The sequence below is a fragment of the Myxocyprinus asiaticus genome, chromosome 5 (assembly GCF_019703515.2).
Source record: "Myxocyprinus asiaticus isolate MX2 ecotype Aquarium Trade chromosome 5, UBuf_Myxa_2, whole genome shotgun sequence".
Taxonomy (NCBI): Eukaryota; Metazoa; Chordata; class Actinopteri; order Cypriniformes; family Catostomidae; genus Myxocyprinus; species Myxocyprinus asiaticus.
Window position 1 is genome coordinate 30,317,097 of NC_059348.1, and position 144,179 is coordinate 30,461,275.

The 144,179-nt window shown below is 36.5% G+C and overlaps 4 protein-coding genes and 2 pseudogenes across 6 annotated transcripts; 3 read left to right on the forward strand and 3 right to left on the reverse strand.

The window, feature by feature from the left end:
* Positions 1-16,067: 16,067 nt before the first annotated feature.
* LOC127441164 (dermatan-sulfate epimerase-like protein) lies at positions 16,068-17,615 on the reverse strand (annotated as a pseudogene).
* Positions 17,616-20,776: 3,161 nt separating this feature from the next.
* Positions 20,777-24,679, reverse strand: LOC127441165 (protein disulfide-isomerase TMX3-like; annotated as a pseudogene).
* Positions 24,680-29,193: 4,514 nt separating this feature from the next.
* Positions 29,194-76,905, forward strand: LOC127440461 (dual specificity testis-specific protein kinase 2-like). 3 transcript variants are annotated; one of them, XM_051697040.1, is made up of 11 exons: positions 29,194-29,758; positions 33,064-33,363; positions 46,117-46,238; positions 58,292-58,340; positions 63,172-63,318; positions 64,128-64,210; positions 64,897-64,981; positions 66,585-66,668; positions 70,598-70,684; positions 72,764-72,905; positions 75,263-76,905. In XM_051697040.1, exons 2-11 carry the CDS (start codon positions 33,139-33,141, stop codon positions 76,174-76,176), a joined length of 1,938 nt encoding a protein of 645 aa, XP_051553000.1. In that variant the 5' UTR covers positions 29,194-29,758; positions 33,064-33,138; the 3' UTR covers positions 76,177-76,905. The 3 variants fall into 3 exon arrangements, with proteins under 3 accessions (XP_051553000.1, XP_051553002.1, XP_051553003.1); XM_051697042.1 differs by lacking the exon at positions 70,598-70,684; XM_051697043.1 differs by lacking the exons at positions 29,194-29,758; positions 33,064-33,363 and adding an exon at positions 34,689-36,691.
* Positions 76,906-77,643: 738 nt separating this feature from the next.
* Positions 77,644-99,870, reverse strand: LOC127440466 (target of EGR1 protein 1-like). Its single transcript, XM_051697049.1, has 7 exons — positions 98,580-99,870; positions 98,422-98,462; positions 98,223-98,319; positions 97,977-98,135; positions 95,915-96,174; positions 95,630-95,792; positions 77,644-79,845 (listed from the first exon to the last, which is right to left on the reverse strand). Exons 1-7 carry the CDS (start codon positions 98,691-98,693, stop codon positions 79,207-79,209), a joined length of 1,473 nt encoding a protein of 490 aa, XP_051553009.1. The 5' UTR covers positions 98,694-99,870; the 3' UTR covers positions 77,644-79,206.
* A 12,239-nt stretch (positions 99,871-112,109) lies between these two features.
* Positions 112,110-115,576, forward strand: selenop2 (selenoprotein P2). The gene is made up of 5 exons (XM_051697098.1): positions 112,110-112,240; positions 112,347-112,595; positions 113,037-113,249; positions 113,437-113,545; positions 114,764-115,576. The coding sequence occupies exons 2-5, from the start codon at positions 112,375-112,377 to the stop codon at positions 115,034-115,036; spliced, it is 816 nt and encodes a 271-aa protein (XP_051553058.1). The 5' UTR covers positions 112,110-112,240; positions 112,347-112,374; the 3' UTR covers positions 115,037-115,576.
* An 8,440-nt stretch (positions 115,577-124,016) lies between these two features.
* elovl8a (ELOVL fatty acid elongase 8a) lies at positions 124,017-128,423 on the forward strand. The gene is made up of 8 exons (XM_051697097.1): positions 124,017-124,205; positions 124,372-124,438; positions 124,552-124,739; positions 124,903-124,983; positions 125,160-125,216; positions 125,317-125,431; positions 126,333-126,460; positions 126,624-128,423. Exons 1-8 carry the CDS (start codon positions 124,185-124,187, stop codon positions 126,789-126,791), a joined length of 825 nt encoding a protein of 274 aa, XP_051553057.1. The 5' UTR covers positions 124,017-124,184; the 3' UTR covers positions 126,792-128,423.
* Positions 128,424-144,179: the final 15,756 nt, after the last annotated feature.

The following is a 144,179-nucleotide window of genomic DNA, read 5'->3' on the forward strand; positions in this document are numbered from 1 at the left end:
GAGTGTCTCACTGGTATTCAGTATCATAAACGCTACATTTTTAGGACACTGTGTCAAGTTAAAAGTTGTGGATACTTTAAAAAAAATGCGTATCAAGATTCCTGTATTCTGTTGTGTTTCTCCCACATGTTGTACTTCCTTCTAGGAAAGCGATTCTCATTCTGTAGCTGCGCTGCTTCTGGCGTTTGTTGAGGCGGGCTTCCACCTATTGACACGGCTCATAAAAACAGATGTACTTCAAGCTTAAATTGCTTGGATGCTAAGAAAATCCATACTTTTTAATTGTTTTAATTTTAGCGTTTTAATTTATTGCGATCATATAAAAATCTCTGGCACGTATGTCAATTCCAATAAATTGACAGCCCAAGTTGTAACTGAGCGTGTGTACAACGTTTGTCAGAGACCCATTATGGCGGATGAAAGAGCCAATCACCTTTGAGATACAGACATCCCCTGTTAGTTAACAAGAGAATGTGCATGCGCATTCACTGAAGCAGCCTAAAATGTTTTTTTTTTTTTTGTTTTTTTTTTTCGTTATCTAAGATGAAGAGGCACAATTTATGATACCATTGTTGTCAGATTTTACTAGATTTGAAACATGTTATTTGATCATAATCTTGAAAAACCATTTTGAAAATTTGTCTTTCTCCATTCAAGTAGAAAGAAGCTGTACTTTTATGCAAAGATGACTGTCGAGTCAACAGACTTGCCTGGAACAGGACTTTGATGTTTGTCCTTTTTTAGGAGCTTGCTTTTGTTTTTCACAGAAGAGAAAAAATATCAGCTTACATGTTTGGAACAACAATTTTCATTTTTGTGTGAACTATTAATTTAATGAAAGGATGATAGGCCACATAATGACGTGTCATGATTCAAAAAAGATAATAGTGACTTCATGTTTATTGTTTGGTGTTTGGTAGCAAGTTAATCCCTTCTCCCTGAACAGCATGTTACACTGAATCGTTGTGCACCACACTCTTAGCAGCCTGTGCTGAAGGAGAGAGAAACCATGGAATATGAAAGTGGAGGAAAGGGGGATGAAGAATGAGAGGGAGTCGGCTCTGGAAAGAAGCAAAAAAGGAGGGGAATATAAAGGAAATGGGAAGGAGAAAGGGAGGGAAGCACACAACAGAGTGCGATCGCCTCTGGCCTCCTCCTAGCTCTTGCTGGCATCTCACGCTTCATTAGTTTTCAACCATTATGAACAGTGTTTGTCATCTTCTTTGCCCCCTGGAGCTGTTAGTTTACAAGCCACCTGATAGAAATAAGTACAAGACTTCACATGGAATTACATGTGCCTCGCTTTTCTCCTTTCTTCCAAAGGCCATTTCTCTGTTTCCCCATTTTTCATGTTTCGTCTCCTGCATGAATATTTTGTTGAGGGGATTTAGAGCATTTGCCCTGTGGTCTCCAGGGCCAACATTGCCTGAGCTGCGCTGCACGCTCTGCAGTGAGGGGACGTGACAGCCCTGTAGCAGCTCAATTACAGTATAATCTCTCTAATTAAAAGTGTAACCGGCATGAAAATCATCTCAGTTAAGGGTCAGGCAGACAAACACCAACAACTTCTCTGCTGGTGTCACATCCGTATAATAAGTGTTCTATTTAAAAAATCCCACAGAGCATATAATACCTTAAAACATAATTGATTTAATAAATACCCTTTCACTCTTAAAGGAACTCAATCTAAACCTTTAGTTTCTCTGGAGCTGCCTGTAATATGCTTTACTTTAAGACTGAGTGAACCAGTTGTAGCAGATGGAAACCAACTGTTGTCTGTATTTACACCCTAAGCCTAAACATTTCAGGGAACACAACAGATGATCAATAAGACAGAAAACCCATAAGATTATGCTCTTCAGGATAATATCTTCTGACTCTGCAAATTGATTGAGGAAATCTATTAGACTTGTCGCTTGTAGTTGCTGAGAATTTATGAAAATGTGTCTATCGGAATAGCAGCTTATTCTCTGGGGGTTTATGCACCACCTTCCAATGTGATGACACTGACTTGATTTACTCTGCACACACTGAGTTGATTCCGTTGTGTGACATGGGGGAAGATTTTAAAAGATGTCTTTACTAACTTCATCTGCAAAATTACACTCTAAGCAATTCTTCAGGATGGATGTTATATTTTCTTATTGGACAAAATTTGATAAAAAGTGAATATGATCTATAATATCATAATAAAGGACTGTAATCTTATAGACGAGACATATAGAGACGTTTTTCCTTAGAAGAATTCTGAAAAAAGTGGGGAACAACACAAAATGGAGGACAAATTGGACATAAAATTGAAGAAGACGAAACCCATTTGAAGAGAGGCCAGTGCGCTGGGAAAACTATTGGTCTAGAATTGAAATTTTCCTATTACAAAGCTAAATAGTCCTTATATTGCCGATCAAAATCCCATGTTACTGATGGAAGAAACCCATAAGAGTATGCAACATTCACAGTTCCAGAGAGAGGAGAATAATAAGAAATTCATAACATACATATCAGGAGACACATTAGGTGTCTGCTGTTTTAATCTTCAGTGTACCACTGCATGGCTATTGCTTTGATTCATGTTGTTGAGGATTTTGAAGCTGCTAACTTTAAACACCAATTTCTGAAAAATCTAATAACAAGATCTCATCATACTTTCATCATCATTTTATGATTATGAATTACAATTTTGAGTTAAAGAGGCTTGCCGGTTTGCCCATATTGAAAGGGGATCAGTTCTTCCTATGTTCTCTTGATATACTCTTCCAGGGATTTACCGTGCATAAGGCCTGAAATAGTGGACAGACTGTCTGTTATTCACCTTATCATCACTTACAGTCACCCTACCTTAACTTACAGTAGCTTTTGTGATTGCATGTTTGCTATGAAGATGCAAAACAATATCAACCCACAAGCACTTTAAACAGTGCTGTGTTGAAAACAGTACTTATTTTAAGATTGATTTGTTTACATTTGATAGAGCAATGTCTATTTATTTTATTTTTTTATGAAATTCACACTGAAATATGTTGCCTTGGCAACACACCTGATGCAGCAACTTTTTCAAGACACAAAGTAAAGCACCTATGCCAGCTCTCTGTGACAATAGGGCAGCTTGTGAAAAGATTTCAGTTTCACAAGTTGAGTGAGTCATCCACCGGAGGGCCATGAGTGCCGTAGAGCAGGATAGAGTCCCTACCATTACAGATGGGCTTTAAAGGAGTGTATGAATCCCCTCACCCGGTGAACTGCTGTGTTCCACAATAGACTCAGTTTTATCCACAATATTCTTATGTTCCATGGCACAACTTCCGGCAAACTGTAAACAATCAGCGATTATGAATAAACTTGTTTTACGCAAGCAATAATAACAATTTGTGAAACTGATTCTAGTGTAAAATTTCTCACCACTCATCAAACGAAGGATAGAATGAAACATTAAAAAAAGTAACCACAAATTACTACCTGTAGTTGGAACATTATTGAAAGCATTGCTATTGACTGGCATGCCATAGATAAAATGTGAGTGAGTTTGGGGTGGGACTATCTGTCTGTCAAGTTGATCTCAGTATGAACAAGGTAGGTTGAAAGTTCTGCTACTGAAATTGGTCTGTTTACCGGAATTCAAATCACTAATCCCATTGTTGAAACTGGAAGTGTTGTTGAACGTATGGGCATGTTGTTGAACATGATCATACAGGAAGCTTGCATGTTTTTTCCAAGAGTTCCAGTACCCTAAGATCAGCCACATTATGCTGACACACTGGCAAGTGCCATCTCCTATCAGACATTTTTGCATTGGCTCAGGTATGTTTTTTTTCCCTTTGGGCACGACCAGTAGCACGTTGCTTGAGCAGCATGGGAAAGCCAGGTATGGATACTACATTGAAACCAGGAAGTAATCACGTTCACATAATCACTGACGACTGCGATCAGGAGGTTGAATTTTTCCCTCAGAAAATTATATTTTTACTCCACTGATGGTTAGGTTTAGGTTGGGGGTTACAGTTTATAATATATGCATTCCTCTCCACTGTATTACAGCCTGGACAGCAGAAAATAATTTTACAACTCACTTTTGGCGCCCCTCCGTAAACATTACACCTGGAAAGTGAAGCTTACACATGCCCATACACTCAATAACACTTGCCGCTTTCGCCACTGAGGGCAGTGTATTGCATTTTGGTAAACACAGAGTACAGACTGATTTTAGCAAACGAAAAGTCAACCTTCTGTTTCCAATTTCAGAGATCAGTGAGATCAGTCTAAGTACGGGTGAAATGTCCACAAAAAGGCACCTAAAAATGGCTTTCAGATAAAGGTGATTACAAATTGTTTTCACAGAGAAGCTATTATTTAGGCAGGTAAACTTTACCTTTCCGAAATATATATATACACAGTATATACACACACACACACACACACACACACACACACACACAGTGCATTCATAAAGTATTTAGACCCCTTCCTTTTTTCTACATTTTGTTATGTTGCAGCCTGATGCTAAAATACTTTAAATTCTTTTTTTCACATCAATCTTCACTCCATACCACATAATGACAAAGCAAAAACCAGATTTTTGATAACTTTGCAAATTTATTAAAAATAAAAAACTGAAATAACACATTGACATAAGTATTCTGACCCTTAGCTCAATACTTAGTTGAAGCACCTTTGGTAGCGATTACAGTCTCAAGTCTTTTTGGGTATGATGCAACAAGCTTTGAACACCTGGATTTGGGGATTTTCTGCCATTATTCTCTGCAGATCCTCTCAAGCTCAGGTTGGATGGGGACTGTCGGTGGACAGCCATTTTCAGGTTTCTCCAGAGATGTTCGATTAGGTTCAAGTCTGGGCTCTGGCTGGGCCACTCAAGGACATTCACAGAGTTGTCCCTAAGCCACTCTTGTGCTGTCTTGGCTGTGTGCTTAGGGTCATTGTCCTGTTGGAAGGTGAACCTTCAGCTCAGTCTGAGGTCCTGAGTGCTCTGATGAATCTTCGTTTCATCAGACCAGAGAATCTTTGGAGAGTCCTTTATGTGCTTTTTTGCAAATTCCAACCGGGCTTTCGTGTGTCTTGCACTGAGGAGAGGCTTCCATCTGGCCACTCTGCCATTAAGCCCAGATCGGTGGAGTGTTGCAGTGATGATTGTCCTTCTGCAAGTTACTCCCATCTCCACACATGATCTCTGGAGCTCAACCAGAGTGACCATCGGGTTCTTGGTCACCTCTCTTACCAAGGCCCTTCTCCCCCGATTGCTCAGTTTGGCCGGGCGGCCAGCTCTAGGAAGTGTCCTCGCTGTTCCAAACTTCTTCCATTTAAGAATTATGGAGGCCACTGTCCCCACTCTCAGCTGCGCAGCAGGCCAAGGTCATGTTACCCACAGAGACGGTATAGGACATGCTGTCTCCACTTTGCAAAGGAACAGAAACACACTGAGATGGTTTAAGACAGGGACGTAGATTACCCCCCTCCCCCCCAAGCAAGTACAACACCCTCATTTATACAATGATCGATGGATAAATATGTAGAATTTTTGTTTGCTGTGTCTTGGTTCTCCTTTATGTCTCTTTACTTATTTAAGTGATGAATTATAGCTCTGTGGACACAATATATAAAATCATTTTAAAAAAAAATGAGCTTGCAAACTGTCACTTTGTTAAAAATAAAAGTGATTTGCCGGTTTCTTTGAATTCCTTTTGTTTGTTTATGACTTGTCACAATTCACCAGCATGGCTGCAAAGTGCTTGAAGTGTAATAGGAAACAGATCACCCCATCTACTATATAACCTGTCTCATTTGGGAACGCACTTCCAACATATGTGGTAAAAGCAGCATTATGGTTCAAAAGTGCAACATCCACCAGGTAGAGTGCGCCATACAAGTGACCCATAACTTTGATGTGCAGAGGTACCACTGAGTGAGTGGATGTGTTGAGCACTCATCACAAGTTGTGATTGATAGGTGCGCAGGGGTAGTTCTGGCCAGAGGAGTGCAGCTCACACTCAAACAACTACCATGCCACAGCATCTCTGTTTACTCTGATGAATTACTAACGCTGCTGCCACCAGTCACTAGCTCTCAGTGTACTGCTGAGACCCGATGCTCTTTTCAAAGTGAAAGCTTTTAGAGAGCTCAGTTTAAAGATCAAACGGTTGTGATCCTGAAATTGCGGTGTGATTGCTGTATAAATATTACAAACTAGTATCTCTTTGTCATGACATTTTACATTTCACCAGATGCAGAGTAGTTATGACAGTGGTATTGAAATGTGCGATGCTTAATATTTTTGTCTATAGAAAAGGAGGCGGGTACACTTCTTGGAGATTTATTTAAAGGAATAGTTTACACAAAAATGAAAATCCTGTCATTATTTACTCACCCTCATATCGTTCCAAATCCGTATGACTTTCTTTCTTCTGCACAGAACAAATGGATACATTTTAAAGAATGTTACAATCACTGATTTCTATACAATAGCAGTGGATAGTGCCTCATTTTAAAGCTTACAAAAGCACCTAAAAGTGTCATAAAAGTAGTCCATGCAAGTTGTGCATCATATTCCAAGTCTTCTGAAGGCATGTGTCATTACCAAATGCCATGGCATCATGATACAAAAACCTATGAGGTATGATGTTATTAAAGTGTCTCCATATTTGATTTGGACTGTGTATACATGGGTTGATCAATGATTTGATTTGATATTGAATGATGTCTTAAATTTCGATCCGACAAAGTGTTTGTATCCCTTCAGAACACTTGTTAAAAGATATACATGTAAGTCACATGGACTACTTTTAATTACACTTTTCTGTGCTTTTTTAAGCTTTAAAGGGATAGTTCACCCAAAAATGGAAATTCTCTCATCATTTACTCACCCTTATGCCATCCTAGTTATGTATGAGTTTCTTTCATCTGCTGAACTCTAATGAAGATTTTTAGAAGAATTTATCAGCTCTTTTGGTCCATACAATGCAAGTGCATGATTGCCAAAAATGTTAAGCTCCAAAAATCACATAGGTCAGCATAAAAGTAATCCATAAGGCTCCAGTGGTTAAATCAATATCTTCAGAAGCGATATGATAGGTGTGGGTGAGAAACAGATCACTTTGACACTCTTTTTGTTGTTTTGGATGATTCCCATTCTTCTTGCATCCCACCCCCTACTGGGCATGAAGAAGAATTTCAAGCAAAAAAGACTTAAATATTGATCTGTTTCTCACCCACACCTTTCATATCACTTCAGAAAATATGGATTAAAACACTGGAGTCATTTGGATTACTTTTATGATGCCTTTATTTGATTTTTGAAGCATCAAAACTTTGGCACCCATTCACTCTTATTGTATGGACCTACAGAGCTGAGTTATTCTTCTAAAAATCGTCATTAGAGTTCAGCAGATGAAAGAAACTCAAACATATCTAGGATGGCATAAGGGTGAGTAAATGATGAGAGAATTTCCATTTTTGGGTGAACTATCCCTTTAAAGTGAGTCACTATCAAATAATATTGTACAGAAATCAGCGATCATGGCATTTTAAAAAAATATATCCTTTTGTTTTCAACAGAACAAAGCAAGTCAAATGAGTTTGGAATGACACAAGGGTGAGTAAATAATAAAAAAAAAAATCAGTTTTGGGTAAATTATCCTTTAATTTAGAAGCATAAGTTTATAGATGTCATAGCTTTGATTATTTGAGAGTAGCACATAACGCATGTTATTCATCCAGACTGTAATACCAAAGTCCCTTTAGGGTAAGTCTGTTCACTTGGTGGGCATCTAGCTATTTTCTATATAACAATAGGCAGACTTGTACAACTCCTACCTAAAAACAAACAAACAAACAAAAAACATTCTGGCTGGTCCAGCAAATGCTAATACACGCTCTGGAGTAAACAAAAAGGCAACTGGCTCTTTTCACATAAAGACTCCCCTTCTATTCATAAAGCCTCCATATTGAGCGTTACAATAACTCCTATTCATTTTTCTGAGTGGTCCATCTCCTCCCCCTTGTACTGCTTCTGATAATACTGTCTGTAAGAATTATTTTTATTTTTTCATGACCCCATTGAAACTCTCTCTTTGTGTTAGTTTATCATTGTGTTTAATAGAATAAAGTGTTATTTGCTGGAAAGATGTGTGTAGATGTGTGAAGCAGGTAATTGCTGTTAGATTGGTGGGAGGCAGTTTGAGTCTCTGGGGTCATCCAATGGTTTTGTGAGAGTGACAGAGGAAAGCTTTGTTCTAACGTCTGCTAGAGTCTCTGTGAGCAGAGGTGAGGGTTGGTGAGATCTTGATGAAATATTAAAGGCCCGTGAGCTGACGCAGGGCCAGGACGAGGGCACACTTAGGGGCCACTGTCTCCTTAATTACTGTGTGCGGTGGTTTCACTATTCCATTTGGGAAAAATCCTAGATTGAGGTTATGTTCAATTTGCCCTTCTTCTGGCACAGTGCGAACTGGACTACTGTGCCTAGGGGACAAGGCTGCTGATTTAATTAATGCTGGCCGTGTTGTACCTCATGTTAGTGGGGGATTAGACAATTCTGAATCATTAGGTAATAATAATGGTCCAATCTTCTTTAAATTGCATATTTAGGAAACAATGAACTCTAATCAACAGAGTAAAGATGGAATCAGTAATGTGGTGAATTTGCAAGGTAAACATAGCTTTCTCACAATAACGTTAATTACAAAGTTGAAATAAAGCAGTGTGCTGAGTTTCGGAGATTGGCATAGATAAAGGCCCAGCCTTGGTTATTAGTGTTATTAGTGTAATCTCTCTCTCCTCATGGTCTCCTGGAGCATTGATCCTCCAAAATGGAGTATGGATCCCACTTTATCCACTACACAGCTCTACCTCACCTTGTGTGCTCTGCTTGTCTCTTCTTCACGGACACTAGATATTTAAAGCTACAATAACTTATGTAGTAAAATATGTGCTCTACAGCAGTGGTTCTAAACTGGTGGGTCACAGTTCTCTGATAGATTCATGGGCAACAGATAATAAAATGCAATTAATAAAATGCTAACCATAACATAAAAAAATAAGTAAGCTTATTACTAAGAGAGGAGTGAATGGAGGAGTGAATGGTTCCCATTTCTTTAGTTGTTGATGTCCACTAACTCTGCATCCAATCAATCTTACAGTATTTTGGTGCAAATTCTTGGTAACTTGGTTACACACTAAATACAGTAGGCTACTTGCAGTAAGGATAAACATTGTTTGTGCCAACCACAATTTGCTTTAAAATAAAAATTATTTTAAGATTTACGCATTTCAATTTCATAACAAGATTCCATAAAATTGAATTGAGTGTTATTTAACAAAAATACAATTAAAAAAAAAGATAATATTTTAAGTTTTGTTCATTTATTTTTGTTAAACATTACACAATTAAATTTGATGGAATTTTGTGATGAAATTGAAAAGTGTAACTCTTATCCACCTTTTCCTGAACGCGGAAGTGTTCCAGATTCGACTGTTTTCAATTTCCGGTCTCCAGTGTTTTCACTCGCATCGGCGTATATTCTTAGCGGGTTATGTAATGTTTAAGGTCAAAATTGTAAAAAAAAAAATTTTAAAACATGCCGATACTTCACAGATGAGTACAGGTGACTGTTAGACACTGCCTCACCTGAGTGTGTAGATGATACAAAGTGATTGTGGAGTGGTGGTGGTGTAGTGGACTAAAGCACTGAACTAGTAAGCAGAAGGTTGTTGGTTCAATCCCCACAGCCATCACCACTGTGTCCTTGAGCAAGGCACTTAACTCCAGGTTGCTCCAGGGGGATTGTCCCTGTAATCAGGGCACTGTAAGTTGCTTTGGATAAAAGTGTCTGCCAAATGCATAAAAATGTAAACAATTGTCCAAGGTTAGTTACATTGATATCATTAATTATTCTGAGTTGTTATGACAGCCAACAATGGCAAGTTGAGCCTGAAATTAATTTTTACACCAGGTAACACTTAAATGGTTGTTGTTCTCCTCTGGATCACTCATTTTTGCAGTTTTTACTTTGCGTCTTGTAACCAGAAATACAATACAGGCAATTAGAATCATCGTGGCAGCTTCCAGTGGTTGGTCAGGAAAACTGTGGATATGCTGAAAAAGTAATGTAACACTTACATTACTATAAATGTACTTTTAAAATCATTACAAAGTCTTATGAAAATGTTTCCATACCCTTATAATGATACATGGTAGGAGATGGAAGCACATATAGTGAAACTTTTTATTCCCTAAAGATATGTGTTAAGGTTTGCTGATCTCTAGTACTGCAACAAAGTCTCATCATTTTGGTCCCCCTGGACAATCCGTCAGCCCTAAAAGGGCTTGTTGCTGAAATTGATTAGCATTTAGATTGTTTCTAGTTTCATTCAAAGGAGGGGAGGCTACAGATGGTTTGAAAGATTTAGAAGTAGATTTTAAAAACTGTCAGTAAATGGATGCATTTACACGGAACTCATTTTATGTTTTCCTTAAGGTCTGCGTATTCTCCAGCCCCAGTGTTGTTGTTGTTTTTTTGTTTTTTATAAAAACTGGTCTGTTACCCCAAGCTCTCTGAGGCCTGCCTTTACTCACTAATCATATTTTTAGTTCATAGTGTTTAACAGTGCTTTGATAAACCACTTCATGAGATTCCACTTTTGGGAACAGCCTAGACCACTAGGTTTGATCTCAGATGCTAATTTTATCATATGTTACATTTATTAAAATATATATAACATCCAGTAAACCACATGAACATAAACCAAATAAAGTTCATTCATCTTCTCTTTTGAAGCCCATGTGGATTCTTCATTGCAATAGATAATGCTAAAACATGCTTCTATCGGTATGCTCTTTCCAAGGGCTTGACATTAAGAAGAATAAATAGCACTGGTTTCCCAACACCACCTAATTCATCAAAGTCGCTGCCACGGGTACATGCCCAGTGTGAATGATCAAACACTTGCAGGGCTCTTGGCTCGCTCTGAAGGCACCGGTGCATTTAAGGCAGGAGAACTGTCTGCTAATCAGGAAAACTATTAATCCCTTTCTTTAGATGCATTAGATGTGCACAGTTTTAGGGTTTCAATACAATAATCGGAAAACAAATACATTTTTATGGCAAAATTAAGCAAGATATATTTAGCTTAGAGGTGAGATTTGATATTAAGTTGTTTTAATAAAAAAAATTAAATAATACATTGCATGGCATTGGATCTGTATTTATCTGCTGCCCTCTACTGGATTCATATTTATGACTCACAATTCTAGGTCTTGTGCAAAATGTAAAAATTGAAGACAAAATCTTTCATTTCCTCCTTTTGTGCACACCAGAGATCTGCTACTGACTTTAAACTATTTTTATCCCCAGAAACCAACAGCTAATACTATTTTTACCTGCATTGTGCTAATTGAATCATTTATATACGAATTATAACAAAGGTATTATTCATCACTTTCATTTTTATGGCTAAAAGCAAAATGACACTAAAGACACTAAAAAACATCTATAGATATCACTTGGAATAAATAAAAATGTTTAAGCTTAAAATTTAATAGAAAGTAATAAAGTTTGCCTCAACTGTTGCCTCTACAATATAATATTTGATATTATCATCTTTTTTTAATACTTTTAGAATTTTAAAGCAATAATGCTATATACTATTCAGGGTCAATAACATTGTGTGTATTAATAACTCATAGACAATATTGTGTCTCAGTCTGCACTCTTATAATGAGGAAGATGCTGGTGCTGTTGCACAAACACTTAGCTCAGAGTATCCATCATTTTGAAAGAATAATTAAAAATAAATCAGGTAGCTTACATATAGAGCCAGGACATGGGTTTGCAGAGCCTTGGGTCCACCAGTGTAAAAACTATAATTACATAGAAACATTCATAAAACCACTGCAAACGTGAAGAGTGCTTTCTGTGTAAAACATGCATAGTATTAGTTCAATCAAATTTAGTGCAAACAAATGAATGTGCACATTCAGTTAAATATACAGCAAAGTGGGAAAATTTAATTAATAAAACATTGTAGACTAGTCTTATTTGTTTTCTCTGTCACCCTAGGTAACTTATTTGCAGAAAAGTCATTTCAAAAAGTCACTCATTGAAATGTGAGTCTTTGAACTGTTAATGTTGTAATTTAACAAGAACCGGAATTGCAAGGTTTCATGCTTATTAGCCAGGGTATTAACACATTTCAGATACTGAGAACGCAGTACAAACAGACTACATTAGTGTCCAGAATCCATGGTAAACAACGAAACAATGTGATTTTAAAGTTATTGGGAAAGTGGACATTCAGTAGGATTGCTATGAGAATAACTTTGGAAATGGGAGTTTATTCCAAACCAATTTTGATGATATGCTATATAATTATTAGGGTCATTTTTTCCCCACAAAAAACAAAAACAAAACAAAAAACAATAATCATAATGTTATTGTAATAAAGTTATATTTGAGTTGCTGAGCTATAGTTACTCACTTCAAAATTCATATCACACTGTTCACACTTGCCTTGCAACACTGTTGAACTGGTTGCTCAGTAATGCCTTTTTGATGGAACTACAATGGCTACATGGCTCTGCTTGCATGTAACTCAATATTCTCCATACAGATTCTGTTCTTTGAAGAATTGCTTGCTGAGTTAAGTTCAAAACTCTAAAAAATAACCTCACCACACACACACACACACACACACACACACACACACACACACATAAAGCAGACTCTGCAGATGTATTGAAAATATCACATAAATTGTCTTTATTTTTCTTCATTTCAGTTATCCCACAGTGATGATTACACTCCATATACATGTGGTGCCATTTGCATTGTGGCTTTGAAAACATTTCGCATAGTCGCCTATTCAGACTGCATTAATATGCTTCTGCATTAAGATGAGAAATGTGATGTCTTGTGATTTTACTTATTTGAGTTGTGAAATGTTCCATGTATGATTACATGAGAAAAGGATACAATTTAAGACAAGTAAAACAAGTCAATGTTTGTTATATAGTTTATATGAGGATACGTTTATCCGAAGAAAAAAAGATACAAAAGCAAAAAGACGTTGATGTGTCAAGACAAGTATTTTTCTTTTTTCCATTCAGTTAATTTGCTTTGATATAATCACAGAATAACCATCTTTTAGCACATTTTTAAAATAATTTTTACACTTTGTTTTACACACTTTTGCACCTCACATCATTTGTCATAGTAGTTTACTTAGAAGTGCTGGTGAGACAGACTTTCACTAAAACTGGACACAAATGAGCCTTTACCTGATCATCTAACTATGAATTATTTTTAATTTGTATGTTCTTTTCACATAATTCTTAAAATTGCAAACAATTCGGCCTCTTGGTGAAAAAATAACTTTGCAGCACAATCACAATACTGTAATACCATAAAAATCAAAGTCTCATAACAGAACAGAAAAATACTGATGGAAGCCCATCTGGTGGGAAGTAAAAAAATTAAAAATAAAAATACTCGTCTTGGCACATCAATGATGTATTTTTTGTTTTGTATCTTTTTTTTTTTTTTTTTTTTTTTGGATAAACTTATCCTCATATAAACTATATAACAAACACTGACTCGTTTTACTTGTCTTAAATTGTATCCTGCTTCCAAAATCTTGTCCTCCAGTCAGACTGGATGCTTTTAAGGTCCAAGCTTTGCAGCTGTTTCTTAATGTCAACAGGGAATGACCACTACTTGTTCTTTAGCACATTTGCTAGACATTCATGACGCATAGTTTCGTCTCTAACATTTTTGTGATGTATACATTATTTAAATGTACTGTAATCAAAGCATAACTGAACTGAACAGAACTGTCTAATCTTTGGAAATATTTCATATGGTGAATCTCTTCACATGAACTGTTAGCAAAGACTAACTGACTAAGAAAAAAATGTAATCTATAGTCACATTATTAAAAAAATTTATAAAACACTGGCATTGATTTACAAAAAAGAGTTACTGTCTGTATGTCGTTTATAACCCAGCATCTTTATAACAGGCCAGCATGTATCCTCAATGTCTTTAATTTCTAACACATATTGATTTTGGCAGGTGATATATCTCCTTCGTCTATTAGATTATACAGCTTTGTGGATGTAGCAAACGCCAGTTGATTTAAGGCAGCTGGTGCAACAGGTATTCCAAGAAAGTTGTGTATCCTTTCTGCTGTCTCTTCAGGAAAATAAACAATATCCTCAAATTTGACTATAAGGTAATTGTGTATAGGGAGACTTTTGCTCACTCTGAGTCTTGCTGAATTGTGTGCAAGCCATAACTGAGAAAGCAGCTGTATAGGATTTGGATCTGGCAAGAGAGGATATTTTTTAAAGGAAGAAACTCTGGGTCCATTGCAATACACCCTTGGTCCACACCATCACTGTTCTATTTAAAAATGTTGCTGTGGCAGGGTGGAGGGTGGAGGGTGAAGGGCGGAGGGCGGGACCGGGTCGTGATTCCACACACCTGGCCCCTAATAAGGCTGATTAAGCCAGAGAGGGATAAAGCCGACCAGAGATGGCAGTGCGACAGAGAGAGAGAGAGTTACAGACAGCTGTCCGACACCTGTGTGTGTTTGTTCTTTTGGTTAAGTTCATTATTAAAATATTATTTATATTGTCAAGCCGGTTCTCGCCTCCTCCTTTCCATTGAGAGTGTTACAGTTGCCTATGTGCTTTTTAATCTTCTTAAGCAAGTACAGGCTTGGCTTACTGCTGTACAGCATTAGATAAATCCATGCACGTGGGTCTCTGACCACATGAACTGAGTGAAGAGAGTGACCAATGACCTCTTGATGAAACGGCAGCTTTAAAAACCAGCCGCCACTGCCCATTCTCAACACCAGCCGGGCATTTGGGTACATGACCAGGTGCTGCCTCAGCTCCTGTATGTATCCTCTGTATAAGTGGACAACCCGGCTGCCACCAGTCCTTGTTTGCTCTGAAAGCAGCATCCTTCTTTTTCTTCGATAATTTTTTTCTCTGATTTTATTCCCTAACTCAACACTACTCTTGTACAACTCAATGTTCTGCAGGTGCAGCTTCACATTGTGGACTACAGAGTGGAACATCCTTGAATTACTCTAAATTGTCCATTCTGTGCATCTGCTCTGGACCACTTGCAAGAGTCCACCAGTGAGACTAATGGGGACGTGGGGAATCACAGGTAAGTGGAAGGGATTCTGAGGTAGACAAAGTCAGAGCTGTTATCAAAAAGGTGATGAAGGATCTCAGCGCCTGAACCTGGCATGGATGTGATGGAGATGACAGGGAGGATGTTCGGGATCTCTCCAGAGACAATAGTGTTGTAATATGCGCTGTTGTCTCTCCATTTAACATCGCAAAGGAGCTGTTTGCAGTTATAAAAAATTGACAAAAGTTCAGTCACTCATAAGAACAGCACACAGATCAGAGTGCAATGGAAGAGCATATTGAATGACACATTAAGCCTTCTTTTTCTTATCACGAAAGCCAAGTTAAACACAGAGTAAGAACTGCAGAGATATTAACCAGCAATCCAAAGTCAAATACTAAATCTTTTGTAATTTGACCTGGCAAGGTTTGAATTCCCTGGCCAAACTGGACTAGTCTATGTTTTAGCAAAGCCTAAGTAGCTGTGTCTAGCCTCAATATACTTATAGTTTGTTGCAAATGACACAATAGTTTCTGTGTCATTTAAGATCACTGATAGCCTTACTCCATTTTTACTGTTGTCTGTGAATCTACACTCTGACACCTTGACATATGGGCCATGCATCAGGTAAGCCACTCTGGTGACATGGCTCTTCATGGGAAAGGTCATGTTTATGAACCGTGTCCATCTCTTCTTGAATTCTGCTGCCTGCTCTGCCTCTTGTATCCTGGCAACTGGGCTTGATCCTTGCGTGTCAAGCCAAAACATTTTGTAATGGGCATCCCACACATCCATCAGCGCTCCATTGTACTTTTCTAAAGACCTGTGTGGAACGTACCTGAAATCGATGTCAAGATTGTGGAAAAACACACTGAGAGAACTGAGAGGGGAGTGCTCTTGTTTCTCAACATGGTCTTACACTAGTAACGTTTGAGAGTTAAGAAGCACCAGGGCCTGATACACGCTCTTTAGCTTCATGGCAGATGAATAAGCTGACACAGACTCTCCACTCACAAACAACATGTCCTGATGAAATGGCCTCCCCGGCAGTAACTCCAACTTCTTTTTCTCCCCATCGCAGCCACTTTGAACATTCCCCCAACTGCCCCTCCCATGATTGATTACACTGGCAAGTGGGAGAGGGGGCAAACACTAGTACATTGTTAAGATAGCTGTATTTAGTCCCATACAAGGCCTCTGCAACAAAAACCTGTCCATTTGGAGCAAATGTGAAGGAGTTCTGATCAGGGTGCTCGTGCCCTGGATTGAAGTTTGCCCAGCCTTCCACCCAGGAATAAGGTCGAGCATGCACAATATCATACACAGCTCGCCCTCCTAATTTTCCAGATTTAAAGGAGACAAATGCACCCTGGGCTTGAGGTAATCCTGCCCTATATGTCACCACACCCCAGTCAGAGAAAATGTGCATGTTTGCTTTGTTGAAGTCAGGCAGAGGCTGTGGAAGTAACTCAGAATCATACCATATGTACTCTGTATGTAAAGTAGCCCAGCACTTGGCTGCCGATGCATCATGGGTCCATCTTTAGGATGATGTCTCCTAATCTGCTGTACCATCCAGTTCCCCGAGTCATTTCGAAGCACATATGCATCTAAAAAAACAAGTTGACTCTCTGGCCCATAGAACCAGTTGTAGTTGGAGTCTGCAATGTCGACAGTTCTTTGAAAACCAGGAAGCAACGTAGCATAGTAAAACATGAAATGAGCTCTCAGCCAGTTGTTTTGCATGTTGTCTATCTGAAAATTATGCAATGCTGTGTACGTATTGAGTAATGGATTTTGCTGTGTAGCTACCATACACAACACCCTCGTCAAAGGAGCCATCAACAATGTGGCTGATGAGAAACATGGTCTTTTCCATGTAGTTTACAGCTACTTGCTTCCATATCATGGTTATGGGGTCATTATGCTTCCCTGTCACAATGAGGATGGCTAATAAATTAGTTGTCTGGTGGTTCTGTAAAAACTTCTTTCCCCACCCTTTGTGCTTGGACAGCTCGAAAAGCTCCTCTGTAACTGATCATACTTTCTCATGATATCAGAATCATCTCTTTGTGTCAAGAAAGGTGTAAATGAAATTGTACGCTGTGGCAAACCCAGTGAGGAAGTGAGCCATCGATACCTCATCATTTGGGGCACTGGACACCATCCAGTCCAGGTACTCCACCATTCGGTCCATGTACTCAATCAAAACCTGAGAGGCAGCAGCATCCTCAAGATGAAGCAAACAGTAAAGATCAAGAGGGGGCAAATTGTTGTCATAAATCTCATTCCATTTCTTGCCAAAGTCCTGATGGTTTACTGGTGGCTGGTAAATGTCAACATGGTAGAAACAGCATCTCGGATAACTTTAAAAATGTGTCTGTGTGTAGAGGTGACCCTCTTTTTCATCAAATGCACCTGTGTTTGATCAAAGTATAGTTTGGGGTGAAGGTGTGCTGACATGGTGATATGTTCAATTTGTTCTGTGCCCTCATTTAAAGACACATATCTTACTGAGGCAGATGAAAGTCCAAAGAAAGCTAGTTGCACAGCCAAGAGACAGAGCAAGCCACAGACCTCTTGGTGCACTTCATAGCCAAGATCCAAGAAAAAGATGTGTACTGTTTTTCTCTTGGAAAGCTCCTCCTTCGCAACCCCCCCAAAATGTGTTATTACTCAAACATTAGTACACACCTAGGGCAGCAGATATTTTCCAATTTCAATACTTTTTCCTCGAGTGTCTATGGCTGTGTTTATGTAGCCAGTAAGCAGTGTTCATATTTCGTTAGGATATCATGCCTCAAAGTTGAATAAAATGGCTCACAAGTTTGCATATTCACGTAGGCCTAATCCTTGTATATGATAAAGGTAAACATATTTGGGTTGCTGTACAGATAGAGCTCGAGCCTCGACTACTTAATAAATGAAGTTAGTAATTATGGATAAAATAAGGCAGGAGATGGTGGAGGGTGTTTATACACTCTTGCACAATGATTGTCACGATTAGATGAATTAGCTCCTCTCAAACTTTCGTTTAGAGTTACATTTATTGCCGTCTTGAGTGTTTGGAGAAAACAAAAGTAGATACCACCACGTGTCTTTGAACAATCGTGCAGAGCGCATTCTCTCGCATTAATTTGTACATTCTTGTATTATTTAAAAATAATAATAACAATAATACAATTATTTTCAGGCTCACTAATAATTACAACGATCCAAAATATTTATAATCCACGTACCGTCACGGAAAAATCAATGGATAAAATGTAATCAATGCAGCGATAAGTCATAAAATCAGTCATTTTAGAATAAATGTTCTGTTACCCGTTGATTTTATGGAAGACCGTTTCCAGAGAAAAAAAAAACTTGCAGTGTTCGGCGGTAGTTCTTTCCCATCGCTGTTCATAACACTGTTAACGCCATTTACTCATCTTGTAACATGAAAGGCGAGGTTATCCACTTATCCACTTTTTAAAGTAAAGGCATCTCGCCGCCTGATGAGATGTTTGTCCAAAGAGTGCATAGGAATCTCTTCGTTTTTAATAGTAGTCAATACGTTTTTCTTTCTTTCTTTCATTCTTTCTTTAACGTTTAATGTACGTAAAATTATTCCTTTTTAGTTTTTGTAATAATTTGCAATCAATAATTTTGCCCCTCCTCACAGAACTGTCTAAATTTGTTATGGCTAATGCAGGTCAATTTTCCATCTTTCAAATTGTCTAGTAGGCTAGTAAAACTATCACTTTCAGCATTAGTGGTCTTTATTGTTGTCGACAGATGGCGCGTTAATACCACATTGAATTGTTTCGTTGTCAGATTTCAGGTATTTAGGTCGTTTGATGAGGAGTTATCACTGATAAATCAAATGAAAATGAATTTAAAGTAGAGTTTATATTACTAATTAAATTTATTTTAGGCACAAGTCAGAATTATGCAGTTTGAATAAGTATGAAACATGCACAGAATACACAAACTGTGCTTTGTGCACTCTTTGACACGTGGCCTAAATGGAATAGTTCACCCAAAAATGGAAATTCCCTCATCATTTACTCAACACCCCATGGCATCCCAGATGTGTATGACTTTCTTTCATCTGCTGAAACACAAATTAAGATTTTTAATAGAATTTCTCAGCTCTGTAGGTCTTTACAATGCAAGTGAGTGGGTGCCAAACATTTTGAAGCTCCAAAATTTAAGGTCCAAAAGGGAAACATAAATATAATCCAGATGACTCCAGTGGTTAAATCAGTGTCTTCTGAAGCGACATGATAGGTGTGGGTGAGAAACAGATCAATATTTAAGCCCTTTTTTTCCCTTTTTTTTTTAATATAAATTCTCTTCTTTCTAAAATTCCTCAAAACTTCTCACTTTCCAATTCTTCTTCTTCTGTTTTTGGTGATTCACAGTCTTAATGCATATCACCCCCTACTTGGCAGAGAGGAGAATATATAATAAAAAAGACTTAAATATTGATCTGTTTTTCACCCACACCTATCACATCGTGTCTGAACCAGAGGTTGCGCTAGAAAAAAATCTTTATCCATCACTCTGACAGACTGAGTTGAAAAATTTCCATCATGATCTTTTTTTAATCGTCATAGCCTACTTCTTTTCATTTCATAAATAATGAAGCTTCAGGGGTGTAGCATCCATTATAATAGCATATACAGTACATATCATTACATATCATATCTAACATATTTATGACTCAAGCGTATTTTGAATCAGGAGTTCTAGGGTGAAAATTCTACCTGTCAATCAACCACTGCGATAAAACATGATTTTTATGACTTTACCAGTTATGTGTGGCTTGAAAAGGAAATAACCGCCTGGTCGGAAAATTTGAAAAGCACAAACACTCATGTGCAGACATCCCTGAACTTCAGTGTGTCTGATATCAAGCACATCAGCTCAGTTAAAACAGGTTCTCCATTAAAATAACATAGATTCCCACTCTAAATTTAATGTTTGCAATGCACCAAGATTAAATGCAATTATAATTGGCAGGAACGGTAAGCATCCCCCCCCCCCCCCCAATACTATAATGACTGATGTATGGAGTGACACTCCAAAAAGATACGAAAAGATTTGGTCAAAAGAGATGCATATAAGACCAGGTGTAAATGGTGATGTGTCTGTCAAAGGCAATGCCTCCTGTCCACTTGTGATAGGATCATCCTAAATGCAAGTTGATACCAGGCAATAAACAGGGGCAGGACATACACACCCAAAGCGGGAGTGAGAGAATGAAATCAAAACAGATGCGCTAGGTTTAAGTGGTTTTCTTGTTTATTTTTTTTATCTGTCAAAATGACGGAAAGCATTTGAAATTATCGTCAATGTTTCAAAAAATCGGTAAATGATGGAGAATTTTCGGTTAATGCAACCCCTGGTCTGAACACATGGATTTAAGCACTGGAGTCATATGGATTACTTTTATGCTCCCTTTATGTGGATTTTGGAGCTTCACAATTTTGGCACCCATTCACTTCCATTGTGAGGACCTACAGAGCTTAAATATTCTTTTAAAAATCATAATTTGTGTTCTGCAGAAGAAAGAAAGTCATACACATCTGGGATGCCAGGAGGGTGAGTAAATTATGAGAGAATTTTCATTTGGGTGAACAATCCCTTTAATGGGTGAAAAAACTGCAATACACAGAGAGCGCCAACAAAAAGTACAATGAAATGATAAACATGTACAGTGTATAAACAACTAGAGAACTTGTTTCATATTCATTTGATTTCAAAGATTTAGTCTTGTTTTAAATGATGGATGCCAAACAAAGCAAATTTGGTTCTCCCAGGTTATCTGACCATAAGTTAACAGTTCATGTTAATCCTGTTTCTTTTCTTCTGAGGTCTTCTCTCTGCTGTCAGGCTACAATTCTATTGCCTTCTTTCCATCTGAATCTACAGCAGTACTGCCTGTGGCCAAGCGAGCGCCTTCCTCCGGTCTCTCATCATCTGCTGGTACAGCAGTGCACGTACCCAAGATTACAAGTACAACAATACCCGATGGCAGTCCAAACAGAAAAGAGGAGAAGACTGGGGCTGTCTGGAACACTGATTAAGATCGGAGAGATTTATATTAGTTACTAGGACAACATACAACAGTGACCTAAATATTAGCCTCAAGTAATTATTTGATGAGGATGTGATCAGCAGTGTGTTTTGGTTTTAGTGATCCGTGCTTGTTGTGTCAGTAAATATTTGGGGGAAAAATTAATAAGAGTGAATCTATCCTTCTGCTATAATAATAAAGAGTGTGAGTCAGTCTTACCACCACAGAAGCCTTTGCTATATGAAAAAGTCTCAGAGCGTGCTGCAATAATCCATTTCCTCTGAGTAACTGTTTGGGTTAAAAGAAATGTTATCAGAAGTGACCCATTGTATTAAACAAGTAGGAAGTTATATGACAAAAAGTACAAAGAGTAAAGTCTTACTTCTAATACCTTTTCTCTGCCATCCAGAACACTGTTGAGGAAATTAAGTAAATCCTCAATAGCCTCAATATTACTTTGTGGCAGAAAGTATCCATCAGTGGACAAATTCATCACAATAATGGAGGGCATCACAACTTCTCTAAGGAAAGGAAACAAAATAAAATTATATATTTTGGATATATACATGATATTTATAGTTATAGTCATATATACAGTATATATGTTTATAGTTAAACTGAGAAATCAGACCACTGTAGTATATCTATTATTTTATATGCATCTGTAAATGGCTTTAAATATGGTTCTTGCACTTTGTATCCACTGAAGTAGCCCATTTAACACACCCCATGATTAAACCGTTGATGTAGTCATTACCATCCATATAACCGAACTGGTATTCACTAGCGGAAAACAAAGGACATTTTCAATATTGATTGTCTTAGTTTATATTAAAGAAATAGCTAACATAACATGATAGAATCACATTCTCTTCACCGGTCTCTATTATATATGCATTTGGTACTTACTTTTTGTAATGATCTCTGTATTCTTTAGCCAACCTTTCCATCAGAGTTAATTTAACTAGAAGGAAAGCATTTTTTAGTTTTGGTGTGAAAATAGGGAACAACTGGCTATTGTCATGGTTTTGAGGTTTTCTATGTACATTTTATATAAGACCTGTTGTCTTTTTGCATCAATAGTCTCTTGCCGAATGCTTTCTTCAGAAGGATTCTTTTCTACTACTGCCAATCCCACAAGTTTATCTTTGAGGGAAGTGTGAGGAATGTTAAATATTGTAGCTATACAACAGATTATCCACGTATGCAAATGCTCACACAAGCACAATCTGTCAAAGCATCATTTTCACACGTTTTGGATGAATGTCATATCTTAATTGGCAACATTATGCCTTATTACCTAGTGGCAGAAAGATAGCAATCATGGAAATGGTGATGACAATGCAGTGTGTGTTAATTATGATGGGTTATAGTACAAATAAATGTATGAACACACACACACACACACACACACACACAGACTGATTTATATAAACCAATCAGTAATCTTCATGTTTTAGCTCATGCTGAGATGATAAAAAAAGCTTACTTAGTTCTCCCATCTGGTAGAGACTGTAGCTATCAATTTGAAAGTATGAGGGGAAACACAGACAGATCGCCATCAAGAAATTCTATATAAATGTTCAGAAAAGGGACATTAGACTTTTTTAACTTTGTCATCATCAGGCCACATTATATGCAAAGTACTTAAAAATGTTTTACACCCACATGAAACAATTAATCTCACATTTTATTACCAGACAAGTTGTTTCTGTTCACTGATTATGCATTCAATTATGCAAAATATCTTATACGCACACACTGAAGCTGTTGACTTAAAGGGAGGGTTTTGGATGATAGCCTAGACAAAATAAGCTACATGACAGAACAAAGCTGGAGCACTGTCTCTGTATTTTCATCATTTGAAGAAGAATGGTAACAACCCCATTTTTATAGTGATAGTGATAATGAAACCTATTTAAAACTTTGGGTACTCACTTTCCAATTCTTCTTCTTCTGTTTTTGGTGATTCACAGTCTTAATGCATATCGCCCCCTATTGGGCAGAGAGGAGAATATATGATAAAAAAGACTTAAATATTGATCTGTTTTTCACCCACACCTATCATATCGTGTCTGAACCAGAAGTTGCGCTAGAAAAAAATCTTTATCACTCTGACAGTGAGACCTTCTTCAACAATGGGGAAGTGCAGCAGATCAACACCCTCAGGATACACAGCTGCCTTGGGCTAGTGTTTGTTCTGAGGGTGCTGCATCGTTCTTCACGCCTCTCAAATTCCCATTATTGGTGCCCTTTCCTAGACACACTCTGCCTTGATGCCCTGGCATTCCACTACCACCTGCCCTCTGTGCCACAGTGGAATGGCACCCTTCGAGAAGCAATGAGAGGAAACAGCCTGGAGCTGAGACGCTATGAGACAAAGACATTTTGCTGCTTACAGCCCTTATCAGTTTCTGATGTTCACCTGTTGAAGTTATGTCCTGCAAATGCACTGTTGGAAATCTAACCATTGTACAGGTAGTACGTCCCTGAACACAGCAACGACAGGAATTTCCTGCAGAGTCACTGCCTATGATGACAAGAAATAATAAGATTGATGTGTTTGTTTGTTTGTTTTTTTTGTTTTGTTTTGTTTTGTTTTTTTATGTTTTTTTAAGTAATTAATCTGATTACGTTTAAGTATAATCAGTTTTTATGTTTTTTTATTATTTTATTATTATTATTATTATTATTATTATTATTATTATTATAATTTTAAGACAAATCTTACTTTTGGAAGAATTTCCTCTGAGGCAGTGAAGAAATATGTGTGGACAATATACTCATTCACAGCTTTATAGTATTCCTCCTGAAATGAGTATGACTATAATGAGTATACACTAAAACTAATTTAGTTGCAATTTAGTTTAGCTGCAAGCTCATGGTCTATTTGGTCATCAAAATGCATTTGGCAGTTAATTTCAAATACATTTAATTCATAATTACTTTATAATTGTACAACCACAATTCCGAAAAAGTTGGGACAGTATAAAAAATGCTAATAAATACAAAATGGAATGATTTGTAAACTATATTCACCCTTTACTATATTGAAAGCATTACAACTACACATTATATGATGTATTTCCTTGTGAATTTCATTGTTTTTTGAAAATGTACATTCATTTCAAATCATTTGATTGCAACACTGAAAAGCGCTATACAAATGACTTGACTAAGGAAAAGATGCTTCAGTCTGCTGAATAAACTGCTTTTGTGAGGAAACAGCTCATCACTTAATTAACTGACGGACTTTACACTAATCTTCAACATGTTTTACACTAAAAATATTTGTGGAATGAACGATATGTGGAGTTTACAACGATAAAATTGCTGTTTTATAAGAGAAGACGCCGACCATTTTGCGACAGGTAATTGTCAGTTTACGGCTCTCCTCATTTGTTTGTAAGGTCTCCGCAAATGGCGACTTACTGTCGTAACACGCTGGTTGACCATTTGCCATTACGCTCTGGCAATACTCCCATGAAATGCTGCTTTGTCTCCCAATAGATGGCGCCATTACAATCCATTTGCAATTCGGAATCGTTTTCAATTCAAAGGCACAACTGTGCTAAAAGAAGCATACGCCATTAGATTAATCCTGTGTGCATTACGATTTACACATAGTTAATTAGTCTTATGTTTTGCTTTGTTTATTACTTAATTAAATGTTTGAAATATTGTCAGTGGATTTCATTTTTTACCCCTGAATGTGTATCCTTCTTATCAGGACTATCATAATGCTTTATATATATATATTTTCCCCCAAAGAAACCAAAAATCGCAGGACTTAATGACTACAGACCTGTCGCCCTGACGTCTGTGGTTATGAAATCATTTGAGAGACTGGTGTTGGCCCACCTGAAGGACATCACTGGACCCTTTCTGGATCCCCTTCAATTTGCTCATGGAGCAAACAGGTCTGTTGATGATGCAGTCAACATAGGATTGCATCATATTCTGCAACATCTGGACAGACCAGGGACATATTCAAGGATCCTTTTTGTGGACTTCAGCTCGGCTTTCAACACCATCATCCCAGCTATACTCCAGAATGAATTAACCCAACTCTCTGTTCCCACCTCTATCTGTCAGTGGATTACCAGCTTTCTGATGGACAGGCAGCAGCTTGTGAGACAGGGGAAATTCACTTCCAGCACCTGTACAATCAGCACTGGTGCCCCCCAGGGATGTGTGCTCTCCTCACTACTCTTCTCCCTCTACACCAATGACTGCATTGCCAAAGACCCCTCTGTCAAGCTCCTGAAGTTTGCAGATGACACCACTGTCATCGGCCTCATCCGAGATGATGATGAGTCTGCATACAGAAGGGAGGTTAAACAGCTGGCTGTCTGGTGCAGTCAAAACAACCTGGAGCTGAACACGCTCAAAACGGTGGAAATGACTGTAGACTTTAGGAAGAACACCCCAACACTGACCCTCCTCACCATTCTAAACAGCACTGAGGCAGCAGTGGAGTCATTCAGGTTCTTGGGCTCTACCATCTCACAGGACCTGAAGTGGGAGACCCACATTGACCCCATTGTGAAAAAGGCCCAGCAGAGGTCGTACTTCCTTCACCAGTTGAGGAAGTTCAAACTGCCACAGGCGCTGCTGATACAGTTCTACTCATTAGTCATTGAGTCTGTCCTCTGCACTTCAGTAACTGTCTGGTTTGGTTCAGCACCGAAATCGGATATCAGAAGACTACAAAGGACAGTTCGGACTGCTTAGAGTATTATTGGTTGCCCCCTGCCCCCTGCCCTCTGGACCCCACTCACCCTGCCCACTACCTTTTTGAACAGTTGCCTTCTGGCCGACGCTTCAGAGCTCTGAGCACCTGAACCGTCAGGCACAGGAACAGTTTTTTCCCTCAGGCTATCCATCTCATGAACAGTTAAAACTGCCCCATTGAGCAATAACTATGTGCAATTCACAGTCTATTCAGATTTGTATTTAGATTTGCACTATGTATGTGTGTATGTATGTATGTATGTGTATGTCTGTGTGTATATGTGTATATATGTATGTATGTATGTATATATGTGTATGTATGTATGTATGTATATATATATATATATATATATATATATATATATAGGGTTGGGGAGTAACAGAATACATGTAACGGGATTACGTATTTAAAATACAAAATATAAGTAACTGTATTCCACTACAGTTGCAATTTAAATCATTGGTAATTAGAATACAGTTACATTCAAAAATAATTTTGATTACTGAAGAGATTACTTTGCATTTAATTGTCACTTGTTTAATTTAATATTTAGTCCTTTCAGATGGAAAACATTTATACATATAAATGATGCGATCCAAAGAGCGTTTGAACAGTGGTGAAACACTTTCTCATGATGTGTTACATTCATACGAGCAGACAGAGAAGTAAGTTTGAAGTAAGTTTGGAGCAGAAGAAATAGAAATAAACCTTGTGTAAATTGTCAGCTTTACGCTAAGCTAAAATGCTATTTCTAGCCATTTTACATTCATGTAACCAGACACAATCATATTTTTTTATCAAGAAAATTCACGTTGGATCATAATTTCTTTTTTTCTAGTAAGACCTTTGATATTAGGGCAAAAATCATATTCTTGATAATAATTTTTGTATCGTTATCCTGAAAAAATATACAAAAAATCCTTGTTTTAGAAACAACACTGCATAAGATATTTAGGTTTTTCAGAGAATGAAAACGTGTTTAACATGTGTATTTTGTCTTACTGTTCTGGCAGTTTTTATAGTCAAAACAAGAGAAAAAAATCTATCAGCACTGGTAGAAGTAATCCAAAGTATTTAGAATATGTTACTGACCTTGAGTAATCTAACAGAATACGTTACAAATTACATTTTACAGCATGTATTCTGTAATCTGTAGTGAAATACATTTCAAAAGTAACCCTCCCAACCCTGTGTGTGTCTCTGTGTGTGTATATATATATATATACATACAGGTGCATCTCAATAAATTAGAATGTCGTGGAAAAGTTCATTTATTTCAGTAATTCAACTCAAATTGTGAAACTGGTCTATTAAATAAATTCAATGCACACAGACTGAAGTAGTTTAAGTCTTTGGTTCTTTTAATTGTGATGATTTTGGCTCACATTTAACAAAAACCCACCAATTCACTATCTCAAATTAGAATACATCATAAGACCAATTTAAAAAAAAAAAAAAAAAAAAAGAAACATTTTTAGTGAATTGTTGGCCTTCAGGAAAGTATGTTCATTTACTGTATATGTACTCAATACTTGGTAGGGGCTCCTTTTGCTTTAATTACTGCCTCAATTCGGCATGGCATGGAGGTGATCAGTTTGTGGCACTGCTGAGGTGGTATGGAAGCCCAGGTTTCTTTGACAGTGGCCTTCAGCTCATCTGCATTTTTTGGTCTCTTGTTTCTCATTTTCCTCTTGACAATACCCCATAGATTCTCTATGGGGTTCAGGTCTGGTGAGTTTGCTGGCCAGTCAAGCACACCAACACCATGGTCATTTAACCAACTTTTGGTGCTTTTGGCAGTGTGGGCAGGTGCCAAATCCTGCTGGGAAATGAAATCAGCATCTTTTAAAAGCTAGTCAGCAGAAGGAAGCATGAAGTGCTCCAACATTTCTTGGTAAACGGGTGCAGTGACTTTGGTCCATTGTGTTTTTTGAAAACCAACACCAGCAGATGACATTGCACCCCAAATCGTCACAGACTGTGGAAACTTAACACTGGACTTCAAGCAACTTGGGCTAAGAGCTTCTCCACCCTTCCTCCAGACTCTAGGACCTTGGTTTCCAAATGAAATACAAAACTTGCTCTCATCTGAAAAGAGGACTTTGGACCACTGGGCAACAGTCCAGTTCTTCTGCTTAGCCCAGGTAAGACGCCTCTGACGTTGTCTGTGGTTCAGGAGTGGCTTAACAAGAGGAATACGACAACTGTAGCCAAATTCCTTGACATGTCTGTGTGTGGTGGCTCTTGATGCCTTGACCCCAGCCTCAGTCCATTCCTTGTGAAGTTCACCCAAATTCATGAATCGATTGTGCTTGACAATCCTCATAAGGCTGCGGTTCTCTCGGTTGGTTGTGCATCTTTTTCTTCAACACTTTTTCCTTCCACTCAACTTTCTGTTAACATGCTTGGATACAGCACTCTGTGAACAGCCAGCTTCTTTGGCAATGAATGTTTGTGGCTTACCCTCCTTGTGAAGGGTGTCAATGATTGTCTTCTGGACAACTGTCAGATCAGCAGTCTTCCCCATGATTGTGTAGCCTAGTGAACCAAACTGAGAGACCATTTTGAAGGCTCAGGAAACCTTTGCAGGTGTTTTGAGTTGATTAGCTGATTGGCATGTCACCATATTCTAATTTGTTGAGATAGTGAATTGGTGGGTTTTTGTTAAATGTGAGCCAAAATCATCACAATTAAAAGAACCAAAGACTTAAACTACTTCAGTCTGTGTGCATTGAATTTATTTAATACACGAGTTTCACAATTTGAGTTGTATTACTGAAATAAATGAACTTTTTCACGACATTCTAATTTGAGATGCACCTGTGTATATATATAGTCTTATTGTGTATTCTATGTATACTTTATTTCTATTCAATAAAAAAAAAAAAAACATTTTGAATTACATTTTTTATTATCTATGTCTTGTTGCTGTTTTGTATTGTTGTGCACTGGAAGCTCCTGTCACCAAGACACATTCCTTGTATGTGTAAGCATATTGAGACTAAAGCTGATTCTTCTTCTTCTGATATAAAAGCCTACAGAGATGCTGAAGACGGCCTCAACATTTATTTGTTTATTTCGTGATAGTAGAATGCCAAACCATCAAACCTATCATTTGTCAACTGCCCCTGTAGGGAACATTTTGATTCGCGGAAAGACAAATCAATCAATTGAAGTACACGCCCATGGTTAGGTCTTCCTCCCCGCTGATTGGTTCAAAACAATACAGTGAAAGTCTCGAAGCTGACGTCTGTCTTCAAGTTTGGTCTATGGGGAGAGGCAACTGTTATGGAAGTGGCTGTCTCTTGAATTTACTTCACTGTTTTTTGTTTTTTTTTCATTTACTCTAAGTGGAATAACGTCTTTGGGGATGCACTTCTTACCAAATTAGTTATAGAGATGCTGGCGAGAGCTGAGCCTGACAGGATACAGAAAGAACTCTCTGGAAAGGGTTCGCGCGTTATTTATTTCCTATTGACCACTTCATTTTTGTGGACAGCGCGACAAAACACACAGTTTTCCGCTTGTGCACGTTTAACATTCAGACTTGCGTTTCAGTCGGTTTGACTACGGAAAGTTAGTGATACTCGCCATAAATTAAGTTTTAAGGAGCTCACGCGGTGTCTGTGTTTAATTCGTGTGGGGGGAGTTCAGCCTAACTGACGCTCTGTCAAAACAAGCAATTACATCTGCCTGCATGTAAATAAATGGATACCAGAGTGTGGGCCTCGACGACTTGAAATGAAACAGAGTGAGGCCTTTCGACCGTCAGTATATCTTTGCTTCGGTTTCAAGACTGATGACCAGGTAAGACTTTGAACTTTGAGAGGGAATAAAAGGGTGTCTTGCTCTTGGTTTTAAAGTGCGTTAAACTGGCACCCGATCGCTTGTGTCAGTAAACAATTAAAACACGATTTGGGATCCGCCTGTGTATGCAGCAGTTTAATGACAGCATGCAGTTGCACCTGATCGCTATTCTCAGCGGTATTCTGGCGCTTATTTTTTTGCAGCTCAGGCGACAGAGATGCTGCAACTGAGTTTACTTTCGGTCGGCATCAATTATGCGATCTCGGGTTGCAGCAACTCGCACTTTCGAGTTGTTTTCGCCTCTGCTGTTGGCTTCCCTAGTAACTACTGTATAACTGTGAAACCTGTGTAAAAACATTACCATGTTTGACTGGTTTATCCTTCACCCATTGTGAAGTATGCCAAATGCATGCAGAAGTTTCTGGTATGAGCAGAAAAATATCCTGGCTCTACAAGGCAGCTAAGTCCTTCTCATTTCTTATTTAAAATCTCTGGAATGTCGGGCATGCTGTTGTTCACATCCTCCTCAGTTAAAATAAGTTGATCGAGTGATTTAAAATACCTGTGACCTTTTGTCATTACAGCCTCTATTGGAATTTATGTTCGTCCTTTTGATCCTAGTTAACTGTCTTGCCTGCTTGGCTGTTAGATACCATGAGTCAGATATTGGAGTAATGTTAGATCAAAATAACTGTGCAATGTTTTTTTTGTTTCAGAGGAACCCGTTTGTAGTTCCGTATCATTGTTGCCTCCCTGTGTGACATCTTCATTTCAAGGTTTAGAATGTGTTATTTTGAGAAAATTAAACATCAGTAAAAAAGCTGGACATTACATTTTTGACTGTATTTTTCTGCCTTTAAGTCCGACCTTAAATTTGGTTAATTGATAGTCAAGTTTGAAATTAGCTTTGTGGAAATTTGCCACTGGAACTGTGATCAAAACAACTGTTTTGTGCCTCTCTTTAATGGCCCAACCTATGACACTCATACCCTAAATGTGCAGCAGTTTTGGTTGCTTTCTGCTGCAAATCACATATCTTAGTGAATGTTTTCTGAAGCAGAAAGTGAGAGAGACAGCCCACCTGGATTTTTATCATTGGTTTGCCAATATGATTTGCTCCTTTATTACAACATTGAAAACCACATGAGACATCTACAGAAATGTACTAGGTTGATTTATCACACTGTAGAGAGTAGAGCCAGCTGTTGAGCGGCCTAGTGCCTGCATGGATGTTTGTTTTTAAGTGGCTTTTTACTGGGGTGCGGCACTCCACTGCAAAAGTAGAAAGGCAGATATTAGCAGAGTTCTGTGTTATTTTTTTAATTTTTTTTCATTGTTTCATTCCCAGGCTTAGAAATGGAACGTTGAAGGGACAATTTATCAATTTATACCATATCCATCCTCTGTTTTCCCTTTTTTTTTTAGATAAAATAGGGGAAAAGAGTGTGAAAAGCTTGATTATGTGATCTGTTTAAAGAAACAAAGCATAGAAGCTGGCTAGGATGGTAATTTCTTTTCATGCCAATGGAAGTTATGATTATTTGGACATTGTAAATAATTTAAAATGTAATGTTTGTGTTGCACTAGACTAGGGATGGGCACGGTACTCGGACCTGGCAGCAATGATCGATCATGAAAACGATGATCATGCATGATGTGACTTTTCACTTAATTTGAAATTCAGTGACAATTACCTGACAACTAAACACAAACGTGTCAAAGAGGAAGCTTATTTTTAATTTTGAGATTGATTACGTTGTGATTTTGAGGGGTACATTGATTATCAGAGTTGTCTCATAGCAACCAAACTGATATACGACGCTGCAATGCTATCGTTGCCATAATCAAAAGAGAGTGTAATTAACCGTGTTTTGAACACCTGTCTCTGCAAAATGTTTGCTAAACACGTTTTATTATCATTTAATGTAAGAACTTTGACTCGTTAATGGACATTATTTAATAAAAGTGAACATTTGTCACTGACTGTAAACCTCCCTGCCCTGGGTGGCGTCATGTTTGCATGATGTAACACACACCTGCATCTTGATGAATTTCAACACGAGTTTCTAAGTTAGATATCCGATATAAAGTGTCATTCTGTTGCACTTTTCCCAGTTGAAAGGTGGAAATTCCGACTCTCTGAGTTGAAAGGAATGCTTCATGAATCACAGCAAACACAATACGGAGCATCGAGGCTTTCCCCACAAGAGCGAACACTTGGACGCACGCACACACACTTACACATGCACACACACACACCAGGCAGTATGGCAGTGGACTCAACACGCTGAAGCAATGCATATACAGCAGGCAAGTGTTTCAAACACTGACAGAGCGCAGCTAAATGGAACAGAACGCAGCGTCTTCAAAACTGAACTTCAAATTAACGTGCATATTAAAAACGCGATGTTATAGTCTCTCCTGTTAAGCCAAATGCGATTTGAAAATAGACGGTTCAGACAGTCACTAAAAAAAACTGGTGCACGCTTACAAAGATTACTATGATAACCTGAAGGAAGAACAGACAGACACACATTGTGCACATTCTTCCCGAGCTGGGCAGTGAATCTTCACATAATGACAAAATATGATGCATTATATTTTGATTATGCAATCTTTTGTACATTTTGTAACATTTTATTTTATAACAGCCTATAACAATGAACGGACAATACAATGGAACAACAAGACACAATGCAGCAGCTATAGATGTTTGTCAAACATGTTATTATATATAAAGTTATGAACATGTCATTTCCCCTCAAGTACTCGTCGTGTACTCGAGTAATTAGTCCGAGTACTCGAGTAGACAAAATGACCAAAATGCCCATCCGTACACTACACAGCACTGTGTATCTGCTCTGTAGATCTGATTGCAGACGTTCCTTGATGTTTCCACTTAGAAAGACGATGCTCAATTCCTACTTATTGTTTACCAGGTTTTTTTTTAGTCCTGCTTTCACCTATTCATCTCAGATCTTTAATAATTTATTGCTTTAATTTGGCACATAGTCTTTAGTAGTGTGAATGGTTATCCAATCAAACGGGTATTTAGAACAAAATTTTCTCAAAAGGTTTAAAGAGATTGACCCTTAGTTTCTTTCTCTATGAAAACAGAGGCCATATTCTTTTCAAGATAAAGCTTGTTTCATAATCTGCTGTTTCTGTTTGGCCTTCTTTGACTAGATTGCCTCACTATTTGAATCAAAATAATGCAAGTAGTCAAATATCCAGTGATTGTAAGAATGGCTTATTTGGGAAATCACACATTTAACATAAATATTTAACTTTTCGATCCTTTCTAGGTCTGCCAAGGACAGTCAAAAATGTGAATGGGTGATTGAGGGGTACTCTTCCAGATTAGTTGTCTACCAGTAGCAATGGAGCGGAGCAAACGCAACTCCATTGCTGGGTTCCCCACACGGCCAGATCGTCTGGAGGACCTGGATGGCGGAGGAGGAGGGGCAGAAGTGGGCTCAGCACAGCTGGACAGAGTGTGTCCCTCTTCCTACAGGGCCCTCATCAGTGCCTTTTCTTGCCTGACCCGACTTGATGACTTTGTCTGCGAATGGATTGGCTCTGGGTTTTTTTCAGAGGTCTACAAGGTAAGATGGTTGTCTGATGACAACGATTCAGTGACATTAAAGTTCTAAGCCACGTCGACACTGTGTTACTGAAATGACTTGCAGAAAGGTGCACATATCCCCAGGAAGAACACCAAGTGCTCAGTAGGCTCCCGGAGAACCACCTCCATAGTTTATTTCCAACCCTGCTGTGGCACACTTGCCTGTAATTTTCAAGTGAACATGAAGATGTTGATAAGCTTTTTCATCTGTTTGAGAGTTGGAACAAATTTTTGTTATCTAGAATAACTCTTACAGTTATTAAGCACCTTCAGTTGACAGTTGTTTTGCATTTCTCAAAGATGGAGAGAGATTAAAGGCCTGAGTATACTAGTAGTAAGCATGCATCAAACGCGTCCATCTGCACTCAGGTTCCATGGAGTATACTCAGGAAAGCAACACGGTCGACTGGGCATGATGAGTTATTGGCGCGTGGTTCAAAGGTTCAAATCCGGCCTGCATCATATCCCGATCCCATTTCCTACTCCCTAACCCCAATTGTTTCCTGTCTCTGACTACTCGTCCTTGCATATAAAGCCCATTAAAAGTCTTTTTAAATAATTTATGTTAGAGGATTGTTTTAGTTCGTCCCTTTTCTTTTTAAAGTAGGTTTGCTTAAAGAATATTTTGCAGTTTTTGAGAACCAGTACTGTTTCACACCCCTTCATGATAGTGGCTGCTCTGAGTTTTTCGAGCTAAAGTAGCAAGCTGGTGATTTGGTGGCTTTTACTCGAAATGACCAGTATCTTCACAGTTCTCAGTGTGTGTTATTCATGGTACAGGGTTATTTTTTTTATTTTTTTGTGCCTGGAAACAAAGGACTGTCTTTATTACCAGGGGAAGTGTATAACAGTGACAAGTCAAAGAATTGTCATTCCTGTGTTATAACACAGATGTTGTATACAAAGAGCTCTGTAGAGTTTATTCGAGTGGCTAAACCTCATCTCTTGTAATGTGGCATTGTGTAGCTGTTTTCTGCATATAAAATCCAGATGACCTCCAATGTTGAATTAAACTGTACTACCCTTTAGTACTACCCTGATTGTAAGCATCAGTAGTAAAGTAAGCTCTATGGCATGGGTCGGGAAAATGTTTTCACTAAGGAGCCATTTTTAAAATTTTTGGTTGATGCATCGAAAGAGCCATAGCACAAACTAATAATTTACTATTTTCAAAAACAAAGTTTTTCAATAAAATAAAATGTTTTTATTGCCCATAGACTATACTCAAAAACAAACAAATATGCAAAAATTAATAGGTAACATGTTGTAATATGTAATTTATTTCATTTTACAATTGTTCATGAAAAAGTTCACTTCCCTTTTGGGCTGGGTGATATGTAAAAAAAATATTTTAACGATAATCGCCTTTAAAATATCGCGATATCCGATTATATGGTCAACACCCCTGCCAAGGGTCAGTGAATATTTTTGCTTTATTGATTTAGCTTTAAAAATTAAATTAATTGAAACATGAAAAACTTAAAAGACATTTCCAAATTCAAATTGCACTTTAAACGAAATGAAAAAAGCAATTAAAATAATGAAGTGATTAAAAAAATCTTATATATAACCACCTCCCCAAATCCAAACATTTACCGTCTACAACGGCCCCATTTGCTATCACGCAAGCATCTGTCAATGACACCAGATGAAAAATTACTAATAGCCTACAAATTAAGATCTAAAGACAATTATAAATGTAAAGATAATAATAATCATAATAAATAAGCCTCATAAATTCGCTTGTGTTCCCAAAAAATGCTGCCAAATGTGTGTTCTTATCGAATGTGTTTGTATTGCGTTTTGGTAATACAGTTAATTCTGCCTAAAGAAAATAAAATAGAACTCAATTTTAGGTTCAAGGTGAACGTGTCTTGTATTACTTTATGATTTAATCACTTCCGTCTTTTTTTTCTTTAAAACAAAGATACCTGTATATATTACTGAACCTGCAGTTGTGTTCACAATGTGTAAGAGCGAACTGCTCCGTGGAAATAAAGCGAAACTTGCAGCACCTCTCGAGGTGATTGGAGATCATTTGCAGCATTTTCATAGTCTACATTATTCTTGCAAACAGTTTACATTCGAATGAAACAGAGAAAAAGGAGTGAAAACTCTTTACATGCGCGTGTTCCACTAGACAGTGTCCTGCTGCACGCCTCTGAACAAACAGCGAATCAGACACAAGCATTGATGGCTTTTCTTTTGTCTGTTCATAAAAATATAATTAAGTGTGTTTCTTCAAGCTTGATAATGGGCTTTGTGACCAACAGCATTTCTTTCATGTGTCACTCCGAGACATCTTACAGGTCACCCGCCTGTTGCGGGTAGATGAGCAAAATTACTCGCGCATGAAACGAGGAGCCCGCGAGCTGGATTGAGCCTCGTCGCATTTGGAATGTGGCGGGTGCTATTTCACACCCTGGGCGCACACAAAAAAATAACGAATGTTCATAAAATCGCTTATAGAAAATGCTCTTAACAGCTAAGATCAATAGTTATTGGGAAACGAGGCCCAGAACTCTATGCATGTTAATGTCTTGGAAAAGTGCATTCTTGCACTCGTGAATAGCAGAGCTCACATCAAATCAGACGCGCATCTTGCATCTGTTCTTCAAAATATAATCATACGTTTCGTCAAACGTGCGTCTTTGTGTCTAATTTCTTGTAATATATCACTCCTAGAAGTCTTACAGGTCGCTTTCCACACTGGCCGGTACATCAGCAAAATACTCCGCATGAAAAATCCGCATTTGGCGGGTGTTCATTTCAAACCTTGTTCACCAGGAGTAGGCTGTATGACAAATTCAGGAGAAAGGAAATCAAAACAGTTTGCAATTGCACCCACACTTTCTGCAGGAAAATTATCTCTAGAAAGTTTTAAACGATCATGTGTTTGTGAATGGTGAGACACCCGGAAAGTCACTTGATTTTTAACAAAGAGCCACTTGTAGCTTGTGAGCCATAGGTTCCCGACCTCTGCTCTAAGGGTTTATATTTACTGAATAACACAATGAAGTAGAGGTCGGTCGATATATTGGTTTTGCCGATTAATCGGCACCGATAACAGATTTCTGGAACTATCGGTTATTGTCAAAAATCCATACCGATCGTTTATCCCCATTGTGGCCGGTGCTGGAGCGGCTGGGAAGAGTCTGCCGTCGTTATACGGTATGAGAGCGGCCTCTAGAGGTGAAATTATCAAACTCACTTCACTGATGCCTTGTGGTGTTTGTTTTGACACGTGAGACTACACTGCATGGAGGGGAACACTTCAGATGCAGATTTAAAACATCAACAATGAAAAGGTATGTATACAGTGCACTACAGTACACGTTGTCATATCATTATAAAGTAATTAATTTGTTGACTAGATTCTGCATTAGTAAAGAACAGCAGTATGTTTGCCGACAAGGCTGAGAGGACATTAACATTAAAGCTAACCTCAAGCGGTTAGAACAATGTAACAAAAATGCACGCAAGTCCTACCCAAATGTTTAAATGTCACGATTGTTGCCATCTATTTGCATTAGTTTATATCCAGCTGGTCACGTTTATGCATTCATTAGCCAGCTAAGTTGCATATTTAAAGCTAGTGATGTGAGAAAGCAAATTAATTTCCTCTTGCAGCCGAGAGAAATGTATAACCAAATCAGAAACTCATCTGATTTCAATTTAATATTTTTTATCCTCACTGTAATACGATGACTTCAGATCGATCACATTCTTGTGCTAAAAAAGGCTAGACACAGTGCAACAAATACAGTTTAACAGAAAGCAGGTGTCACAATATGCTTTTAAAGGTCTTTTTAATTAGATACATCATCTAAAAAACAAAATAAACAAAAACAAATGAAAAATAAACATTCGTCTAGTGCACGTTTACATAGAAAAACTAATGGATGGTTGCAAAAGCGTTCAGTGTGAACAGCCCCTTACAGGTGGTGGAGGTCTTTGGACGTTACGTGTACCCCTGGGGGTATGTGAGGTGACAATGGGGGTACGTGAATAAAATTCTGAGATTTACCGTTCTTTTAATTTCATCACAGTCTAAAAAACATTCAAACCCAGTTCATGTATTTCTCACTGGCAAAAATTATTTTGTCTGCCCTCTAGTGTAGAAACACCATAATTGTTGTCATAAATGTCAGATAAATATGCAATGAAATAATCCTATCTTTTGCGGTTAAAAAAAATGCATCTACTCCTGTGTCGTGGGTCACACAAGTATCTTTTTTCACACTGCTAGGTGGTGTAGTTTAGTGATAGCAAGTAAAATTTGATATTGTTTTACCAGACTCGCACATGTCAGTCATCCATGATTTTAGTTTGTCTGTTTTTTTTTTTTTGTTTTTTTTTGCAGTTTAAAACATTAGTATTTTAGGTTAGATGCATAGGGAGTTTTGATTCTGATGTTAAAAGTTCATAAGCTTTGATGACAGGTGTCAGACATCCGGTGCGGCCAAATAATTTTCACTTACATTTGCTTGCACGCTAGAGACCTGTTTTTACATTGTTGCATGATGTGTTTTCTGCAAAAGAGTTCAACCTTGCTAACAGTGTCTATTGTGCCTTGAGCTGACCACGCAATTGCACAGATACTTACCCGCAATGGTTGTCTGCCGGCAATGCTGTACCTGCAAAGAAGCGCAATTCCAGGCACAGAACTGCTATTCTTGCGTACTGCGATGCGATGAGGGGAGAGTTCTCAGTCAGTAAGCCATTTATTCAGTTTGTACAAAACATGTTGTGTTAAATATACATATTTTCAAAATACCTTGTGTGAATGTTATCTATGCGTTAGAAAGGGGGTACGCGAAAGGATGTTGAATGATTGGAGGGGTACGCCACTGTAAAAAGTTTGAGAACCACTGTTCTGTGCAATAATATAATGACTTTAAAATTTGAATATTAGTTCATATATATTCATATTTATATATTTATTTCATTTAGAAATGTACAATACATTTTCATGGTTCAGTCAGTACTGTTTTATTTTTGTAATAAAGTTCAGCACTATTTTGTGTGTTATTTTTTCATTCAGTATAAATTTTAAAAACTATCGGTTGATTAATCGGTTATTAGGTACTGCCCAACTTAGTGATCGGTATCGGTAAAATCCACTATCGGCCAACCACTACAATGAAGTGTGGAGGTCAGAAGAGTCCTGGGAGAACATTGTCTCATCATGCTGCCCAAACCAAGATCAATTTCTCTGTCATAGCAGTCAGTCCTTTCACACATCCCTGCATCAGTTTATCTTATGGCAAGTTGTTTGTATCTGTAGAGCTTTTATGTAAATGCACATGCTGCATCAGTCTTTATTTTAGCTTCTGTGTTTATTTGCAAGAAGTGTAGGTCCACATTAGGGCTGTAAAAACGAATCGATAAAATAGATAATTGTCAATAATGGAAATCATCAACAACTAATTCCATTATCAATTAATTAGATATGTATGTGGCGAGCATGGAGGAGCTCCATCAGTGACGTAACTTAAAAGCCCGGTGAAAAATGTGTTGCATGATAACTCATTTGAAAAAACGGAGACAAGTTCGAAAAAAACACGACGAGTTGTCCAGTGCACAAAAGCACTTTATAAACCCTCCAGAGATCATAGTAAGCATACAGTTTTTTGTGTAGTGGTTGCTGCATCGGTACGTTAACAGAATGTTAGGTCTGTTTGATGTGCTTAAGGGTTGTTTCCAGTGATTAACTTACATTTTACTGCTATTTTCTATGTTTTATAATGTAGACATTCTAAACCATACACGTATTTCGCAAATCTGTTTTGTTTTTACCACATGCGAGACTCCGTTTAACTTGACTGAGCAAGCGAGCGCTTATCCACGTCAATCAAACTGATCGCAATGGAGAAGGGAGTACAATAATTTTTATTAAACTGTCCTTTGTGGTTTAGCAATCATGCAACATCATACCATGATTACAGTTTCAATGTAATCAATTGTGCAGCTTTCATGGAAATCACACTGATGTCTCGGAGGTCCAATTGTGCAAAAGTGTTTCAGATGGTTTCTCCTCATCCTGTCAGTGCATGTAATACAATGACTATATTTACATGGATACCAGAAAGCAGCTTATTGCGAGAAAGCGGATTATTGCTAGAAAACAGGGTTCCTGTTTACATGCACTGTGTAAGCGGCATATACATGCAGCTCGGTCAGTAAGCAGCTTTCTCCACAGCAATGTAATTTTCCTGTGACACTTGTGTAAATAATAAACGTGGGATCCAAGGAAGACTTCACTATTTTATTTTCTGTTGCTTCGCTTTATTTCCAGGTATTCCAGAGTTGTTGCTGTGCTTGTTTCCTTTCGATTGCGACCTGCAGCGGAATTGTGATAGTAGTACTGGGGTTTCCCTCTTATGCAAAACTCTGGGATTTCCCCAATGTACTTGAACACATACTCAAACGTGAGGTGCAGTAGATATTTTACATTTGTGTGTATAAATGGGTATAGTATTTTGTAGTGTTTGGGATTTTCCCACTGTACTCCCAGAAATGTTGAATTCTTTCTGCTGTGCTGACTTGATCCATCCTATGACGTTTGTTGTCCCAGTCTGTTCCATGCAAGTGCACTCTTCAAACCCCCACCAGAATGCAGTTTATGCAAACACATGACCACATTAAGCCGTTTTCTCCAAGAGAAACCTTGGTGTGTTAAAGGGGTCATGAAATGCTCTTTTTTTTTATTATTATTATTATTTATAGTTTTATTAGCTTCCCTGAGGTCCACTGATAATTTTAGTGAAGTTTTTTTTCTCTCACCATAACAGTCATAATTTAGTAATATATGATCATATTCCACCATGTTTCTGGCCCTATGTCTAAACGCTTGGTTTTGGCCTCAACTCCTTTAAACTTCAGTGTAAACACCCACTGTTCTGATTTGCTGACATTGTGCAGCCCCTCAAATAGATTGAAACTCAATCGGCAAAGAATGACCATCTCATAATTTTATAAAACTACATTTCAGGTATTGCACAAAATGCACATCTAACACATTGCATCTGAATATATTAAACTGTTCATCTTGAGCACAGCTGTTAACACTCCCACCCTGTCTACACCAGACATGAGAGACGCATCGCGTCAAAAGCAATAGAACCCATTATAATCGATGCTGTCTACCATGGAAGCATCAGTTGCAGTGCATCACACCAACAGTAAACAGGTGTCCCGTTCCATTTTGCGCTGGTGTTACTATTGCAAACAAAACAAATAAACGATTTAGAAAGTTTGTGTCGATGCCACCAGTGTAAACAGCCTCAAGCCGTCACGTCAATGAACACGCCCGGTGTAGACAATGTGTCAGCACCATAAACTAAAGAACAGTCATGACATTTTATATATTAATGAATGGAACTGTTTACTTACGTTTTTGATTGGGTCCAGGTGTTTTTAACTGCCCCATATCCTTCAATAACAATTCCTTGGCAAAGCTTAAGTCGTTTTATGACTGGTTCACAAGCAATCCAAGTTGATATCAGTCAACAAAACATGCAATCCATGCTGAAATACGCAGATGACACATCCACATTATGCACATGCATAGTCCAAAGCACTCTGAAGATGCACACATCCAGTTTTCAGTATCATCTTGCACTGAGGTGCACATCTCCGGAAATGCATCAAAACGGTCAAAGACGTCACCAACCTACACCAACAATTAAAAATAGCACAGATTGACGAAATAACAGTTTGTTGAACAGTTTATGCACAGAACAACAAGAGGCAGAGCAGTAGGCCTATATCCTGCTCTCTCACACTCTCTTTATGAACTGAGCCACCAGTGGGAGGGGCCAAGTGTGCGATGATGTGAAGTAGGCATTAATGATTTTACAATAGAGGTGGTCAAGAATTAATGAGTACCCTTTGTGACATCACTAATATACGGATGTAGAGGCAGCGGCGTTTGGCAGCTTGTTCTCAAAAAATGCTTTTATTGCATTGGGGATTAAGTTTTGAGTTCTGAAATTTACAGTATGTTTTTATAGTAGAAAGATCTCTTGTATGTCAAAATATCAAGGAACATTTGATTCCTCATGAGATGACCCCTTTAAACCCATTTCTCTTAATCCTTTAAATGGCGTATGGAAATCGGCGTTCTTGTTTACATGACAGTTCAGAATACTGCAAAAACCCTGAAATAAACTTAAAGTAGCGTTTCATTGCACTTTTCCTTGTAGGAAGTTGGAAGCTAATTTTCAAGTTGAATGGAATGCAGCATTTGATGTTGAGGCTTGCAGATGTTTGTTTTTTATATGGTACTGCATTGTACTTGTGCTACTAATAAACTTTGAAGTCCTATTTTACAATTTGCACCTGAACATGTCTTTGCGGACAAAATTATCCCACAGCGCACACATCATATTTTCAGACTCTTCATATCAGACTTGGGCAAGCTAGTGGTTTACGTGTTAACAACGCTCTTGTGTGTACATAACATGCCCTGTATGTAAAACCCATCAAATCACGTCTCTGTCATTTATTTTTTTTAACCGATATTATTAGTCGAACAAATTGTTAATGCTTGTTAACCAGTTAATCGTCTACATCCCTAGTCCTGAATGCCAGATGTAATGTCTGATTTCACCAGTAAATTTTACTGGATAAGCATACACATATTTTTGAAAATAATAATTTAAAAAATGTAATCAGTGACGATACTATTTTAAAACGTATCATTTATTGAAATTACTTCAAATCTCTAACGAACGGTACTTTTTGTTACGTTTTAAAAGTAATGAAAGGAACTCTTTCATATGTCCTGAAAGTACTATTACTAATAATAAGTTCAAACTTAAATTAAATGTTCGTTCCAAATTTTGTGAGTATAGAATCGTGACTCTAAATCAAACCAAATCCTTACACCCTTTATAATTTTTGTTTTTAAAAATCATATTTTAATAAAATACAGGAAATAAAATTTAGGTTTTTATCTGATTAATTGAAAAAATTATCAAAGATTAATAATTTATTAAAAGAATTGTTAGTTGCAGCCCTAATCTGCATTAATTAAATGGTCATGAACTTTGAAGCCTGTATTGGCTTATGGTGCTTAAGCGATAGGCCGGAGTTGATTCACAAAACTGCTTGACAAGTGTTTTTATTCCCTCCTTGATTGTGATAACAGTATATCCACAAACAACATATTGCAAGCATAGTTCCATCCATAGGCATTTCATCAGAATTTCTTTCTTCATGGTTGCGATTACATCTCTTGTGCTTTGCATGCCCGAATCTATGCTTCGCCATCGAATCTTCACCTCTACAGCGATTGGATTATTTTTCTACAGCCTGTTATGCTCCGGTGGACATTGTGTATCTTTCTCAAGCTTGCATGTTTGATATGCTCTTATGTTGAGCTGAGTATGCCTGTGATGACCTGAGCCCCACCATCAGCGCTCAAGGTACGATCACGTTCAGCGATTACGATGAGGAGGGTGACATGGTATTGCATGCCATGTCTGAAGGCACGATAAGTCTATGGTCTGGTCACGCTCAGCAGATGAGTCTGTGTATTTCCTCCTGCACAGTTGAAAGTGCATTAAGATTAAGAGTAAAACCAGGTTCTCTCCCGGGCTGTTGAGAAATTCTGTCTTCATTGGCCTTCGCCTGATGAATCGGAGCGTTCTCGGCTTGATGAGCTGTTTTTATCAAAACGGCATGACTCTGCGTCCCGCCGTCTAGTACCATTCATCCCGGAGCTGCACGGTCAGCAGGTCATAAAACGTGCCGTGCCGTGCCCCTTACTCGGTGCGCTCGAAGAAGGGTTATGTGGAGATCCTCCTGGATGTGGAAAGCCCATCCGGACCTTCCATCAAAATAATCACGTCCGTGCTTGTGGGCAAGGCCTACACGGCGGCAGGCCAGGCCAGAAATTGCTTTTATTTGTAAGCAAAATTTACATTATAACTGAAAAATACCCAAATTATTCAGAATCTAATCAAATCAAGAGCTTGTGAATCAAATTGTATCGATATCCAGCCTTAAGAATCTGATAGACATTACTGCTCAGGGATTTATCCTTTTAAGTATATCTATTTTACTTGTATTCTCCCTTCCCCACACAGGTGGCTGAGATTTAAATTAGAGTGGTTGTCTTTAGGGTGGTAGGCAGGGGGTGTCTGCATGTGGCACAGGAAGGATAATGCGGTGAGCCAAATGCCAGCTGCAGGAACCTGTCTGCGAAGCTAATACAATTATATTCTTTCTTAGTCAATTTAAACAAATTAGTCTGATTCTTACAGACATTATCATGAGCTTGTACAAACATCTTCAGCACCCCCACAGGAAGTTGGAGAAGCCCTGAATAATCATATTGCTCAGTGCTGTAGTCGATCTTCATTTGAGGAACTGAAAAGTTTTCCTATGACACTGGATTTGTTGCATGGAAACAAGATGTGGCATGATAATAGCAGAACAGATTGTGAGTCTGGGTTGTGTTGTGGAGGCAGCATGTGGGCCTGTGTGTCTCGCAGGCGGCTCTCACGGCAGGTGGGCAGCTAGGTGGTTGCACAGGACAGACTCCTCCTTGGCTTCTCGGGCTAGAAGTGGGGTTGGTTTCAATTCAGGAAACAAAGTATCATTCGCATTTCATGTTATATCAGTTTCATGCATTTAAAGTAAGAGGTAACACTCTTGAAAACATGGCTATACATTTACTGCTTCAGTAGTGGCAAACATTTAGCACATTTTTCAGTGTTTTGGCTTCTTGGCACTGAATTTGTGTACTTCAAATGCTTTGTAGTAATCCTTCAGCTGTGTTGTGTCTTTCCAGCGCTGCATACAGCTTGAGGAAGTCAGCATTTTACAGATATAGGAGATGAATAATTTTTCACTCATGAGGACATCCTGTGGTTGACTTTTTTTTTTTTTTTTTTCTTAAATGACTTTTAATTGGTCAGCTCAATGAAAGCACAAAGAGGAAAGTAGAGGAGAGTTCTGCAGAAGCACATTTCAGAGATGTTGCAAAACCCCTAACTGGCGTATTTGTCATTGAGCTTATCTTCACAAAGTCAGTGTTTGTGTTGATTTCCTTTCTTCAGCTCATGCTAGAATATTGCTTGTGCAATACATTTTTAAAAACAATCTCTTTTTTTTTTTTTTGTCAGAGCTCATTTGAAATGTTATTGCAATGTATGACATTTCAGTGGTATTTTTGGTCTAATGCAGGTGACGGGAACCTTTTTTTCACTAAGGAGCCAATTTTCAAATTTTTGGTTGATGCATTTTTTCAAAAGAGCCATAGCAATAATTTACTATTTTCCAAAACAAATTTTTTTTAATAAAATAACATTTTTATGTTGCCCATAGTCTACTCAAAAGCAAACAAATATGCAAAAATTAATAGGTAACATGTTGCAATATGGAATTAAGTACACGCGTTTGTGTGGGTTTCCATAAAATTACTTCATTTTACAATTGTTCATGAAAACTTTAACTTCCCTTTTGGGCTGGGTGATATGTAAAACATATTTTAATGATAATCACCTTTAAAATATCGCAATATCCGATTATATGGTCAACCCCCCCTGCCAAGGGTCAGTGAATATTTTTGCTTTATTGATTTTGCTTTAAAAAAAATAAATACATTTATTGAAAAATGAAAAACTTAAAAGAAATTTCTAAATTCAAATTGCACTTTAAAGGAAACGAAAAAAGCTATTAAAATAGCGAAGTAATTAAAAAATCTTATATATAACCACCTCCCCAAATCCAAACATTTACCGTCTACAACGGCCACCATTTGCTATCACGCAAGCATCTGTCAATGACACCAGATGAAAAATTACTAATAGCCTACAAATTAAGAACTAAAGACAATTATAAATATAAAGATAATTATAATAATCATCATAATAAATAAGCCTAATAAATTCGCTTGTGTTCCCAAAAAATGCTGCCAAATGTGTGTGCTTATCGAATGTGTTTGTATTGCGTTTTGGTAATACAGTTAATTCTGCCTAAAGAAAATAAAATAGAACTCAATTTTAGGTTCAAGGTGAACGTGTCTTGTATTACTTTATGATTTAATCACTTCCGTCTTTTTTTTCTTTAAAACAAAGATACCTGTATATATTACTGAACCTGCAGTTGTGTTCACAATGTGTAAGAGCGAACTGCTCCGTGGAAATAAAGCGAAACTCACAGCACCTCACGAGGGGATTGGAGATCATTTGCAGCATTTTCATAGTATACATTATTCTTGCAAACAGTTTACATTCGAATGAAACAGAGAAAAAGGAGTGAAAACTCTTTAAATGTGGGGAGCAAATTTGGGAGAAAGGAAATCAAAACAGTGTCATTGACTTCAAGCTTTGCAGTCGCACCCACACTTTCTGTTTGAAAATTATCTCTAGAAAGTTTTAAACGATCATATGTTGATGAATGGTGAGACACACGGCGAGCCACTTGATTTTTAACAAAGAGCCACTTGTGGTTCGCGAGCCATAGGTTCCCGACCCCTGCTCTAATGTGATGAGTTTCATATGGGTTTTACTTTTTTCTCATGCAATTTAGGGACAATCCTTGAAATCATAGTACCACATGAAAAGCAATCTGCCAAGATTCACTGAACACAATGCATTATACGACCTTTCAGATTATATGACAACATTTAATCAGTTTTAATCATATGCTTTAGTACTATTATATTATGGAGTGTGGCTTACTATATAATTGCCCATTGGTCTGTGTTTGTGTGTTTTAGGTGCGTCACAGAGCCTCAGACCAGGTAATGGCTCTGAAGATGAACAAGCTGAGCAGTAACCGTGCCAACATGTTACGAGAGGTTCAGCTCATGAACAGACTCTCCCACCCCAACATCCTCAGGTTTGCTCACTCTCAAATCCATTGCACTCACTGTAACCAGGGGTTGCGTTAACCAAAAACTCTCTGTCATTTACCGCTGCTCCTTTGGGTGGATGGCAGTGGCGAGGACTCCACGACAGTGCATCCCTCCTCCTTCCTGGGTTTCGGCACCAATGTAACGCGAGGAAAAAGGCGGCCAGAGGCGACAGTTCGAGAGAGAGCTACAGGCAGCTGCCCTGTATGCGTTAGTGTTTTTGTGTTAAGTTGATCATTAAATTATTATTTATATTGTCAAGCCAATTCTCACCTCTTCCTTCCCCTTTTACCTCGCGTTACAGCGTATAAACAGGCGTCATCACCATTAACACCTGGTAGTATGTGTCTCTTTTGACCAATTGTGTTTGGATTTTGAGGAGAGGTCTGAATAATTGACTGCATATCAGTCCGGAGTTAGTGTGTTACTGCATGATCAGTGTGTCACTATTTTATTTAATTATTTTTTATTTCTCCCTTTTTCTCTCCAATTTGGAATGCCCAGTTCCCAATGCACCAGTAAAGTTTAAAATCTTGGTTTAGCGCAGTGGTTGATTTGTTGTCGTATTTATTTTGGATTTAAAAAGTGCATAATTGATCACGGAATAGAAATCCAATCCTTTTTTATAAAGTATTACAAAATTCCCCAAAATAACAAATACAAAACTTAATGAAAAATAGTTTGGGTTGGTTTAAAAATGTTTGTCTGTTATTGCGCCTTGTGTAGCCTAACTTGTATTATTCTGAATGAAGGAGTGCATGCCCGAAATTAGTAATTTGCGTAAAACACAGCCAAACCATCTCCATAGAAGGGCTTTCAGCACCACTGGACCTGTACAGTTTCAAACGTGAAGAGAAAAATGCCAGCAAAGCAAAAAGCCAAAAAACAAACATAGAAAATACACACAATAAAACAGTGCAGTACAATATTACAGTTTAGAATGATTTTATAGTATGTACTGTGTACCTGAACTGAAGGCCTGAAGCGCTGCTTGAGCAGGAGGATTTATCTGTGCCTCATCCTCAACTAAGCTGTGCTTGTCAATACGGCAGTTCTTGATGTGGTAAGAAATCTGTGGCGGTTCTCCCCCTTCACTTGAACTTTGCACGAACAGGCACCTTATAAGAGTTAGATTTGCTGCTGGTACAGTGACACAAATTGCGCACTTCGAGTACTGCCACAAGGAAGTAACTTCCAGTGCCTTTGCGATGTTGTGCAGTACACAACATGCTAAATCCATCTGACAAAACCTTTCTGGGCTGTAAATGAGCATTCCACCAGCTGCATCTAAGCACATCCAATGGCTCACTGAGTGTGCATGAAAATAATTTTAGTTACCTTGAAATAAGACGATATAATAAGACTATTTTATACTTGCATGCGTGTGTGTGTGTGTATATGTACATATACTGTATATGCTTATAAACAGTGTGTGTTTCATTCATCTCGTGTTAATTCCATGTTTCTAAGGACAACGGGAGTATGTGATTTTTGCGTACGTGTAGTTTCAGTTGTTCCTAAATTTTTTCGGAATTTAGAATAAATTTTAATATGAAAATTGATTAATCATGATTTGTTTGTGAAAACATTCATATGCAGATTTCAAGCACCAGTACATGTGTACGCATGGTTAGTGTATGAGGCCCACTGTCTGGTTTTACAGAGGACCTCACTGGGGTTATGATGTTTCCAGCTGCACTGAATACACGCTAAAGCTGTTCTAATCTCATAAACAAAATTAAACCAAAGTGATTTACAGGTGGTTTAATCACCATACTTAAATGCATCCTATATATGAGATGAATCAGCTAGATGAACAACATAAATATAATATTACAACTTACAGTACATCGGTACAGACCATTAAGCGAATGCACAGCTGATCTTGAATTACCAGTAATTTGCATGCAAAATTAGTAACTTGCGTTGCGAATAGGCCGTTGGCCGTTGATCCACTTACATGCACATAATCGCTGGTGACACTCCACCACCACAGTGGGGCGGTTATCACAGTGATCCTTGCAGCCCTAAAACTGTGTATAAAGTAATCATGCAGAGAGTATTTTTGCCATTTTTATTGATAGGCTTGAGAAAGAGAGAGTAAAAAATTATGGCGAGAGAGGTGCAAGAAGATTGGGAAATGTTGTGATCAGGGTAGGGTTGCACCAGCTGTGCATAAGTTCTCACATAAATTAGGACGTAAAGTTCACACTAAGGGCTTAGTAACTACTAGTTAGTTTGTAACTAAGTCAGTGCTTAATTTGGTTGCACCACCTTTTCTTAATGCAAGACTTAACTAGTAGGTCGTAAGATCTCCGTAAAGTAATGCGTAGTTGCATAATATGACGTTTACCTGTATTTATCCAATAAGCAGCCTTCAGTTTTGTACACAGAAGTGTTAAAAAGCCGTGAATTTCAGTTTGATCTTGTTACGGAAGTTTGATGTTCGAACCTCGTTTGTTCACGTAACTGTCAGCTGTAATAAATTATATCCCCATTAAAAAACAATACATAATAAAAATTACATTTAATAAATAGTATATTTGCCCTGTGTAAATAACAGTATATAGGAACTGTATCTAAAATAAATAAGGAGTGATAAATAAATACTAATACAACAGGCTGGAAAAATAGACATTTATTCATTTTAATATCTTATATATTTTGAATGTGTTGAAACTTGCCACCGGGCGATGCATCCTGAAAACTGCACCGTTAGAACGCTTTCATGCTGAAGAGCCGATTAAAAGTACGTTTTTTTTCTCTCGTAAATGTAAACGAGTGTAAATGCCAACATCATCATATATGTCAAAAGGACTGAAGCCTGTCACGCAAAACATGAGCTCACTGATGTCATTAAATATCATTCTGCTTTTTTATTCCATCCGTTACGCTTGGTCGGAGCTTCTGTAAATATTTAGTTTATACATAGTTACGTTCTAACCCTATGTTTAATGGTGCAATGCTCAAATATTTAGTAGTGCGTAAATTGTGACTTAGTGCCCATTTACGCCACAACTAGGCTAAGTTCTAACATACGTATAGCTGGTGCAACCGGCCCCTGGAGTCTTATCACCAGTATAAGCTTTGCTCAATGTGTCAGGGCATGTGAGTAAACTCTAGGCCAAGGCTCCAACGTGCAGAGAGGTTTTTAATCGTAAATGCCAATCAGGTCTCCTTGATTTCTGTACTTCAACGAGTCACTGTGTGGTTAACTTGCAAAGTTGGTGCTTTTATTGCATTTTATTGCATATTGTGGTTTACACAAACAACTATGGAAACTATGGAGCTGATGTAAAAAAATAAATAAATAAATAAAAAATTAACAAGCTTATAAATAAATGGCTAAATGAAAATAACATGTGGTTCAATAAAAAAACACGGCACCAGTGTTCATTTTAAAGCAGTAACTGATGTAGCTTAATATTAATATTAAGTTTCATACTCTTTGAACAGGGAGTGTGTCTCCCTTTATGTACTGCCAGTAGTTCAATAATTAATTTACTCTTTCACACAGTGAGTCTTGGGAGTGGTGCTTTCAACTTGAATCTCTCTCGCTTTCTGTCCTTTGTGATGGAAACGCAGGGATGACCTCTTCATCCCCGTTACATCAGAAGTCAGGTCAGAAATCCATTAAGAATAGATGGACTGCAATGACATCCATTGTTTAGATTTCATTGAGGTCGCTGTCCTTGGCAAAACTGTTGGTTCTTTATGTCAGCTCTTGAAGGCTAGTGAGTTTTGTCAGATAAGATTGCTCATACCTGTGGGTTGAAATGGGGAATGGGTTCCATAAGTTGGTCAAGTTTTTGTTTTTATTACCATTTATTTTTTCATTTTTATATACGTATATATATATTTGAATAATTTAACGGAATAATTTTTTTCAGTGCAATATAACTCTTTTTGTATAAAGCTCACCCTAATTAGTACGAAAAGGTTAATATACCAGCAAGTAGGTAGTCATTTAGTTGATGATTTTATGTACAGTACTGTGCAAAAATTTTGCATAGTGAGGATGTCTTCAAAAATAATTTCATAAATAGTTTTAATTTATCAGTTAACGTACAAAGTCCAGTAAACAAACAAATCTAAATCAATATTTGGTGTGACCACCTTTGCTTTCAAAACAGCACCAATTCTCCTAGGTACACCTGGACACAGTTTTTCTTGGTTGTTGGCAGATAGGATGTTCCAAGCTTCCTGGAGAATTCGCCACAGCTCTTCTATCTAATTTAGTCTCAATTGTTTCTGTCTCTTCTGTGGGGGCCATGTCATCTGTTGCTGGACTCCCTGTTCTTCTGTTCTATTCTATTCTATTAGCAAAAGGAATATTTGGGAGTCTAAAATGTATATTTACTATTGACACACTAAAGCTGAAAATATAAATAACCATCTTTAGACAAATATTTTTTGAAACATCTTTTCAATGCTGAAATGAATTTGTTCGTCTGATGATAGGCCACTTATAATGGTAAACTATTATATAATGTCCTACAAACACTGTAGATGTACACATTTGAATCTGTTTAAATGCATTTGGTATTCTTTTCATTTTTGTAATTCTTGGCTTAGTGTTTGTACTGCAGAATTTGAGTTTGTGTGTGGACGAGAGGGGACATAAGAAAAAGAGAGAGGGTTTGTGTGTGTTTTACAATTGTACCACTGTTGTGTCTTGTTGAATGGGGGTGGAAGGTCTCTAGGATATCTTTGTTAAAGAAATCCCAACACAGACCTGCAATAAAAGCCAGGCCTGCAGTTTATGGGGCCATAACTCTAAAAAGAAACAGGCAAGTTTGTATCCTGTGCAATGACTTGTGTAGGATGGCCATTCAGAGACATTGATACGTTGTATCATGGCTATGAACAAATTAGTGAAAGGCTACTGCATTTCTGTGTCTGTTAGTGGAAGAGCTCTACTGCATATATAGTAGGACACATGTACACTAAAGATGTAGGTTACATATATATATATATATATATATATATATATATATATATATATATATATATATATATATATATATATATATAGGGATGTGCGAGACTAGTCGACTAAACGGTTCTGATGCTGCTAGTCGACACTGGAATTACTAGTCGGTTAATATTTCCCCCCATTAAACTGATCATAATTTTTACACATTTACATTTGGCTTTATATTTTTACAGAGGCTGCACTTATTACTGTCATATTAATGTTACATATTTTAAATAGAATTAATAATACAAATATTATTTAAAAAAGAGGATATCTGGAGCAGATACAGAGTTTAATTTCACCTCAGACTGCGCGTGCTTCTTCCTCTCGCTAGACAAGCAAACTCAGCAAAGTAGTTATGAAATCACTTCGGTGGTGCGGGAATCGGCTTTCCAAATGTTTGAAAGTCCCTAAGGATGTTTTTACATTTGAGTCTATTTAAATCTGTGCATGCTTCTACATTATTTTTCTGCTGAGCTGGCTTTTTCAAGTGGAGGATAGATGCCTCAGGCGAGTCAAGTCCCGTCTTTAACCGGACCATGTCGACGTGTTAATTTTGCTCATCCAAAAAATTATGCTTTTGAGTAAGCAGCCTAGAAAATAACTATTTTAGGCTAGGTATGCCATTTTTAAATCTGCTGATTAAGAAGGCTATTTTCAACAAGGTGCCGACTGCTGAATGGTTTAAACTATATTTGATTCTGTGTATAAGTCATGTTTAGAATACATTAGGTTTATTGTAGGATACATCACAGGCCTATTTTTTTCAATCCTATAGCTACCTTTTTTTTTATACATCGAAACTGTTGTTGGTTAACATTCTTTACCGAACAGCTGTCATATTAGATCAATGGTTAATGCACGACTGCACGTTGTGAAATACGCGCAACTTTTCAGAGCATTTTTTTCTCTCTCATAGATTTGGTTTAGTCTACCTGTTAATTATTTTCAACAATGTCCTGACTGTTTTAATATGTTAAGTAACTTGGTGATTTCCGTTTAGAACAGGCTTTTAATGGTTGTTCCATTGATCCTGCACTATTCATTCAATTGTTTTCAATAAATATGTTAAATATTTGCAAACGTTGATTCAGTGAATGCGTGTCGTGTTCTATATTTAATGTACAATGATCATAATTCAAGGCGAGGATGTCGCAGATAAATGCCCCTTTTCTGTGGAATTTAGCATCGGATTTGGAATAGATTAAGTATTTTAAATGGGTTGCATAAACACATTTTTTTTTTTTTACTGTTTTCTGAAGGTTGGTTTCTCATTAGACTAGTCGACTTGTCGGTTACAAAACTTCCGTTTAAACGACAGTCAAATTAGTCGTAGCGCACATCCCTAATACACACACATACACACAGTACTGTGCAAAAGTCTTAGGCACATAAGATGCTTAACAAAAACATTTGTCTTAAGATGGTTATTTATATTTTCAGCTTTAGTGTGTCAATAGAAAATATACATTTTAGACTCCCAAACATTTCTTTTGCAAATAGAATAGAAGAACAGGGAGCCCTGCAACAAATGGCATGGTACCCACAGAGCCCCCCCCCACTGATTATTGAGTCAGTCTGGGATTACAAGAAGAGACCGAAGCAATTGAGACAGCCGAAATAGATAGAAGAGCTGTGGCAAATTCTCCAAGAATCTTGGAACATCCTATCTGCCAACAACCAAGAAAAACTGTGTCCAGGTGTACCTAGGCAAATTGGTGCTGTTTTGAAGGCAAAGGTGGTCACACCAAATATTGATTTAGCTTTTTTTTTTTTTTTTTTTTTTTTATGTTTACTGGACTTTGTTGACGTTAATTGATAAGTGAAAACTATTTATGGCATTATTTTTGAAGTCATCCTCACTATGCAACATTTTTCACAATTGCCTAAAACTTTGCACAGTACTGTATATACTGTACAGTGGCATGCAAAAGTTTGGGCACCCCTGGTCAAAATTTCTGTTGCTGTGAATAGTTAAGTGAGTAGATGATGAACTGATCTCCAAAAGGCATAAAGTTAAAGATGAAACATTCTTTTCAACATTTTAAGCAATATTAGTGTATTATTTCTATTTTGTAAAATTTTAGAGTGAAAAAAAAGGAAAGGAGCACCATGCAAAGTTTGGGCACCCCATGAGATTTGAGCTCTCAGATAACTTTTACCAAGGTCTCAGACCTTAATTAGCTTGTTAGGGCTATGGCTTGTTCACAATCATCGTTTGGAAAGGCCAGGTGATGCAAATTTCCAAGCTTTATACATACTCTGACTCCTCAAATCTTGTCCCAACAATCAGCAGCCATGGGCTCCTCTAAGCAGCTGCCTAGCACTCTGAAAATAAAAATAATTGATGCCCACAAAGCAGGAGAAGGCTATAAGAAGATAGCAAAGCGTTTTCAGGTAGCCGTTTCCTCAGTTTGTAATGTAATTAAGAAATGGCAGTTAACAGGAACGGTGGAGTTCAAGTTGAGGTCTGGAAGACCAACAAAACTTTCAGAGAGAACTCCTCATAGGATTGCTAGAAAGGCAAATCAAAACCCCTGTTTGACTGCAAAAGACCTTAAGGAAGATTTAGCAGACTCTGGAGTAGTGGTGTACTGTTCTACTGTGCAGCGACACCTGCACAAATATGACCTTCATGGAAGAGTCATGAGAAGAAAACCTTTCCTGCATCCTCACCACAAATTTCAGTGTTAGAAGTTTGCAAATGAACATCTAAACAAGCCTGATGCATTTTGGAAACAAGTCCTGCAGACTGATGAAGTTAAAATATAACTTTTTGGCCACAATGAGCAAAGGTATGTTTGGAGAAAAAAGGGTGCAGAATTTCATGAAAAGAACACCTCTCCAACTGTTAAGCACGGGGGTGGATCGATCATTCTTTGGGCTTGTGTTGATACCAGTGGCACAGGGAAACATTTCACTGGTAGAGGAAAGAATGGATTAAATTAAATACCAGCAAATTCTGGAAGCAAACATCACACCATCTGTAAAAAAGCTGAAGATGAAAAGAGGATTGCTTCAACAACAGGATAATGATCATAAACACACCTCAAAATCCACAATGGACTACCTCAAGAGAAGCAAGCTGAAGGTTTTGCCATGGCCCTCACAGTCCCCTGACCTAAACATCATCGAAAATCTGTGGATAGACCTCAAAAGAGCAGTGCATGCAAGACGGCCCAAGAATCTCACAGAACTAGAAGCCTTTTGCAAGGATGGGCGAAAATCCCCCAAACAAAAATTGAAAGACACTTAGCTGGCTACAAAAAGCTTTTACAAGCTGTGATACTTGCCAGGGGGTGTTACTAAGTACTGACCATGTAGGGTGCCCAAACTTTTGCTTCGGGCCCTTTTCCTTTTTTGTTATTTTGAAACTGTAAAAGATGAAATACAAAGAAGTAAAATTGCTTAAAATATTAAAGAAATGTGTCATTTTTAACTTTATGCCTTTTGGAAATCAGGCCATCTTTTGCTCACTTAGCTATTCACAGCAACAGAAATTTTGATCAGTGGTGACCAAATTTTGCATGCCACTGTATATGTACAAATGACGATTTTGATTTTGTCTCCCACAACACTAAAACAACAAACTTCATCACAGCACTTTTCTAATCACCTGTTTGTTTACTGAAAAAAAAAAAATAAAAAAAAAAAGAAAATGCTTGAGATATTATTAAATGGCATAAGTATTTTGACATATTTAGGCAATGGTACACCCTGTAGTTTGAAGTAATGTTACTCCAAAATAACATCTTGTTATATCGAAAGTATTTGCATATGGTGACACATTTTGCCTTATCATTGTAGGCCCTGGAGGCCTTTTGCCCCATAAACAAAACAACTTCTTTTATCATGTCTGTTCACACACATTGTGTTTAGCCATCAATGTTCAATAAAATGTAATACAAATCTTATGTCATACTATAAAAGCACACTTTCATTCGAGAAAAAAGCACACTTACATTATAGAACTTTTAATCCCGAAATCTTGCTTTACCATGTTTACCTTGCTTTCACCTTCCTGTTAAATGGAAACAAACTCACATTTTTTAGCTAATGTTGATGTACCGCACCATAAACCTGTCTGATTTTGTGGTGTAATTTGTAAAAGCTGTGTTTAACAGATGAAATTAACATAAGAGCATAGAATGTCAACACTAGTGTACACCGTAACAGCTCGTGCCTGGTTTATATTTGGCGCAGGCGCTCGGGATCGCGCCAACAAAGTGATGTCATCGCGGCTGTCGCCTGGCCTCCATAAAGCTCTGTTTCATGCGGTTGCGCACTTTTCGCAGTGTAGAGCTATTGCAAATAAAGTTTTTACAGTGAAATTACCTGTTGCAGCTCCTCAATTGTTCTTTTTCAGAAAGACAAGTAAACCTATTTATCCATGACCTTTTGTACACTGAATAAAAAGGTCTAAACAATACACTAAAGTTTAGTTTCATTAATATATAATATAATAGATATATAATATAACAACTCTTGTTTATTTATACCGTGTAAACAAAAATATTATCGTGTGTTTAAATGTAATTAGTGTCATATAATTATTTTAAATGTAAAAGACATCTTGACTAGGTTTTAAAATTATAAAACTTGTTCAGCAAAGCACTTCTTCACTGCTGTTTCTTGGTGGATTAGCTGATATTTGCACTGCTGTCTGTCGTTTGAAGAAGGGTGCAACCGCGATGCGTGTCAAGTGTACTGTAAATGTCTCGGGCCACAAAAAGCTGCGTGCAGGACGTGCTGCGTGCTAGGCAAAACTATAAGCAAGGCTTCAGTCTAGTAGGCAATAATGCTGAATGTCCTTACACCTGTTGCACACTGCATACCGGGTCAGAAGCAGTGCGTAATTTTTTTCACAAGAGTTTTCACATCGTAAGCACTTCTGGTCTTCAATCAGCAAAAAGGACTCATGTCACCCCACTCTAGATTTAACTCCACTGGCTACATGTAGCTGCCCGCATCAAATTAAAGGCTTTGACTTTGGCTTTCAGGACAGCCAATGGAAACGCACCCTCTTCAATTCACTTCTTCGGGTCTATGCTCCAACTCGCTCTCTGCTGTCTATGAACGAGCGACGCCTTGTGGTCCCATCACAAAGAGATTCAAAGTCTATTTCATGATTGTTCAATTTCTCTGCTCCTCTGTGGTGGAATGAACTTCCAACCTGTCAGATTTGGAGTGAGACAGAGACCCAATAGTAGAAGAACAGTTCAAAGGATTTATTAACAACAAATGTCAACAAAAACTGTGCTGGCGATGAATAGGAATCCCAGCAGCGGCTGCATAGGCAGGAGGCGAGGAAACGAGGATGAGTGTGTTTGTAGACCGGTTTATGCGTTATGGTTGTGAAGAGCAGATTCGAAGAGTCCGTTGAGGTATGGTGTGGTGCAGAGAGCAAAGCCTGGACAAAGAAGGGCAGTCGTATTCCCAACACGTGGGCAGAGACGAAGAATCCTCCACTGGCGATTCGTGGGCGGCGAGGACAGGCGTACGGCAAACTGGAAGGTAACCACATTTCCCAACACACGGGCGGAGACAGACAACCAACAGATACACGAGACAGCACCAACTAGACAAAGAGAGCAAGGTTAGTCGCTTGACCACAAAAGCAATAATCTAGCAAAGATAGTGAGGGCACACAAGGATTAAGTAGGGAGTGCAATTAGAGTGGAACAGGTGTAGCTAGCACGTTAATCAGCGGCATGATCAGAGCCTCCCTGGGAACGATCAGCGTGCCGGCACCGCCTGCGAGACATGAGGGAGAGTGAAATAAAACAGCAGAATAAACCGCCGAATTTACCAGGGCCGTGACACAACCTCCACAATCTGCTGTTACCTTCTCAACATTTAAGAACCAGCTGAAAACACATCTGATCCGTGAGCACTTAACCAACCCACACTAATTACATTTACTACTGCACTTAACCTACACTTGATGTACAGAGAGAGGAAAAAATATTCCTTGTATGTCTCTTTCTTCTGTGCTAGCATCTTTACTCCAACCACTGAGAACTTGGCAGTCCTATACTGCAGATGTTGTTAAACCTTGTATGGCAAATTGCTCGCTATGTGTCTCATTTTTAAGTCCCATTGGATAAAACCGTCTGCTAAATGACTAAATGTAAATGTAAGCAGAAGCAGCGCGGCAGAAGCAGCACTGCTGCGATTGTTTCAGTGCCGAGTCTGTTTTTGCTGCGCTGCTCGTGCTGCATTAAAATGACAGTGCACTGTTGATCAGTAAATTCAGAACTTACCACAGTCTTGTATTGATGGATGACACAATAATTTATTGTGGAGAAAAAAAAAGTGCTCTATGACCCTCAACTTTTTATAAGAATTAATTAACAAAGGAAAAAGTGTGGGATGGAGTTACCTCTGCTGTTGTGGCACATGGCAAGTAAACCTCTTTTTTGGAACACATCTTTTTTTAAGAGGAAAGTTCTCAACACTTTAACGTTTTGGCTGGTGATTGAACAAAGAGATATGGCTATTTAATGATATAATTACTTATTTCTGACTATATTATTAAGCTATTATTAAGAATATTCGAGCCAAACCAAGTGATCAAACCATCTTCTTTTGTGTAAAACAAAATTCAATGGCTCATCGTCCTTCCCCTCCCTGTTCCACTTAATGATGTTTCAAATGAGCAGAGCTACACCAGCATCATGTAAATAAGATTTAATGATGATCAGGTTTGTAATACTTATCAATGGCTCACTCCTGATAACATTTTATAACTTTATTTATAAAAGAAACGCTGCCAGTGTAAAACCACAAGCGTTGTTTGCTGCTGAAGTTTTCCTTTATGTACCACTTCAGAGCTGCACACGCACTGCTTCGGCTTGCTGTGTGCAACAGGCATGTATGCAATTGCACAAAGGTTTTTTTAATTGAGGATATACCTGCTGTTCTCACACTGTTTTTACATTGATTTTAGGTGCCTTGAAATTTGTTCAAACTTGTAGCAGCTGCTGTTTCAGAGCAATCCTTATGTGAGAGAGCATTAAATAACATCTATCTGTGTTCTTTTCTTTTTTCATGATCTTGTAGATTCATGGGTGTGTGTGTGCAGGAAGGTCAGCTCCATGCTCTCACAGAGGTAAGTACCATTAGCAGACAGGCTCGGATATGTTTCATCCACCACACATCTCCTCATCAACAAGAGGCTTTTGACCCTTCTGCATGGGCAGCAGCTTGAGCAAGACTACAGTTTCACATTCACTGCACTTTAAAGAAATATAACAGGTCCTTTTGAGTAAGCTAAAACAGGAAAACGGAATTAAATAAACAATAAAATCCTATGATAGTATTTCTACTAGTTATTTGACAAAAACCTAGTGAGCTGCCTCCCTGCATACTGCCTGCATAGGTAGCTGCCTCCTAAGACAGCATCCTGACCATCATGGAACCTCATAAGTGACTGACTTGGAATGCACTACCTAGGTAGCAACTCTGGGACAGGACTTTCTGTAGATCGCTTGGATTCTATTTCTGCGGCATGGTGTCAGGTAGCCCTGCCTTCTGTAAAATGTCATTGGACCAAATTTTGCATTATGTAAATAAAATATCTGTGATTAGACACTGTCTGATAAATGTTCAGATTTCACTCACCAGTGATTGAGTGGTATAGTGGCAAAATAGTTAAGCACCGAGTAACTTTCACTGCATGTTTGTCCTGAGACAAGATTCACGCAATTTGTCATTGAATGATGTCTCTTTTAAAATCCTTTATGTTCTTATGGTCAGACACAGTGCGAATATTGGGGGGTCTCAGACCTCCCGAAAGGAACCGGAGACCCCCCCCCCCGGAAAGTTATTTTGCTGATAACCTGATTGGAGTCTTAGCCAATGCAGATCTGAGCAGATCCCCTCCTGTTTGCTGTAACTGCCTCAGCACATGCTTCAAGCACCGTAACTTCGGCTTCAAGCCCACGCAAAACCGCATCTCCCCCTGAGCAGTGAATCAGGAATCTGTACCAATACTCAGCCCTATTTCATGGAGAAATCAGTTATAGAATGTATCTTGATAAATGCTTGCACTGCTGAAAAAAATAGTTGATCTTAGAGTGCTCGCAGTAACCTTTGATTCCTAAACCAGTGGCATTTCCTCCTTTGAATCAAATGACTTGCTGTGACATTGAACAGTTTAGTCTTTGTTCAGAATGGCCAGAGGGGAAGTTTTCTATTAGAGATCCCACCGGCAGTCCCCCAAGGCATGATGTATTTTTTACCATCTCAGACTGTGTGGGTGTTATGCCTGTATGAATGTTCTATAAGGCAACACTGTACGGTAATGGGTAGTCTTATGCTAAAGATTATCAATGATTACACAGGAAAAGATCTTAGAGGGGTTTATGCAGGAAACAGAATAATAATGAAGAGGAGAATATAACCTTTAAAAACTATGCAGTTGCAGAAAGATCCAGTTTTAGTAACACTAAAAACATCTACAGACATGCTGAAAAAACACTAAATACATGTCAGTGACACCTGTTCTAGATACGTGTGTAACACGGTCAATTTACACTGACACCTTTGTCCGTTGATGCAACATCATTCAAACACAATAATTTTCAGTTACCAGTGCCAGTGTAAAAATTCACTATTCACAGTCAGACATGATTAATTCAATCCATGAGTGAAAGTGTCCATTAACAGGGAGGTTACTGAGATTAAGCGAGTAGTATTTGGCTAGTCATGTGATCCGAACTTACAGCCCCGATGAGGGGACCCTCTCCAGATAGAATAAACTAGCTTTTATAAGGTTACTGATATGACTGATGTCTTCATCTCTTGTAAGTGGTCATGATTTATACATACTCTATGTTTTATATTCATATTTCTTTTGGAGTAAAATGTTTTAATGAGGGAAAAATTACTTTGTGCAACTTTAACTCGTATAGAAAGTACAAATCCTCTGGTTTAAGCAGTGGAGTTCTTGCTCTTGCCCCATTTGACCTTTGCTCCACTTTCCTGATGCGGGTTGATGGAAAGAGGTATTTGTGCAATAGTAATCGTGGGTAATGATCACTGGCCTGCTGAGGGATTATTCTGTTGTTCAAAGCCACTACTACGGTCTTATGTTGCTCATGCCATTAAGAAATTTCAGTCATTTTTTTCAGGGAGGCCATCTCATTTAAAGGCTGTTGAGTGAGTTGATGGTGTATTAATTGAGCTCTCTCATCACTCAACAGCTAAGAAATAAGCCCTGCATGAAGGTTTTTACCATCCTCTGCATTAACCTGCATCAACACCCAACAACTTTCATGCACTCAAGGTTACTGGTCACTGAGAGGATTAGCTCAGAGTAGGTGGACACGCATCAGTGATCAAATCACCTTGAATAGCATAGCTTTAGACCTTACCTCGGCCATGATGCTCTGCTTAGTTTGACCAATCAAACAGTACATTGGATAGTCAATGCTGATCAAATGGGGTAATGCAGGCAACAGGATTAATCTGAGTTTTAACCCTTTGAGAGTGCAGCCAGACAGCAGAAGCAGGTTAGCTCCAGAGGAAAGAGTTCCTGAGCTAGAATGAGGATAGATGTTGGAAGAGAGAGAGAAATGGGATTAGAGAGGTCAGCCAGCCACATGGTGTGATTTGGCTAAGCTGAACGTTTAGCATGCACATAGACATGTCTCACAGACAGGTCTTGGCATACACCCAAACGATGTGAAGGTGCAGTGCAGGTTCTCATTAGCCCAAAAAAAATGATTTTGAGATAGCTAATATATGTATTTTATGAGTGTTTCTTCATCTTCGGGCACTTTTAACAATGTGGACATCTAGAAAGTAAAGTCTTGTCCAAAACAAATCACTCTCCTACCAGTTTATTCAATTTGTCTACTAACAATTTCCAACAGTATATGTATGTGCATCACAGGAGATTGTTTTTCATGAACATTCCCACCACAGTGTCTTTTCCACCACATCTCATTCACATTCTGTAGTGTGTAAAATACCATATAAAATTGACAATGATGAAAATATTATTATTATGTTTTTTTTGTTTTTTTATAAAACAGCCGACTCCTTTGTCTTGCTAAGGCTAATTTCATAGCTAACATTTTATTAGTGTCCTAAATAAACTCAAATAATATTTTCACACTTTATGCATAATTTGGCAAAATTACAGCTTGATTGGAAATAACACCCAATAACAATATTCTGCTTACAAGTGATATTTACCTTTTATTTTTCTTTGTTTTCTTCAGACATCACTTGTCTCATGTTTTATCTCAAGCACACTCTTCACTAACACTTGACTTGGTTAACAAGTAAACTAAGTTTCATCATAGTTTTAAATATGTAATAATTTATATTTTTATAGTTGATTTTCATATTTTAAAGGAATACCTGGGTTACAAGTAAGACACTTACAATGGAAGTGAATGGGGCCTGTAAACATTAAAATACTCACTGTTTCAAAAGTATAGGCACAAGACGTAAACAATATGCGTGTTAACGTGATTTTAGTGTGATCAACTCGTGCACTAACCTTTCTGTGTAAAGTTTCATCCAATTTTAGAATGCTGTAAAAAACCCTAAATTGACATTAAGAAAAGTAAAAAAAAAAATTATTTTTTTTTTTTTTGTGGTATTCAACATTTTGCCACAAATGCTGTTGATTTAGCTTAACTTGTATTGAACACAGAACATTTCTTTAAGATTGAAAGTCTGGGGTCTCTAAAAATCTAATAAAAAAACTCTAATAAATTAGTTTTAATAAAAATCAACACCGGGGACATGGAAATTGGCTGAAGTTGAAAAAACATCCATACTATATACAGTGCAAGCCAATGAGTGGCAGAAGTGCAGTATTCTTCCTGTGCTTGTTTGAGACTCAGAATAGTTAACTGATTGGCTGTGTTTTAGAAAATTCTTAGAAAGTGATTAAGAGTGATGATTTTTACCTTGGTTTTGCATTGTCATAATAATAATGAGTCCTCAGACCACAAGCACACACCCTATTTGGTGATATTATTTATTTTGATTATATGGTAGGAGGGATTAGAATAAATGAAGGGCTAAGGAGCTGGTCTATGGACAACCTGAGCTCCTGGGTCATGGCACCAACATTTTATGGGAAATTGGATGGTGCTCTCATTTCAACTTATTCGTCTTTCTGTTGATGTCTCACCAGAGTGACCGCATACTATGGTCTCCTCAGTTTAGTCATCCATGGCTAATTTTGGTAGTTAAATGTGGAGCCCTGTATGTGTCAGCACAGATCATTTCAGGCAAGCCAAAATTAGGACAACGATGAGAACAGTGCCTGTGGTGAACGCATCAAGCCCCTAGTTAACAGCATGTGTGCCACATTAACTAAGCTCTGAAGAACTTGTTTCAAAGATGCCACATAAACCATACACTGCTGCAAAGGGATTGTTATAATGTCTCTTACAGAATAATTAGATAATTTTTGGATGGTGCTGTCTTGCAAATACACTATGTGAAACATAACATGAATATCAAGAACTGAAAAGGCTCCTACTGGGCTCTGCTATTTTGCATGCTCTTGTGACTCCTTAAATCCAGTCCACTGGAGAGTTGGAATAGACTGCTGTATTTAGCCATGGGAAATTGATTGGATTCAGTTCTGTATTGTAAACACAAAGTACTGTGACCAGCTAAATTATAATCCCCACGTTGCCAAGATTAGAGTCGCAACAGATTTCATTATCGCCCTATATTGTTCATATTTCGTTTTATCTGAGTTACTTTGATTCAAAGACTTGTGCATGTGTTTATTTATTTATTTATTTATTGTTGTTTTTCTGATATTCCTTTTCCTAATTATCCTATCATTCTATCTATTGCACCCTCTTATCGTGAATATAATATGGTCCCTTTGAGTACTCCAGAAAGGATTGTCAGGTGCCATGTCCTCTGTTGTTTGTCATTTGATGTGTCTTTCTGTTTCTCAGTACATTAATGGTGGCAACTTGGAGCAGCTCCTGGACAGCAATAAGTACCTGAGCTGGGCCACACGGGTCAAGCTGGCCTTAGAGATTGCTATGGGCCTTAGTTATCTTCACTCCAAGGGCATTTTCCACAGAGATCTCACCTCCAAGGTACAGGACTCTTGTCATCTTTGTTATTGCTCTTACTCACAATGTCATCAATACAAAGGATCTTTATGATTGTCTTTAAATTGACAGTCATTACATTGATTGATGATATAAATGTCATGAAGAGCCTTGATAAGGAAGCATAATTGATTTATCCCTGTAGGACAGGGGCTAATTCAATATACTCAAAGTACTACAAGATACACTTGTCCTCTGGCATTAAATGTGCACTTTGTTTATGCTGCACTGGGCTATATGGTGTGGATGCAGCATCATGCAAAAACAATAGTTTTCAGTCACTGATACCACTGTAGAAATGCCCTATTCACAGTCAGTCATGATTAATTTATTTTGTAAGCAAAAGTTTCCATCAAGCAGTATTCGGCTGGTTATTTGATCCCAACATGGCGGTTCACATGAGGTAGCCCAGCTCCATGTAGAATAAAACCATTTCTATTAGGCTACTGATATGTCTGAAGCAGATTTTTAAAGCTCTATTAATTTCTTTGAGGGTAAATGTTTCTTAATGAGGAGTAAATATATCCTTATTAAAAAAGGTGCTATGATTTATTACTGGCATGCATTGACATGTCTCTACCTTCAGCTGTTGTGTTCTCCCTTTGCAGCACTTAAGGGAATTTACATAATTATAAGCTCTGGGAATCACCCCTTGGCTTCGACATATACTACATCATTACTTTCTGTATAAGTGATTTTAATTGACTCCAGCATAAATCTCAAGTGTAAGGTGTGCTGTGGGAGGAGCACTATGTTCTCTTAGTCATTGTTTCTTCCTTTTGATGTTATCGCAGAACTGCCTGATCAAATCAGATGAGAATGGTTACACTGCAGTTGTTGGAGACTTCGGCCTTGCTGAGAAAATCCCAAGTCATGAGTGAGTAACAGGAAATGTGGAGATTATGCTTTTCCCCCAATTCAGAAAAAGAGTTAAATATGCACCGATGATAATTCCAGTGTCACCTATGCACTGGTTAATCTGGTATTTTGCTGTGTAAAATGGCAGTGTTAGCACCCCTGTGTTTTGCTCATGGCAATTAGAAAGCAAAAGTGGTGGTGAGATGCAAGCGATATGGGCAGAAGGGGTGGGGCCATTTGATTCGGAGAGAACTTGCTGTCCAAAGTAAACTTTTAGAAAGCTAATAATACCAAAGCAGCTCAAGGAAGACTCTTTCTATCCCATGACCTGCTTACCACAGATTAGTTTGATCAAAGACTTCCCTTTTCAAAGTACTGATGGCCTAACTGAAATTTCAGGTGCCAAAAATCTATCGTCATTTACTCATACTCGTTCCAAACCTGTATGACTTTTGTCTGTGGAGCATGACGAAAAATTCTAATGAAAGTGATAGTTGATGAAAGTGAATTTATTTTTGTGTCCCACGGAATAAAGTCATGCAGGTTTGGAACAACATGAGGGTGAGCAAATGATTACAGAATTTACATTTGGGACGACTATCCCATTAATAGCTGCATTTATGTAATCTGTTTAAGCATTCTGACATTGGAAATTTCTCTGTTAGTGTTTGAACACCATTATTCTGTATGTCCCTGTGTGTTCAGTTATGAAGGGGAGAAGCTGTCCGTTGTGGGTTCTCCTTTCTGGATGGCTCCAGAGGTGTTGAGAGACGAGCCTTACAACGAAAAGGTCAGATTCTCAGCTGAACTCTGCACTTTTACAAGGCTGAGTTATAGTTGAAGTCAGAAGTTTACATACACCTTAGCCAAATAAATTTAAACTCAGTTTTTCACAATTCCTGACATTTAAACGTAGAAAACATTCCCTGTCTTAGGTCAGTTAGGATCACTATTTTAAGAATGTGAAATGTCCGAATAATAGTAGAGAGAATTATTTATTTTAGCTTTTATTACTTTCATCACATTTGCAGTGGGTCAGCAGTTTACTTACACTTTGTTAGTATTTGGTAGCATTGCCTTTTAAATTGTTTAACTTGGGTCAAAATGTTTGGGTAGCCTTCCACAAGCTTCTCACAATAAGTTGCTGGAATTTTGGCCCATTCCTCGAGACATAACTGGTGTAACTGGAGTCAGGTTTTTAGGCCTCCTTGCTTGTACACGCTTTTTGAGTTCTGCCCACAAATTTTCTATCGGATGGAGGTCAGGGCTTTGTGATGGCCACTCCAGTACCTTGACTTTGTTGTCCTTAAGCCATTTTGCCACAACTTTGGAGGTATGCTTGGGGTCATTGTCCATTTGGAAGACCCATTTGCGACCGAGCTTTAACTTCCTGGTTGATGTCTTGAGATGTTGCTTCAATAAATCCACATAATTTTCCTTCCTCGTGATGCCATCTATTTTGTGAAGTGCACCAGTCCCTCCTGCAGCAAAGCACCCCCACAACATGATGCTGCCACTCCCATGCTTCACGGTTGGGATGGTGTTCTTCGGCTTGCAAGCCTCACCCTTTTTTCTCCAAGCATAATGATGGTCATTATGGCCAAACAGCTAAAACAAAAATTTCATCAGACCAGAGGACATTTCTCCAAAAAGTAAGATCTTTGTATCCATATGCACTTGCAAACACAAGGTCCTTTGCTGTTGTTCTAGGATTGATTTGCACTTTTCCCACCGAACTACGTTCATTTCTAGGAGATCGAATGTGTCTCCTTCCTGAGCAGTATGATGGCTGCGTGGTCCCATGGTGTTTATACTTGTGTACTATTGTTTGTACAGATGAACGTGGTACCTTCAGGTGTTTGTAAATTGCTCCCAAGGATGAACCAGACTTGTGGAGGTCCACAATTTTTTTCTGAGGTCTTGGCTGATTTCTTTTTATTTTTATCCATGATGTCAAGCAAAGAGGTACTGATTTTGAAGGTAGGCCTTAAAATACTTCCATAGGTACACCTCCAGTTGACTCCAATTAGCCTATCAGAAGCTAATTGGCTAATTGCCTAAAAGCTTGACATAATTTTCTGGAATTTTCCAAGCTGCTTAAAGGCACAGATAACTTGGTGTATGTAAACTTCTGACCCATTGGAATTGTGATATAGTCAATTAAAAGTGAAACAGTCTGTCTGTAAACAATTGTTGGAAAAATTACTCGTGTCATGCACAAAGTAGATGTCCTAAAAGACTTGCCAAAACTATAGTCTGCTAATTTGAAATCTGTGGAGTGGTTAGAAAATGAGTTTTAATGACTTTAACCTAAGTGTATGTAAACTTCTGACTTCAACTGTATTTCCAGCATCTAGCAGCACTTATTTGAATTCTTCTGTATTCATTTCTAGGCTGATGTCTTTTCGTATGGCATTATTTTATGCGAGATCATTGCAAGGATACAGGCTGATCCAGACTTCCTACCACGCACTGAAGTGAGTCCACAACAGCACTATAAGAATTTATTCAGCTTATGTTATGCTATCCAGCACTATGATAAACATCTTACGAAGTCCAGTAATTGTTTTGCAGAGGAACTACAGTGCTGTTAAAAAGTATTTGCCCCCATCCTGATTTCTTCTGTTTTTGTGTATATCTCATACTAAATTTTTCAGAAATGTAAACAAAATCTAGCATAAAACAAAGGCAATCTGAGTAAACACAAAATACTTTTTTTTTATATTATTTTATTTTAATATTTTTTATATACAATATACAGTATAATACAATGTTGAAGCAAAAAAGTTATACAATACCAACTGGGCCTGTGTGGATAAAGTATTTGCCCCCTTAGTTACTAAATCCCCAAATCTATGAAACTGCATTCATAATGGGGTTCAGCTGGACTAGACACACCCAGGCTTGATTACTGACAGCCCTGTTCAATCAAATCATCACCTAAATAGAACTTTTTCAGCAGCATGAAGTTGGCTAGAAGGTTTCACCCAGTAGCACACTATGCCATGGTCGAAAGAAATTCCAGAAATGATGAGTCTGATGAAGTGATCATCACCATTGCGAACGGCAGCACTGGCTTTACACACACACACACACTCGCCTCAACCACGCTCCATTTTTCCCCCTTCCGCTATTGGAGGAGTGGGTGCACATGCGATTCCGGTAGCACAAAGACATTACACCCACATACATGCCCCTCCCTACAGTCTGACATACATGGATAAATAACATTTACACGTGTTGTCTTGTTTCATGTGATTGTCTTGTCTTTGTGGCTTGTGTGGGTATAGTCGGTCTTCCATGTTGCTGAGCTGTGCCAGCCAAACTAAGTAGCTGAATGGTGAATGGTTATGACAGCATTGAACTGCGTCGCGCAGGCGCAGTGCAGCCAGAAACCGACAAAACCATCTGTGTTGTCAAAAGGGGAATAAGGGGGAAATATACCTGAACAACAAGGGGGTTTGTTAAAAAGGTATATTGTTAATTGTTATGTTTGATGTCAGTATTTCATATGATAATGAGGACATTTATTGTTTCTGTGTTTCTAAATAAGTATATGTAGTAATTAAGGTGATTGATGCTTACCTGATCAATGGTATGCTCCTGAGAGGGAGGAGTCTGTGGCTATAAGAGGGGACCCCATACTCCATATATGGGCTTTTTGAGTGAGCCAGGCGAGCATGCAGAAGTAGTGCCTTGAGCAACTTCAAAGAGTGTATAGTGTGTATACCCATTTGTATATTTAACTTTTTTTTTTTTTGTGGTACTTTGGGTTTTTGGTCTGCATTTGTTGTGAATATTACTTCATGTTTTGCAGTAGCGCTCTGTAAATAAAATTCCGTCTTGCAACTAAGTGCATCTGCGGGTTAAGCCATAATTTTTCCTAATTTTTTCCCCTTGAACATTTCAACATCTACCAGTAGGCCCGAGTGGACTCAGCTCTACTCATTCATTGAGCTAATTAGTGGGAATTTGGGTCCACAAAGGCCAGCTGCATCACAATGAGGAAAAAGGTGATTGAAATCAGGGACTAAAAATGAAATGTTTTTCATTTCGGTTCGTTCTGAACAAAACCTGTATTTTTATTTTTTTTGTTCCAGTTCAGAACTTCCGCAGCCTCCTTTCCACAAGGTTACTGGTTAGAATAAAATAAAAGAATGGGTAATAACGTTCTTTTAAAATGACAGTACTCTGCGCTAAGGGGTGGGTGAAATACCAATTGCAGTGTTGCCAGATCTCGCAAGAGAAACAAGCAACATGGTCTGGAAAAACAAGCCCAAAATAAGCAAAAATAAGCAATAATTTATTTTTTTTGGCATAGAAATCATAACAAACAGTTAATTAACAATTAAGAATGGGGGGTCTGGGTAGCTCAGCGAGTACTGATGATGACTACCACCCCTGTAGTTGCGAGTTCGAATCCAGGGCATGCTGAGTGACTCCAGTCAGGTCTCCTAAGCAACCAAATTGGCCCAGTTGCTAAGGAGGGTAGAGGCACATGGGGTAACCTCCTCGTGGTCGCGATCAGAGGTTCTCACTCTCAATGTGGCGTGTGGTAAGTTGTGCATGGATCGCGGAGAGTAGCATGAGTCTCCACGTGCTGTGAGTCTCCGCGGTGTCATGCACAGCGAGCCACGTGATAAGATGCAATTAAGAATAATTTTATTTACAGATCTGCATCAAAACCCGGCAGCATTAAATCTGAATTAATGCATCATATCTAACAATAATTCAGTGAAGACTTGGAAATAACTGAGAAATGCACTTTTGACCTCTAATAATGTTTTCCTTGTATCTGGATTAGCTGTGCTTGTACAGTATATGTAGTAATCATACATAGTTGTTAAAAAGGTCTTCATTCAGAGAATGCAACATCCACTACAGGCAATACTTTTTACTACATACAAAGTAATGTGTGATGCAGCAGTTTCCTTCAGTCTCAAAGCACATGTTTAATTTTTTCGGGCAACATGAAGTGGTGTAGTTCCAAAAATTTACTGTGATAAACTCTTTGGCCTTTAGTGTCATGAAACAATTATCAGAATTAACCGGTTACCAGCATTTAAATATAACGTTTTCACTCCGGAACAATTGAAAATCACTTTGTTCCGGTTTTTGGTTACGATCTGCAAAAAATTGTTAATTTTCGATTTTCGTACCTTGAACTGTTTTTAGTCCCTGATTGAAATACATTACTCTGGGAAGGGTTACAAAGCTATTTCAAATGATCTGGGACTCCAAATAACCACAGTGAGAGCCATTAACTCCAAATGGAGAAAACTTGGCACAGTGAACCTTCCCAGAAGTGAGGCTCGCAAGCCGAAGACAAGAGCACAGCGACGACTCATCCACAAAAAAAGCCAAGGACAACATCCAAGGAACTACAGGCCTTGCATCGGAAAGACACTAGCCAAAAATGCTATCCATGGAAGAGTGGCAAGGCGAAAACCACTGCTAACCCAGAAGAACATTAAATCTCACCTAAATTTTGCCAAAACACACCTTGATGATCCTCAAAACTTTTGGGAGAATGTTCTGTGGACTGATGTGTCGAAAGTGGAACGGGTCCCATTACATCTGGCGTAAATCAACACAGAAGTCCGCAAAAAGAACATTATACCTACGGTCAAGCATGGTGGTGGTAGTGTGATGGTGTGGGGATGCTTTGATGCTTCAGGGCCAGGGCGACTTGCAATAACTGAGGGAAACATGAATTCCACTCTCTACCAGAAAATCCTAAAGGAGAATGTCCGGTCATCAGTCCGTGAGTTAAAGTTCAATCGCACCTGGTTTATGCAGCAAGACAATAATCCAAAGCATAGGAGTAAGTCCACCTCTGAATGGCTCAAAAGTGGCCTAGCCAAAGTCCTGACTTGAACCCGATTGAGATGCTGTGACAGGACCTTAAAGGGAAGTTCATGCTCAAACCCTCCAACGTGGCTGAACTAAAGCAGTTCTGCAAAGAAGAGTGGGCCAATATTCCACCACAGCATTGTGAAAGACTGATCACCAGTTATTGGAAGCGTTTGGTTGTAGTCGTTGCTGCTAAAGGTGACACAACCAGCTATTAAGTTTAAGGGGGCAGTTAGTTTTTTGCATGGGTAAAATAGATTAATAATATATCTTTTAATAACTTTTTTGCTTCAATAAAAATATATATATTTGAAAACTGTATTTCGTGTGTACTCAGGTTGCTTTTGTTTTATGTTATACCTCGTTTGAAGATCTGAAACAATTTAGTATGAAAAATACACAAAAATAGAAGAAATCAGGAAGGGGCAAATACTTTTTCACAGCACTGTACATGGCTTGCTCATGAAAGGACAAAGTAGAGGTGTAATGACTGTTTTCTAAGAATGAAGCTTTTTTTTTTCTTCTTCTTTTTTTCTCCATGCACTCCTTGCAGAACTTTGGCCTGGATTACCTCGCCTTCCAGCACATGGTTGGAGATTGTCCTCCTGACTTCCTACAGCTCGCCTTCAACTGTTGCAATGTGAGAAAGCACTTTTCTTTACCAAGCCATATCTTACTGTTGGTGATGGGAATCAAATAGTGTTGCATAGCCTGACCTTTGACTGTATAGTAAAAGGTCTGGGGTGTATTGCAGCTTATTCTGGCCTTGAAGTGCTCTTTAAGACTGGAAGAGCCACCTGACTGACATTTAAAGTAATGAATCAGTTTGTTTCATTCCTACTTGCCGTTTAGGGGCGAGCTTATCTGATATATATATATATTATACCACAATAATAGGCTGGTGTAGAGAAAAAAAAAGAAAACCTATGTGCCCCTACTCACAACGTTTAGTCCAACCAGCTGTCTGAGGCTGAGACTAAGAATCAAAATAATTTTTCTGGTTAAGATTTCACTTAATTTAATTAACGATTCCATTTACAATTCTATTAGTACTTTTGAGTTTTTTTTTTTTTTTTTTTTTTCAGTAATTCTCATTTATTACAACAAAACTGTCTTCTCTATCTTGAACTACATGTTATCTTTTGAACAACCAGTCTTTAAGTACACCTTTAAGTGTCACAACCTTCAGCTGAAACAATTTATTTTGCTTTGATGCTGTGGATTCAGTGGCATTACAGAAAACACTGGTACAATAATTTAGTACAGAGATATAGTTCAAGAACTGTTAGCGAAACCAAACATCATGAAAAGCATTTGCGTAAAGTATTTAAAAAAACTGGAACTGGTTCTGAATAATAACCTGTTCTTGATTTCCAACTCTACTCTGAATGGTTCTCCGTTTATTGTATTTATTTATTTTATTCAGAATTGAAATAAAATCACTTAGTTTACAACAGAGCAACTACTTGGATGTTAGCACTTTATTCTGTTTTGAATACTATTAAAATGCTAGTGATACTTTGTAATACAGCACTTTTCATACCACTGTCTCCTAAGATGATTCGCTTATGTTTTCCTCTCTTGTAAGTCGCTTGGATAAAGCATCTGCCAAATGAATAAATGTAAATGTAAATGTAAATATTAGAATTTACTGATAGTTTCAGCATGAAAACAAAACTGTCCCACCATAATTTCTGTGGAGTGTAGCATTCTTGGTATAGAAGCCACAGGGTTTAATTTTTAGGATAGAACACGCAGCGACTCCAGATCAGGGACTAAAAACAGTTCAAGAAACGAAAACGAACTTTTTAGCAGAACGTAAATGAAAATCGGAACAAAGTGATTTTCAATTGTTCCGGAGTGAAAACATTATTTTTAAATGCTGGTAACCAGTTATAACTGGTTAATTTTGTTCCGATAATTTTTTTTTTTTATGAAACCAAAGGCCATATGGTTTATCACAGTGGAACTATTTTTGGAACTACGCCAATTCATATTGCCCGAAAAAATGCTTTGATTTTGAAGGAAACTGCTGCATCACACATTACTTTGTATGTAGTAAAAAGTATTGCCTGTAGTGGATGTTGCATTCTCTGAATGAAGACCTTTTTAACAACTATGTATGATTACTACATATACTGTACATGCACGGCTAATCCAGATACAAGAAAAACATTATTAGAGGTAAAAAATACTTTTCTCAGTTGTTTCCAAGTCTTCTGAATTATTGTTAGATATGATGCATTAATACAGATTTGATGCTGTCGGGTTTTGACTCCGAAGCAGATCTGTAAATGAGATTATACTTAGCTGTTAATTAACTGTTTGTTATTATTTCTATGCCAATAAATCCACCACACACAGGAAAATATTCGCTTATTTTGGTGAGGCAAGTGGCTTATTTTGGGCTTGTTATTTCAGACCAGATTGCTTGTTTCCTTTGCGAGATCTGGCAACACTTCAATTGGTATTTCAGCCACCCCTTAGCGCAGAGTACTGTCATTTAAAAAAGAACATTATTAACCGTTCTTTTATTTTGATCCAACCGGTAACCTTTTGGAAAGGAGGGTGCGGAACCTCTGAACTGGAACAAAAAAAATATAGGATTTGCTCAGAACGAACTGAACTGAAATGAAAAATATTTTGTGTTTAGTCCCTGCTCCAGATATAGAGGATTATAATTTTTTTTTGGGTGTTGTTGCCTCAACATATATCCCAGATGGATCCAAAGTTCAGACCCTCATTTCCAGACATAGGAAAGAGACTGGAGGAGATCCAGAAAAAGCTGAAAGCTGAAGATTCTGAGAGGGAGAGGATGCTGTTAGCTGCAGTGGAGGTGGAGAAAAAACCCATCCCGAAAGGTGTGTTTTGTGGGGGCAGTTCAGTTATTTACACACATATTCAAACACAAATTAATATGTCTGCAAATATTGATTTGACTAAACTGAAATGCTTTGTCACCTGCCGGTTGAACTGCGATGCACCTCATTGATCTCTGCCTGCATCACCTTTGTCTATTGATGGACTACACTCTTAAAATGGAATACACAGACTATCATTTAATTGGCAACAAAAGCCTTCATCAGCCAACTAACAAAGGACGGTGCATCTATGTGAACTTCTGCAATTAATCCAGGATTGACTTCAGAGACATTAGTCATTGATCTTACAGTTCATCAAACATCTTTTTTTTTTTTTTTTTTAAACACTGGACCTTAACACTTACTTAGTTTACTCATTTTAAACCATGACCTGCATTGCATAACTAATATTGGAATTATATTCATGCTGGTTAGCCAGAGGGGAACTGGCCCCCACAGTGAATCTGGTTTCTCCCAAGGTTATTATTCTCCATTAACCAGCATCTTATGGCATTTTATGTTCCTTGCCACAGTCGCCTTCAGCTTGCTTACTGGGGTTCTGAAAATAATTATAATTTAATTATTTATTTTTGTACACAATTTACAATCATATTTAATCAATCTACACAATGATCATTCTAAGACTTTATAGATATTACAGTTCCATTTTTTTAATGCATGATTTTCTGTAAAGCTGCTTTGAAATGATGTGTGTTGTGAAAAGCACTATACAAATAAAAATGACTTGAACATATCACCCTGCAGCTCTTGCCTGGTTGCCCTCTAAAGCTAAGCAGGGTTGAGCCTGTCCAGTACCTGGATGGGAGACCTCTTAGGGAAAACTAAGGTTGCTGCAGGACGTGGTATTAGGGAGGCCAGCAGGGGGTGCTCACCCTGACATGTGCGTGTGTCCTAATGCCTCAGTATAGTGACGGGGACACTATACTGTTAAAAAGCTTTTGGATGAGACGTTAAACCGAGGTCCTGACTCTCTGTGGTCATTAAAAATCCCAGTGTCCTGGCCAAAATTACCCCCATTGGCCCTTATCTATCATGGCCTCCTAATAATCTCCATTCCTGAATTGGCTATATCACTCTACTCTCCTCTCCACCAACAGCTAGTGTGTGGTGGGTGTTCTGGTGCACTATGGCTGCCGTCGCATCATCCAGGTGGATGCTGCACACTGGTGGTGGTTGAGGAGATTCCCCCTATACTATGTAAAGTGCTTTGAGTGCCTAGAAAAGCGCTATATAAATGTAAGGAATTATTATTATTATTTGCAAATTTTCAAAATGATTATGAATTCTATAGGTTTCGATTTCTGGCACTGAACCAAAAGCTTTATGCATTAAACATATGCATGATTTTACAAGTAATAAATCCCTGTGTGTTACATTGACAGAGAGCTTGTACATGAAGTCATACCTAAGGATTTGAGAAAAGTGTACCATCCAACACCCTAGGTAATATCCCAGGGCCAATGATTTTTTAGAACAAGGATGCACAGTGTCTGGTTGCAGGCTTTACTTACTCCCAATCTGCTCAGCATTCTTGCAGCCCAATTTCCATTTAGCACTAATTCATATCTGAACAAATGAGGAGTAAGTCATGCAACAAGTCATGTGTGGCTGGAAGAGATTAGAGCCTCGTTGAAAGCTTCAGATATCAAGCAATCACTTCATGCAGGCTCCCTTTTAAATTTGGGTCTATTTCTAATTCAGGAAGTTTTACACTTGAGAAGCCGTCTGGGTTTCTTTTTATCATGCCGCAAACATACACTTAGCTGTAGTTGAGACGTATCATTATCTCGCCTGAACTACTAAGATTATGATGCTCTTTCTCTGAAAAACTTTAATGCATAGAAGAACCTTTAGGTCTCCATGTAACACTATATTTTTGAATTTTGGTATGTGTAAATAAGATTTATGTTCTTTGCCCTGCACAAATTCCATCTCAGTCAAATGAACATTACAGGTTTTGGCACCCCCTAGTGTTCAAGATTGTTCCTCCTTAAAGTTAAAGAGTAATTTGTTTTGCCATTAGCGTTACCAAAGGGTATTGTAAAAATTATTGTGGGGGGAAAAAACTTTGGCACACCCATCAGGGGTGATAACAGATTTTTCAACAGATAACAGATTTCTTCTGATAGTCCTGCCCCAAATTCTCATCATTGGTCTGATCAGATGCTCAAACAAACAGAGGGATTTTTTGATAGCATCACTAAGGTTTACTTACAGTTGTCTGTGCTTATTAATCTGGAATACAACAAACTATTTGAGTAGATAAAATTACACACTTGAGCGTTAAATGTGAATAGAAACACTAATGTGGTCTCAATCTCTCATTCTTGTTGTAGGTCCTGGTGATAAGGGCATAAAGAGGTTAAATTCTCTTGGTTTTCAGAACAAGATTCCACCCAAGTCGCCCCGGCCACATCGCAACATCTGGCTCTCCCGCAGCCAGTCGGACATCTTCTCTCGTAAGCCCGGCCGCAAAGTGAACGTCCAGGACCCTTACTACAACCCCGGACCCAGGGGGTTCATAGATGGGGTACCAAAAGTCAACCCTTTCAGTGCCAGAGAGGACCTCAAAGGTGGCAAGATCAAATTTTACGACATGCCCAGCAAGTCAGTCTTCTCGCTCATGTTTGATTTGCACTCGCCCCACGGCAGTCAGAGTTCATACCAGCCTCACCCCAATATCAGCACAGGAGCCTCTGGCATCAACTGCTCCACATCTTCCTGGCAAGAACCATGGCAGGTGCCAGTTCGGCAGTGTCACTCTCTCCCCGTCTCTCCCCAGCTTCCCCACTCAGAGGCCGCCTTCTCATTTCAAACCGCATTCAGAAGTGAGGCAGGACAGGCTATCGGTGAAAGCAGGCAGAGAGCTGCGAGTGGCTGGGCTAAGAAGTATGCAGTAATGGAGATTCCTCCATACAGACCGCGAGGTGAAAGAGAGGAAGAAGGGTCGGTGGAGAGCTGGTCTTCTCTGGTCCCCTCTGATGGGGGAGTCCCAGAGGCCATGGACTGCTCCAGCAGCAGAGGAAGCCCTTTGAATGATAAGGAGACAGTCCTCAGCCAGATGCAGAACAGAAGGATCGGTGGCTTCTGTGAGGACATGGAGGCAGAAGACCAGGAGGACGTGTTGATCGCAAATGATAATGCCCTCACTCCGAGCATGACTGGGGAACCCCAGGAACTCTGTGCGATAGTCCTTACAGCCTGCAAAGCCTCCACATCAGCAGACCTTCTCTCCAGGTGTGATATCTAGATGGCTGTAGAGAGCACACCAGCATGACTGAGGAGATTGTTGTCTTAGAACAGAGGGACACTTACTCGAGCTTGAACTGATCAGATGTCATGCGAACAAAGATTAATTTCATGTTTAATATGTAATACACCTAAAGATGTAAATATTGTTTCTTGGAAGAAAGGAAGTCCTTGTAACTTAAGCTTACAGGGCTTGGACTGTACGATAGAAATGAGTCTGAAATGACAGCTGGAAACAGAGGTGTGAAACACTGATCTGGTCCATGCAGTAGTTGTCCCCCATCACACTATGAAGAACTCCAAATGAAGGAAGACAGAATGGACATCACCGGGGCTAATGATAAGACACAATCTGTGACTTTTTTGTTGTTGTTTAAAGTGTGATATGCTATTGTTTGCACATACCACAAATGCTGTTTTGTTGTTTTTTTAACTTGCTTGGAATTTGTCCACAAACTGTAAACTATATCCAGCACATATTTCAGTGAGCAGCTTTGGCCATCTCTATGTGTTGGCTTTTGTTTCAGAAGAGAATGAAGAAGAAATCTCTAGGAGAAAGGTGATTGCATATCTTTTCTCATGTTTTTTGCACTGCGTGGGCCTAGCAAAAAAAAATCTGTGACAAACATTCCATGTTTTCATTGTGTTGTTATCCATCCTACTCGCATCTTAAAAGCTCCTGTGAGTTTCGATCCTCTACTAATAGTGCGTGCCAGTCATTTCAGAACAAGTTGGATCATTTTCAGTCTTTGACCTCTCAGGTCTTCAAAAAAGTCCATGTCTGTATCTACTTAAAATTGTAATTGCACTTGAAATGAGAAATAAGTTAATGGTTTGAAATTTTTAATTATTGTTTGTCACTACATTTCTATGCAATAAATTTAACCAAGGCATTATAGTTTTATAGAGAGGATTTATTTTAATATTTATGAGAAAAAAAGTTATTTTACTGTCTTCATGTCTGTGAATTGTTTAAACTATGTTGTTTATATGATTTGATTGTAAATATTGAAAACTGTCAGTCTCTTTCTAGTTTATTCTTAACTCCATTTTTCTGCATTTTTGGTCCTGACTGTTTTCTGAACTATTGTAGATTATAGATTTGTAACTAAATTAAAAAATTATATTTATACCAAAGACAGATAAGTACTCCCCCCCCCCCAAAATTTTTTTTATATGGCTTTAATTGTTTAAATGCATGTGTGTACTCCTATATGTTTAAAATAAATTCAAAATGTCCTATTTAATTGTACTGTTTTCTATGATCCATGTAGCAGGCTTAAAGAAATGTTTCAGGTTCAATTCAAGTTAAGCCTATTCATTTTGTCATCTTAACTATGCATGATTTGCAAATTATTTGCATTGTTTTTTTCCAGCTGTCCGTGACCCCAGGGCCATTTCTAGGCTTAGGTGAACTAGGCAGTCGCATAGGGAGCCAGCAGCTGGAGGGAGGTGCCAATGAGGAGGCCCGTCGCAACGCCCCCCTCAGCTTCCCACCCCCCGATGGGTGTGCCAATAGGCATCTCGCCTAGGGCGTCAATATGGCGTGCAATTGGAAGGGCATGACCTTTTCAGAACAGCCCTGTGACCCACTTTTGGGTTGCAACCCACCAGTTGAGATCCACTGCATTAGACCAGAGACGCATTATTTTGAAATATAAGTTGGACCATGAAAGAGCCATAAAAAACAAGACTGATGATGGTTTCAAAGGAATGTTCCATGTTTAATACAAGTTTTCAGCCAGCTGCATTTGTAGCATAATGTTGATTACCACAAAAAAATATTTTTGACCTGCCCCTCGATTCTTAAAAATCAATTACAGTAATATACTTACAATGGAAGTGAATGGGGCCAGTACATAAACGTTAAAATACTCACCGTTTCAAAATTATAGCCACAAGAAGTAAACATACATGCTAACGTGACTTTAGTTTGATAAAATCTCTATTCTACATGATTTTAGCACTATAAAATCACTTCATGGGTTTATCAGCATTTTTATCACACTAATATCATGTTGTGACTGAACTTTTGAAACGATGTTTACTTCAGCGTTTACAGATTGGCCCATTCACTTGCATTCAAAGTGCCTTACTGTAAGAGATTATTATTTTTATTTTTTATTTTTTTTTGAGAAAATGTGATTTTTTTTAATTTTTTTTTTATGGGTCTTTCATGAAACTACTTATCTTTTCAATGTAATGCTTTTTTGGACTGATGCAGTGCATCACATCTGGTTGATTGCAACCCAAAAGTGGGGTTGCAAGTCTGTTCTGAAAGGGTCATGAACAGCTGGGAAAAAAACAATGTAAACAATTTGCAAATCATGCATAAATAGGGCGGCAAAATAAATAGGTTTCTCAATTTTTAAAAGGGAAGAGAAAACACTTCCCATATCAAAGGCTGTGTGCGTCCAAACAAACTACAGTATTTTGCTGTAAATTAATCTGTCATTTGGAATCATGGCTAATATTAATACAATATTTAGCCCAGTGTTTGTTCCAGGTGTTGGGCTGGTAAATCACACTTCTGCTGTTTATGCATTTAAACATTTTAAATGTTCCTATTCAGCCTGTTTTATGTTAATAATTTTGCATACATCTGAGCTTTTAGCAGACACTTTTAACCAAAGCTACATACAAATGAGGAACATCACAAGCAATTTGTCTTACAAGAGTAAGCTAGAGTAGTAAAGATGCTGGAGCAGAAGAAAATATGAACAAAATTGGAGAAGATTTTTAAGTTCATAGGAAGATGCTTTTATGAGTAATATTAATTTTAATGTTTGATATTAAGTATGTATGCTAAACAATTTTGGTACTTTGTTAGGTCATCACTTGATATCCAATGTAGAATATGGGTCCTGAGAACTGCTGGTCTAATAGTCTATATTACCTTAACTTTTAGTCAGAAGGCAAAAAAAAAAAAAAAAAACCTTGTCAGACCAAATAAAAGGAAAATTAAAATTGATTTTTTTTTTTTTACACTGAATAGAAACCTAAAAAAAGTTTTTATGCACTGCCTTGAGTTTTAACAGCAGTGATTTTTCCCCCAGACATAGTCCATCTTGTGCACATGGGCCTTTGAAGACTTGGAGAAGGTGCTTTTGGCTACATTTAGAGGAACAGACTTGCCACTGAGGTACAGCTTATTGAGACATCCATGGATAAGGGGAGCAGTGGGGGATTCCTCTGTATTTGCTGTCAGAGTTCTGGCAAAAGCAAAAATATAGCCTGTCATGAAAGCGTCAAAGCCTGCTCTGTGGGTTCCTCCTTCAACTTTCTTCTCTTTTGGTTTATCAGGAGCTTCAGAAGATGCTTGTGGCTGAGATACATAACTTTCATTCTTGCTGGCTGTTTTCCCAGGCTCAAATGCATGCGCACCATCTGCTGTCTTTTCTTCATGTTCTAGTGGTGTGGGTTCAGATCTGGCCTGGTCCTGCTGGTCCACCTCTGCCTCAAGCTCCATGCCTTCCAAGTGCTTCCTTTTGCCTTGTGGAGACTCACATGTTTCAGAGGGTGCATCTGCTTGTCCTTGAGAATCTCTCTTTTTATTCTTGCGCTTCCTCTTTTTTCTCTTGTCTTCTCTGGTCTTTTCATCATGCTGGATTATAAGGTCTGTGACATGTGACATGGGGCACTGAGAGCCATTAGGACACCATCCATAAGCCTTCCAACACAGCAGAGCAGAAAACAATTACCAGATGTCACGTGCAAAATTTCTTAGAAGAGAAATACTAGTTTAAGCCGGTTTCTGCCACAGCTAAATAAAAAATGTGATTATGTGAGTCACAATAATGAAATACTAAGTCAATATTAGTAGATGCTATCTTATAATAATGTGAAAATTTCTCATAATAATGAAAAACTTTCTTATAATTATGACTTACGTTGTCATAATAATGATAAACTTTCTCGTAATGTGTTAATGTCATATTATTATTATTATTTTTTTTACAAATTCTCATAATTATGACAGTGTCTCATTATGAGATACTAAGTCATTATTATGAGATACTAAGTCATTATTATGAGATACTATCATTATTATGAGATATTAAGTCATTAATATGAGATATTAAGTCATTATTATGAGATAGTATCTCATAATAATGACTTACTAAGTCATTATTATGAGATATTAAGTCATTATTATGAGATACTAAGTCATTAATATGAGATACTAAGTCATTATTATGAGATATTAAGTCATTATTATGAGATACTAAGTCATTAATATGAGATACTAAGTCATTATTATGAGATACTAAGTCATTAATATGATATATTAAGTCATTATTATGAGATACTAAGCCATTATTATGAGATATTAAGTCATTATTATGAGATACTAAGTCATTATTATGAGATACTAAGTCATTATTATGAGATACTAAGTCATTAATATGAGATACTAAGTCATTATTATGAGATACTAAGTCATTAATATGAGATACTAAGTCATTATTATGAGATATTAAGTCATTAGTATGAGATACTAAGTCATTATTATGAGATACTAAGTCATTAATATGAGATACTAAGTCATTAATATGAGATACTAAGTCATTATTATGAGATATTAAGTCATTATTATGAGATACTAAGTCATTAATATGATATATTAAGTCATTATTATGAGATACTAAGTCATTATTATGAGATACTATCATTATTATGAGATACTAAGTCATTATTATGAGATATTAAGTCATTAGTATGAGATACTAAGTCATTAGTATGAGATACTAAGTCATTATTATGAGATACTAAGTCATTAATATGAGATACTAAGTCATTATGAGATACTAAGTCATTAATATGAGATACTAAGTCATTATTATGAGATACTAAGTCATTAATATGAGATATTAAGTCATTACTATGAGATACTATCATTATTATGAGATACTATCATTATTATGAGATACTAAGTCATTAATATGAGATACTAAGTCATTACTATGAGATACTAAGTCATTAATATGAGATACTAAGTCATTATTATGAGATACTAAGTCATTACTATGAGATACTAAGTCATTATTATGAGATACTAAGTCATTAATATGAGATATTAAGTCATTACTATGAGATACTAAGCCATTATTATGAGATACTATCATTATTATGAGATACTAAGTCATTATTATGAGATACTAAGTCATTATTATGAGATACTAAGTCATTAATATGAGATACTAAGTCATTATTATGAGATATTAAGTCATTATTATGAGATACTAAGTCATTAATATGATATATTAAGTCATTATTATGAGATACTAAGCCATTATTATGAGATATTAAGTCATTATTATGAGATACTAAGTCATTATTATGAGATACTATCATTATTATGAGATACTAAGTCATTATTATGAGATATTAAGTCATTAGTATGAGATACTAAGTCATTAATATGAGATACTAAGTCATTATGAGATACTAAGTCATTAATATGAGATACTAAGTCATTATTATGAGATACTAAGTCATTAATATGAGATATTAAGTCATTACTATGAGATACTATCATTATTATGAGATACTATCATTATTATGAGATACTAAGTCATTAATATGAGATACTAAGTCATTACTATGAGATACTAAGTCATTAATATGAGATACTAAGTCATTATTATGAGATACTAAGTCATTACTATGAGATACTAAGTCATTATTATGAGATACTAAGTCATTAATATGAGATATTAAGTCATTACTATGAGATACTAAGCCATTATTATGAGATACTATCATTATTATGAGATACTAAGTCATTATTATGAGATACTAAGTCATTAATATGAGATACTAAGTCATTATTATGAGATACTAAGTCATTAATATGATATATTAAGTCATTATTATGAGATACTAAGCCATTATTATGAGATATTAAGTCATTATTATGAGATACTAAGTCATTATTATGAGATACTAAGTCATTATTATGAGATACTAAGTCATTAATATGAGATACTAAGTCATTATTATGAGATATTAAGTCATTATTATGAGATACTAAGTCATTATATATGATATATTAAGTCATTAATATGAGATACTAAGTCATTATTATGAGATACTAAGCCATTATTATGAGATATTAAGTCATTATTATGAGATACTAAGTCATTATTATGAGATACTATCATTATTATGAGATACTAAGTCATTATTATGAGATATTAAGTCATTAGTATGAGATACTAAGTCATTAGTATGAGATACTAAGTCATTATTATGAGATACTAAGTCATTATGAGATACTAAGTCATTAATATGAGATACTAAGTCATTATTATGAGATACTAAGTCATTAATATGAGATATTAAGTCATTACTATGAGATACTATCATTATTATGAGATACTATCATTATTATGAGATACTAAGTCATTAATATGAGATACTAAGTCATTACTATGAGATACTAAGTCATTAATATGAGATACTAAGTCATTATTATGAGATACTAAGTCATTACTATGAGATACTAAGTCATTATTATGAGATACTAAGTCATTAATATGAGATATTAAGTCATTACTATGAGATACTAAGCCATTATTATGAGATACTATCATTATTATGAGATACTAAGTCATTATTATGAGATACTAAGTCATTATTATGAGATACTAAGTCATTAATATGAGATACTAAGTCATTATTATGAGATATTAAGTCATTATTATGAGATACTAAGTCATTAATATGATATATTAAGTCATTATTATGAGATACTAAGCCATTATTATGAGATATTAAGTCATTATTATGAGATACTAAGTCATTATTATGAGATACTATCATTATTATGAGATACTAAGTCATTATTATGAGATATTAAGTCATTAGTATGAGATACTAAGTCATTAGTATGAGATACTAAGTCATTATTATGAGATACTAAGTCATTAATATGAGATACTAAGTCATTATGAGATACTAAGTCATTAATATGAGATACTAAGTCATTATTATGAGATACTAAGTCATTAATATGAGATATTAAGTCATTACTATGAGATACTATCATTATTATGAGATACTATCATTATTATGAGATACTAAGTCATTAATATGAGATACTAAGTCATTACTATGAGATACTAAGTCATTAATATGAGATACTAAGTCATTATTATGAGATACTAAGTCATTACTATGAGATTCTAAGTCATTATTATGAGATACTAAGTCATTAATATGAGATACTAAGTCATTATTATGAGATACTAAGTCATTAATATGAGATATTAAGTCATTACTATGAGATACTAAGCCATTATTATGAGATACTATCATTATTATGAGATACTATCATTATTATGAGATACTATCATTATTATGAAATACTAAGTCATTACTATGAGATACTAAGTCATTATTATGAGATTCTAAGTCATTAATATGAGATACTAAGTCATTACTATGAGATACTAAGTCATTATTATGAGATTCTCAGTCATTATTATGAGATACTAAGTCATTATTATGAGATACTAAGTCATTACTATGAGATACTAAGTCATTATTATGAGATACTAAGTCATTACTATGAGATACTAAGTCATTATTAAAAGATTCTAAGTCATTATTATGAGATATTAAGTCATTACTATGAGATACTAAGTCATTACTATGAGATACTAAGTCATTATTATGAGATACTAAGTCATTACTATGAGTTACTAAGTCATTATTGAGATACTAAGCCATTATTATGAGATACTAAGTCATTACTATGAGATACTAAGTCATTACTATGAGATACTAAGCCATTATTATGAGATACTATCATTACTATGAGATACTAAGTCATTATTATGAGATACTAAGTCATTACTATGAGATATTAAGTCATTATTATGAGATACTATCATTATTATGAGATACTAAGTCATTATTATGAGATACTAAGTCATTACTATGAGATACTAAGTCATTATTATGAGATATTAAGTCATTATTATGAGATACTAAGTCATTATTATGAGATACTATCATTATTATGAGATACTAAGTCATTATTATGAGATACTAAGTCATTACTATGAGATACTAAGTCATTACTATGAGATATTAAGTCATTATTATGAGATACTAAGTCATTAATATGAGATATTAAGTCATTATTATGAGATACTAAGTCATTAATATGAGATATTAAGTCATTATTATGAGATATTAAGTCATTATTATGAGATACTATCATTATTATGAGATACTAAGTCATTATTATGAGATACTAAGTCATTATTATGAGATACTAAGTCATTAATATGAGATACTAAGTCATTATTATGAGATACTAAGTCATTATTATGAGATACTATCATTATTATGAGATATTAAGTCATTATTATGAGATACTAAGTCATTATTATGAGACACTATCATTATTATGAGATATTAAGTCATTATTATGAGATACTAAGTCATTATTATGAGATACTAAGTCATTAATATGAGATATTAAGTCATTATTATGAGATACTAAGTCATTATTATGAGATACTAAGTCATTACTATGAGATACTAAGTCATTACTATGAGATATTAAGTCATTATTATGAGATACTAAGTCATTAATATGAGATAAGTCATTATTATGAGATACTAAGTCATTATTATGAGATACTAAGTCATTATTATGAGATATTAAGTCATTAGTATGAGATATTAAGTCATTAGTATGAGATACTAAGTCATTATTATGAGATACTAAGTCATTATTATGAGATACTAAGCCATTATTATGAGATACTAAGTCATTATTATGAGAAACTATCATTATTATGAGATATTAAGTCATTATTAAGAGATACTATCATTATTATGAGATACTATCATTACTATGAGATACTATCATTATTATGAGATACTAAGTCATTACTATGAGATACTAAGTCATTATTATGAGATTCTAAGTCATTATTATGAGATACTAAGTCATTACTATGAGATACTAAGTCATTATTATGAGATACTAAGCCATTATTATTAGATACTAAGTCATTATTATGAGATAATATCATTACTATGAGATATTAAGTAATTATTATGAGATATTAAGTCATTATTATGAGATATTATCATTATTATGAGATACTATCATTATTATGAGATACTATCATTATTATGAGATACTAAGTCATTATTATGAGATACTATCATTATTATGAGATACTAAGTCATTATTATGAGATACTATCATTATTATGAGATATTAAGTCATTATTATGAGATACTAAGTCATTATTATGAGATACTATCATTATTATGAGATACTAAGTCATTATTATGAGATACTATCATTATTATGAGATATTAAGTCATTATTATGAGATACTAAGTCATTAATATGAGATACTATCATTATTATGAGATACTAAGTCATTATTATGAGATACTAAGTCATTATTATGAGATACTAAGTCATTAATATGAGATATTAAGTCATTATTAAGAGATACTAAGCCATTATTATGAGATACTATCATTATTATGAGATACTATCATTACTATGAGATACTATCATTACTATGAGATACTAAGTCATTAATATGAGATACTAAGTCATTACTATGAGATACTAAGTCATTACTATGAGATACTAAGTCATTATTATGAGATTCTAAGTCATTATTATGAGATACTTATTAATTACTATGAGATACTAAGTCATTATTATGAGATACTAAGTCATTATTATGAGATACTAAGTCATTACTATGAGATACTAAGTCATTACTATGAGATATTAAGTCATTATTATGAGATACTAAGTCATTAATATGAGATAAGTCATTATTATGAGATACTAAGTCATTATTATGAGATACTAAGTCATTATTATGAGATATTAAGTCATTAGTATGAGATACTAAGTCATTATTATGAGATACTAAGTCATTATTATGAGATACTAAGTCATTATTATGAGATATTTAGTCATTATTATGATATACTATCATTATTATGAGATACTAAGTCATTATTATGAGAAACTATCATTATTATGAGATATTAAGTCATTATTAAGAGATACTATCATTATTATGAGATACTATCATTACTATGAGATACTATCATTATTATGAGATACTAAGTCATTACTATGAGATACTAAGTCATTATTATGAGATTCTAAGTCATTATTATGAGATACTAAGTCATTACTATGAGATACTAAGTCATTATTATGAGATACTAAGCCATTATTATGAGATACTAAGTCATTATTATGAGATACTATCATTACTATGAGATATTAAGTCATTATTATGAGATATTAAGTCATTATTATGAGATATTATCATTATTATGAGATACTAAGTCATTATTATGAGATACTAAGTCATTATTATGAGATACTATCATTATTATGAGATACTAAGTCATTATTATGAGATACTATCATTATTATGAGATATTAAGTCATTATTATGAGATACTAAGTCATTAATATGAGATACTATCATTATTATGAGATACTAAGTCATTATTATGAGATACTAAGTCATTATTATGAGATACTAAGTCATTAATATGAGATATTAAGTCATTATTAAGAGATACTAAGCCATTATTATGAGATACTATCATTATTATGAGATACTATCATTACTATGAGATACTATCATTACTATGAGATACTAAGTCATTAATATGAGATACCAAGTCATTACTATGAGATACTAAGTCATTACTATGAGATACTAAGTCATTATTCTGAGATTCTAAGTCATTATTATGAGATACTTATTAATTACTATGAGATACTAAGTCATTATTATGAGATACTAAGTCATTATTATGAGATACTCTCATTATTATGAGATACTATCATTACTATGAGATACTAAGTCATTATTATGAGATACTAAGTCATTAATATGAGATACTATCATTATTATGAGATATTAAGTCATTATTATGAGATACTAAGTCATTAATATGAGATACTATCATTATTATGAGATACTAAGTCATTATTACGAGATACTATCATTATTATGAGATACTAAGTCATTATTATGAGATACTATCATTATTATGAGATATTAAGTCATTATTATGAGATACTAAGTCATTAATATGAGATACTATCATTATTATGAGATACTATCATTATTATGAGATACTAAGTCATTATTATGAGATACTAAGTCATTATTATGAGATACTATCATTATTATGAGATACTATCATTATTATGAGATACTAAGTCATTATTATGAGATACTAAGTCATTAATATGAGATACTATCATTATTATGAGATACTAAGTCATTATTATGAGATACTAAGTCATTATTATGAGATACTATCATTATTATGAGATACTATCATAACTATGAGATACTAAGTCATTATTATGAGATACTAAGTCATTAATATGAGATACTATCATTATTATGAGATATTAAGTCATTATTATGAGATACTATCATTATTATGAGATACTAAGTCATTATTATGAGATACTATCATTATTATGAGATACTAAGTCATTATTATGAGATACTATCATTATTATGAGATATTAAGTCATTATTATGAGATACTAAGTCATTAATATGAGATACTATTATTATTATGAGATACTATCATTATTATGAGATACTAAGTCATTATTATGAGATACTAAGTCATTATTATGAGATATTAAGTCATTATTATGAGATACTAAGTCATTATTATGAGATACTATCATTATTATGAGATACTATCATTATTATGAGATACTAAGTCATTATTATGAGATACTAAGTCATTATTATGAGATATTAAGTCATTATTACGAGATTCTAAGTCATTACTATGAAATACTAAGTCATTACTATGAGATATTAAGTCATTATTATGAGATACTAAGTCATTATTATGAGATACTAATTCATTACTATGAGATACTAAGTCATTATTATGAGATACTAAGTCATTATTATGAGATACTAAGTCATTACTATGAGATATGAAGTCATTATTATGAGATACTAAGTCATTACTATGAGATATTAAGTCATTATTATGAGATACTATGTCATTACTATGAGATATGAAGTCATTATTATGAGATACTAAGTCATTACTATGAGATATTAAGTCATTATTATGAGATACTATCATTATTATGAGATACTAAGTCATTATTATGAGATACTATCATTATTATGAGATATTAAGTCATTATTATGAGATACTAAGTCATTATTATGAGATACTAAGTCATTAATATGAGATATTAAGTCATTATTAAGAGATACTAAGCCATTATTATGAGATACTATCATTATTATGAGATACTATCATTACTATGAGATACTATCATTACTATGAGATACTAAGTCATTAATATGAGATACTAAGTCATTACTATGAGATACTAAGTCATTACTATGAGATACTAAGTCATTATTATGAGATTCTAAGTCATTATTATGAGATACTTATTAATTACTATGAGATACTAAGTCATTATTATGAGATACTAAGTCATTATTATGAGATACTCAGTCATTATTATGAGATACTAAGTCATTACTATGAGATACTAAGTCATTATTATGAGATACTAAGTCATTAATATGAGATACTAGTCATTATTATGAGATATTAAGTCATTATTATGAGATACTAAGTCATTAATATGAGATACTAGTCATTATTATGAGATACTAAGTCATTATTATGAGATACTAAGTCATTATTATGAGATACTAAGTCATTATTATGAGATACTAAGTCATTATTATGAGATATTAAGTCATTATTATGAGATACTAAGTCATTAATATGAGATACTATCATTATTATGAGATACTATCATTATTATGAGATACTAAGTCATTATTATGAGATACTAAGTCATTATTATGAGATACTATCATTATTATGAGATACTATCATTATTATGAGATACTAAGTCATTATTATGAGATACTAAGTCATTAATATGAGATACTATCATTATTATGAGATACTAAGTCATTATTATGAGATACTAAGTCATTATTATGAGATACTATCATTATTATGAGATACTATCATTACTATGAGATACTAAGTCATTATTATGAGATACTAAGTCATTAATATGAGATACTAAGTCATTATTATGAGATACTAAGTCATTATTATGAGATACTAAGTCATTATTATGAGATATTAAGTCATTATTATGAGATACTAAGTCATTATTATGAGATACTAAGTCATTATTATGAGATACTATCATTATTATGAGATACTAAGTCATTATTATGAGATACTATCATTATTATGAGATACTAAGTCATTATTATGAGATACTATCATTATTATGAGATACTAAGTCATTATTATGAGATACTATCATTATTATGAGATATTAAGTCATTATTATGAGATACTAAGTCATTAATATGAGATACTATCATTATTATGAGATACTAAGTCATTATTATGAGATACTAAGTCATTATTATGAGATACTAAGTCATTATTATGAGATATTAAGTCATTATTATGAGATACTAAGTCATTATTATGAGATACTATCATTATTATGAGATACTATCATTATTATGAGATATTAAGTCATTATTATGAGATACTAAGTCATTAATATGAGATACTAAGTCATTATTATGAGATACTAAGTCATTATTATGAGATACTAAGTCATTATTATGAGATACTAAGTCATTATTATGAGATACTTATCAATTATTATGAGATACTAAGTCATTATTATGAGATACTAAGTCATTATTATGAGATACTAAGTCATTAATATGAGATACTAAGTCATTATTATGAGATACTAAGTCATTATTATGAGATACTAAGTCATTATTATGAGATACTAGTCATTATTATGAGATACTAAGTCATAACTATGAGATACTAAGTCATTATTATGAGATACTAAGTCATTAATATGAGATACTAAGTCATTATTATGAGATATTAAGTCATTATTATGAGATACTAGTCATTATTATGAGATACTAAGTCATTATTATGAGATACTAAGTCATTATTATGAGATACTAAGTCATTATTATGAGATACTAGTCATTATTATGAGATATTAAGTCATTATTATGAGATACTAAGTCATTAATATGAGATACTTAGTTATTATTATGAGATACTATCATTATTATGAGATACTAAGTCATTATTATGAGATACTAAGTCATTATTATGAGATATTAAGTCATTATTATGAGATACTAAGTCATTATTATGAGATACTATCATTATTATGAGATACTATCATTATTATGAGATACTAAGTCATTATTATGAGATACTAAGTCATTATTATGAGATATTAAGTCATTATTACGAGATTCTAAGTCATTACTATGAAATACTAAGTCATTACTATGAGATATTAAGTCATTATTATGAGATACTAAGTCATTATTATGAGATACTAATTCATTACTATGAGATACTAAGTCATTATTATGAGATACTAAGTCATTATTATGAGATACTAAGTCATTACTATGAGATATGAAGTCATTATTATGAGATACTAAGTCATTACTATGAGATACTAAGTCATTATTATGAGATACTATGTCATTACTATGAGATACTGAAGTCATTATTATGAGATACTAAGTCATTACTATGAGATATTAAGTCATTATTATGAGATACTATCATTATTATGAGATACTAAGTCATTATTATGAGATACTATCATTATTATGAGATATTAAGTCATTATTATGAGATACTAAGTCATTATTATGAGATACTAAGTCATTAATATGAGATATTAAGTCATTATTAAGAGATACTAAGCCATTATTATGAGATACTATCATTATTATGAGATACTATCATTACTATGAGATACTATCATTACTATGAGATACTAAGTCATTAATATGAGATACTAAGTCATTACTATGAGATACTAAGTCATTACTATGAGATACTAAGTCATTATTATGAGATTCTAAGTCATTATTATGAGATACTTATTAATTACTATGAGATACTAAGTCATTATTATGAGATACTAAGTCATTATTATGAGATACTCTCATTATTATGAGATACTATCATTACTATGAGATACTAAGTCATTATTATGAGATACTAAGTCATTAATATGAGATACTATCATTATTATGAGATATTAAGTCATTATTATGAGATACTAAGTCATTAATATGAGATACTATCATTATTATGAGATACTAAGTCATTATTATGAGATACTATCATTATTATGAGATACTAAGTCATTATTATGAGATACTATCATTATTATGAGATATTAAGTCATTATTATGAGATACTAAGTCATTAATATGAGATACTATCATTATTATGAGATACTATCATTATTATGAGATACTAAGTCATTATTATGAGATACTAAGTCATTATTATGAGATACTATCATTATTATGAGATACTATCATTATTATGAGATACTAAGTCATTATTATGAGATACTAAGTCATTAATATGAGATACTATCATTATTATGAGATACTAAGTCATTATTATGAGATACTAAGTCATTATTATGAGATACTATCATTATTATGAGATACTATCATTACTATGAGATACTAAGTCATTATTATGAGATACTAAGTCATTAATATGAGATACTATCATTATTATGAGATACTAAGTCATTATTATGAGATACTAAGTCATTATTATGAGATATTAAGTCATTATTATGAGATACTAAGTCATTATTATGAGATACTATCATTATTATGAGATACTATCATTATTATGAGATACTAAGTCATTATTATGAGATACTATCATTATTATGAGATACTAAGTCATTATTATGAGATACTATCATTATTATGAGATACTAAGTCATTATTATGAGATACTATCATTATTATGAGATATTAAGTCATTATTATGAGATACTAAGTCATTAATATGAGATACTATCATTATTATGAGATACTATCATTATTATGAGATACTAAGTCATTATTATGAGATACTAAGTCATTATTATGAGATATTAAGTCATTATTATGAGATACTAAGTCATTATTATGAGATACTATCATTATTATGAGATACTATCATTATTATGAGATACTAAGTCATTATTATGAGATACTAAGTCATTATTATGAGATACTAAGTCATTATTATGAGATACTAAGTCATTATTATGAGATACTAAGTCATTATTATGAGATATTAAGTCATTATTATGAGATACTAAGTCATTATTATGAGATACTAATTCATTATTATGAGATACTAAGTCATTATTATGAGATACTAAGTCATTATTATGAGATATTAAGTCATTATTATGAGATTCTAAGTCATTACTATGAAATACTAAGTCATTACTATGAGATATTAAGTCATTATTATGAGATACTAAGTCATTATTATGAGATACTATGTCATTACTATGAGATATGAAGTCATTATTATGAGATACTAAGTCATTACTATGAGATATTAAGTCATTATTATGAGATACTATCATTATTATGAGATACTAAGTCATTATTATGAGATACTATCATTATTATGAGATATTAAGTCATTATTATGAGATACTAAGTCATTATTATGAGATACTAAGTCATTAATATGAGATATTAAGTCATTATTAAGAGATACTAAGCCATTATTATGAGATACTATCATTATTATGAGATACTATCATTACTATGAGATACTATCATTACTATGAGATACTAAGTCATTAATATGAGATACTAAGTCATTACTATGAGATACTAAGTCATTACTATGAGATACTAAGTCATTATTATGAGATTCTAAGTCATTATTATGAGATACTTATTAATTACTATGAGATACTAAGTCATTATTATGAGATACTAAGTCATTATTATGAGATACTCTCATTATTATGAGATACTATCATTACTATGAGATACTAAGTCATTATTATGAGATACTAAGTCATTAATATGAGATACTATCATTATTATGAGATATTAAGTCATTATTATGAGATACTAAGTCATTAATATGAGATACTATCATTATTATGAGATACTAAGTCATTATTATGAGATACTATCATTATTATGAGATACTAAGTCATTATTATGAGATACTATCATTATTATGAGATATTAAGTCATTATTATGAGATACTAAGTCATTAATATGAGATACTATCATTATTATGAGATACTATCATTATTATGAGATACTAAGTCATTATTATGAGATACTAAGTCATTATTATGAGATACTATCATTATTATGAGATACTATCATTATTATGAGATACTAAGTCATTATTATGAGATACTAAGTCATTAATATGAGATACTATCATTATTATGAGATACTAAGTCATTATTATGAGATACTAAGTCATTATTATGAGATACTATCATTATTATGAGATACTATCATTACTATGAGATACTAAGTCATTATTATGAGATACTAAGTCATTAATATGAGATACTATCATTATTATGAGATATTAAGTCATTATTATGAGATACTATCATTATTATGAGATACTAAGTCATTATTATGAGATACTATCATTATTATGAGATACTAAGTCATTATTATGAGATACTATCATTATTATGAGATACTAAGTCATTATTATGAGATACTAAGTCATTAATATGAGATACTATCATTATTATGAGATACTAAGTCATTATTATGAGATACTAAGTCATTATTATGAGATATTAAGTCATTATTATGAGATACTAAGTCATTATTATGAGATACTATCATTATTATGAGATACTATCATTATTATGAGATACTAAGTCATTATTATGAGATACTATCATTATTATGAGATACTAAGTCATTATTATGAGATACTATCATTATTATGAGATACTAAGTCATTATTATGAGATACTATCATTATTATGAGATATTAAGTCATTATTATGAGATACTAAGTCATTAATATGAGATACTATCATTATTATGAGATACTATCATTATTATGAGATACTAAGTCATTATTATGAGATACTAAGTCATTATTATGAGATATTAAGTCATTATTATGAGATACTAAGTCATTATTATGAGATACTATCATTATTATGAGATACTATCATTATTATGAGATATTAAGTCATTATTATGAGATACTAAGTCATTAATATGAGATACTATCATTATTATGAGATACTATCATTATTATGAGATACTAAGTCATTATTATGAGATATTAAGTCATTATTATGAGATACTAAGTCATTATTATGAGATACTATCATTATTATGAGATACTATCATTATTATGAGATACTAAGTCATTATTATGAGATACTAAGTCATTATTATGAGATATTAAGTCATTATTATGAGATTCTAAGTCATTACTATGAAATACTAAGTCATTACTATGAGATATTAAGTCATTATTATGAGATACTAAGTCATTACTATGAGATACTAAGTCATTACTATGAGATACTAAGTCATTATTATGAGATACTAAGTCATTATTATGAGATACTAAGTCATTACTATGAGATATGAAGTCATTATTATGAGATACTAAGTCATTACTATGAGATATTAAGTCATTATTATGAGATACTATGTCATTACTATGAGATATGAAGTCATTATTATGAGATACTAAGTCATTACTATGAGATATTAAGTCATTATTATGAGATACTATGTCATTACTATGAGATACTAAGTCATTATTATGAGATACTATCATTATTATGAGATATTAAGTTATTATTATGAGATACTAAGTCATTACTATGAGATATTAAGTCATTACTATGAGATATTAAGTCATTACTATGAGATATTAAGTCATTATGAGAAAGCATCTCATAATAATTACTTAGTATCTCATTATTATGACTTACAGAATCAAATTTTTTATTTAACAGTGGTGTAAACCGGCTTCCATAAATATTTTTCTTTCACATCTTAAGATGATGTGTTAGATGAGCTAATCTGAGAGCGCTATTAATAACGTTTAAAGTTATATAATGCCGGCTACTATACACTGGTGGCCAAAATTGTGGAAACAATTTAAAATACTGTTTTACTATATTCATTGTATACTTCTATTCATTTACTAACCAGCACTAATGTAATGTATGTGTTTATTACTGTGTTTAATGGCTCATTATTAGTTGTTAGGACCACTGGTTCCTTTAATGCATAGTTGTAAGAATATTTTGAGGAAGCACAAGTATCTTTTACTTTGGTGTGCTTTCGTGTCAACCGTTGGGCAAATGAACTTTCATTAAACTTTTATCTTTAATTCTGATATCTTTACTTAAAACTGCAAAAGGAAGTATAGAACAAGGTATTTACATACTTTTTCCATCACTCTAGGTGCATGAAAATAAATATTCGTTGGGGGTTTGTTATAAGTTTCTAGCTTTCATGGATAAGCAAAATGAACTGAATTAACTCACAGAGAACTGAATACAGACACTGTGGGCACCATCCTGACTCTGGTTGTCCAAGCAAGACCTGTAGTCTATGTAGCTCTGCATGTTCCCAGTATATTTACAAAACTCCAGGAACAAATGAGTCCCATTTCCACCAATTTCAATAGCTCTGGAATTTTCCAGCTTACTGTTAAAGATAAATAAAATACATCAGAGTTTAGGCACTGAACAGAAGCTTACAGTGCTTTGGGGTCAGTACATTTCTAATAACTTCCGTTTAACATGGGCATATTGAGGCGTTACACTTACCACTTCTTATAGGCATATTCCAGGTATGAAGCTGTAAACCGCAGCTCATACTCAGTTGCGTACTTGGTGTCATAGATGCCTGAGGGAAACATTTGGGATAGATCTGCAGTGAAGGTACCCAGGCGCTCAGGTAAATGGGCATAGAAGCACTGGTACAAGAAGACCATGTCTATCAGACCGTTATGAACCACCAAGGGCTTATTTGCCCTAAGCAGTTCTATGAACAAGGATCGCATGTTTACCCCATGTGCATCACCTCCCTAAAGAAAACAAGTGTAGAAAGACAAAACACAACTTCTTAATTTTTACTTATTAAAAAAGTTTTACATCTTAAGAAATGAATAGTAATTTTGAAACTTATGTATAAAATCATGACCACTCACTCCAGTCATATCAGTAACCTTATAAAAGCTGTTTTATTCTACATGGAATGGGTCCCCTCAAGGGGGCTGCCATGTTGGGATCACATGACCAGCTGATTACTACAAACTTTATCTCAGTAACTGACCTGTTGTTAGACACTTTCACTCATGGATTAAATGTATAATGGCTGTATGTCAATTAAAATTGGAATATTTGTCAAATTTAAGCTAATAACGTTCATTCTAATGTAAGCAGCCATTTCACCCTGTAGCTCTGCACCGATTGCCCACTGAAGCTAAGCAGAGCTGAGCCTGGTCGGTACCTGGATGGGAGACCTCCTGGGGAAAATTAAGGTTGCTGCTGGAAGAGGTGTTAGTGAGGTAGTTAGTGCTCACCCTGCAGTTTATGTGGGTCCTAATGCCCCAGTATAGTGATGGGGACACAACACTGTAAAAAGGCACCGTCTTTCGGATGAGACATTAAACCAAGGTCCTTACACTCTGTGGTCATTAAAAATCCCAGGGCACTTCTCGTAAAAAGAAGGGGTGTAACCCCGGGGTCCTGGCCAAATTCCCCCCATTGCTCTTATCATCATGACCTCCTAATAATCCCCATCCACTAATTGGCTCTACAACTCTACTCTCTCCTCTCCACCAATAGCTGGTGTGTGGTGAGCGTTCTGGTGCACTATGGCTGCCGTCGCATCATCCAGGTGGATGCTGCATACTGGTCGTGGTTGAGAAGAGTCCCCTGTTCACTGTAAAGCGCTTTGAGTGTAGTGTCAGAAAAGCACTATATAAGTGTAACGTTCATTCATTCATTCATTAATAATACTAAAATTGCGCATTCAAATATTGGATGTGTGCCAAGCACTGACAATGACTTCAGACAGATCGCATTCTTGCGCTGAAAAAAAGGCTAGATACAGGGCAAAAAACAGCTTAACAGAACGCAGGTGTCTCGAGGCACGTTTTTAAAGGCTGAAGTTCTTTTTAACTTGACACGGCATTTTAAAAAACACTGCGCTCCTGCACGAGATGCTAAATAAATGACAAAACGAGTTCAGCCGAATACCACTACTATCTGTGAATACTGCTATCTTACATACAACTGTAATGAATGAAAAACACTGTGGTATGGCTGTTATTATGAACATTTTTTTCTGCTCATTTTACTTTTTACTTAACATATGGGAATATGAACTGGCTAAATATTTTTATTTCTATTTTATGCACTTTATTTTCAAATGGAATGCACTTTTTTTAACAGCCAGAAATGTTCTTTGCAATAATATAACACGGTGCTGTTTGGCTTAAAGGTTTTCGCTGTGCCCTCTTGTGGACAAAGGAAACAAAGTCAATTTAAAAATCTGGTGTCTTTGAAATTCAAATTTAATTTTAATTTTGTTTCTCAGACTAGTTGACAGCCCTAAATGGTGGTGAATAGTGAATTTCTCTGCAAAAAAAATAAAATAACTATTGCATTTGAATGATGCTGCATCCATACCCCTAGGTGTCAGTGTAAGTCCAAGATGGCATTAACAAAACAAAAACAAAAATGACTGAGTGCCCCATAATTTTCTTAAACCTTTTAAATCATATGGAGATGGTACTACTTCAGTAATACTGTTTCAGGTAATTTGACAGAAAGTGTCCGTCTATTACATCCACGTTTTCCTCATACATTCAAAGACACTCACTTTGTCATTACCCTTGTAATAGGGAATGCCTTGGGCATATTGCTTGTTGAAGTCAAATCCATGTTGCACAAGGAACTGCACTGATTGGGGTTCAATGATGTATTCCTCTGAGCAAAGCAGGGTTAGATTGTAAACCTGGACCAGGTATGTGTTGTCTGCCTAGAAATTAGAAAGCATCAATGCAATGGCACGTCAGTTTACAAGTTTTAAAGTGAAAATATATATGTGTTGAATGCAGATCCTTACTTTGTTGTTAAGTTCTTTATAACAAGCAATCCCCAGTGAAAGTATTGAGCGTGTGCGAGCTGCATGACATATGGTTTTGTATCTGTCTTCAATGGATCTTTAAAGAGAAAAACAAAATACAGGTGATCATTTCATCACAGTCATTAATTCACATAGCAATATGGAGGACGAAAAGTGACATCCCAAACATACAACTTACTCTGCTAGAAGAGCTTTTCTTGATCCAAGGCCACTCAGTTCCTAAAAGAGACCAGAGAACAGTCATAAAGTGAATGCACTAATGGAATAAAATGTGACCAAAATATTTTTCATTTACACATTCAGCTTAGTTTCTAAACAGAGAGTGGCAATTCTCACCGTATCAAGGGCAATGAATGAAGATGTTTTAATGGCTAACACTACTGCTCCCCAAAGCTCCTTAAAATTGTTGCCTTGCACATCTATTACTGGGACCATCATTGAGGACGTCATAATTTAAATCCACTGAATGAAATAACCAATATCAGACATCTGTTGAAAACAGCAATCCTTGGAAATGACTCCGATTGTGTTTACTGAATTATCACTAGTTCAGTAAACACTCTCTTTAAACAACAGTAATGTCTAAACGCTCTACGCCAGTGTTTTTCTTTTTAAGTACAAATGTGTTTGCTGTTAGTGCAAATACTGAGCCTTGTCATATATTAGACAACTAATCGACATGCTAACAAACCATAACCGAATATATCTATTATTTACATAGTCTCATCACAATAACTCTTTGGCTTTGACTTTTTCCCTGTCTGTTTCTTTGTTTACTGCACTGAATGAACGTCAAATTCATAACTTTGTTGCGCACACTTTGATCAGAGTCACCGCCTGTACACCATGTCAGTCTATTTTCTTTCCTTTTAGAGTTTACGTCACTGGTAAAGGTAACATCCATTTTTGACGATTGTTTTTATTTCATGGCAAACAGACGAAAAATCGCGATGCAAGTTTTTAACTCATTAATACACATTAACACGCGAATTTTACACAGGCAACTGTAAAGACAGCGCCCACATTATACGTCATCACAATTGCCCATTGAAGTTTCAGGCGCCAATTTGGCTCAAACAAACAACGCATTTCACTTACTAGTAAAGCATATTCGTGAGACGTATTTGCATTTTATTTTCAATGCACCAGAGAGATAGCCTGTATAGTCATTGTTTACGTCCGTTAAAGCTACTGTTATCTCTTTTTCTGAAGTGGAAAGTTTTTTAGAATACCCCTGCTAAATCTTATGCTAGCAGTCAGCGACGTGTCATCGTTGTTTTGCTCCGATGATAAATTACACCTTGAGAAAGTGTTTATAAACATGGGTGGATGCTCCGCTCCCAACTGCTCGAACTCTACAACTATTGGAAAGCAGCTATTTCGCTTTCCGAAAGACCCCGTGCGCATGAGAAAGTGGTTTGTAAACTGTCGGCGTGATTTTGTGCCAACCCCCTGCTACAGATTGTGCCAGGCAAGTGGAAACCATGAATCCACAAGGCTTTGAAAGTTTCGCGTAGTGTTTTATATTGTGCAAAATAAAACGACTAAGCCGCCTTCCAGATATATTCCCGATTTACCGGTCTATTTTCTGATCATAGATCTTTAAATGACTTGCAGGATCATTTTGAGGAGATTGCCAGATCACCAGCAGGGGGAAGGAAACTCAAACCTAATGCTATACCCACACTTTTCAATGTGCCTGACCCTCCCTCTCCTGTAACCCCACAAACAGTATTGCCCATTAAAAATGAGCCAGGTAAAGTTATTTGGACCATTTGACTGAACACAAATGTAAAAGCTCAAGAAGTCCATTTATTTGTTTATGTTTCCAAATGTCCATTGGCAAGAAAATCATTCAATTTTAAATGATGTCATATTTAATGGTTTGTATATACAATAAAATGATAGTTATAAATACATTATATATAATATATTATATTCAGTACTGTGCAAAAGTTTTAGACAGTTGTGAAAAATGTATAGTGAGTATGTATCAGAGCATATGAGCGGAGCGGTGATAATTTCACCTGAGTGGAGAGGTCCTTTTTGAAGATTCCGCTCCGCTCTCTCAGGCCCCTCAGTGCTGCTCGCTCAACCCAGAATGCGCTTTGCGAGATGCTGGTTTGAGAATCTGCAAAGTAAGCAATAGATCCAAGTTCATGGAGTTCAAATATTGTTTGAAAAACAATATACAACAAGTTGAAAACATTATACATAAATGCGCAGTAATAATCATAGTTAAGAACGAGGAAGGAGAAGAAATTGAAAGGGAGTGTGGAGAGACTGTGAGAGTTAGTAAAGATCCGTTTTGGAATCTTAAGCGTCACATTGCCAGAAAGCACGAGGATGTGCTACCAAAACATAGTGCAGCAAAAAGTGAGCTAGTAGGCTATATACCATTTGATAATAAATGAATAGATAAGTAGGTAGTAAGGTATCTTGTTATGCATTCGTGTCAGTGCAGCTAGAAGTAAGCAATAGCCAACAAACAACTGTAATAAGAATACTTAGCCTATTGAAAGGTAGTTTATAGGCAATGTTAAAGTTAGACTACAAAAGTTATAACAACACTTTTTTAATTATTTTGAAAACTGAACAGAGTAATTAGGCATAGAATTTAGATTGTGTCCAGTAAATGGTACGCTAATGTAATGTATGCAAATTTGTTCTTTACAGAAGAAATTGCAATCAATCAAAAGGAGATAAATAATTTTTTTCCTCTCCGGTGTCCCCAGTTCTCTGTTTCAAATGCACGGAAGAAAGAATTAGATGACGCATTTTTTAAGATGGTTTACTTGGATTATGAACCTGTTACAAAAGGTGAACGAGAGGGTATGCGTCATTTTGCCAGCGTTGCCCAGCCCGGCTATACCACACCATGTTACAGCACAGTACGTGATACGCTGATGCCAAATGCTTTCAGCGAGATGGAAGGCAGACTTAGAAAGCTGTTGCGGTTAGGAGATGGCTTTGTGCTTACTTTAGACATTTGGACAAACAGAAGAGGACACAACTTTCTGGGTGTTGTGGCAAGTTTTCTTGATGAAGTATTTAATGGTCACACAGTGCTGCTGGGCTGCGAACATCTTAAAGGGCACCACACAGCAGAGCATATTTTCAATAAATATGAAAGTGTCTTGCAACACTGGAATTTACAACAAAGAGTTGTGAGGGTGGTGACCTACAGCGCCAGCAATATGGTAAAGGCTTTCGACCTCCCAGGGTTTGAGGAGGGTGCAGCTGAAGAGGAGGGTGAGGAAGAGGTGCTTGAGGAAGATGGCACAGAGGAAGGTCCACTCTCGCCATTCCAGCCGGATTGTGTTGCGCAGATCATGGAGAACATGTGCGCCGCATATATCACCGAAGCTAACCTCCATATGCAATGCCCCATACATTTACTTCAACTCACCATAAAGGATGCAATAAACAATCATGCTGATATAGACAACATTTTCACACGAACGGCAAAACTTATAAAGAGTGTTAGGAAAAGCACCTTAAACACTGAGGAGGCTGATAAACTAGGTGTGCGTACCACCCCAGCATGTGTCACCAGGTGGAGCAGTCAGCTGCGCATGATTGAATCAGTATTAAAGATGTTTGAAAGAGACCCGCAATTCCAAAACAAACTGACCATTCCCGAACACGTTAAGCTGACCATGAATGACGTACATCAACTCCAAGCCCTGACTGAGGTGCTATTGCCACTGGCAGAACTTACTAATTATATGCAAAAAGAGCTTGGAAACCTGGGCATTATTCTTCCAGCTGTTATGGAAATTAAACAGCTTTTGTCCAGTGTGCATGAGACCCACTCCCTCTCCATTCGTGCATTTGCAGAGACACTGTCAGATAATGTCTCTACTCGTTTTAACAGATTCTATTCTGACAAGCACCTTGTGTTGGCGGCTGTATTGGACCCACGTTTTAAAACTGAATGGATCATTAGGGATGGTACAGTGAGCAATCAATTTGCAGAGATTCGCGAACTTTTGGTGAAGGAGGCAGAATGCAGTGCCTTTGGAACAAGTGTGGGCACAGCAGCTGAGCCCAGAAGCGCTCCGAAGAAGGCCCGCATATTCGGCTCATATGAGAGCAGCTCGAGTGTAGTTGACAATGCCAGAGGTGAGATGGAGGTGTACCTGGGCTCAATGAGAAAGGGCATGCAGGAAGATGTCCTAGGATTTTGGAAAACCAATGCTGGATCCCTCCCTCGACTGGCCAGGGTCGCCCGCAAAATCTTCAGCATCCCCAGTGGTTCTTCCAGTGCTGAGCGTGTGTTCTCTGCCGCTGGATTACTGTCCCGGGCACACCGCATGAGCCTGAAGCCTGAGACTTTGTCCAAGCTAATATTTCTAAAAGTAAATTCTAAAGTGCTGTAAAGATTGAGACATTTTTCAATAGACCGCATTTCCCCGCAGTTTTGGTCTATTTTAATTTTAGAAAGTGTTTTTCTTTTATTATCACCAGAAAATAATCCAGGTGTGTTTTATTTTGAAAGTTCTATGTGCATTTCATCATGTGTTTTTTTTTTTATTTCATAGGCCTGTTTTGAATGGTCTGTTGCTCAACCAACAACAGTTATGTTGACTGAAATAAAATAGCAAATTTCAAATATTCTTTTTCAGTTATTGTCTTTCATACAAGTTTACCAAGGGGCTAGACGTCTTTTAAATTAATAAATTTAATAAATTAATTTAATAAAATTAATAAAAGGTACAGACTGTAACAGAATGTCACTCACAAATATCATAACTGTTATCTACAACTGTAATTGAGGCATTTATTCAAGAAATGTATACAAACAGAAACAAGTATACTACAGAGAAATTTCATGTCGGAGCAGGATTTGAGCGAACACTTTTTTACTGTTGAGCGTGAGCGGTAGTTGAGTGGAGTGTCTGCTTGTGCCGTGAGCGGTTGTGCGGCGCGCACATGCATGGAGCGGGTTATTGAGCGGAGTGTCACACCTCTCCGCTTTGCTCACATGCTCTGGTATGTATACAAAAATAATGCCATGAATAATTTTTATTTATCAATTAAATGAATGTTCCAGGTTAAATACAAGTTAAGCTCAATCAACAGCATTTGTGTCATGTTGATTACCACAAAAATTAATTTCGACTCGTCCCTCCTTTTCTTAAAAAAAAAATATATATATAAAAATGCAAAATCGGGGTTACAGTGAGACACTTACAATAAGTGAATGGGGCCAAATTTTTTAGGGTTTAAAGGCAGAAATGTGAAGCTTATAATTTTATAAAAGCACTTTCATTCTTCTGTTAAAACTCATGTATTATATGAGCTGTAAAGTTGTTTAAATTGTACTTTACAGTCATTTTAGGGGTTGTTGACATTACATCATCATGGCAATGAAGTTTTAAAATTGGCTGTAACTTTACACAGAAATGGTTAGTAAGTGATTTTATCACACTAAAATCATGATCACAAGCATATTGTTTATGTCTTGTGGCTATACTTTTGAAACTGAGTATTTTTACGTTCCAAAATTGGCCCCATACACTTCCATTGTAAGTGCCTCACAATAACCCAGATGTTATTGCCACAAATTCTGTCGATTGAGTTTAACTTGTATTGAACCTGGAATATTTATTTAACTTCATACAAAGGGCAGTAAATATATATATATATATATATATATATATATATATATATATATATATATATATATATATATGTTTAAAAAAATAACAACAAAAAAAAAAAAAAACGGCCACCCGTGCACCAATTCTCTAAGGTACACTGGTTCACAGTTTTTCAAGGTTGCTGGCAAATAGGTTGTTCCAAACATCTTCAAGTCAAGTCAAGTGGGCTTTTATTGTCCTTCCTCTAAATAGCTTGTATACATTGGAACAAAATGTCATTTCTCCAGGACCATGGTGCAACACAGAACAGAATACAAGACAACATAAAGTGCAATACACAACAGTGTGAGACGAGTGCAGGATAATATATACACAGAACAGAACAATAGATACACAGGACAATAAATGCACAGGACAGAACAATAGATACACATGACAATAAATACACTGGATAGAACAACAGATACACATGACAATAAATACACAGAACATGAGCTGTAAACTATTTTGTAGTGTAGTGCAATAAGTATAGCAGCAATATTGGCAGAAAAAACGAGTTCCATAATAAAAAGTGCAGGTGTGCTGTGTTTTGAGTCATACTGGGTTAGGTGTTTGACTGGCCCAAGTGAGCATTGGGAGGCAGTAGGGTGACTGCCTCAGGGAAGAAACTGTTGCGGAGTCTGTTGGTAGTGGCACGGATGCTCCTGTACCTTCTGCCAGATGACAGGAGGGTGAAGAGTCCATGAGAGGGGTGGGAGGGGTTGTCTGCAATACTGGTGGCTTTGCGGAAGCAGCGGTTGTTGTATGTGGTGTCGATGGTGGGTAGAGAGACTCCGATGAGCTTATCAGCTGTTCTCACAATTCGCTGTTGGGTCTTGCGGTCAGAAGCTGTGCAGTTACTGTGCCACACGGTGAGGCAGCTGGTCAGGATGCTTTCTATCGTCCCTCTGTAGAAGGTGGTGAGGATGCGAGAGGGGAGTTTGGCTCTCTTCGGCCTCCTCAGTAAGTGGAGGTGCTGCTGGGCCTTCTTGGCTAGGCAGGTGTTGTTGAGAGTCCAGGAGAGGTCCTCCGTCATGTACACACCAAGAAACTTGGCGCTTCTGACTCTCTCCACAGTTGTTCTGTTGATGTGCAGTGGTGAGTGGGCTGCTCGGGTCCTCCTGACGTCAACAATAATCTCTTTAGTCTTATCAACATTAAAATATAGATTGTTGTCTCTACACCATTCTGCGAGCTGGTTCACCTCCTCTCTGTATGCTGAGTCATCATTGCTGCTGATGAGGCCCACAACTGTAGTGTCATCAGCAAACTTTAGGATGTGACTTGAACTGTACTTTGCAGCACAGTCATGAGACAGCAGGGTAAACAGCAGTGGACTGAGCATACAGCCCTGGGGAGCGCCGGTGGTCAGTGTGGTGGTGCTGGAGGTGGTGTTGCCGATCTTGATGGACTGGGGTCTCCCAGTCAAAAAGTCCAGAATCCAATTGTAGAGGGAGGTGGTCAGACCCAGCATGTTCAGCTTTGTTATCAGTTGTGGGATGATTGTGTTGAATGCTGAACTGAAGTCTATGTACAACAATAGACTTACATAGTTGTCCTTTTTGTCCAGATGGGTCAGAGAAAGGTGGATGTTAGCAGATCTGGTGTTCTCTGTTGGGTGGCTGGGATGGTAGGCATACTGAAATGGGTCCAGTGTGGTGGAAAGATTGCTCTTTTTGTGTTTCATGACTAGCCACTCAAAGCACTTCATGATGGTAGGTGTGAGTGCAATGGGCCGGTAGTCATTCAGGCAGGACACAGATGATTTCTTCAGCACAGGGATGATGGTGGTCGTCTTGAAGTACACAGGAACAACTGCTTGGCTCAGGGAAATGTTGAAGATTTCTGTGAGGATATCTGCAAGCTGATCAGCACATTCCCTGAGCACCCGGCCAGGTATGTTGTCAGGACCTGCAGCTTTCCGTGGGTTAACTCTGGACAGAGTCTTCCTGACATCTACTGCAGATAGACAAAGTACTTGGTTGGTGGGCGTTGGGGTGGTCTTCCCCACTGGCATGTTGTTCTGTGCTTCGAACCGTGTGTAGAAATCATTCAGTGCTTCTGGGAGCGAGGCGTCACCATCACAGACAAGTGGTGTAGCTTTGTAGTCTGTGATGGCCTGAATGCCTTGCCACATGCACTTTGTGTCCTTGGTATTTAGGAAGTGACCGTGGATTCTTTCTGCGTAGTTGTGCTTCGCCTCTTTGATAGCCTGGACAGACTGGCCCTTGCTGTGTGGAGGGCTGCATTGTCGTCAGACTTGAAGGCAGTGTCTCAGGTTTTCAGCAGTGAGCACACTTCAGCAGTCATCCACGGTTTCTGGTTTTCACCTGTGGTGATGGTCTTGAAGGAAGTCACATCATCTATGCTAAGTCTGTTGTGTTGTGGTACACTGTAAAAAATGTTTGTAATTTTAATGGTAAAAGACTGTAAAAATGCTACAGTAAAAAAATGCTAATTGGTTAAAGGGTAGTAACCTTAAAATATACGGTAAAAATATATTTTTAATGTAAAAAGTATGATTTTCTGTATAATTAACAGTAAAAATGTATATTATGTTTAACAAGGGAGTACATGTACTTTTTACGGTAAATTATTGTTAAAATTACGGTAAAAAAACAATAATCGGGCGTTCCCAGAATTCCCCGTTTGACCCAGTTCATTTCATTATATTTTATGGGAATAGTTATGTTTCTTCTTATTTTTAATATCAGTTATGTACATTGGGGTGTTCTGTGTTATATTTGATGTAGTTTAGTTAATGTTTATTACATTATTATAATTACATTGAATAATATGTAATTACTACGGTGATTAACAATACATTATAAAGTGAAAAGCAGATTTTTACAGTTTCAGAAGGTTAATATATCAAGTTTATTATTTAATAATATAAACGACGGTAATGCACCGTAAAATATACAGGCATCAAAATTACATCCCGTAAAGCCTGAAACATGGTTACCATATTTACGGTGAATTTCTGGCAACCACAGCTGCCAGTATTTTACTGTAAATTTAACAGGATTTTTTTTTTTACAGTATATGTAACATATTCCAGTCTGTGTGACCTGCGATGGCTCCCTCAGACCAGGTTCTCACCTGTTTCAGAACCGGTTTGGCACGTTTCATGAGTGGTCTGTATTCTGGGATTAGCATAACAGAGATGTGGTCTGAGCAGCCGAGGTGGGGGTGGGGTGCAGCCTTGTAAGCACCGTGAATGTTTGTGTAAACAAAGTCTAAAGTGTTTGTACCACGGGTTGCGAAATCAGCATGATGGTGGAATTTTGGCAGCACTGATTTCAGTTTTGCATGGTTAAAGGAGAACTCACAGTTCTGTGTATTTAAGATGTCTCAATTGCTTCTGTCTCTTCATATAATCCCAGACTGTCTCTATAATGTTGAGATCCAAGCTCTGTGTGGGTCATACCATCTGTTGCAGGACTTCTTGTTCTATTTCTATTCTATTCGAGTTGCAAAGTAAATGTGTACACTGGCGGCCAAAAGTTTGGAATAATGTACAGATTTAGCTGTTTTGGAAGGAAATTGGTACATTAATTCACCAAAGTGGCCTTCAACTGATCACAAAGTATAGTCAGGACATTACTGATGTAAAAAAAACAGCACCATCACTTTTTGAAAAAAGTCATTTTTGATCAAATCTAGACAGGCCCCATTTCCAGCAGCCATCACTCCAACACCTTATCCTGGAGTAATCATGCTAAATTGCTAATTTGGTACCAGAAAATCACTTGCCATTATATCGAACACAGTTGAAAGCTATTTGGATCATTTAATGAAGCTTAACATTGTCTTTGTTTTTGAGTTGCCACAGTATGCAATAGACAGGCATGTCTTAAGGTCAATATTAGGTCAAAAATGGCAAAAAAGAAATGGCTTTCTCTAGAAACTCATCGGTCAATCATTGTTTTGAGGAATGAAGGCTATACAATGCTTGAAGCTGCCAAATAAAACTGAAGATTTCATACAAAGGTGTACACTACAGTCTTCAAAGACAAAGGACAACTGGCTCTAACAAGGACAGAAAGAGATGTGTAAGGCCCAGATGTACAACTAAACAAGAGGATGAGTACATCAGAGTCTCTAGTTTGAGAAATAGACGCATCACATGTCCTCAGCTGACAGCTTCATTGAATTCTACCCGCTCAACACCAGTTTCATGTACAACAGTAAAGAGAAGACTCAGAGGTGCAGGCCTTATGGGAAGAATTGCAAAGAAAAAGCCACTTTTGAAACAGAAAAACAAAAAGAAAAGGTTAGAGTGGGCAAAGAAACACAGACATTGGATGACAGATAACTCTTTGAAGTAGAGTAAAACAAATTTTTCAAACTGTAATAGTAATTTTTCACGTTATTAATGTCCTGACTATACATTGTGATCAATTGAATGCCACTTTGGTAAATAAAAGTACCAATTTGTTTCCATAAGAGCAAAATCTGTACATTAATCCAAAAGTTTGGCCACCAGTGTATATATATGTCAGTATGCTCTTGATGTCACTTTGTATGCTGCAACAGAATATATCATATTGTTTATGTAGTGGAGAAGGACTTGAAAATGGGGTATCATGGTTATGCCTGCCGACAGCCCCCTGTGGATTCAGAAGAAGATGGAGTCTAGAGGGCAGAAGAGGAGCGACCCTGCTCTTTCTGTCAGCATTACAAATCCAAGCTGGAACAGCAACAGCAGCATACAATCAGACTACAAAGAGAGGTCACTTTTTATCATTATGAATCATATTTATCCTGTCCACCAATAGATTACTCTGATCACCCAAATAGTTACTGAAAGTACAGGTAACGTTTTGTTAAATGGATTTTATCATTGTTACTTTGTTATACAGGCAGAGGAGATGAAGAAACGTCTTTACAAACTGAGCAAAATAGAAAAGGGGCTGCGTGTGTTCCTGTATGAGGATCAGATACGTGCACTAACATTAGCCAAGCGCTCTCGGAGAGCAGTGTGTTCCCGTGACACTTTAATGACTGCCCAAAAAATCTGCTGCGCAGTGGGAGTTAAAGGATATGAATACCTCAGGGAACTTGGCTACCCTTTGCCTTCTTACAGGACACTATGCAATCGACTGGAGCCCAAAATGATGGTGACCACAAGTATGCAGGATGAATTAGCAGAGCTAGGCCTAGGCATTATTACTGCTTGTGACAGTCCAGAGGGCAACGTAACAAGTGATGGACTCATTGGAGTTTTGACGTGAGACAGTGTCTATGTAAGAGACTGCACTAATGCTTGAGTTGACTCTTAAACCAGCCAAAAGGACTCACAGATGGGATTTTTTTTAATTTTACTGGGTTAAGTTTTATCGAGTTGTTTCATTTTATAAACCGTTAGCATTAATACTTCAACAGTCTGCAGTTGGTTCACTCGTTTCTGTGTTTTTGTTTTCTTTTTCCATGATGAAATGAAAATTTCTGCCTTGCTACATTTGTCTAAATATTTGCACTCCCTTAATGCAAATATTAAAAAGAATTTAATAAATTGTTGGTAGAATAATTTTAGCCGTTAACAGTCGAATATGGACACCAAAACTCTAATCATTCCGGCTTGGACAACCGACTTAGATGTGTTATTAAATCGATAATGTACCCCAAAATTAAAATTCTGTCATCATTTAGTCACACTCATGTTGTTTCACACCTATATGACTTCCTATTTTCCATGGAACACATAAGGAGATGTTAGGGACTGACAGCCTCACCATTCACTTTCACAGTTTTTTTTTTTTTTCTCCATACAATCAAAGTGAATTGTGACTGAGGCTAACATTCTGCCTAACATCTCCTTTTGTGTTCCAAGAAAGAAAGTCAGATGGGTTTGAAACAACATGATTGTGAATAAATAATGACCGAATTTTCATTTTCAGATGATCTATCCCTATAAAGAAGTGCAGGCTTTTTTTCCGTGAGTGAGATGGCAGAATGATACGTTGTAAATGTTAGAATAGGCAAGATGATCACTGTAAAGTTACTATTTTAAAGTGTAATGCTATGTCTGATTATTACTTTTCCCATATAACATGTTGTGTGTTACAAGTGTTTAGCAGTCAGATAGATTCCATCTCATATCATAGACCCACCACACAAATGACTCATGCAGCTGCCAAACTGAGGGTACTAAATAATAAACTTCTGTCAGGAAACCAGAATTTCTGGTTACAACTTCCCTTTGTAGTCATTTGAACATTTTCCTTTCATAAGGTGATTATTGCCATAGAAATGGCTCTCATGTATTCCTTGACATTGGTAGAATAACCGCATGTCAAAAATGTAAAGTTGTGCTCCCTACAGACTAGTTTTATCATCACCTTGACTGTTTTTCTGAGATGTTTTTCACAAAGAACACATTAAAGGGGATATTGGGGGATTAAATCATGTTAAAATACAGTTTCTATTCATTAAATGATTAATTAATACATTGGGTTGTTTGTTCTAATTAACAACATGTGTTTTGGTTAAAAGTTCCATTTTGGTTGGCTCATGTCTGTTTGGATATTTTGACTTTAGTTGTTGCTCCACAATTTGAAGTCTGCACTTTGACCCAAATCAAGGGTGAAACACTGCTGTTTGCTAAACTAAAATCAATTCCACTATTCATGCAATTGAGTAAGACCTTTCAAGAATTTTTGGTCAGTGTAAATCTGAAATTATATGAACTTTTGTGGATCCACAGCAGGGCCAGACGAAAGATGCTCTAAAAGTCTGGCGTCTTATTTATGTTCTCATATATATATATATATATATATATATATATATATATATATATATATATATATATATATATATATATTTGTATTGTTTAATTATATTTTCATAGGCTTTATAAGGGGAGTTCACCCAAAATGAACAATGCCATTATTTACACCTTGTCATGTTATTCCAAACCCATATGACTTTCAAGAGGAGACATTAGGCAGAATGTAAGTCTCAGTAACCATTCATTTTCACTGTATGGAAAAATGCATTCAATGGAAATGGTGTCTGAAGCTAACATTCTGCCTAACATCTCTTGTGTTCCACGGAAGAATTAATGCATAAATAATGACAGAATTTTCATTTTGGGTGAACTATGCCTTTAAAAATAACCGTGATGAATAATGTTTTATGGTAAACATTGGTGACTGATATTTCAATTGCATCATTTGAACAAATCAGTAAAGTTAAGGAGACATGCACTTGTTTTCCACATGATGTGATAACCAAATGTTTAGCTCAAGCAAACAGAATTGCATGGCTAACAAACTGTGCCAGAGAGTAGGAAACCCAAACAAAATGTTCACTCATGAACCAGCAACAGTTTTTGAATTATTTTTTCCCAGTCTTTACATTTCAATCTATCTTTAAATTTTCAATCTATCTTTAAATGTCAACTAAAAATATCCAGGGGGTCAAAAAAAGCACTCAAATCACTCCATGTCTTGAGTGTTAAAAAAAAGATACTTTTGGAGGCATAAAGCGCTGGTTCTAAGAACCATTCTACAAGAATGCTTCTTTCATAGCATGCTTTTCTCCTCTTGTAAAAGTCATATAAATGAAAAAAGGATATAGAACAAGTTAAACATCCCTGCTAAATAACACCTCATAATAAGCTGTGTGTGCTACACTAAACTGCCACTGCCCAAACTGTTAACATGTAATTTACAAGTATTTTTAATATTCTTTAGCCATGGCAACTGAAATGTACTTTTTTTTAATCATGGGAAGTATTTGCCCCTTTCATTTGATTTTCAGTGGCATTTTGTACTATTATGAGGGCATATTTGTCTCTAAACATAAAAAAATATGAATATACCATATCGTCCTTTCATTTCAAAACTTTAATAAATTAATTTATATATTCTCTGTGTAATTATATTGAGAAAATATAACCTCTAACCCATAAAATTGAATCAACTTTAACTCAGATGTTACTATTAAAAAACAGGAATTCATTACATTTCTTTCCCCACATTTTAAACTCTGTGGGCATTTTTGACCAGAGATCCCCTAAATTTCTGACTTTGCATGGCAACATATGAAAGCAAATTTGTTCTATATTTTGGAAAAACCGAAGATGTCACTAAAATCTTGTTCATTATCATAGTCTCATATGTTATCAACAAAGTTTGTTTATCTTGGATCCCTCACATACACGAAAGACACCCCTGAAAACTTAGTATGACCAAGGCCAATCCACTCAAACTGTCTTTACTGGTTTGTTCTGTTTGTTGAGGGGGAGGGCCATGCCCAGTGAGACCTTAAAAAGTGTGGAGCAAACAACTTACCCTTGTTTCTTTTATTTTTTAACCTTAAGGAGGCCAAGGGACAGAGGTTGAGGTTTGTTTATCCACTCTAACTCTTCTATTCTTGTGTGTTGTAAAATGAAATGTGTGGAATTCATTAGGTATGACCCAATGAGGAGCTGATTGTCTTCGTTTTTTAGGTGTTGCATTGGGCGAAGTACAGCAGGCATGATGCAGGCTGTCTGGGCCCTGTGGTTGTCTGCTTTTCCAGCTCTGCTGGGGGCTTCATCTCTGTTTGTGGAGAAGGAAAATACTAGCTCGAAGATCTGCAAGCCTGCGCCACAGTGGGAGATCGATGGCAAGACTCCAATGAAGGAGCTTTTGGGAAATGTAGTCGTCGTGGCTCTTCTTAAAGCGAGCTGATTCTTCTGTCTCACGCAGGCTACCAGGTAGGAGCAACAGTTGTTGTGCTGTGTAATGCTCTCATTCAGAGTGAGATATTATTATTACTGGTACAACTGGCCAAGTACTTTATATTTGTACAGTATTTTGTCAACTTATAATTAGAAGAAAATGTAAGCTACTTTGGAAAAGTTATGAATGAAAACCCTGGAAATACCAGGGACTTTTTAAAATGTTATTTCCAGGACTGGAAAAGTCATGGAAATTAAAATAAAACTAATACAATAAAACTTATGGTAGAGTTATTTTTTTATATAATTGTTTGTTGCTGTGCTCAGCTCTGAATTTTTTATTAGCCTGTTATTATAGTACTTTAGTATAATATTTTTAATTATTAAAATGATCAATAATTAATCACAACTGGAAAAGTAATAGAAATTCATTCAATCTATTAAATTTATTTGTTTTCTCCTCTATTTGCTTGGAAGGTTGGGAGACCTGCGTGACAAGTTGGCCAAGGGCAAGCTGACTAATGTATCTTTCCTGATTGTCAATGAGCAGGAGGCACAGTCCAGAGCTATGTACTGGGAGCTCAAGAGGAGGGCCGCACAGGGTATCCCTGTGTATCAACAGAACCCACTGCAAAATGACATCTGGGAAATTTTAGATGGTGACAAGGATGATTTCTTGGTGTATGACAGGTATAAACAAGACATTTCTAACTCCAACACATACTGACCAGTTTGACTAGTTACTCTTTATTTCTTTTGACTGATTTGTTTTCATATGAAGGTTAACCTGAAGAGTGAGGTCTGTAAGAGTTCATCTGAGGGTTTCTTTAAGCATTTCATGCTGCCTTTAATGTTATGGTCTTCCTCTTCTCCACAGATGTGGATATCTGACCTTCCATATTGTCCTGCCATTCAGCTTTCTTCACTACCCTTACGTAGAGGCTGCCATTATGGCCACATACCATAAAGATATATGCAACTGCTCAGTGAGTGAAAATATGCAACAATATACAGTGATTTTCAAAAGTACACTTAAGCCACACTTAAAATTGTGCATTTATTTTAAAGAAAGATAGCATAAGTACACTTTTCAAGCAAAACATTTCACAAAAAGAAATGTTTGTTGTTAAATTGTGAAACAAATGTTATACTGTTAAAAAACAAACAAACAAACAAACAAACAAAAAAACTATTTGGACACCTTTTGGTTAGTGGAACATTTCCATAGTTAATGGTAGTTTGATTACACACACACACACACACACACACACACACAAAAAAAATACAATAAATAAATAAATAAAAAACTCTTAATTCAATAATATACAGTGGTTCCACATATTTGAAATCAGTTTTCTTAAATTAAAATTTCCATGTAACTGAATCAAGTAAACCCAACAAAACTAGACTAAAGGAACTTTAATCAATCTCTTTCAGTTACATACTAGCTAGTGACATTAAATGATAGCATGCTAAATACATGCTAGTGAGAAACATTTCTGAGTTTAATTTGTTCACTATGCTATGCTTACCACAGCAATTGCTCAATGTATCAAGCAATAAGTTGAAAACACAATGTATATTTGTCCTCATGCAAAGCATGCTGGAAACTATAAATCCCCTGCCCAGTTTCAGTCAACCAAACCAAATATGTCAATGTTGCCGCAAAGCTAATGGATTAAGCAGACAAGAAACTTTTTCTTGTTAAAAAAAACTCAGTTAAATTTGTTTACATGCATTTTTGAGTAATATGAACATGGGAGGATTAAGTAAAGCTGACGATAGTGAAAGTTAATTTTTTAGTGTATTTGGGGCACCCATGGGCAAGAACATAAATCGGCGCCCATGTGATGAACTACACCTGTGGTTACAATGCCAGGACAGCTGTGTGAACTTGAGGGGAACTGACTTCATACATCCACTAAAATCACCTTCAGACCAGTTAGTTAAAGTCACTGTGAAAATGACTAAGAAAAGTGAAATTAGATCTGAAAAAAGGTCTAGCATCATTTGTTTACAGATGCCACTTGGTTTTATGTATTTGTATCTAATGCAATGACATTCAGACATTTTTAAGTGTGGCTTCAGTGTCCAGATACTTTTGTGGCCATGTACTGTAAATGTACAACACTGTGGTTTTCAAAAAATGTTAAGTCATATCCCTTAAATGTTCAAAATGTTGATTAATTCAAACTCTGTTTTAGCTAAATGGCAACTCCATCATATCAGGAGGCTTTGACAGCAGCAAAAACAATGATACTGCGCTCACTGGAGAGAACAGTAAACAGGCTGCAGAACCCACTAAACAGCATCATCATCATCATCATCATCATGATAATAATAATGAACAACAGCATCATCATCATCATTTTCTTCATGTTCCAAATAATAAAAGTCGTGCAGGTGATTCTGAAGAGCCAAAGGACCCAACCCAGCATTCTCATCGAGAACCGATTTACTACAATACAGGGACGTAAAGCCTACAGAATTCACTCACACATAGTCATTCCAAGTAACAGATAAGGTTCGTAACAGACACTAAAGCAGAGGAGAAGAGACAGAGACACAAGCATCCATGTACAGTAGGCTATATGTAAAGTATCACTTTGTGACTGTGCAAATGGTCTTACTTTTTTGGAATTTTTACAATAATTGTTCTATTTTGATTTAAAAACAATGTTTTAGAAAACTTAAAGCTGCACTTGTGTCAGAATTGTATGTTGAACTTAAAGTGGGAGTTCTGATGGTTCTTTGTCTTTGGAATATCAAGTGTTTTTCTTCACTGTTCTTAATGAAGTGTGCACTGTAAACCTGAGTCAGGGGTCTGCATACGGATGCTGAGCAAAGGAGACATTTACACTGTACATCTGTTTTTCCTGTTCTTTTAGGGAATATCTAAAAGTACTGAACCAAAGAGTTATGCCTTTTTTTTTTCTTTTCTTTTTTTTTTGCACATTGTCATTTAGTACCAGCTGAAATTTTTATGTTAATAAAGGGAATGTACCATTTGTTCACAATGTGTGTGGTCAATATGCAAAGCTGTGTAGAGTAAATTCACATCAGCACATTACTGTTCCTTTCATAATAATAATAAAAAAAGATAATAATAATAAATATAGCTGCGAGCAGCAATTAACGGGGTTCAAGCGGTTTAAGGTCTTTAAGCACATGCGTAAAAAGGTATAATGTTTTATTTAGCAAGCATGTAACCACCTAGATTATAGATGGAATAGACCATTTACAGCCAATACAGGCAATTTACTAAGTAAATACATGGTTTTTAAAGCTCATAGCGCCACCTATGGTCCGATCTCCATAAAAGTCTGCATGCTTGTTTAGAATAATATGTTGCATGTACTCACCTAAGTTCTGAGTTTTTGTATAGGAATTATGGGCTTATTTGTACACTTGACCATGCCCATTTTCTAAATGACTGTTATAGCTACCCAAAGGGTAAAATTCAACATTTTTTTAAATATAATTATTGACCTATAGAGTCCAAAGAATTGTACTGCATTGGTTTTATTGAGGTTGAGCGAAAAACCTAGGACTAGTTCATAAAAGTAGGTTTTTTACATAATCGTGAATATTTAATGAACGACAGCAGTGGTTCTTGAGGCAAAGTTGCTCAGTATGAGGAGATCTAACAAATGATATGAATTATAGCTGCGTCCCAATTCAGAGGCTGCATCCTTCAAAGGTCGCATTCGAAGGCCGATTGCATCACTGCTGCACGACAAAGGCTGTCGCAATTCGAAGACTCCTTCAAATGCGGCCTCCAAATGCATTCTTCTTTTCCCGTGAAATGAAGGATATAACAGATGGATCCTTTGCGGCCTTGCCTACCCCAGAATTCATTGCGCGCCAGTGATGACAGGATGTTTTTGAGAGAAATTGCTGAATTACTCTTAAAACGTAAGTATTGGGTTTCAGCTTACTCAAATATCAAATGGTACAAATGTAAAAAAAATAAAAAATAAATACATTTTAAAGTGGTTCAATTGTTGACATATCTTACTAAGATGCGATTATATATAGTTTATACTCTTTATTATAAACAGAAATGGACCATGGTGAAAATATTTAGACAGTTTGTGAACCCTGTTTTGTTTTCAGACAGTTTAATATAACTTTCAAAAAAGTCAAGAACAAACTTTACAGTCACTCGGCAGCTGTCACAGTTGTTAGGCGACAAGAACAGTCCTCCGTAGGCTAGACTGTCCCAATTAACAATATTCAATCTGACCTTCACGGCCTTCGAAGTCGTAGCCTTTGAAGTCTGATTCCTTTGAAGGATGCTGCCTTTGAATTGGGACACAGCCATTGTGTGTGTGTGTGTGAAACACCACGTGATTACAGATGTGTAAAACTCGTTAGCGCCATCCATTAGCCGATTTCTTTCAAATTTCTCACAGACCTCTAGGGCCAGGAGTCAAACAGGCTCACTGAGTTTTGTGCCGATTGGCCTCCGTTAACCTTATCTAATAAGTGCTCAAACTTCATTGGCCAATGGTGGCCATGTTTTTTTAGATATGCCAATGTCCTCATAGGCAGTCATGGCACCTTGGACAAAGACAGTTACCAAGGTGATACTCAAAAGGCTCCTTGCTACCCTGAGTCAAATGAAAGGAACCTGAAGTATCTACAAAGTTCTGGTGTATAGATATGTGATTTGTTACATAGTTGCTAGGGTAACCCCATCTGGTTGCTAGACAATTACCAAGGTGATACTCAAAAGGGTCCTTGCTACCCTGTATCCAATGAACGAAACCAGAAATCTCTATGATGTTCTGGTGAACAGATCAGAATCAGAATCAGCTTTATTGCCAAGTATGCTTACACATACAAGGAATTGGTCTTGGTGACAGGAGCTTCCAGTGTACAACAATACAAAAACAATACAAAAACAGCAGCAAGACATAGATAATAATAATTTAAAAAAAAAAAAATAGTTATAATTATACACATACGTACAGACATACACACACATAGGTAGTGCAAATCTAATACAATCTGTTTAGATATGTCACAGATATGTGATTTGTTACTTGGTTGCTAGGGTAACTCCATCTGGTTGCTAGGCAGTTACCAAGGTGATACTCAAAAGGGTCCTTGCTATTTTGAGTCCAATGAACAAAACCAGAAGTCTCTACGGCATTCTGATCCTGAGATCCCCATCTAAGCATTTTGAATGGAAGTCAATGGGGTTTGGTTGATAGTGTGGTCTATATGGTTGCTAGGGCATGGCAAAGTAGTTTCCATGATGATACTTCAAGAATGATTGCCCACCCAAGTAAAACAAGCCGACTGTCATTTCTCTAGGACATTGTGATCCAAAGATATCACTCTCAGCCATTTTGAATGGAAGTCAATGGGGTTTGGTTGCTAGGGCATGGCAAAGTACTTTCCATGATGATACCTGAAGTCTGATTGCTCACCCAAGTATAAGAAGCCAACTGTCATTTCTCTAGGACATACTGATCCAAAGATACCACTCTCAGCCTTTTTGAATGGAAGTCAATGGGGTTTGGTTTCTAGGGTGCTCTAAATGGTTGCTAGGGCGTGGCTAAGTAGTTTCCATGATGATACTTGAAGTATGATTGCTTACCCAAGCATAACAGACCAACTGTCATTTCTCTAGGACATTCTGATCCAAAGTTAACACTCTCAGCCTTTTTGAATGGAAGTCAATGGGGTTTTGGTTGCTAGGGTGCTCTAAATAGTTGCTAGGGCATGGCTAAGTAGTTTTTCAAGTAGATACATGAAGTCTGATTGCTCACCTAAGTAAAAGAAGCCAACTGTCATTTCTCTAGGACATTCTGATCCAAAGAAATCACTCTCAGCCATTTTGAATGGAAGTCAATGGGGTTTGGTTTCTAGGGTGCTCTAAATGTCGGTTGTAACGCTCATTCCTTCGACGATAAACACGAGTCCAACCATCACCCCTGGTGAGACAAAACCGCGACTCGTCAGTGAAGAGCACTTTTTGCCAGTCTTGTCTGGTCCAGCGAAGGAGGGTTTGTGCCCATAGTCGACGTTGTTGCTGGTGATGTCTGGTAAGGACCTGCCTTACAACAGGCCTACAAGCCCTCAGTCCAGCCTCTCTCAGCCTATTGCGGACCGTCTGAGCACTAATGGAGGGATTTTGCATTCCTGGTGTACCTCGGGCAGTTGTGGTTGCCATCCTGTACCTGTCCCGCAGGAAGTGATATTCAGATGTGATCCTGTGCAGGTGTTGTTACATGTGGTCTGCCACTGTGAGGATGATCAGCTGTCCTTCCTGTCTCCCTGTAGCGCTGTCTTAGGCGTCTCACAATATGGACATTGCAATTTATTGCCCTGGCCACATCTGCAGTCCTCGTGCCTCCATGCAGCATGCCTAAGGCATGTTCATGCAGATGAACAGGGAGCCTGGGCATCTTTCTTTTGGTGTTTGGAGTCAGTAGAATGGTCTCTTTAGTGTCCTAAGTTTTTATAACTGTGACCTTAATTGCCTACTGTCTGTAAGCTGTTAGTGTCTTAACAATCGTTCCACAGGTGCATGTTCATTAATTGTTTATGGTTCATTGAACAAGCATGGAAAACATTGTTTAAACCTTTACAATAAAGATCTCTAAAGTTATTTGGATTTTTACAAAATTATCTTTAAAATAAAGTGTCCTGAAAAAGGGACGTTTCTTCTTTTGCTGAGTAAACACAAGATACACAAATGATCCACTGACATCAGTGTATTATTAACATCAACTTTGAACACTATCTTTTATTAGTTTATCTTATGTAGACAAAATACTGTAAACTAAAAACTGAAGTCTAAGTTTTTAAATATCCCGTAAGAAATTTTCCAGGAGTTCAATGGATCTCTTCAGTTATTAGTTTACAGCTAAATGTATATTGTCTTAATAACTTCTTACCGATGGGTGGCGTCGACGAGCTAAAAGTTGTTGCTCTTTGTGTAATACGCCTTTTTATTCTCCTCAGGAAAATAAAATTCACCAGAACCAAAACCAACAAGACGGAGTACATTTTTGCGTCAAGTTTGCCTCCGGACTTGGGTGAAGGACACCGACAAGAAGAACCCCTTGAAAATGTGTGCTTGTGCACTTGTGTTCGTTTTTGTTGGTAGTTTACTTTTCTACAATTTGTTTTAATAATAATAATAATAATAATAATAATAATAATAATAATAATAATAATTATATATATAAACAGTAGCGTTTTCATTCTTTTTATCTTTAATAGAGTAAACAGTTCTATTAACTTTTTATGAAAAATAAAATATAAACTTGACAAGTTGAAGTATTTTCTCTTTATCATTAATGTAATAATCATAACAAATGAACAGTTGTGAAAAGATTCATTGTATTATGATTCATCTTTTATTAATGTAAAACAGTAAAACATTTAACTGCATATTATAAATATATATAAACTATATAAAGATGATAAAATTCATGAAGCCACACAGGTGAAATGTTTATGACAAAATGTCTGCGACAGCTCCCGAGTGCTCTCTGACGCATGGAATTTACGTCAGCGTCTGAAATCGCTCACTCAATTCGTTCAGTCACTGCTTAAATATAGTGCACTCACTGCATAGGAAATAGTGAATGAGTGAAGGAGTGGGCGATTTCAGACACAGCTCGTGTAGCTGACTAGCGTAATCTGCGTTGCCATGGAAGCCGTAACTGTTTCCATAGTAACGCTGATCATGCCAGCTTTCTACCAACGAGCGGCACCTGATCACCATTAGTTCCCTGGCTATATCTACCTCCCTCATATCAACATGGAATTAGTGCTAAATACAAAACAGCACTTAAAATGGACTCCAACTAATATTAATAATCCATAGGTACATGAATAATGTATTGCAAAATACAAGAGCACTTGAACAGACTACAAATACTTTTAATAGCAATCCATATGAACATGAGATGCATTCATACAAACAATACAAACATTCATGTATTAATATAAATAGCCAAATAGAAGTGGAAGTTATTTTATTTTTATTTTATTTTTTTAAATGAAAGAAACACGAGCACGGATTTTACGCATGTGCAGCTACAAAACAATGAACGAATCACTCTCTGAGACTACTCTTACTTAAACGTGATGTAGTAATTTGACACTGACGGTACTCCACTACTTGTTGAAAAAGCTGCACAACTTTAAGAGTATAGACGTCTCACACTACTACTGCACTCACAGTATTAACTTAACTGCTCCGTACCTGTTCTCTCGCATGTGATGGAGGTCCCACAAAGTCACGAATTGAAGACGATCCAACGTCATGTGGCTCTTCAGTGGCCTTCCCCAAACTCGACAGCCCAAAGTCATTTTTGCATAACTTACAACGAGCTAAATGCCAAAATATTTCAATATTAACTGTTAATACTCTTTGAAGACATTTCATGTCGTGTGGCTCCCTCTGGTGGACAAAAATGCAACAGCCTATTTTGAATGGAAGTCAATGGAATTTGGTTGTTAGGGTGCTCTAAATGGTTGCTAGGGCGTGGCTAAGTAGTTTCCATGATGATATCTGAAGTCTGATTGCTCACCCAGATGAAACTAGCCAACTGTCATGTCTGTAGTCCATTCTGTTCCAAAGATATCCCTCTCAACCATTTTTAATGAGAGTCAATATGGCTGGTTGCTAGGGCGTGGCTAGCCATTGACCAGAGAGATTCTTATTGGCTGATTACTAACCTGACTCAAAAGATCCAATCGCCAAGTGTCTACAAAATTCTGTTCTGAAGATATCCCTCTTAGCCATTTTTAATGGAAGTTAATAAGGCTGGTTGCTAGGGTGCTTAAACAGTTGCTAGGGGGTGGTTACGCCATTTCCAAGGTGATACTTAAAGATTGATTGGTAGCCCGAGTGAAATGACATTCTGATCCCACAAAATTCATTGTCTTGTCATAGACGGAAACAATTGTTTTCAAGGGCAAGAGCTTTGCCATAGCATGCCTATGGTGCACTTTTGGGCTGGTTTTAAGGCAGCATTTTACAGTTTTCGGATGCAGCCATATAGAATGACGAGACAGAAATGGGGATAATGGAAAAATAAACACATAATATAATTCCAGACATATGTAAACATATCCCTAAAACAACGTGACAGTTAATCTTGTCTGGCAGCTTGACAAATGTTTTCAATATTTTTAGGATATGTAAAAATTAAGGTGACATTTGATTATCTATAATCATTTTGGAAATCACAGATTTATTTGCAAACTAATATTTTAAAAGTCAGAAGACATTGTCAGTGTACCACGTTTCTTCAAATAAATTTATATGCATTCATCCACCTATGAAAGCCTTAGACTTAAAAGATTTCTTATACTGTGGGTCCCTCTGGTGTACAATAAATAGTATTACAACTTTCATTATGGCTGATTATTTAAAATTTGCTGTTAGCAACAGGGGGTTCATCATAAATCCATGAAATTTAGTATGATTCATCAGAATGTCCTGTTTTCCATATTTATACAGTTTTGAGAAGATTAGCATTTGTGTACACAATATACAGGAATATTAGTCATAATGGGCCACACTAGTCAACTATATCAGACTGTATCTTCTAGACGATCAAAATTCTTTTGATAACTTTTTGCCTGCGTGGTCTAGCGCTGACCTGGTCCAAGTTTGGTGAAGATCTGATTAACGCCCTAGCGCCACCTATAGGCGGAATTTGACGCAACTTGGGGTGCAGCCTCAGAATGTTGTGTTGTCTATGTATATGAAGTTTCGCTACATTTGGACTTTTAATTTGGTAGATATAGGTCAGTTTTGATTACATGGATGATGCCTGACCAGTTCTTTGGCTTATATCTTCATAACACTTTGACGTTTTTGTCAGGAGATTCCATAGATGATGCATACCAAATTTCGTGCGAATCGGACGTACGGCCTTGGAGGAGTTCGAAAAAGTAAATTTTCCCGAAAATTCAAAATGGCGAAACATTTTTATAGACGGCAATGAAATCGGAAATCAGTACGAATACCTTCGGTGCTTGGACCCCTAATAATAATACAAATCATAACAATTACAATAGGATTTCAGCGCTAAGCGCTTGAACCCCTAATAATAAGTGGCGCCTGCAGCTGTACAGCAGTATGCACTGTGCGTACCATGAGCGCTCCGGCTGACCTGAGAAATATTTACTCTCAAAATATTTCACCAATCATGCAATGTGTCCCGTATTTCTGCTGGCTGTTTAAAAGAACTAACAATGCCCAATTTGCGAATGAGAAATTCTTTTGAGTCGGTTCTTTTCAGTGAACTGGCCAAACGGTCTTGAAAAACGGTCTGAATCGATTCGTGATTCAGTACAATTGGTTCAGAGCGCTCTCTCACTGAATCATTTGGAGCTGTTTCTCACTCAGTAAAACAGTCTTGGGATATTTACGAATACAGAGAACAAACAGCGCTGAATAAAGTGGAAATGTACCTACAGTCAACTGAAACTGAGAAAAGTCTGTCTTTTTGAGAAGTAACTTTGAGAAACTTCAGCTAGTGCTGTGTCATGTGAACAAGGAGCTGTTCAAACTGAACGTGTTTTTGCGTCCGCTCGCGCTGTTTTTCAGTCGTTTTCCTTGTAAACATTCGCTAGATGGATGTCTTTTGACAACTATGTCACGTTTCACTGTGTTTTTAGCATCTCTCACAGGAGCGCTGCATTTTTAGACGCTGTGTCAAGTTAAAAAGATAACTTCAACTGAAAAAACGCGTATCGAGACACCTATGTTCTGCTCTATTCTTTGTGGTGCGTTTTTTATTTTTTTTTATTTTTATTTTTATTTATTTTATTTTATTTTTTTTGCGCGCGAAAACGCGTCTGTCTGAACGGTAACTGGAAGGGGAAAAAATGCTTTTGCCAGTAAGTACATGAATGCTACTCATACTCGAATAAAAATAAAACAAATGTCTCAAAGTCACCAGAATTGAACTCTTTGGTGTTGTTTTTTTGCAACAAAAAATAAAATAAATAAATAAATCTCCCGGGGGAGCATGATGGTATTAGGTTTATTAGGCAGATTTCTGTGCGTACCCTCAGATTAAATCCTGCAGGCGCCCCTGATAATAATAATGAAATGACAAATGAAAAATATTGTTGTTATTATTATTATTATTATTATTATTATTATTATTATTATTATTATTTGTTGTTGTTACTTTTGAATATATGAGCCTAGTTCAAATAATAATAATACATAATTTAAACGTGTGTTTAATTAATTATTTATTATTTGAATTATTTATTGAATTATTTTAATTTTAACCCGACACTTCATTGTGACTAAACAAAAACGTTATCACAAAATTGCTGTTATGGCAGATTCACCGCTGAAAACAGTTGCGGTAAACAATAAGGTTATCCCGGGGATTTTGGTAATCCGTCTTGGATAAGGATGTTAAGTGTAAACTAGGCCTCTTAACTCATCAGTGACTTATGTTGAACGAGTGCTCTGCGTCGTAACTCCATATTTTTTCTCTATCTGTCTGTTGTGGAACTTCAGTATTGATCATAATAATTGACATTTTAAAGCAGTTACGCCCTTCAACGATTTCTCACGCTGTTGCATGAGCCATCTGATAGATGGCACTATTTGAGCATTCCTAAATGAACAGAGCAAGTGCAATGGTAAGTCATTCACGCTTTTATACATCCTAAGTATTTTTACATAGCCTAAAAGACACTTTTAATCAAAAGACCCCCACACCCGCCCACCCCCATTTTTGTAACATGTCCATTAATTATTTGTTGTTCGTTGTGCTGGTTCATCCATTGTTAATCGCTCTGTACTCAGGTGTCCGTTTTACCGTCGAGATGGCAAAGGCTCCAGATATTTTATCAATGGGTCTTAGAAAACGGAGGTATTTTTCAAATAATTTCTTGTCTGCCAGTATGAAATTGTTTGTTCAAAGTACTTTAACCGTTACATAATGTAGTTTAAGGGGCTAATGAAGCATTTCTTACATTCCCACAGACAAGAGGACAGATGGATGGTTATTGGTCTATTCTCCGGTGCCTCTCAGTTGCATATTCCTGTGTTACCTTTTCATCGTCTGGCTTGGCCCAAAACTAATGCGACACAGGCAGCCAGTCAACATTAAGACGATCCTTATCATTTACAATTTCTCCATGGTGTGCGTCTCCGCTTATATGTTCTATGAGGTATGGACCAAAATTCACAAGCCTTATATAGTTTTCCCTTTTGTTTCAGTTTAATTATTTTATTTTTATTTATTTATATATTCATTTATGAGACCTTAAAGTTAAACCTAATTTAAAATGGATAAACTTTAATGTCATTTAATGTTGTTTGTTTTACTCTTAGTTCACAGCATCATCTTGGTTGGCAAATTACAGTTTGTTGTGTCAGCCCGTTGATTACTCTGAAAGTCCCCTGGCAATGCGGGTAACCTAAAAAAAATGTTTTAAAATTATTATTTATTTATTTTTGTATAAATTATTTGTAAGAAATGCATATTTTTGTAATACTAAATTATTTCTAGGATGTAGCATTATGTAACCGCATACTACTCAAGAACTTATTTACATTGCTTTTGTTTGTGTAACATTGATGCCCTGCAGATGGCAAGAGTGTGTTGGTGGTTTTACTTCTCTAAAGTTATTGAACTTAGTGATACAGTAAGTAAATTATCTTGTAGTTTTGCTCCCAAAATGCACTCTTTATGAATGTCTTATGATGTTTTTGTGAGCATTAATGAGTAAATGTCATTATCATCAGATGTTCTTCATTCTGAGAAAGAAGAACAATCAGCTGACCTTTTTGCATGTCTACCATCATTGCACAATGATTTTCAACTGGTGGGCAGGAGTCAAGTACGTTGCAGGAGGGCAGTGTAAGTGTTCTTTCCTTGGAATTAAAGCAGATTATTGCAATTGCCACATACTGTATGTTTACATTCACCATGCACATTCTAAGTAGCAACAGTCCACTTAGAACTGCGTAACAATACGTGTCTTACTATCAATTTTGAAAAGTTATTGAATAGAGATGCAGTTGACTCTTTAATCAGATTGTAAATTTAAGTATTAGATTATTGTGTTGTAGATAAGTAACAGTTTGAGGTATATGGATGAATCAGAAACATTTCATATAGACCTACATCATTACTGAGAAAGACGAGCACTGTCTTTGTATCACAATAAAGTAATTCATTAAGAAATTATTAATGCCTTACAGATCTTATTCACGCTAGCGCCATCTTTGATTTTTAATGGGAATGACAACAAGGCTGTGAGGGATAGACTTACCATCTCTTTAATAGCACGAACGGTATAAAGCTGTAAAATCTCCTAGATCACATCTGATTTTCCACAACTCATGTTGTCTGGAGAACTTTGTATACTGATGTTCTTGGACAGATATTTATAAATGTTTTGTCTGCAGAACGATCCAAAAACACTTTAAACTGCAGTACAGCCCACTGTCATTCCCATTAAAATCAAAGATGGCGCTAGCGTGAATAAGGCATGAACCCACATATTAGGTTTGTTTTGGTTTTGCAGTTGCTTTCTGGCACCACTAGGTGATATATTGCTTCAAAAATGAATAATTCTGAATTCAGAAGTAAGGTACTGGTGTTAGGCAGTTAATAAAATGCTTAACATCTCATGAATGTTTTATGTTTTAGAGTTTCACACATTTTAAAGTGTCAAGGCTTGATTCAGGATGAGCATTGTTTGCCCAAGCCGATGAGAATTAATTAGAACTTTACCAATACATTCTTTCTCCCTCAGCGTTCCTCATTGGCCTCATAAACTCTTTTGTTCATGTGGTGATGTACATGTATTATTGTCTGGCCGCATTGGGCCCTGGAATGCAGAAATACTTGTGGTGGAAACGCTACCTCACTTCTCTCCAGCTGGTGAGTCTGAGTCTGATGTGTTGAGTAAATCTAACTAAAAAGAAAATCACAGTAGTATATATTAGTAATATTCCACCGTATCATGAAATAGCCATAACATTCTTCACAGCCTTGCTTCCATTGAAATAACTTGCTGCATTTCTCTACTTGTCCCCTCATGCAGCTCCAGTTCTTTATTGTGACCATTCACACTGCGGTCAACCTCTTTGCTGACTGTGACTTCCCTGACTCCATGAATATTGTGGTGCTTGCCTACGCCCTCAGCCTAATCGCTTTGTTTAGTAACTTTTATTATCAGAACTACCTCACCAAGAAGACCAAGAGTACATGATGACTGTAAAAGTAGAAACATTATAATCCATTGCACTCCTTGGGTTGTTTGAATAATAATGCTATTCAACGATGCCTCACTCTGAACGTGGCAGTTGATACTCTTGTCGTAAAGACTCCCTTTAATCCTTTATCTCACAACCATTTGTATGTGTTTGCTCCCCTCCTCCAAACAGTGGGGTTGTCCACACAATTTCTATATTCCCACCCTTTCCCATCCCCCTTTGGTCATTAGAGACTGAGACCCTGCAACGCTCTAGTGATCTGGTCAAATTGAAATAAACCCGAGTCCACCTTCTGCTCCTCACTCACATATTTATCTAATCTCCCACTGTGACACTTCATTTGTTTTTCCACTCATTGGATCAGGTCGACCAATCACGGTGCAGCTGGAGGGAGTGTCTTATTTAGGGCTCTGCCTCTTCCACAGCTGTCCTTTACTACCTTATTCCTAATACTGAGTTCAGTACAAGTCAGTGCGAGTCCATAAATGTTAAAATACACACTGTTTAAAAATTATAGCCTATATAAAATCTCTAACTAACCTTATTTGTGTAAAGTTATATTCACAATTCAAACTTTTATCACATTAAATGTATAAGTATAATCAGGGTTGGGGAGTAACAGAATACATGTAACGGTAATACGTATTTAAAATACAAAATATAAATAACTGTATTCCACTACAGTTACAATTTAAATAATCTGTAATTAGAATACAGTTACATTCAAAAATCATTTTGATTACTGAAGAAATTACTTATTTCATACTCATTTAATACTTAGTCCTTTCAGATGGAAAACATTTATTCATATAAACGATGCGATCCAAAGTGCATTTGAACAGCGGTGAAACACGTTCTTATGATGCGTTACATTCATACTAGCAGACAGAGAAGTAAGTTTGAAGTAAGTTTGGAGCAGAAGAAATAGAAATAAACCTTGTGTAAATTGTCATCTTTACGCTAAGCTAAAATGCTATTTCTAGCCATTTTACATGCACGTTACCAGGCACGATCGTATTTTTTTCTCAAGAAAATTCACATTGGATCATAATTTCTTTTTTTCTAGTAAGACCTTTGATATTAGGGCAAAAATCTTATTCTTGATAATAATTTTTGTATTATCAATAAATAAAATATATTTTAGATATAAAAATATCTAAAAATCCTTAAAACAAGATCAATTAGTTTGATCTTGTTTTAGAAACAAAACTGCATAAGATATTTAGGTTTTTCAGAGAATGAAAACATGTGTTTAGCATGTGTATTTTGTCTGGCAGAGTTTTTATAGTCAAAACAAGAGAAAAAATCTACCAGTGCTGAAGAAGTAATCCAAAGTATTTAGAATACGTTACTGACCTTGAGTAATCTAATGAAATACATTACAAATTACATTTTACAGCATGTATTCTGAATTCTGTAGAAATTCTTCAAATGTAACCCTCCCAACCCTGAGTATCATAAGTATAATGATTACGTCTTGTGGCTATACTTTTGACACAGTGTGTATTTTAACGTTTATGGATTGGCCCCATTAACGTCTATTGTCAAAGCCTTGCTTTAACCACACATTTTGCTTCTTTTTTAATAAACAAGTGACAAGTTAAAATAATATTTTGGAGTAATCAGCATAATGCCACAAATGCTGTTGTTTGAGCTTGACTTATACTGAAACTGGAACATTTCTTAAGTCTATGCCTTTTTAAATATACATTAGCTGTGACAAACACAAACATTATTATTTTTATATATATATATATATATATATATATATATATATATATATATATATATATATATATATATATATATATATATATATATATATATATATATATATATATATATATATATATATATATATATATATATATATATATATATATATATATATATATATATATAGTGTAGATTAAATGATTCAAGCTTAAATCATAATATAGCTTTATAAAACATTTCAGCATTAAAACCTAACTGATTGTGTACAATTGTAACAATTATATTTCTTATCGAACTGAAAAATTGGTAGTGTAGGCAAGTAGGTTGTTCTTGGAAAATTGGTCAAGTCCGCTCTGTGCAGAACTGAATAGCAAGTGTTCTCCAGAAATACTAGGTTGGCACCTTGTCACCTGAGTGACGTGTCAAAACAGTAAAAATGGCCTTTCATTGATGGGGAAGGTAATGGCATGGAATTGCAGACTATTTTGCACCTGTGTATTCCTAACTCCTGCATAAAATTAGACATTGTTATGGGCACTTAAAATTGCAGTGCTCTTCTAAATTACCTTTTAAATGTAATACAGTTTTAACATTTGTACTATTGACAGCCTCTCAAATACCATTTCTCCTGTGAGCAATGTATTAACATAATTGCAAAGAACTGGCATAGTTTAACACAGTATGTGGAATTCATTTCATTCACATGAATGCCCGAAAGCTTTCCCCTGTCTTTCATTCTAATGAAACCAACAACTCCTCTCCAACATGTCACTTATCTGACAGAAAGTGCCCAAGTAGCATTTCACCTATTGAAATGAATGCTTTCTGCAATGCCATCAACTTGTTTTAAAATGGGCACTCTGTTCATGTTTTGCATAGTCCATTGCAGTAAACAGACAGTTTTCAGGGTACACCTCTAAATGTCACTTTCCCTGCAAGATGCCACATGAAGGCCGTCCTTTAATATGGTTGTCACTTTTAAGTCCCAGCCATTCTTTCGTCTGCCTCTCTTTGTTAAGGTGTATAAAGAGCAAGAAGTGAATGCCTTTCATGCAGGCTGACAGAAATGGAAGTTTTTGTAAAGGGAGAAAAAGACGAGGTATCTATTCTCCCCTCCCTCCATTTTCTTTTGTTTTGCATTTGATGGTCACACATTTTTCAGATTTCTTGCTTCAAGAAAGCATGCCTGAAGAAGATTATTAGTGACAACTTTATCTCAATGTCACCTTGCAAGGTATATCTAGAAACCTACTCTTAAAGGGATAGTCCACATAAAATTGGCAATTCTGTCATCAATTACTCACCCTCATGTCATTCCAAAGCCATATGACTTACTTTCTTCCGTGGAACCCTAAAAGGAGAAAATCTGAAGATTGTATTGGTTGCTCTTTTCCATGTAATTACTATGAAAAGGGACTGGAGCTTTCAAACCTCAAAAAGGATACAGAAGCATCATAAAAGTATCATTAAAATGGCCCCTACAACTTGTGTGATATATTCTAAGTGTTTTTAAATCTTACGATAGCTTTTGTTGAGAAAAATACAAAAATTTGTCATTATACACTAATAATCTTCTCCTCCAGTGAACTGATCACTGAGTCAGTGAATTGAAACTTCAATCAGTCCGATTCAAGGATTAATTATTCAGACAGGTTTTGTGCACCAGATCATCTAATTCAGTGAAAAGATCAGACTCAAAAGAACAATTACTTCACAAATTAAACACCGCTACATTGTCTGTGAACTCGACAAGGAGAGTTAGGGCAGATATCAGGATTTTCAAACAATATCTTTGTGTGTTTCTCACCCAAAGCTATCGAATGGCTTCAGAAGACTTGGAATATAATACACAAGTCAAATAAACCACTTGTACAATTATTTTATGGTGCTTTTGGATTCTTTTTAAAGCTTGAAAAGTCCCCATTCATTGCAATTTCATGGAAGAGAGCAACCAATATATTCTTCAAAATTTCTGCTTTTGTGTGGCACGGAGAAAAAAGAAACTTACAGATATGGAACAACATGAGGGTTAGTAAATGATTGAATCTTTTTGGGGGGGCAGTCACGTTGTCACGTTGAAAGTGGAGTGTAGGAGTGCAGGCAACTTTAGTGTGGTTCTTTTATTATGTTCTAGTTGGGGTCAGTTTTCTCTGCAAGTCGCCTGCTTCTCAGTCTGAACTGTAATTAGTAATCACTCACTGAGACCTCCTTACCGCTGCCTTTCGATAATCACACATGCCCTGAAAACTAGCAAATTAACTGCTGATGATGATGCTTTAGGTGAGCCACGGTTTTCACACAAAAAAAGAGGGTTAACAAGAAGGTTAGCAAACCTCAGCCACTGCCACACTCAGCTTCCTATCCGAAAGTAAAGCTAAATTGGTAACATTTTAGTAATGACATAAAGGCCTCTGTTAACATACGTATAGAAAAGTTTATATAGGTTCTTGTTACAAAAACTATTATTCGACACTTCCATGTTAACCTCCATGTTAAAGTTGCATGGATGTGTGCATGTATTGACATGGTTATCCATAGTACAGTGTTTCAAAGAAGATTGTGGTATTATCCAACATAGTCTCATGACAATACTTTGTACAAGATGGCGAAATTGCAAGACATCTTATGACTTGACTTTTATTCCCATAGAGACCAACCAATTAATAAACAGAGTTTCAAATCAATCCAATACAGAAATCGAATTTATATAGCCTCCTTACTTTTTTAAGAAAGGAGACATATGTAAACAAATTTGGTTACTCATTCCATATTTATTATGCTATATACAGTAAATGACTGATGTATGTCAATAACCCGTAACACGCTTCCCTTGACTTCTTCCTATCCCAATGTTTTCTTTCTTCCGTGATATACACACAATATTCTCCTATTAAAATTATGGCAATGTTTAGGGCAAGGAGATTAGACTTTATAGTTATGTTTAGGTTTGGGCAAGTTAAACTTGGGATAAATCATAATAACATCATTTGTTGGTTCGCCCATATTTTCAATGGGAGTAAAGTCATGTTTTTTGTATAAGCCAACTGGTATGATTTCGCCATCTCGTACTAATTATTATGACTGGTCATTAGACTGGGTTGGTATTTTCATGATGCATGTCCAAAAAACATAGTATTTCCATGGTACCATGTCCAAAAAACATGGTTAGTAAGTGATTAAGTTTAATTTGACTGTGTTATTTAGCAGTGTGACCATACCTTTTGTGCACATTATATATGTGTTCATAGAAATATATATTATCATCAAGTCAGTTTGTGAGAACACCTGGCACAGTGTCGTTTGCTCACTGATCACATTTCTCACCGGGGCTGTTCATGGGGTTCAGGTTTGGTGCTTTATTAACGAATAGAAAGGCCCCATCTGTCTTCAGTGCTACCTCAATCTCTATATCAACCTGATAAAGACCTCCAACTGCCCCAGCTAGATAACTGGTTTGGGCTAATCAGGGTGGAATCACTAAATCACTTCTTTTATTTATTTTTTTATTCATTTCTTTATTATCAACATTCAATCTCTCGGTTAACCAAAGTCAATACCATTCATTAACATGAACTATTAAGTAATATATATCCACAAGGAAGTATGTGTGATTGTATGATTGTAATTAAAGGGACAGTTCACCCAAAAATGAAAATTCTGTCATAATTTACTAACCCACATGTTGTTCCAAACCTGCATGACTTTCTTGCCTTCTTCCCTAAAAATGGAGATGTAGTTAGGCAGTATGTTAGTCTCAGTCCCCATTCATTTTCACCAATCTTTTTCCCACACAATGACAGTAAATTATATCTGGTGCTAACATTCTGCCTAATATCTCCTTTTGTGTTCTACAGAAGAAAAAAAAAGGAATAAAGTTCGGAACAACATTACGGTGAGTGAATGATGACAGAATATTCATTGTGGGTGAACTATCCCTTTAACCTTCTGTACTGCGTATCGTATTAGTGTTGAAGGCTTCTGGATTTCCCCTACAGAGACGTCTGATCATAATCACAGTGAAAGTTGGAGTCAGGCTGTAGGTGTGCTAGTGGAGCATGTCCAATCAGCTTTACTGCTTTTTGCTGGGAGCTTGAACTCACTGTGCCGTACTAGGTTGTAGGCCTCTCGGATTCACTGCTGTTATAGCCCTGCTTATTACATACACACACACACACACACTATATGACCATGTGCTGCCACATGCTATTAGTGATTGTGGAAGAGGTAGCGGAATGAGTCATCTTCTCAAGTTTGCCGCAAGTTTTCTAAAAGCTTCAAATGCAGGTATTGCATGAGGATGTGCTCATACTGCACAACCCGTGGCTGTCCTAGGTTCTTTTTTTTGGGGGGGGATTTTTCTCCCAATTTGGAATGCCCAGTTCCCAATGCACTCTAAGTCCTCATGGTCGCTTGTTGAGCATGTTGCCACGGAGACGTAGCGCGTGTGGAGGCTTCACGCCATCCACCACGGCAACCACGCTCAATTCACCATGCGCCCCACCAAGAACAAACCACATTATAGTGACCACGAGGAGGTTACCCCATGTGACTCTACCCTCCCTAGCAACCAGGCCAATTTGGTTGCTTAGGAGACCTGGCTGGAGTCACTCAGCATGCCCTGGGATTCGAACTAGCGAACTCCAGGGGTGGTAGCCAGCGTATTTTACCACTGAGCTACCAGTTTGTCCTGGTTAATGTTGTTCTTTATCAGGCTGCTGAAATCATGTGCAACTATTTATTCCCCTTTTTATCCAATAAGAGCTTGAGGTCATCATAGTCATTAGGCAATAAAGAATCCTTGCTCATTCTAAACAGTAAAATGCGAAACTATGCAATCGTTACCTTAAGTAGGTAGGTACTTACAGCAGCTAGGCAGCTATACCTAAATCTGGAGTATGAAACTTCTGTGCCACTTGCATCACCAAACAGACGGAATTGCAAAAATAATGATTGTTTTCAAACAGCTTACCTAAATTCTACCCACACATGCTTTTGGTCAAATAAACAGGTAGTCCCGCTCCAAACTCATGCCATTGTTTGAGCCATTGTTGCATGGTCGGGCTGGGGTGCTTTTCCCAAAAGCATTGTTATCCAACTATAACAATTGTTATCGTAAGTTCCATCAATACCAGCATACTTCAATGACTTTCTTCCCAAAACCATAGTTCCAATGAACAATTGCAAACAGCATCGCAAAGTTGTGTGGTTGGAACTACATTTCTCCACCTGTTGCTAGAAGCAAAGTTTCTTGTTAGTTTATGGTGTCTACATCATTTGACTTCGCTGAGGCTTCTATACCTTTCATTCAATATATCTTTAATTCTGTATGACTTAAGACCCTGTTTACATGCACTTAAGAAAACTGCTTATTCTGGGTTTTTTGCAGAAAGCTGCGTTCTGAAACTTCATGCAAACGCTGCCTTTTTCTGTACGGCAGTTAAGGGATTAAGAGAAAGCGATTTAACACACTTTCTGTCGAATAATGTGGCTTACATGTATGTGGCCATGTAAACGCATAGATGGCTTTTTCAAAGGGTGCGCATGTTCATATGTGCTCAGATGTGCTGGGGGAACCCCGGAGTATGATGCAAGAGGGTAAACTTACCGAGCAACATGTAGATGGGGGTAAAAAGACGGCAGATTACACAGTGCATACAAACACGGACAGCACTTTTGTGTCTTAAGAAGCTTTCTCGCAATAAATGGGTTTCTGGTGTCCATGTAAGCATGCTATAATTTGACATCCATTTAATTGCCGCAGAAATTACAGTATTACTCCATCACCCGCGTTACGTCATTAACGACAGCTCAATATTGTTGAACAAATGTGGTTCGAACGACAGATGTGAGACATTGTTACGGTTTCGAGAATAAGTCGTTTCTCCAACATTGTATCACACTATAGTGGTTAAGCAGTGAGTTAAGTTGTTGTAAAGGAAACGCACCTGGTCGGGAAGCTCAAACAAACAGAGCAATCATGTGATGGCACCAAAAATCCACAGAGCTCTATTTTCATGACTGCTCTAAGTGCAGCTTTATGCTCACTGGCTGTGCGCTACATCTTCTACTATTTACATGAGAGCGCTAATTCTAAGTGCAATTTTCATGCCAGCACAAAGTGCAAGTGGGCGTGGGTGGGAGTTTTTGTGCTATCTGTGGATGTATGCATGTAAACTGAGGGTGTGTTGTATGTTAACGAAGTGGTGCAATTTGCTATTTTCCTGAGAAATGGGTGATTGTGCTATGACGTTTGAGAAGCATGCCTAATCTCAGCACAAAGTCTAAAATCAGTTCTTGCATTTGCAGTTTGGAGAATCCACCAGCAGGTGGTCATAAAGTCCATGTCAACACACTGAAAATATAGTGGAACATCAAATTATATCCCTAACAATTACTGCTGTAGCTGTTTTATGAAACTAAAATTTATGAGATTTGAACTTTCTAGAGGTCATGGTTTATTTTTCAATTATTATTATATTATTACGTTAAGGCTATATTTACAATTGTATTTATGATCTAATTTATATTTTTCACCTGTTGTCTCAGCAAAAGGGGCCTGTGAAGAAGTTGGAGAGGGTAAAATGTTTGGATTTGGGGAGGTGGGGGTTGTTTGTGGTTTTTTTGACCACTTCTTTATTTTGATTATATTTTCATTTCGTTTTTAAGTGCAATTAAAATTGAGAAATATTTTTGGTTTAATTTTTTCATGTTTCAATAAATGAATACAATTTTTAAAACAAAATCAACTGGTAGAGGTGAAGTGCGTGCAAACATTCACAGTCTGACCTGGAAGGCCGATACAATCACTGTTAATACTAGCCCTGATTTGAGTGTCAGTGGGCCCTATTTTAAGAGCACTAAGCACTAGTAGATCAATTTGATCAATAATATTTGCATTCTCTATAGAACCACATTTTCCATGCGTATAAAAGGAGAAAGAAAGAACAGTCCATATTTCTATTCTTCTAATTCATTGCATACAGCCCATTTACACTACCAACTTCTTATGAATGTGCTGTCTTTGTTTATATACCTGGTGCTTGACAGGGAATGGACTATAAATTAGATGGTGCAACAACCAGTGAAGAACCTTGGAATTAAATTGCACTTGACGCAGCTCATTAGCGCTTTGCACGTGCAATTTCGCCAAAACCACATGCGCATAGACTTAGCTCATGCTTGCACGAAAATACAAAAATGTCATAGCCATGACTACTGACTTTGCACGTATGACATATTGCATAGCTTTGTGATTTGCGCTCTTAAAACAGGGCCCACAGTGCTTACACTTTTTATGGAAATCCACCTATGAATGGCTTGCTTATATTTGTCTCTGCATATTAAGCTGGGAGAGGAGAAAGTATCTCGAAATCAAAAAAATGATAAAAAACATAGAGTTCATAGCAGTGCTTTATCGAGAATAAAGCACAGCTATTGACCAATCAGCATGCAGGACTGGAACTATTCGCTGAAATGTTGCACAATTCATAATGGAAGCCTGTTTTCAATTTCTGGTCTTCAGCATTTTCACTTTCATCTGCGTTTGTTCTTAGCATATAATGTGATGTTTAGTGTATTCAATTTGTAAAAATGGTCAAATAAGCATGCGGCTCCATAGAGTGCCAATGCTTTAGAGAGTCGCAATGACTGTTTTTTTGATAGTGCCTCACCCTTCAAAGTTCAATGAGTGGGAGGAAGACGTGAAGCTATGGAATGAGGTTATGAGCTATGAGCTATGGACCTTGATATCATTGATTACTTCAAGTTGTCTACTCTAACACTTAAAATGGTTCTTGTCTGTCTGGATCGCTTGTACTGATAATTTTTACCTTGCTTCTTATGGGGACCGGAACCATAAACAGTCCAGCAGCATTTAGAACCTTGTCACAAACTGTTTAGAAATCATGGCAGCGACCAGTGTTTAGTCAGGAAAACTGTATAATTCTGGTTTGACCAGCATCCTTTAGAACTGCAGTACTAGGTACATAAAGGATGTTTTTTTAGTGGCATTTTGTGCAGTGGCAGTGTGTTATCCACCTTTGTGACCTTAATACCAACTACAAGCATTCATCTCATCTCTTTTGATTACATGCTCTAAGTACACATACCTCTCAGTATTGTAGTTCTACAACTGCAAAAATGTTGCTTTCAATACATTGAGCAGATGTAAGGAAATTGTGTGGGTCAGCTCTCAGTGGGCCCAGCCTTACTAAGACCTGGCCTTTTTGTGCCGGTCCAGTCGTCAGCTTTCCCTCCCTCTCTGCATTATTCACTGCATAGTCACTCTCTCTTTCTCTCTCCTCATGCTCCATTTGAATGATTTTTGCCTTGCATTGAAGCACATTTTGCTTGTCACAAAGACAAAGGACCTTGCACACATGTGCAACTCCAGAGTCCCTGGCAATATTAAACATTAATGCTGGCATTAATGCAGGCCCACAGTTATCAGTGAATTATGTGTTTTTCCCAATGGCGGAAAGATTGTCAAAATCAATTGTGTGCAGGGCGGTGAGGCAATTCAGTGTTTAAAGCCATGTTTAAAAGCTTATGGCAATACTGATATGGCAGGGACTTCATGCATCCCATATTGAATATTGAATGTAATCTTTTTTGCCTTCTTTCTCATCTCTTTTTTCTAAATACTTTGCAGCGAGATCTTTAGGCATAGTTTGTTTTGTATAGATTTGCACAAACATCTGCATATGTATGCTTGAACAGATCTGTGAGTACATTTTCTTTGTGTGCCGATGTATGGATGTGTGCTTCCACCTCAGGCCTCGCCACGGTAAGCAGAAGCGTATGCACACAACGACTGTGCTGTCTGTTCAGCTGCTGCATGAGTGAGTAGATTCTACATTTAGCCAGCCATTATTTATGTGCTGTGTAGATTCAGCCCCACCAAGCACAGCAAGACATTTTAACATCAAAGCCAAATGAGCAGGGCCTCCACTTTCCCGTAGGAGCATGCTCTTTTGATTCTCTCTTTCAGTCTCACCCCTCTCCTCCATGCTCCCTCTCTCCATCGAATGTTTCCCCCTCACCCCAGAACAAGCTTCCAGGGTCACCTGACACAGAGCAGGGGCCTGCCGAGGGTTGATCTCTCCTCCTGGGCCTGCCGTGCCAGTGAATTACAGCGCCGTTCCACGTTATTAAACATGACACTCCAGTAAGATAATGGAGGCTTTCTTCATCCCCATTTGAAATACTAATCTCATTTCTTTGATTAATAGGTGCTGATCTGCATATCAAGGGCTCTTGTTAATTTACTCCAGCAAAACCCCCATTTTTATGATGCACACGCATAAGAGATTGAGAGAGATTGCGACGGGGGAGCACCCATATCAGTGCTCCCAGTCTCTGCCCTCCTCCTCATGGTGATATGATGCATGGAGAGTGAGATGAAAGTGGGATGGGTATAAACATGGGGGCAGCTCTTTTGAGTGATATGATGTCTTTTTGAGGATGCAAATCTCTTTGGGATCATCACTGCAGGTTTTGCATTCCACACACAGTACTATGTGAGGAGAGACAACGCTCCTCAGTTCTGCTTCCCCAACATTTTAAATCACATGGAAGACTGCTTTCATTTCATCACAGACCTTCAGCAGTTTTTAAAGACCTTACATACACACTTACAGGTTCCCTTCTCTATTATTCCCTTTAATGTTATCTAGAAGTACTTCTCACACAACTGCTGCTGACTGGCTCTCTCTTCCTGTATGGCTGTACCCTGTTGAAAATCCTGGTGTACCTGCAAGGCTTCTTAACTAGCTTAACCAGCAAGACAACCTTGGGCATCGAATGCAAATTTTTACACCACATGCATCCCATGTGTGGATCTGAACCAATCATAAAGTATTATTTTCAATGTATAAAACTATTGCAAGTCTGTAAAGGCGATATATTTTAATAAATTGTGCTTGTTATTACGTCATATAATCGGGTGACAGGACAATGGCCACATTCCCGGACGATGTCTGAATCTATCATACTACTCACCTGCATACCTAAAGAATGTACTTTATTCAGATGCAACGTTAGTGTCAGCTGTTCAGAATAACTTGAGATATGAACTAAATAATGAACTAGATATGTCTGATTCATGAATGAATTATTCTTTTGAGATGGTTCGTTATAATGAATGAGTCTATTGAGGCTAATAAAACAGTCTGAACTGGTTCGTGGTTCAGTTTGAATCATTTGGACAGCTCACTCGTGCACTGAATTTGGAGCGGTTTCTCTTTCCGTAAAACAGCAATGGGATGATACTTCAGAGAACAAAAATTGCATTGGATGAAGTGGAATATTTACCTTTATAAATAATCAAATATATTATACTAGTTAAATTAAATAAAAATTCAGTGCCAAGGTATATTGTAGCATGGTATTACCATATGATACCATCACTGTACCATGGTAATTCCACAGTAGGCTACTGTTTTGAAAGTGGATTTAAAAAAAACGTCACTAGCACGCTACTCTGAATAACACATACAGCGACTGGTGATACTTTTTTGTTGTACTTCTTTTGGAGATGTTTTCTAATAAACATGTAGCCTATTCGGTCTGTCTGTTTTTAAAATTTCATATCTATAACCAACAAAAATTAAGCAAGCAACCTTTGTAATTTAGCCTGAAGTGTAACTAACTCTAAAGTATAGCTTTCAAATTTTCAGTTTTAGTTAAAGGGTCATGAAACTACAAAAAAATTTTTTTGAGATGTGAACAGATATGTACAGGTTGCACATCACTGAAAACAATTATAGGACTCATTATGTTTGTTGTTAAGGGGAAAGTGGTTTTCATTTTATTAAGCCATTTCATTCTTCCGGTTTCAAAACAAAAGTTGAAGCAACATCACAAAAATGAAGTAAATGCGTAAACTCCTATTTATTATTGGTAGGACAGCACGTATTTATGTCACTGGATTCTAAGAGTTTTTCCACATTATTCATGAGGAGGAACGCTTCCATCCTATCACAGTGCTGCCTCATGCATGAGCTGGCATTACAGCCACAGCGGAGAATTCAAACTCATGGACGTAACAAATAAGACTTCAACAGCACTCGGGGAATAGACATGAGAGTGGACTTTTACAATGAACACCGTTGTCAGATTGAAATTTCTCCACAAAACGCACCGCAGTCCATCACTGGACCAGCGTGAGCATTTCTTGACTGCAGCTGTGCTAGTTGTGCTCCACACACGCTGTTTGTGAGGGAGGGCTGTTACGAGTGCTGATTCCATCGCTTCTTCTCAGTGTGTCAGATAATGGACATGATAAGATTGAAATCACACATCAGTCCACTTCATAACCGCACTTGCCACTGTGAGTCTGATCATAAACAGTATAACACGATGGCTTGTTAAAAAACAGAAGACAATGATGAAAACTGAAAACTCATGTTTACTTTATTTTTGATCAACTTTAAATCAAGTTTTTTTGTGACAAGGTTAGTAAGCGATTTTATCGATTTTAGAGCGATATTAGAGTCATGTTAAAATGCATTATGCTGAAGTAGTGTGGCTATACTTTTAAAAATAGTGTGTATATGTTTTGTGTATCGGACCAGTTTACTTTCATTGTATGTGCCTTACTGTATTTGTTTCTTTGGGAAAAGAGGGATGAATTGAAATTATTTTCTGTGGCAATCAACATTATGCCACAAACACTGTCAATAGAGTTTAACTTGTATTAAATCTGAAACACTCCTTGTAAGAATAAATATCTATTAATTAAGTGCTGGTTTTGGTGGTAATATCTGCTCTGAATGCTGTTCTCACTTCATTCTCAAAAGTTTGAACAAAATATCCAAATCTTTCTACAGATTTGCAAACGGTTCTATCGTCTTCACTCTTCACACTTTTGTCCCATGATTAATATACAGCCCCAAACTCTTTTGTTTTCATCTCCGCTCATAATATGAGGTTCAGCAGCCATCTCGTTGTGTGTGTGTTTTTGGAAGTAGCTCTTGACCCCATTCCATTTTCCCTCTTCCCGCCCACAATACCCGCCTAGAAATTTACATATTTTCCCGCCTATTTTGAGAGTAGTCTCACAGTCTGAGGTGTGAAAAATTGGGGCTCAACTAGTTGGGTTTTGTGACCCTTTAAGCTATGTTATAGCTGTGTAGTTAGCTTAGCTATATTTTTTAGTAGCTTCCTCAACACTGGATGGATCGTAATAGGCCATTTACTGTATACTTATATTATGATTATGAAATGCAATTATGATCATTAAAAAATATATATACCGATATAAACCTTTCTTATATAACTTTTTATATTTATAGTATTTTACATATTAAAGGTGCTATATGTAATATTTTTACTGTACTAAATCATAAAATGACCATAATATGTCATTAGAGAATTAGGAAACATGATAAGTTGAAATACTGGCTTCTCCGATAATAATGCTACAGCCAGTATATTCTGATTTGAAGTTTCCATTCCAGGCCGGAATTTCTGTTTATGTTTTGGCCTGTGTGATCCTGCCCACTGCCCACTCACCAATAGTATTTCGACACCACCAGGTTGCCAGATTTGAACAAGTTTGCAGGCAAACAACACTGTGTGCTGCAGCCATGGAAGCCAGCAAACAAACTGGATTAGAGATAACAGATTCCACCCAACCTAAAAAGCCTCGCCATCCATCTAAAACCACCATGACCAGAGGCATAGTAAAACAAGGATAAATATTGGTGATGCCTTTGGAAGATGGAGACAGCTTAAAGCCCAGAAATCCTTTAAAATGAATGCTGAGTTGGCTAATTTGCTTGTCAACATTCTGGCATTCTGGGGCGGGGCAGACAACTCTCCAATATTTTGAATTTGGACTGCAGTACCCATTTCAAATGCTTGTTGTCAATCTTACATATAGCACCTTTAAGTTTTGTCAGGTAATCTAATAAATGTGCTTCATGTGGTAACATCTGAATTAGCTGGTTTTATTCAAGATGGAAGTAATTTTATGGGTTAGATCAAATAGAAATAGATCCTTGAGGTTGCAATTGCAGGTTACCATTTTGTTCAGTGAAATGTGCAGTTGTTACCTTAAATAGCTACTTTAACCTGATCTGAACTCTTAATAAATGACTTTAGGTGGTGTAAACTTGTTAGTCTTGGTTAATGTTAATTTCAACATTTAATTAAAATTAAAAGCTGTATATGTAACCGGTCCTGCTTGACCTGCTCCAAAAGGGATTCTAACCGGCGTCAGCCGGGATGGGAGGCAGGCGCGCTAACAAAGAGGCTAAAGGCTACAGCCTTTAGCGTCAGTCACTAGTGGCCTCTTGAGGCCAGGGGAGTGAGATTTACACATACCGCACAGCTATCACGTACCAGCTGGCTCCCATTACACTCTCCCCCCTAAACCTCATTCCCAACCGGGTCACAGCACCACTGTAGCCAGTCTTGCTTGACCTGCTCCGAGTGGGATTTGAACTGGTGGCAGCCGGCATGGGAGGCGGGTGTGCTAACGAGGAGGCTAAAGGCTACAACCCCTAGCATCAGTCACTAGTGCACCTCTTGAAGCCAGGGGAGTGAGGTTTACACATACCGTATAGCTATCACGTACCAGCTGGCTCCCATTACATATACAGTATGTTAACATTAGTTAATCCAATATAAACAAACATAAACTAACCATGAACAATTGTGTTTTTATTAATTAACATTAACCAAGTTTAATAAATGCTGTTTAAAAATATTGTTTATTGTTAGTTGATGATACCTATATTGCATTAACTAATGGAACCTTGTAAAGCGTCACTCACATCTTTTAGAGTGTAGACCAGCATTAACATTCATGCTTGTTTTAGCTGCTCTTTTTAGCAGGGTAGAGCTGAAGTGTACTAGTTAGTCCAGCACTGGGCACTCTGTGTGTGACCTTTCCAGCCCAATAGAGCCCACCAGGGCACAAGATGCCTAGAGGTACTCCTCCCCTTCTGTTTTCTCACCTACAGGCAAGAAGGGAGGCAGGCGTGTCAATAGCACTCACCAACTATAGATACAAACAGGGGGTGATGTGAAAGCTCATCACTGATGGGCTACTCATCGCTTTCTACCATTTCTAGATTCTGTAAGCATGGAGGTATGTTCATATGGCTGAGGAGCAACGGGGTGCACAGCCTTGCCCGAGACATGGTAGAGACAGACACTTCAACCTCTGACTTTCAGACTTCCAAGCATGTGGAGGGACTAATGGGGGAGGTATGCTGCATGTCTTCTCCCCCAGGAGGCTGAGCTCAGAACTGAGAACTACCAATTGTTGTTCATACCTTGATCTAGCGCACAGTGATTATGCCTTTTTCGCAGGAAACGTAACCATTTTCTACCTGTCAATGGTTCATCTATCAAGTATGCCTCCATTTGAATGCTCTCTGATTTGTTTTGGTTTTCAGGTGCAATGAAGAAAACGCATAATAGTCATGCTGTTGACTGCTTTGCTGAAGAGAAGGGCCCACTTGATTGCCAGATGAGGCATTTATGGAACAATCAGGACAAAAAATCCAGTTTGTGTTGTTATCAATGCTTTACCTGTTGTCACTTTCATATTATGAGTTCCAGTGAAAGTAGAGAAATGCAGGCTTTTAGCACTTTTAAAAAGGTGTTGGCTAAGGTAAAGCATGAACAAGAATGGATGTCAACTCATCTGTCAGTTTTTGACAACAAGACCAATTTGCCTCTAAACAAAATTGTAGACAAAGTGCTAACACCCTGCTAACACCAACTCAAAGGTGCACTCTGTAATTTTCTATGCATATCATCTTGGATTTACACTGATATCGAGGAAACTGGATGAAGCATCATTCAAATGCAAAAGTTTATAGTTACTAATGCCATTGTAGAAATTCACTATTCACAGTCTGTCATGATTAATTTAATCTATAAGTGAAAGTGTCCAATAACAGGGCAGTAACTGAGATTAAGTGAGTAGTATTCGGCTGGTCATGTGATCCCCCATAATGGGACCCTCTCCAGGTAAAGAAACACACAATTGTTTAAGATTACTTTAATGACTGGAGTCTTCATCTCATGTAAGTGTTCATAATTTTATACATATGTTTCAAATTACAATAATAATTTTTTTTTTTTTTTTTTTTTTAAGGAATTCAACTTTTTTAACAAGTAAAAAAACGAGTGGGCCTTTAATGTTATGTTTCGTATTTCCTAATGTAATTTCTGCGCCATTAGTGTCAACAAATTAAATTATTTGTGTTTTTAAAGAGGTTCAGAACACTCCCATTTTGCTTTAGTTGGAAAAACATATAGCCCCCGCCCCTAACTTTTACCGCTGGTTGAGCCAATGTTGCTGTGTCAGGCTGGTCAGGATGCTCAAGCAAACAGAGCAATGTTTTGATAGCACCATATGGTTTTACTTTTTGGGGGATTTAACTCACAGATGTCTGACAAATAGTTGTCTTTGTACATTAAGCTGAGAAAGAAGAAAGCATTTAAAGGAATAGTTCACCCGAAAAATTTTTTGTCATCATTCATGCAACATGACATCATGGCATTGCTCATGAAACATGCAAGAACCATTGTGGTTTATCAACGTTATCAGCGTTGCCGCAATATTAGATTCAGCACTGTTAACATAGTTTTTCAATGATTTGATGCAGTGTAAAACAACTTACATTGTGATTTGTTTATCATCCAAAGTG

Excerpts from the sequence above, each read along its gene's own strand:
- elovl8a (XM_051697097.1), top strand. The coding sequence starts at position 124,185 with ATGAACAGAGCAAGTGCAATG. Across the intron at positions 124,206-124,371 it reads TGAACAGAGCAAGTGCAATG|GTGTCCGTTTTACCGTCGAG; the intron begins GTAAGTCATTCA and ends CTCTGTACTCAG. Across the intron at positions 125,217-125,316 it reads TTATTGAACTTAGTGATACA|ATGTTCTTCATTCTGAGAAA; the intron begins GTAAGTAAATTA and ends CATTATCATCAG.
- LOC127440466 (XM_051697049.1), bottom strand. The coding sequence starts at position 98,693 with ATGACGTCCTCAATGATGGTCCCAGTAATAGATGTGCAAGGCAACAAT. Across the intron at positions 98,463-98,579 it reads CATTCATTGCCCTTGATACG|GAACTGAGTGGCCTTGGATC; the intron begins GTGAGAATTGCC and ends GGTCTCTTTTAG. Across the intron at positions 98,136-98,222 it reads ATAAAGAACTTAACAACAAA|GCAGACAACACATACCTGGT; the intron begins GTAAGGATCTGC and ends TCTAATTTCTAG.
- LOC127440461 (XM_051697040.1), top strand. The coding sequence starts at position 33,139 with ATGGAGCGGAGCAAACGCAACTCCATTGCTGGGTTCCCCACACGGCCA. Across the intron at positions 64,982-66,584 it reads ACGAGCCTTACAACGAAAAG|GCTGATGTCTTTTCGTATGG; the intron begins GTCAGATTCTCA and ends ATTCATTTCTAG. Across the intron at positions 72,906-75,262 it reads GAAAAAACCCATCCCGAAAG|GTCCTGGTGATAAGGGCATA; the intron begins GTGTGTTTTGTG and ends TTCTTGTTGTAG.